The following is a 144,179-nucleotide window of genomic DNA, read 5'->3' as shown; positions in this document are numbered from 1 at the left end:
TCCATGAAAAAAAAATATTTATCCTTTCTCTATGTGCATATATATATATATATATATATATATATATATATATATATATATATATATATATATATATATATATATATATATATATATATAATGCTGCTGTTTTGGTAAATCTAGTTAGAAAATCATAGGTACAAGTGTGCATTTCATTTTACCTCATAGATGTGTTCAGCAGGGTTTGTTTGCTAAGAATCGTTCTTTGGGTTATCCATTTTTAATATAAAAAATAACTTTTTGGAGTCATAAAATTCTTGTATATTATGGACCATTGATTACTAAAGCCTTTAGAAAACTTACATGTTGCAAAAATGTGGTCCAAACTCTATTTTTTACTTAACAAATTATGTGTATATATATATATATATATATATATATATGTGTGTGTGTGTGTGTGTGTGTGTAAATAGACACCATTATATTATATTACATGCTTATGAGTACCAAAATGATTAATTAAACCTTATGACTTATGTAAATATATTTCGGTTCAAAACTAATTTTAAGTTATGTGATTGTGAACACATACATAGGCCTAGGATGCAAGTTGTGCAGCTCACCGTTCGGCTCGTCTTGTTTAAAAAATTGAGCTTGGCAAGCGGAGTAATTTAGCCTGCTTGTTCAGGTAAATGATCAGTTGAATAGATAATAGGGAGCTTGGATCAGCTCAACTCTTATAGGCTCGTTTTAAATGTTATATATTTTATGGTTATATACATCATATGCATGTTATATATGTTTTGTACACATGTTATAAATATATTATATATGCATTTTACACATATATTTTTATACATTAACAAACTTTAAAGCACTTAATAATTTTATTTAATTTGGTCTAGCTATTTAATTTAATTTAATTTTTCTTTCTTTTTGGTCAAGGAAAAGCTCTGCCCTAAAATATCTGACCGCACATTGCAAAAACCTGGTGTTGGTAAAACCCTGTGAGCTCTGTCCTACTCACCATGGACTACATCTAACATCAACATTGCAGTAAGGAATGCCCTCTATGGGTTTCAAACTTTAAATTAGGTAAAGCTAATCCAAGTAGAACTGAAAAACAAGCCAAGCCACTCATGGCTCAGATCATGTTCGGCGGCTCATATAGAGCTCGTTAAAACTCGTAAAATAGGCTCGAAAAGCTGAATATGAACCATAAGTACATGGCCCTGCTCGACTTGTATAAGCTTGTTAGGCAGTCAGAAATATATTTTCCACACATTTTTTTTTTGTAATCTTATTTCTTTCAGCTCTAAAACAGATCATGAGCTTGAACTGAGCTTGGACCACTAATAAAACAAGCATGAATACTTCAAGCTGGTCTTGTTCAATTTATTTGTTTTTTAGATAGGCAAGCTGGGGTTTGGCAGACCCCACCAGTTATACAACCATACCGTTGGGATTTGAACCTGCAGCGTCCCAAACACGAAGTGATGTGCACTCACTGCTCCTAGCCAAACAAGCAGAGCCCCCATTGGTAATCCTAGTCAAACTTGATAAAGGTATACAAACTTATTACCAAATGGGACAAAAGTTAAGGGCTTGGGTCAATTCTTTGAGCTAGACCAGGGCCACCCTGCACCCTTGTGTGGGATATTACATCATAGTAACTAAAAGAATTGTGTAAAAGTGTAACCGTTGGCAGGTAGGATTGCCCACATGCCTGTACATCAATAGTGTCCAAAGACTCAATTTAGAAGAAACCTTACTCATCCACAAAGCCAAAAGTGATTATTGTCCTTTTATTATATTTAGAGCCAAAAGCTAGGGATGACAGTGGACTGGGCGGGGAGGGAGTCAAAATTCCACCCTCCATCTCCATACCTGTTTCATGTCTTCCATCCTCGGTGCAAATGGGGCGAGGCGGGACCCCGTTTCTCCCTGGTTCACTACCATCCATAAAGGCATTTTAATTATTTTACTAACGGGGATCGGTGACAGGGCGGGGATGGGGTGGAGGAAAGCGTAAGTCCATCCCCGCATCCATTCCCGCAGGGGTTTTGATTTTAACCTTCACACCCCTGCCTCCATCCCTGTTTCATGTACTCCAACCCCGGTCCAAACGGGGCGAGGCAGGGCGGGGCCTTGTTTTCTCCCGGTCTACTGCCATCCCTACCAAAAACAAAATCCTCTACACCCTAATGCCAGGTGATCAAATATATGAATGAAGATTTCATGGGGCCAATGTGGGGTATGGCTTGGACTTGAAATACCCGTTCGGGTCCTTCCGGGTCCGTGATGAGTTTGCGAAGTTCTTTCAATTGCTTTTACTATTCAAACATTCTTAATTAGCTTGTGATCTTGGTCGAATAATCAAATTTTGGGGGTATTCGATTAACTAGTATCATGGATTTCGATGGGGCTTATCCAAAATTAGAGAGGTTCTAGCTAGAGATGCAAATGTTTTAAATACGAAAATACATGAGAGAGTCAGATTGAGATCCTAACCCATTTGCATCCCTAGTTCTAGCAAATGCTGAATTTTGAGATAGAATGGATGCCATTTGAGAAAAATTTGGATAACCATTTTTGATACCATGATCCAAAACCTCATATTGCCAACCCTCTAAATGGATATGCGGGTGTGAATGAATACCTTGGATTTGAGAACCGAGAGATCTTTGACCAGAGATCATCGGATATGCGATTTGAGGATCTCTAGTCTGACCCATTCCCCCATTGGTCTTTAGTTTTATGGTGGTCAATATTGGATCAGTGTTGGATGGGTGCGAGTTAAGGGTCAACATTGGGTAATGCTTACCAACTGGAAGGGTACACAACCGTTTAAAGACTGATCAATACCCGATCCATATCCTACTAAGAAATTGAATCATGTATAAAGTGTTAGGTCCGAACTGGATTTAGATAATATCCGATAAGGACACCACATAACACCAATTTCGGACACAATCAGTTGGTTTTGTAAGGTCCAAATTGTAACGGCCCAAATTTTAAGTCCCAAAAATCATGAATTTTTTTCCAAATGTGTTTAAATTCTTTTATGAAATTACAACGAAAAATCAAACGTGAATAAAACTTGGCATGTTACAATTTGTTTACATTCACATTCAAACATGCATTTGAACTTGGAAATTTAAGCATCCATAATTGAAATAAACAATTTTACATATCCATTAATAATAATAAAAAAATTAAGAATTAAATCAATTTATATATGCAACTATTATGCTCTTATTTATTAACTTTAGAGGGTTGAAAATGTGTGACTCGGTCCCTATCGCAACATCCTGCTATCGCATATGAATTCAATCACCTCCTGAAAAATATTATAAATTCATAGGGTCAGACAATCATATCTCAATAGGGTCGAGCTATACTAAGCAAGTAAATCTAGAATCCATAAGTAGGAATATCTTCAGGCTTTCATGCATTCAAATATGAAAGTATTCAACAAGTATTGGAAGTATATCAAGTAAGCAAAAAATTACAAAAGTTAACATTGATTCGTCATTTATTTAAATAAAATGCATAAATAGTTAAAATGTATGAAGTTACCAATGCAGAAGCCCTTCTTATGCATGAATTAATTCTTATCTTTGATTATTTTTTCTTTCTTATATGGTGCATGCCATGCCCATCTAATGCACATACAATTGGGTTTCACTTGTAAGCCCTGTAGGTACGAACACATGCGAGTACCTGGTGAAGGACCGTGATTTAGGAATATTTTCATACAAAGGTGACTTTAGCTTGGTCGAGTACCCTTTTACCAATCAGTGTGCGAGACGACATGAGCGAGAGAGACACTCAACAACGCATGTTCCTAATGAATCAGATTTTACTCATGAGTTCTATATCCTCTACGTTGCAGTCTATGGAGAGTTTTTTCCTCTCTTCGTGGGTGGGGAAAGGAGCAACCTTCCATTCTCAACAAGTTTTCATGAAGCCAGCTTTGTACTGCTTAGCCTCTCTTAGTAAGCCAATGATTTAGTGTTATGATTCCACTTATTTGCATTAATTTCTTTCATGCAGTACCATAACAAAATTTATGAAAGCTGATTTGGCCATTTTAAGACCATAAATTATAAGTTTTTCACAGGCATATAATCATTCATTCATAAATCTTGCTCAGTAACCATGTGCATATACACATAACCATTCTGAAAAGCTTCCAAAATTTTGCATGCATAACATCAATTTCAATAAGAAATCAGATATATCACAAATTGCAGTTTTGAGGTTTTGTCAACCAGACTTTTGAAAATTCACCAAGAATTATAGGAAGCAAATTTCACTTTCTCATTTTTTTTACAAATACACATGTCTTAGGAAGGAAACCCAAGAATTTTTTTTTGAAAAATTCATTATATTAAAATCAGAAAAATTCTAGGACTAAACCTTCTTTAGGAGAAATATAAGACCGTCTCTGTTTTCTACAAAATCTAATTTTCCATTTGGGGAATTTCTCTAGACTACCAGATAAATCTTTTCATAAAACCCTTTTTACTAAATCATTTTGTTTAAGTTAAGATTCATCCAGATTTTATTTATTTATTTTGATCAGTCTTGGTTGAGTCTTTAAGGTACTTAAAATTGTGGGTCAGAACAGACCTACAGATAGGGCAAACAATTTGTACTCTATTGTAAGAGACATTTTGCCCTTAATACTGATCCAAACGAAGCAAAATAAGACTCCAAATTCAAGCTCTGGATGTGTAGAACACTCCAGTATTTTTATTTAAATTTATTGGCTTGGGTAACACTAAGATATCAATTTTTTTTCTAAAATAGGTTAGGATCAAAATGAGGACAAGAAAGAACAAGGCACAAATCCATGCAAGATTCATCAAGAAAGGACAAAACTCAAGGTAAAAATCTATGCCAATCATAATTTTTGATGGTCTAAACATGTTATCATCATCATACAATAAATATTTGTTCATACCCATGCTAATCTTGTTAAAACAACAACATATAACATCCAAGAATCATAAACGTTCATGAAATAACTCGAATAATATTTCATCTACGAAAGAATCATAATAAACACTAAACAATGATTAGAACATTGATAACATGCTATTTAATCATGCTAAACATAAAATAATCTACCCTAGATGTTCAGATCATCTTTCTTTAACTAGAACAACCAAAGACCCTATATCGAGAGTCAGTTTTTGAACAAAATCTCAGATTCTAAGAAAACCCGAACTTTGTTTGACAGTTGCAAAGACTGTAAATTTTTTTTATATAGTTGACAGTTTTAAAATTTTTTTAGATCATAGAAAATTTTGCTAGCTTTCTAATGCCTCAAACCATTCATAAAAACTCATCTATATGAGCAAGATACAAATGTTTTAGTGCAGACCTACATTTTTCTGTTCTGACTATCACCGATTCGTGCTCATTCTGTGAACATAGCCCAAAATTTCACACTAGATGCAAATTTTTGTTAGCTTTCCAACGCAATAAACCACTCATTAAAACTTTTTTGGTCAAGGGAGATACGAGCAATTTACCGGTTGGGTGTCAAGCTAAAAATACGATATCAAATTTTTTTCTAAAGAACCCCATTGTTAAAACACATATTTTCTCAAAGAAACAACCATAGAAATTCTTTAAATTTTTACAGAATATTATTATTATTATAATCTACTAACCCAAATCAAAATATTAAAAAAAAAATCAGCCACTATGGATCTTTTACAGTTTTTGTAATTTTATTTTTTGTAGAAATCAGTTTGACGGAAAACCATTTATAGAGGGTTTTTCTTTCGAAAACCCCTTCCAACCACATGTTTCGACAACCCTAAACTAGACCCACATGTGGGAGGTATGATTTAGGGGTTGTACTCATGAAAGATCAAAGGTATTCATACTTACAAGTTCTGGATTATGTGTAGAGTATAGAACTCCCTACCTTTTTGGTGAAAAATTGACCCATGCGCGTAACTCATTCTTCTGCCAAGAATTGACCTTCGTCTCTTGTCTTCAAACCTTAGAAGAGCTTAAATGACAGCTAAAAAAGCTCCAAGAAGGAAGAAAGAAATAAGAGGAAGAAGAAAAAAAAAAAATACGACAAAGAGAGATAACTAACCTTATTAATTTTCCTCATGAGGGTCTCTATTTATAGATGGGCTTAGGTAAGAGTCTCATCTTTAATATAAGAGGTTAATATCTATTAATATATTTTATTAATATAATAAGTAAATAAATTAAGGGTCCTAATTCATTAGATTTATAAATTATTTAAGCTATATAAGAAAAGTAACAACTTCTTACCCTGGCTTGGGCTCTAATGATATAGTAATCTTCTGGGAGGCCTATAGACCAAAAGACTTAGCAGACTTTGATGTTTAAATAAGTGATTTGATAGCCCTCAAAACGTGGATCATTGTGGTGATCCTAGATTTAATCGTACACACATGGATTAACAAAAAACATTTAGTCGATATAAAAAAGCATTAATTTTTGATCTATAATTAGTCACAAACTTTGATAAATGATAAAACACCCAAATCAATACCTATTTGGGCATGTAGATAGTCGATTTTAATGCCCTCGAAATGAAGCACATCAAGGTTGACTCTGATTTAATAGATAAGCCACTTATCAACCAAATTTTTTTATTAAAATAATAATGACATTTTCAAAGCGCCCGACCTTATGGGTCCAATCAAATAATATACGATTCAAAATATATACTAAGCTATATCCAATCTAATCTGTTCCTAAATTGATTTAAATGTTATGGATTATATCCAAGTTAATTGAGTTTGATTCAAATATCATTAGTTAACTCCACTGCCTAATTTAAGGTCCAAATTCATATAATTTTTTTTTATTTATGATTAAATTCTAATTTCATACCTAATTAAATTAAAATTCAATTTCTTATAAATTCAATTGTAAAATTAGATGAAATGATATTAAATAACTCTGAATCTATGTTTCTTATTAAAAAACACACTGAATATAAGGTTAGATTGAATTGATACTTGTACATCTGATTTTTCAATATATATATATATATATATATAGAGAGAGAGAGAGAGAGTAATGGGTTTGTGCTAAATGGGTTCTTTAAATTCTCCGGTGCTTTTTATGCAGTTCCGGCCCTATAAATGTGTTGGGCATGATCGTTTTACTAAGAATACATACCTGGATCATTTGTTTTCGATGGAAAAAATGATGTTGAGAGCCTCAATAATTTACAAAGATTTTGGATGGTTGATTTTTCAAACTTTATAAAACCCCACCTATGTGTTGAAATCAAACCCTTCAAGAGCTGATCCCTATAAAATGAAGTATACATGTCACATCTATAGGGTCAGACTTTAAAAATAAAATGAAAAGTACTACAAGAATTTTGTGGATTAGCGATGAACGCTATCCGACGCTAATCCATCGCAAATCCGTTGCTAAACTATTTAGCGATGGATAACGTCCAATTCTTTGGTCGCTAATTAGCGACAAAACTGATATGTCATTAATTTCGTCACTACTTTGCGATGGTTTAGCGAATGTCATGATCCATCACGAGTCCGTCGTTAAATAAGCACTGATTTAGTTTTGCGATAGATACATATCCATCACTAATCCGTCATAAAAAATTAACAACGAATACGCATCCGTCTCTAAATTCCGTCGCCAAAACATCATCTGATTCAGTTTTTGAGACAAATAAATATCAGTCCCTAATCCGTCGCTAAATTTGTGATGGATATTATTCATCGCCAAATACCATCACCATTTTGCGACTGAATTTCTTCAAAAAATCCATTGCTAAATATTAGCGATAGATAATATTCATCGCTAATCTATCACAAAATTTAAAAAAATTAAACCAATTTTGTTTAAAATATAAATATCGAGAAAAAAAATTCTTGTTATATAATTTATATAAGCTGTGTATAACAGACAAAGTTGCTAACTATGGTTAAAATAGCAGTTCTGATATTCTTTCCTCTCCTTTGAGTATATATGTGCAGTTGCTCATCTACATCGTTTAAATAGTTTGATTCTTAAGCGAATTCACCAAAATTTCAACTAACCATATATAGCCAAATTTGTACTTTAATGTGATAGATGAATATAGAGAATTTAACATAGTCAAATGAAAAAATTGAAAGATTTTTGTTGAAATCGTTCCTCGAAAACAAATTATGCTCTCTGTGAAATCCTTGCATTCACAATCCACTTTAATAATACCCAAGACATTGAACACCGCATACCCTCAACAATCTTAACAGGAAACAACATCATCATGAGCTTCCCTCCAAATGCCATTCTGACAACATGAGAGGTAAGGCAAAGGAGAGCAGGAAGATCTGCGGATGTAAACTACGGAGTCTAGGATCTGAATAAAGCAAATTTTACAACTGGGGTTCGAGTGAGCGGCCATTGGCTGCAGATACACGAGAACCCCATTCCAGCAGCTCTTTGCTCGTGTCATCCTTGTGAACAATCACCTCAATGAAGCACAAGCAATCCTTCTTTGCGCCCGTGGCCATTTCAATTGCCTCCTTGAGTTCCTCCTCCGTACGAACCTACATTTGGAGAATACCAACAAAGAAGAAACAATAAAGTACTCAATATGCAAACTCAATTGGTCATGAAGCTCACGACACACTCCAATATACAAACAACGGGAGGTCTAAGAACTCACCTTCATGGTCCAACATTTCAATTCACCATTGTGAAGGGCATCAATGAATGCTGTGTAGTTCCAATTGTTGATGACATTGTAGGGGCCATCATGGATCTCTACTTCAATGGTGTATCCCCCATTGTTGACGAGGAATATGATGCTCCTTTGCTCGTAACGCAGCATGGTAGACACATCTTGTGCTGTCATCTGCATTTGATTATCACAAAAACATTAGTCTATTTCAACAATTGAAGTCATTCACGAAGAGATCACACAACCTGAAGTCGTACTCTGAAATACCATTTTAAAGAAAATAAAGGGAAATTCAAACGGGTATTGCAATTACATGTCTCTGTCAATCATAACTTTACCTGAAAACTGCCATCACCAATGCATGCAATCACTCGTTTGCCCTGTGCAGCTTGTGCATACCCCAGAGTTGCACCCACAGACCAACCTATCGACCCATACTGCATCTGAAATTCGTATCTGTTCAGAGAAGGGAAGACCCTGATGAATAGTAAGAACAAAAATGGACCAGAAGAGAGAAAGAACTTGGAAGCATACTGTCTCCCACCCGCATCCTGGTGGAAGTTTGAGCTTTTGGCAGTTGAACCAGGAGTCCCGTGTTTCAGAAATCACTGTAGTCTCACTAGACAGCATCTCCTGAACCAACCACCATCACAAATTTTAGTTAAACTTACATAAATCATCAGATAACAAAGAGTGAAAGAAATGAAATTACTCTTGACTCGTAGTGTGATCATTTATCAAATAATGACTGGTTATAAAATGATTGAACAACCGTGATCCATTTCCTTGCAATAATTTGTTGACATTCATAAAAAGTATCTAGTGAATTATGAGCTCCATAAACCCTAGAGAAAGATGAATATTCCAAGCTCATTATCAGACAATTACTTATTAACAAACCCCTCGTGGGGATAACAGTTACCTGTATGTGTTTGAAGAGAATGTTAACCCTCAATGGCTCATTAGGGGTGCTCCGTAGGGTCCAGCCTGCACATAAACAGAACACCAACAAGAAAAGCATACCTAATGCCGCCATCGGTGACCCAAGATCGGTGGCTGGCGGTGGCGATCGGAGTAGGGGAAGCCGCTGGTGGTGACTGGAGTAGAGGAAGGCTTCTCCTCAGCCGGACTGCGGCCCTCCACGAGCGCAGGCTACCGGATGCAGTCGGTGAGCAGGACCAGTTCCCTTGCCGAATGAGAAGAACCCTTGAATAGAGAGCTAAGCAAAGCAAAAAACCTTATTGTGCCTCTCTTTGGTTTTCCTTGTATTTCCGTATCTCTCTCTAGATTGGGGTTGCCCAAGATACCCCATTTATAGGCACAAAGTGGGAACGGTTTGTGCAACTGTTCCTCCCTTATTCTGTGCAGGTTTAATGGAAGGAACACCTTCCATGGGTGAGGATTATCCACATCGTGGGTAACCACCACCAATGTGGTGGTTTATCCCAACATTCTCCCACTTGTTCCGACAATAAACCCTTAACCAGAAAACTTTATGGGAATGACTTGATGAATAGATTGGCCTTTATAATCTATTATATAGATCCTTAGTCGAATCTCTAATCCTTATAAGATTAACAACAAACAAGTAATAACAAGAATCAAAAAACTGAATGTGATCACTTCATTTATATGCATATGTCAAAAAGAGTTTAACAAGCTCATCCTCAACACATGTTCAGAATATAATCCTGGTGCTAGCCCTTTAGTAGGAGGATCAGTAATCATCTTTTTTGTACCAATATTGACAATATGCACTAGATGATTCTGTGTCCTTTCCTTAACAACAAAATACTTCAGCTCCATATACTTATATGATGTAGTACTACTATTGTCGTTCGAAAAGGACATCGCAACTTTATTATCACAACAGACCTTCAGTGACTTCTCAATAGAATCAACCACCTTTAACTGTGATATGAAGTTCTTCAACCATATGGCCTGCAAGGTAGTCTCGTACAATGTTATGAATTCTGCCTCCATGGTGTGAGCAGCAGTGGTCGTCTGCTTCCCACTCCTCTAAGAGATTGCGCCCTCAGCAAGTAAGAAGACATACCCAGTAGTAGACTTTCTACTATCAAGGCATCCTTCTAAGTTCGCATCTGAGTAGCCAATGACCTCGAGGTGATCAACTTTATGATACATCAACATATAGTCTTTTGTTTCTTGCAAATATCACAAGACTTTCTTGGCAGTTTTCTAATGGGATATGCCTAGGTTAGACTGAAATTTGCCAAGCACCCCCACTACAAAAGAGATATCTAGATAAAAATAAGTATGCGCGTATTGCAAGCTGCCAACAACGGATGCATATGGATAAGCACTCATCTGTGCTTTGTCAACATCGTCCTGTGAACAATTCTTTAGACTCAGCTTGTCACCTTTTGATATGGGTGTTGAACTAGGCGAACAACTCTCTATCCCATATCACTTTAACACCTTATTTATGTAGGATCTTTGAGAGAGGCCTAGAAAACCTTTTGCTCTATCTCGACGGATCTCAATGCCAAGTATATAAGCAGCCTCACCAATATATTTCATATCAAAATGTGATGCAAGAAACTGTTTTGTCTCTAAAAGTAACTTTATATTGTTAGTTGCCAACAAAATGTCATCCACATATAACATTAATATAATGAACTTACTCTCACTTTTCTTAAGGTATATACATTGATTAATAATGTTTTTTGTAAGCCCAAAAGTTATAATGACTTGGAAAAATTTAATATACCACTGTCGGGAGGTCTGTTTAAGTCCATATATTGATTTGTTAAGCTTGCAAACCAAACGATCATCTTTAGAGAAACTAAGAGGTTGTTTCATGTGTACCTCTTCATCCAGATCCCCATTGAGGAACATTTTTTTCACATCCATCTGATGTAGCTCTAAGTCATAATGAGCTACAAGGGCCAAAATTATCCTCATTGACTCCTTAGTTAAGACATGAGAAAATGTCTTATTATAATCAATGCCCTCTATTTGGGTGAACCCTTTAGCAACCAATCTTGCCTTATGTCTCTCTACGTCACCTTTGGAGTCTCTTTTGGTCTTAAAGACCCATTTACACCCAATGAGTTTTACTCCTTTAGGTGACTCGACAAGATCCCACACTTGATTCTTAGCCATAGAGTCCAACTTTTCTTTCATGACTTTATCCAATGTAAAGATTGTTTGCTTTCAACAGCTTCCTTAAAAGTCAACAGGTCATCATCTATATCTATGAAATCATCAGGCTCCTAAAGGTACACTGCATAATCAGGATGTATGGAAGATTTTCTAACTCTTATGGATCTACAAACAGGTCATTCTTCAGGCTCAGATTGAACCTGTTCATCCTGTTCGTGCCCATCTGCATTGTCCACAATAGGTTCACTTTGGATTTGTGCATCAACAACCGGGTGATCAACCACATCAACATTAGGGATAATAATATGGTATCTCTCAGTGTTTTTCTTAACAGGTAATGAAATTGAATCCTATATTTTCTCAAAACCAAGGTTTTGAAGTGCACTTAATCCTACTGAACTATCTTTAAGAAATTTTGCCTTATCCATTTCAACAATCTGTGGTGAATGAGATGGGCAGTAAAACTTGTATCCTTTTGATCTTTCTAGATAACCAATGAAATATCCACCAGTTGTCCTTAGATCAAAGACTTTAATATGGGGGTTATACAATTTAGCCTCTACTGGACATCCTCATATGTGCATATAAGACACTCACAGTTTTTTACCTGTCCACAACTTGTAGGGAGTTTTAGGCATAAATTTTGTAGGAACCTTATTCAAAATATGCACAGTCGTCCTTAAAGCTTCACCCCACCACTTCATGGAAAGTGTTGAATAATTCAGCATAGTTGTGACCATTTCTTTAAGCGTTCAATTTTTTGTTTCAACTACACCATTTTGGTAGGCACTACCATGCATGGTATACTGAGGCACAATGCCTTCCTCTTTTAGAAATCGTGCTAATGGTCCTTCCCTTTGCCCCATCTTAGTATACCTACCATAATATTCGTCACCTCTATCAGACCTTACTATTTTAATAACTTTATTGGTTTGTTTCTCTACTTCTTTTTTAAATTCTTTGAACATCTAGAAAACATCAGTTTTTTCAAAGATCAAGTAGAGATACATATACTGTGAATAGTCATTAATAAAAGTGACAAAATATTTTTTGCCTGTGTAATAGGGGGAAAAAAGTTCACATACATCCGTATGAACTATCTTTAATATCTCACTACTACATTTGGCACCCTCTTTATATGTGTTTGTATGCTTAGCCTTTATGCAATCAACATATGGGTCATTGTCGGTAAAATCTAGAGATTTCAAGATCTCTTCATTTACGAGTTTCTTTATTCTCTTTTCAGATATATGACCCAACCTTTGATGCCAAAGCATGTAGGATTTATCATTACTCATGCTACTTTTATTTCTAACCAATGCGTATTCAGAAGTCAAAGACTTCTGGGTTTGGATCTTCAAGTTCAATTTATACAAACCATCATAAACTAATGCAGAACCAATTTCAATAGAATTTCTGTAAATGAACAATTTAGAATTTTTAAACTTAAAATAATATCCAATTTTATCCAATTTTGAAATTGAAGTTAAGTTTCTACTATATGATGGAATATAAAAGACATCATGAAGATTCAAATCCACGCTTGTATCTAAAGTAATCCTGCAGGTCCCAACACCCTTCACATAAGAACGTATCTTGTTTCTTGAATATATGCTCTTCTCATGCATTGTTGGTTCTCTTCTGCTCAGGAACAACTGTAGACAATTTAAAATATGAACAATAGTACCAGAATCAATCCATTAGCTATTTTCAGGAATTTGTAATAAGTTATATTCATGAGAAACAAATGACAAATTATATTTCTTTTCCAACCACTTCTTGTACTTTATACAATCTACCTTCCTGTGTCCCTTCTTCTTGCAAAAGAAGTACTTTATTAGAGCAAAGTCGGATTGCTTGCCTTGGGATGTCTTATCCTCTGCTGGCTTCTTCCTAGTATTTCTCTTAAATGCATTTTTCTTCAGTCCTATCTTGGGTGCATGAGAGGCCATATATGCACTCTGCACCTTCTCTCCTTTCAATCATTCTTCTTCTTCAACACACTTGGACATATGTTCATTAAACATTCATTAATCATTATGTGTGTTGTAAGAGATTTTGAAAGGTCCATACTTCAAGAGTAAGGACGCTAGAACTAAATGCACTAGAAAAGAATAAAAAATGGTTAGCTTCATGTCATTCAGCTGAGACGTTATGTTCATCATCTCCAAAATGTGCTGGTGAATGTTTCCCCCTTCAGTATATTTCATAGATATGAGCTTTGACATCAGGGTATTGGCTTTGGCCTTGTTTAAACTCATGAATTATGCTTCAATAGCACTCAGGAATTCTCTCACTGTCCTGTACTGTGGGATGACACTTTGAATATTCTTAGTCACCTTAGATTGCAGAAGCAACAAGTTAAGTCTATTCAAGCGCTCCCACTTCTCAAAAGCACTCTTTTGTTTAGTAGTGCTTTGATCAGTCAGGGCAGCGGGTTCATCTATCCTTAGGGCCAGATCTAATTATTCATATACCCTAATGTAAAGAGAACAAACTCTTTCCAATCACTAAAGTTTGACCCATCTAGAAATAGAATACAACTAGAGTCATCTAAAATCACAGGACTAGAAACTGCACGATAAAAGACATGTATCAAAAATGCATTCGTACGAGACAAAACTTAATGGGAAAAGCAAATGAATAAAGGCTCTTAATATGCTTATTTTCAGGCGAGTATAGGGGTCATTGGAGCCTTACTTTGGTAAGAGCTCCAACACGCGTAACCACTTCGCCTATCGACCATATTTGATAAAACTAAGGTTCTTGTGAAGTTAGATCACCAACACAAGGTACCTTTGGATATACGTGTGCGATGTATCTCGACACATTTACCTTATTTTACCCTATTTAAATTCCAAACATGATAAAACTTCCTTTGGGTAGTTTACTATTTCATGAATCTAAGTACAATATTTATATTGGCTAAAACTATATGATAGTATTAAAAATTTTAGACAACATACGTGTATTCAAATACTTTATTGACATGAATACACTAAATCATCTAACTATCCTTAATGCCAATATTAAATATTCATAAAATAATAAAATAACACATTAAAACATGCTGTAATTTAATGCTTATGCCCATAGATCAAAGAAATAATCAATTTTCATATCAAAAAATTGATAAATCGATGAAATAAAAGCTTGAACTTGTCACCAATTTATTGAATCAGTTCTCAATCCTTGTGAACCGACTATAAAACCTCTGAACCGGTGACATAATCCCTTGAATCGGTCTCAAAACACAAAGAATCAGTCAAAAGGACCCCCAAACCGGTCTCAAAACTGAATAAACCAGTCAAAAGACCCCAAAACCGGTCTCAAAACTAAATGAACCAGTCAAAAGTCCCCTGAACCGATCCCAAAACTGGATGAATCAGTCAAAACAAGCTCTGAATTGATTCAAGATACACCAAATTGGGTCTGTAACACTTTAAACTGGTCTCTGCTATAGTGAACTGGTCTCAGTTGTCTCAGAACCAATTCCAGAGAGACTCAGATCGGTTCAGAAATAGGTTGAACCAACTTAACTGGTTCAAACCCTGTTACAGATCATTCAGATCCGGTTCTGTCAGACTAACGGATCCAGAACCGTATAATCCGGTTTTAACCAGATTCTGGATGTGCCACTGAAAGAACCATGTCCAGCTTACACGGATCCGATCCAAAGCGTTATTTTCGGATTCAGGATTTGAGACCCGAAGATCTGTATCTGGATCTGACCCAGATCAATATCATGGGTCAGTACGGGTCATCAGATCTGGGTCTGAACCGTAACCCGATCTAAAAGGAACTTAGTGGATCAGGTAGGATTCCAAAAATCTAAAACAAATCTCACAGACCCAACCTGAATCCAAAAACATAACAGATCAGGGTAAAAAGGATTTGGGATCCATTACCGAGAACCGGATTCGATCTAAAAAGACTTTTATGGATCAGGTCGGGTAATATGAATCGAATCCGCTTATGGACCCGATCCTGACCCAAATCTCTGTGAGTGATGGATCTTTACAGAATTGGGTCCCCACCCAAATTCTAGATCCAATCCAGATTACCTGATGGATCAGTTTGGTTGGGGAGGGTCCAGATCCGAACTTGGACCCAATTCAATTTCTTATGGGTTGATGCAAACGGGGCAAAAGTTGGGTCCAGATCCGACCCAAGAGTATAAATACTCTCTTTATGATTTAGGGTTTCAAAAAACCCCAAATTGTCTCTGCTTCCTCTCTCTCTCTCTCTTTCTCAGCGAGCGCCACCGCCGGTCCAACGGTCCGACAAACAAATGGTCGATGGCGGCAGCCTCCACCACCCATCTGCGGCTGGTGGTGGGGAGGCGCTACCTTTGGCAGCCTGGTACACCACAGAAGGAGGCAATGTTGGCCATGGATGATGACAAACCCGATGACTGACCAGTAGCGCCCTGCAAGGGAGAAAGTGCAGCAGATGAAGCCTCGTCCGACGAAGAAGACCAATCAGACGGGCATAGGTGCAGCTGGAATTTTTGGCTCATAACCCATTGTAGGGTCTAACCTGTGCATAAACAGAAAACCAGCAGGAAAAGCGTACCTGATGCTGCCATCGATGAATCGGGATCGGTGGCTGGCAGTGGCGACCGGAGTAGGGGAAGCCGCTGGTGGTGGCTCGAGCAAAGGAAGACTTCTCCTTAGCTGGATTGCGGCCCTCCATGAGCGCAGGCTACCAGATGCCGTCGGTGAGCAGGACCAGTTCCCTTGCCGAATGGAAAGAACCCTTGAATAGAGAGGTAAGCAAAGCAAAAAACCTTACTGTGCCTCTCTCTGATTTTCCCTATATTTTCGTATCTCTCTCTAGATTGGGGTCGCTCATGATACCCCATTTATAGGCACAGAGTGGGAACGGTTTATGCAAACGTTCCCCCCTGATTCTGTGCGGGTTTAACAGAAGGAACACCTTCCGTGGGTGAGGGTTATCTACATCGTGGGTAACCACCACCAACGTGGTGGTTTATCCCAACATGCTCTTCTGAGGAACTCCATCAGGGACAAAGATACGTTCATAATTCTTAAAAGCTATAGGGTTATGCTTCAATCTCTTAGCAAGAGCCCTCAGGAAATCTTTCAAGAGGATGCAACCAAATGCTGGACCATTGGCCACCACCACCCTATCCGGTTTAACTATGATGGCCTTCTCCTTCTTTAGCAGCAGAGAGTAGCCAACCGAGTTGTAGTAATTAAAGATGGGACCTAAAAAGAGGTAAGCATCTGCAGACTCCAAAATTTCAACACAGAATGTAGTGATAACTGCACCCCAATAAGTGCCAATGAAGTGAGGATGGTGCTCTGGAACCAATCCTTTGGACGACAGCATCACTGCTATCAGATATCCACACACATTTGCCAATTCTATAAACTCTTTGTTTGCTTTGGCAACCCTTAATTTGGGACCAGCCACCATCACTGGCTTCACTGCTTTGTCTAGAAACAATGTTGTTGCTTTCACAGCTGCTTCCAACCCCATCTTGTTGCTCAATCTGTAAAACAATTGAAACAATGAGAAAGATGCTAAGTGGGCTAGAGTAAGAATGTAGAAAGGAAACCAAGTATGCACCTAGGAGCAAGTATGGAACAGGGTCTCTACTGAAAGTGGGGTGGGGAATGGCGGGTAAGTTGCAGCTTACGCTAATATAGACCGATTTACTCTCCTTCAATGCCGTAGCAATTGCAGTGTCGATCAATTCATGAGCATCATCAAGATTATTCACAACTGCCTGTAGGCCACCAAACAAATTCAAGTAAAATGTGGTCAGAAAATGATAAAATGTATAAGCAACAGTCATATTTTACCATACAACCTAATCCTTACATTCTCTGTTTTACGTTCAAGAGCACCGCCTATTAAATAATTTAGAACTAGTAGCATGCTTGTATGAAGTGCAAATCAATGAGTTTACATGCGGTAGAATAAAATGTGACCATTTTCCAGCCAGAAAATGAGAAAAAGTTTGAAAATTGAAAACAAAATAACCGGTTGAGAATGGTTTCTTTTGATGAAACTCATGCATTATATGAACCTCAGTAGCGCCCACATTCAAATTGTCATGCCCACCCTTCCAAAATAGACAACAAAATGGAAATCACCCTACTCTAATTAACTTCAGTGGGGTGTGAGGGAATAAGGCAATGTACAATTAATAAAGTATAATCCAGAAAAGTGCAGGAAAGTAGACGAGAATAACTAGCAGGGCTTTGATTATGAAAATGACATCAAAATTATACTAAAACCAACTCCTGAATCAAAGCATCAATGACATCGGCAAATAGCAACAGTGAGATAACAAATAAAAATCACTGCATTATGCACATATAAAAGCTTAAGAGCGTTGCTCGAACCAATCATTGTGGTCCACGTAACCCGAAGGCAATAACATGTGGATGTTGCTGACATACTGTTTTGAGACTTTTTACCATCTTGCTTGAGAGAGTGTTGTGTGTTCTCGATGTTGGGTTTCCTTCCTTATGGGACCCATCTATTTTGGAAATGGATCGTCTGATAACTGATCATTTATGGCATCATCAGTAGTTCGATGCATATTCATTATTGCAGCAAAATTCCCAAGCACGATGCATGATCTTCTCAAGGATGTTTTGGAATATTTGCTGGATAGTGATTTGTAGAAGTCCTAACTACTGAATGATGATTCAGTTGTTCAGAGTTTTGAGGATCAACAATTTGTCGATGGCGATTTGTGGTTAGTGCTTTCAGCTACATAGCGATTTGTTTCAGTATTTGCTGGATAGCGATTTGTAGTACTCACTGGATGGTGATTTGTGATAAGGCAATTTAGGTGCATTGTAAGTTGTGCAAGACGTTTAGTCTTTCACATTAAATGCAGGTCTCGTCCTCTATTTAAGAGATGAATGAGAGAGAGAAAGTGAGCTGAAAAAAGCAGGAAGAAAGTGTGAGAAACACTTTTAGGGCAGGGCACCGAAAGGGTGTGTTGTGAACAAAGGCAAGAAGTGTTGTTACACTTCTTTCATGACAGCTTCGTGAGGTTGGTTATTCAGAGCATTCGTTCTTTGTTCTTTGGTGAGGTATATCCTCTTTGTTTATTTTGTTACACCTTTGTGTGTTTGTAAGGGCTTATATCCTTTAGCCACTTTGTAAACTCTGTTTGAAAATAGTGGAAGGTGTTGACCTATTGGTCATCGTGGATGTACCTCAGTTTGAGAGGGAACCACGTAAATCTTTGTGTACTTCTTTTGTTTTCGTTGTTGGTTTACCTTTCTTCTACTGTCATTGTTGTATTGCCTCCATTGATTCACACTTGTGGGAAAGCCAGTTTTTTTTTTGAACATCTGGTATCAGAGCCTCGGTTCCTCTAGTCTCAGTTTGCTATATTTGTGTGTGAAGTCATGAAGAACAATGTCAGTCATATGATCAGTTTGAATGGCACAAACTGGATGATCTGAAAAACAAAAATGGAAGATCTCTTAGTTTGTAAAGATTTGGATGGACCTATAGAGGGTGATAGCGGCAACCCAGAAGAGATGAAAGATGATGAGTGAAAAAAGCTAGACAGGAAATCTGTCGGTTTCATTCGGCAATGAATTGATGATAGTGTTTTTCATCATGTATCCATAGAAACTTCTGCGCATGGTCTTTAGACTAAACTGAAAAGTCTTTATGATAGAAAGACGGTAGTGAATAAGACCTTTCTATTTCGAAAGCTTATGAACCTCAAATATAAATAGGGCAGCTCTATTGCAGAGCATCTAAATGAGATCAAAAGCATTGTAAATCAGTTGGCTACAATGAAATCACTTTTGATGATGAGTTGCAAGCCTTGTTGCTCCTTAGTTCCCTTACTAAAAGTTGGGAAACCTTGGTGGTCACAGTTAGTAACTTCACACCTAATGGAATGGTAATGATGAGTCAAGTTACCAGCAGTCTGCTGAATGAAGAAACTAGGAGAAAATTAGTAGGCCATTCCATTTATGAGGCACTTGTGATTGAAAATCAGGAGAGGAGTAAGAGCAAGACTCTGCACTATCATGACAAATCCAAAGGTCACTCACACTTGAGTTTAAAGAAAGACGTCGATTGTTATTATTGCCATAAGAAAGGGCACATGAAGCGAGAGTATAGGAAGCTCAAGTTCAAGGAGCAGAACAAAGAGAAAAGCTCAGAAGAAAAGTAAAGTGTCACAGCCGAAGTCACAGATGGAGAGCTCATGGTTATTTGTGATGGTACTAGCATCAATTTGATCAGTCAAAAGACTGATTGGGTAATTGATTATGGAGCTTCATTTCATGTTACCTCGCAGGCTTATTTCTTCACTTCCTATCGCAAGGTGATTTCGAGAATGTCCGAATGAGAAATGAAGATGTGTCAAAGATTATTGGCATAGGTGACATTTGCTTAGAAACAAACGTTGGCTGCAAATTGTTACTCAAAGATGTTAAGTATGTACCAGACATCCAACTGAATTTGATCTCTACCGAAAAGTTGGATGATGAAGGTTACAACAACACCTTCAATGACGGAAGGTGGAAGCTAACTAAAGGCTTCTTCGTGGTAGCAAGAGGAACGAAGACCTGCTCCCTCTACACTTTGCAAGTGAAGATCTGCAAGAGTGTTGTGAATGTTGTAGAGAATGGCTCGCCCATAGAGTTACGGCATAAAAGGCTCGGACATATGAGCGAGAAGGAGCTGCAAGTCTTGGTCAAGAAAGAGCTCCTAGCAGGGGCAGAAGGTACATCTTTGGAACTATGTGTTCATTGCTTCTATGGCAAACAAAATAAGGTTTCTTTTCATAAAAGTATTGCATCTAGAAAATCTCATGTTCTAGATCTTGTACATTCTGATGTGTGTGAACCTTTGAAGGTCAAGACACTTAATGGTGCATTGTATTTTATGACTTTCATAGATGATCACTCTAGAAAAGTTTGAGCTTATACACTGAGAACTAAAGACCAAGTTATAGATGTATTCAAGCATTTTCAGGCCATGGCTGAAAGAGAAATTGATAGACAATTGAAATGTGTTCATTCAGATAACGGTGGCGAATACATTGAGACATTTGATTAGTATTGCATCAATCATGGCATCAAGCATGAAAGGACCGTGAGGATGATGCCTCAACAGAATGAGGTTGCTGAGAGAATGAATCACACTATTCTTGAGAGAGTCAAATGTTTGTTGTCACACTCTAAATTGCCAAGATCTTTCTGGGGTGAGGCAATGAGGACAACAGTTGATCTTATCAACTTGCCTCCTTCTATTCCCTTAAAGGAAGATGTTTTAAAGAAAGTTTAAACTGAAGAGAAGCTTCTTATGATCACTTAAGAGTATTCGGTTGCAGAGCTTTTGTTCATGTTCCAAAGGAAGAGATGTCCAAGCTTGATCCAAAGGTCAAGCAGTGCATATTTTTTGGCTATGGCCATAAAGAATTTGGCTACAGACTGTATGACCCTATTGATAAGAAGGTGGTCAGAAGTTAGGATGTTGTTTTCTTGAAAGATCCGACCATTGAAGACATTGGTAAGTCTGAGCCATCATAGTCCAGTAAATGTGATCTTGTTGACTTAGATCCCCTTGATGCACCAATTGTTCATGATTTCGTAGAGGAGATGTCACCTCCTTATAATGATATAGAGGAAGGAAGTGCTGAGACAGAAATTGAGAGGGAGCCAACACCCCAAGAGTCACTTCCTCATACTCCAGTAAGGAGGTTCACTAGAGAGAAACAACCATCCAGAAAAATATTCATCAAATCAGTATGCGATGATTACAGATCAAAAAGAGCTAGAAACTTTCCAAGAAGATTTAGAGAATGAAAACAAGTCTGAGTGGCTTAAGGCAATGAAAGAGGAAATGAATTCATTGTATGAGAATCACACCTTTGATCTGGTAAAGCCACCTAAAGGGAAGAATGTGTTGAAGAACAAGTGGGTCTTCAGACAGAAGACTGATGGGAACAACTCTCAACCTAGATTCAAGGCACGACTTGTTGTAAAAGGTTTTGGTCAAAAATGGGGAGTTGACTTTGATGAGATCTTCTCACCAGTTGTGAAGATGTTCTCCATCTGAACTGTACTCGGTATAGCAGCAAGCATGAACTTAGAAGTTGAGCAGCTTGATGTGAAGACTGCATTTCTACATGGTGACTTGGAAGAAGAAATTTATATGGAGCAACCTGAAGGCTTCATTGACAAGGGCAAAGAACACCTTGTCTGCAAGCTGAAGAAGAGCTTGTATGGATTGAAGCAAGCACCAAGGCAGTGGTATAAGAAGTTTAATTCTTTTATGACTGAGCATGGATATTCAAGAACCTCCACAGACCATTGTGTGTTTGTGAAGAAATTTTTAGATGAAAATTTTATCATTCTCTTGCTTTATGTGGATGATATGCTGATTGTGGGCCAAGACATCAGCAAGATAAGCAAGCTGAAGTTGGAGCTGAGTGAGACCTTTGCCATGAAGTATTTAGGTTCAGCAAAGCAGATTCTTGGGATGAGAATCGTTTGTGACAGATTACATGGGTTGATCTGGTTATCTCAAGAGAATTATATAAAAAAGGTTCTTGAGAGGTTCAACATGGATAAAGCAAAGCCTGTTAATTGTCCTCTTGTAAGGCATTTCAAACTTAGCTCAAGTCAATGTCCTGCAAATGATGAAGAAGAAATCGAGATGCAAAAATTTTCCTATGCTTTGACAATAGGTTATTTGATGTATGCTATGGTCTATACTCGACCAGACATAGCTTATGTTGTTGGAGTTGTTAGTCAATTTCTATCAAATACAGGGAAAGAACATTGGGCAGCAGTGAAATGGATTATAAGGTATCTTCAGAGCACTTCGAAGATGAGTTTGTGTTTTGGAAATGGTGAACCTATTCTCGATGGGTTCACAGATTCTGATATGGCTGGTGATGTCGATAGTAAAAAATCTACTTCTGGTTATTTGATTACTTTTGCGGGGGGAGCAGTTGCATGGCAGTCGAAATTACAAAAATGTGTAACTTTCTCCACCACAGAAGTTGAGTTCATCGCCATTATAGAAGAAAGTAAGGAATTATTATGTTTGAAGAAATTCTTGCAAGAGTTGGGCTTGAAGCAAGAAAGGTATGTTCTTCACTATGATAGCCAGAGTGCAATTCACTTGAGTAAGAATTCCTCATTTCATTCAAGATAAAAACATATTGATGTTCGATACCACTGGATTCAAGATGTTTTGAATGATAAATTGCTTCAACTTGAGAAAGTTCACACTGATGATAATACATCAGATATGTTGACTAAGGCATTGCTCAAGAATAAGCTTGAGAACTGTCAATTACTAACAAAAATGGTAGAAACCTCCTCATAAGTCGGGAAGGGACAAAATTGTTGGGTTTCCCTCCTTATGGGACCCATCTATCTTGGAAATGGATCGTCTGATAACTGATCATTTATGGCATCATCAGTAGTTCAATGCATATTCATTATTGCAGCAAAATTCCCAAACACGATATTTGATCTTCTCGAGGACGTTTTGGAGTATTTATTGGATAGCGATTTGTAGAAGTTTTCACTACTGAATGACGATTCAGTTGTTCAGAGTTTTGAGGATCAGCGATTTGTCGATGAAGATTTGTGGTTAGTGCTTTCAGTTGTATAGCGATTTGTTTCAGTATTCGCTGAATAGCGATTTGTAGTACTCACTGGATGACGATTTGTGATAAGGCAATTTAGGTGCATTGTAAGTTGTGCAAGACGTTTAGTCTTTCGCATTAAATGCAGGTCTTGTCCTCTATTTAAGGGATGGATGAGAGAGAGAAAGTGAGAGCTGAAAAAAGCAGGAAGAAAGTGTGAGAAACACTTTTAGGGCACCGAAAGGGTGTGTTGTGAACAAAGGCAAGAAGTGTTGTTACACTTCTTTCAAGATAGCTTCGTGAGGCTGGTTCTTCAGAGCATTTGTTCTTTGTTCTTTAGTGAGGTATATCCTCTTTGTTTATTTTGTTACACCTTCGTGTGTTTGTAAGGGCTTATATCCTTTGGCCACTTTGTAAACTCTGTTTGAAAATAGTGAAAGGTGCTGACCTATTGGTCGTCGTGGACGTACCTCAGTTTGAGAGGGAACCACGTAAATCTTTGTGTGCTTCTTTTGTTTCCGTTATTGGTTTACCTTTCTTTCACTGTCATCGTTGTATTGCCTCCATCGATTCACACTTGTGGGAAAGTCAGTTTTTTTTTTCAACACCCGAAACACAAATTGTGTGTTCCGGTGCATACGAAGGAATACTTTGGGACCCGTGATAATTCATATGCCAATGTTGTCCATGATGACTTCGATGCTAAGTGATGCAGACACACATGGGAAAACGAGCCCCATGTGCTTATATATGTGGCGCTTATTCAGACCCAAGAACACGCACCTTCGTGTTTTGGGGGGGAACATATAACTTGCTTCGATCTTGCTTGGTTAGCTACCATAATGGTTATTGGCCATGAAGTCGAAATGATGCACAACTTTCTCAACCAACAGACTTTTCACGGTGAAATTCTACATACACCTGATTACCGATGTGAAGACAAGAAGGTAATCCATTACACAGATAAATGAACTCAGGTAGTCCAACTAGCAACGCCTTCATATTTGACACACTAGTGGGCACCAAAGAATCCAATACACCAGATATCTTCTTTCATGTAGAAAGTCACACATGTAGCTGAAATTACCACTCGACTTGTACAGTGATTATAAAAGGTACAAGTAAATAAAGTGAGAGAAAGTTCTTCCTGTGCAAACATGTTAAACAAAAGAAGCCTATCAACAGACATCAAAATGTTGAAGAAGCACAAAAATAGGCTGATACAAATATAGGAATGCAGTGGAAACAGGAAACCTAAAGCCTTGAAAAATCCATAAACTAAAAATTGCAGCATCCCACCAGAATATGCTTGCGTAACATAGACCAGCAACACCATTTTTCATACCCAATAGACACATTTCCGTTTATCATACATCCAAAAAAGAAAAAAATAATGCAACATCTAGAGAAGACCATCAAGAAAACCAGATTCTGTCAACTGCCAAATGATAGATACCAAATGAAAGAAGAAGAAAATGTCAATCAAATGTAGAATCCGATAAAACATAAACAAGACCTTGCTAATTGCTCAGCAAAACGCAAAGATCAACAACAGCCTCCCTTACTAAAACCAAAGTGAATTCATCAATGCCCAACAAAAAACACGCAATTCCAAGCTATGCGAAAAAATTTCTGCACAAAGCATCAACCCACCAAAACAACCAATCAAAATTTTACTCAGAACTTCAAACCCACTGTCCTTTCTTTTCTTTGCGACGGTCCTCAACACCATTCTAACAAAATAAACCAAATGGGTATCACTCAAAACCAATGCAGAAGTGAGAGAAAATGAAGAAAAAATAAAAAATCACGAGGAGATACAAATGGAGAAGGAACGAAGGAGAAAGGAGGTGAGAAGAGGGGTCGGTTGGAGGTGTCAGTGACGACGCTGCTCCGACGAGGCCGCTGACGGGGAAAGGCAAAAGAGAAGAGAGAGGAGGTGGTGCCGCAGACAGGGCTCTCAGTGGCGACACACGACGGCGAGAGAGATGGAGTGAGGGAAGAAGGAGGAGGTGAAGGAGAGAACTCGGGCGGCGGGCGGCGGCTGTGTGCGAGGGATGAAACATAAAGGGAAAGAAAGGGGCGCATTAGGGTTTTAAGGGGGATTTTATCAAAAAGTAGAGACGAAAACATTATGACTCAAACACCGCCACAAATTAACGACGGCGTAGCGACTAGAAATTTTGTCGCTCATCCATCGCGAAGTTGCAAAGGAGTTTGAGACGGAATGTTTCCGTCGCTAATCCATCTCTAATTAGCGACGGATTTTGATTAGACAAAAAAATTTTGGAGCTAATTCTGCAACTAATTCCAATTTTAAGGCCGATTAGTTTTCTCTAGTTAATCCATCACAAATTTGCGATAGATTATTTCTGTCGCTAATTAACGTTTTTCTTGTAGTGAAAAGCCCGAAAAACCTATTTAGTATATGGTTTAGCACCAAATGGGTTTAACACCGATCCATTACTCTCTCTCTCTCTCTCTCTCTCTCTCTCTATATATATATATATATATATATATATATATATATATATATATATATATAGAGAGAGAGAGAGAGAGAGAGAGAGAGAGAGAGAGAAAGAGAGAGAGAGAGAGAGAAGGAACAATGATAGTGCACATGAATTGAAGAATCTACAAAATCCTACCGAGATATTTATAAGACAAGACAACGAAAGGAATAAATATGCATGTCTCTTTAGAGACATGAGCAATTGCTACTCGCATGGACTGCGGCTATCTCTTTCGTCTTTTTCTTTTCATCACATTAGGTTGAACCCAAACGAACTAAGTGGCAAGGCACAATGATGATCAATACTCGAACCTTTTATTTTGCCAAAAGCCATAGATTATGAGCTTTTTCCAAAGAGTCGGACCACCTTGCAAGGCTAAATACTGCTAGTGCTTTGATATAAAAGTGAAAAGAACCCTTATTATAAAGTAAAATAAAACCTGTCAGAATATGAGAACTAAAAAATGGCTATTTTTAACAATTTTTTTTGCAAATCCAACCCTGTGGATGAGTTTGGCATGGTGAATTTGCTAGGAATCAACCATTGGATCATGTATTTTTGAAGAAAAAATGTGATTTTTGAGTGCTTGAATATTTATGAAGATTATAAGTCAATGAATTTAAAGCCTTAAAAAAATCTCATTGATTCAAAGAGCGGGTTCTTATAAAACCAAGCGTATCACATCCATACAGTTAGATTCAAAAGAAAAGAACAAAAAATCTATGGAAAATAGCAGTTCACACATTAGTTCTCATATTTCCAATTCTCATATTCTAGTGATTCCACATTGACACGCTGTTTAAGATATGTGATTAAAGGGACATGGATCGGGCATGTGAGTAACTGATTCAAACACGTACATACATTATTTTAATATTTCTTTCTAGTTCTTTGTTAAAGCCTATTTTAGAACTCGTGTCACGTGTCAGGTTGTACTTGTATCTCTTTGACAGATAATAAACCATAGAAAACATGAGTTATCAACCATCAAGTAAATGAAAGACTCATTAAACTGAAAAACATAATCTTGCCATAATGTCATATGATTCTAATGTCAATAGAAGGCAAAAAAAGAAAAAAAAAAAGAAAAAGAAATGTAATGTTGTATAGTCTAGAGGGATGCAAATGGGTTGGATCCAGGATGGAGGTTTTGCAATTTTTGACTGTTCCGGACCTGACTCTCTCATGTATTTGGTTGTACTAGATCTATTGATTCAATTGAATCTTTGTTTCTGGCCACAAAAGAACAAACTTCATGAAACTGCTTCTTTTCAATCAAGATTGAGTCATAACCTATTCTAGAAAATTTGCTGATTGGGCCATCTCATAGGCCAAGAAAAACAATTTAAGCCAATCAGTTATCGTCTCAAAAAAGGAAACAATAGGGGGTTGGCACTCAACGTGTCTCGGACTCTTAGGTCTTATTTGGTACAGAATTTGAACAACTTAAGAGCTTTACTAGAGGATTTGGGTGAGTGTGAGATCCTAGAATCTCAGATCTTTGGTTTTCTTATCAAACCCCCTCCCTTCAATTGGCTCAGCAAATTGTGGATTCAAGCATTTTATAGATCTCCAATCCAGGGGTCTGAGATCCAGTATTTGCTTGAGCCATGAGGGTTGGATCTATCATGAGTCCCATGCTAGATCCCACCTCGAGCTAAGAGATCCTCTGTTTTCTAGAGGGTGTGTTTGACACGCTGGACAAATGCTGCACAGACAAGCCGCATGAGCATTTGTCGAAAACGTGATAGCTTGACACACACAGGACGAACCTTCATAGGGCCAAGGTGTCCCCGCCACAAGGATTGTCCCGCGAATCAAACAGGCCCTTAATAACATGGGATGTGCTTGCAACTATAGATGACACTTTTATTGTCAAAAAAAAAATGAAGACCCAAGGGGTTTGGCATAGTGGGACGAGGCCTACACCGTTTTTCAGGCAGTCTAGGTACAAATCTCATGTGCATCACCCCCCTCACAAGCCCAAGCTTGGCGACTCCGGGGTCGAGGGGGTAAGCCATCGGAGTTTTATGCCGGCATGGACAGAGGTTGTAGCCAGCATGGATAGGTCTCTCAGCATAGGGCAGTTTCTCCAAGTAAAAATAAAAAAAATGTATTGTTGACAATTAGATGAGATGTCAGCCTTGACGATTACATACAAAACCAATGGGCTGATTTCCCAAAGTCATTGACATAGATTTTTTGGTTTGAGCATGGACGTAAGCCAATTAATAGAGACTAATAAATTTCTTAGCACTGACAATTTCATACTACTATTGTAAAAATCAAAAGATCAAGAAGTTTTCATTTTTCAACAGGTTGATGTCCTTGTAGATGCCCTTAAAAGCCCAAGAGTTATTTGGATAAAAGAGACTTGGAAAATTCAAAAAGAGATTGATTTTGATATTATGAAGATAGGACACCTTTCAATAACAACACTATTTTCTTTTTGAATAAAAAAATATTAAAAAGATAGTGATCACATTGACGAGGCGCCATTAATCAATCACACTAGTGGCCATTTAAAATAAGTTTGTAGTCCAGGCCATTTAAATCTAATTAATCCTTTTATTCACATAAGAAACAATTAATTAGTTACTTAAAAACTTAACATCTCTACTTCTTTCCTTCTAGTCTACACCGCTTCTACCCCGAGGGTGATTGGCGTAGTTGGGTGGGGCTTAGGCCATTGGACGGGCAATCGAGGTTCAATTTCTGCGAGCATCACTTGCGCAAACTGACTTTCAGCATAAGCCACGAGAGTCCTAGCTTTGGAGTTTTATGCATCTAGGGTTGAGCCTGCACGATTAATATATATATATATATATATATATATATATATATATATATATATATATATATATGTGTGTGTGTGTATACTGAAATATGTTTACTGGTATAAATCAAGATTTTCATAGTTTTTTTTTTACTTATTTTGAAAATTTCACCATAAGGATGCAATCTACACGCTTGGTTTTATAGAAACAGATAATAGACTCTTGGATCATCCAATTACGTGTATAAGAAAGATCTTTTAAGGGTGGAAAATCAATCTCTTAGAATTTTCATAAATATTCAAGCATAAAAAATCGCATTTCTTGATCTAATTATGATGATCCAACAATCTATTCCTAGCAAATGGACCTGGCCGAATGCATATGCAAGGTTAGATTTGCAAAAAGAACTTATGAAAACCCGGATTCATACCAGCAAACATATTTCAGTTTATATATATATATATATATATATATATATATATATATATATATATATATATATATATATATATATATATATATCAGTAAATTTTTTTTTTTCAAATCACACTTTTTATAGCTCATCCATAAGGTGGTCACAACGTAATGTCAAATTAGCTTTATCTTCAATGCAACGATAATGGATAACCCAAGGAGACGTCACCATGCCAACATGTATAACACTAGGGCCCACATGCATTAATCAAGGTATCCACAGGGCCAAAAGTGACATGTACACCTTCCATGATTCCATCTACACGCACATTTATATTTATGATGGCTTCTCAGTTATCCCACACAAGGAAAAGGAAAATACAGAAATAAAAAGGAAAGGGTCCCACCTTCTTATTTCATTCTAGAATTGATTCTTTAATAAGTGGGAGCTCACCTAATAAGTCCAATTTGTCAATAGCCCATGCTCACATAAAAGATGTAATTTTTCCAAATAGTTGAAAAAGTCTAATCTCCCACAGGTAAAAAAAACAAGAATGTTGAAATTTTACATAAGATGATCTCATAATATGAAGCTGAGCCTTTTAATCCACGGTGGATATGGTCAAATTCCATTAGAAATGTAAACTGTTCGGATTCAGGTCGAATGTGGTCAGTACCAAATCCAGATAATTAGATGTTTGGCTAAATGAATTCGAATTCACATTCGGATCCAGATGGTGAAAAGTTCATACCAGATTCAGATGTTTATGGATTTGGATACCCATCAAATCTGAATATTTTTCAGATTTGACGATAAATCAAAACCATATCTGCATCCAATTATAATCAGATATCGTCTTGGCTTACCAAATCCGTTAAAAAGAGCCGGTTATCGGATACAATCCGATAGGTTGACATCCCTATCTATCATTTAAACTTTTAGGGCTAAACACACTTTAGACTACCTTCTCTAATTCATTCTTTTTATCTCTTCTTCCAAAAGAGTGGTGCAACAAGAATTCCAATCAACTTCCCTTCTTAGAACTTTATTAATTTCTTAAGTTAAACTTCATAACTCCAAAACTAAACTTGAGCAAGGGACATAGCCAATGAAAGAACTCTCAAATCTCTTGCTTTCCAATGAAGAAGCTACCAAAAATTTCTCACTTGACACCAATGTTGTGAGTATCGGCCGATACATAGTGTATTGACAGAAAATTGATACGATACTAACATGAATTGGCTATTTTTTAATAAATATAGAAAATACTTAAATTAAAATTTTAATATTGTTTTAATGGTTTTAACACGTGTCACGTTCTGATTGACACGAATTACAGTGAGAACATGCTCTTTAGCAGACATGAGACCCTCTTAGAATCCGAGTTGCAGACCACCTCACACCTTCAAAAATCAACTTGTTTCGAGTCTTCCAAATGAACCAAACCAGAGTCTGAAATGTTCTTTCCCAACTCCATCTTTCGATTTTGGAGTTGAACACTACAAGGAAGCATGAGTGCAGATTCTGTTTCACATCCCCTGAAGGATGCCATTGCACTCCAAACAATCCAGTCCTTCTCTCCTAATTAATAAAAAACACTAAAAGTTAAAAACCAATCATTGAAATATGACCCAAAAAAACTTAAAAATTAACTAGAATCTGACCATTAAACTCATAGAATTTTGTTTGTCTAACATCTTAAGAGGATGCACTATCAGCTTATAGTCCCCTGAATAAGCCTGGCAATGAATTTTGAATCAGAATATAACATAAAAAAACGTTATTTCTGATTTAAAAATAACCATATATCTTGACTACACAAACCATGATAGCTAAAGTTTCTTCTTCCACATTAGCCTCATCCACTTTTACTAAACTCAAACTTTGGGTTGACTTTAGTATTTATTTTGAGATTCAAAAACCTTCAAATACTAATTCTTCCAATGCCTTTCTAATATAAATAAGATTAAAAACTTAGATCTTTTGTATCATCTGTTGTGCTGCATATTTGATAAGGGATCTTGCTGAAGCAAACAAGAAACGAAAACTTTTCATTATAAACATGTTTACCATGTTATAAGCAAAACCCTATTTGGGCTGAGAAAGGCCAGTTTCAACTGCCCTAAGGGGGGTTGGCGAAGTGGGGTGAGGCCTTGGCTGCTATACGAGCAGTCAAGGTTTGATTCTCATGGGTGTCGCCCCTCTGCTCAAGCCAACGAGTAGGATAGGCCTCGTCGCTGGATGACCGTTGGTATGGTAGGCTGAACCAGCGCGACCAGGTCTTCCTGCTGGGTGCAGTTTCTTCGAGTTATAAATCTATAAGAAAATGTTAATTTCAACTTACCTTTAAAAAGGTATGTAAGAATATATTTTAGGGCTTTATGCACTACTTTTAGCCTGTCCATCTCTTTACAGATGATAAGCACTTTTATTGTGCAAGAAAAATACAAATATTAATCTCGATAAGGTCCTCCAAAATGATTAGAATAACTTAGCATCATGATCCAAAATAGTAATTCTGGGCAATTCTCGCATTTCAACTTCTCAAAAAAAAATCTAATTAAATTTACCGTGTTTGTGAAATTTATTGTATTATTAGTGTGCGGACCGTGTCATGTTTGGGGACTTTTGAAGGACCACAAACAAATATTTTAGAAAGATTATTAGATTGGTCTCTCTCTCCTGATGAAGAAAACTCTTTCGGCTCTCCTGATGAAGAAAAGTAATCTTGCATTTGCAAACACTCATGTTTGATGGGGCCTAGGCCGAATCCCACGGGCGTCATCCCTTGCGCAAGCTGAAGTTTGTGAAATACACAGAGTTTTACGATGCCAATACAGTAATCATAACTACGGCAGGCAGAGCCAGCGTGGCTAGGTTTCTAATCCTGAGGGCAGTTTCTCTGTGTAAATATAAAAAAAAATCGACATGCTTCATCTGTTTCAAAGAGTTATTTATTTTCATTTGCATTTTTTTTAGAATCATGTTGCATTGTTGGTTGTTAACAACATAGAATAGCTAGATTCTTGTTAGGTGGAAGATCCCAAATGCCATTTGACAATAATAATCAATGAAAACCTTATTGAGTATAATTTTTTTAATGATAAGATGTTTATCTTCCACAAAATTCTCATGCAAGTTAAATGTAGGTCCATGGGAGGGAGTCCATGCAAGCATAGGAACTGGGAAGAAACATCCCCAATATCTAAGAAACTATTAGCAGCCATACTCTATATATATATATATATATATATATATATATATATATATATATATATATATATATATATATATATATATATATATTGTAAAAGAATAAATATTTTCAACTGTGTTTATCATTGTTAATCATATATATATATATATATATATATATATATATATATATATATATATTGTAAAAGAATAAATATTTTGAACTGTGTTTAGCATTGTTAATCATCATCATCTAGCACTAGTTTAAATGCTACCTACAGCAATTATAGAAGGGTGGTGGGTCCCACCATCATGGGGGTTAGCCTAGCTTTCTCTTTACTACCATTTAAAAGTTTGATGCCATCTCATGTTTGCCTGCTAGAAGGATAATGACAATGTTCGACAGGTATGTTGTACCAATTAAGTGAGGTCATTGGTTGATTGTGCCAAAATGCCAACTCTATTCCCAACTAATTAATGGATTAAGAGGGAATCACATTGTTTGTTTGGATTGAAGGAATTTAATGGAATTAGAAATCCAATGCCACTATGCACTTTGGCCTAGAGGTGTCAATGGGTCGGGTTTGACAGGTACCACACCCTATAGGGTTAGGGTTTGGTAACAAACAAGGTTCTATTAGAATCTGGGTCAGACTCAAAGGGTCCGATTAATATATGGAGTCGGGTATGGTTTGTAAAATTTCATACCATACCCGGGCCTAACTCGAGTTCTGACTAAGATCCACAAATTTTCAATTTAACAAAGATAAAAAAATATTATTCTATCGGGTATGGTGTGGGTATGGTTCATGGAATCTTTATAAGATCTGGGTATGGTTTCTCTTATAATGAATTTGATTAGACCCGGTTCCAGACCTGATACCATATATATCTCAAATCATCAGGTCTGGGTTAATTTGGTTAATTTCACCTGGGCTGAACCGAACCAAACCCAACCCATTGAACCCCCCCCCCCCCCCCCCCCACTTTGGTCTCTTTCCAGCCACAAAAAGTAATTAGGATCTGCTTGAGAGCCGGGAGTCAGTGTGAGTATGGATTTGAAAGAGTGAAAGCCATCAATCATTGGAGGTGGTTGGTGCTAGGGACGTCAACGGGTCGGGTTTACACATACCCGGCCCATACCAAACCCTATAGGGTTCAGGTATGGTCTGGATCCAAAGGTCCAATTAATACAGGGAGCCGGGTATAGTTTGTGAACCCAACCCCAGTTTCGATTAAGACCTACAATTTTCAATGTAAAATGATAAAAAAAAATATTATTTTATCGGATATGGCCAGGGTCTGGTTCATGTAGGTTTTATCGGGTCTGGGTATAGTTGCTCTTATGGTGGGTCTGATTAGACCTGGGTCCGGACCCAATAACATACCCCAAAATCGAGGCCAAGTCTGGTTTCACCTGCATGTGTCCGAACCAAACCCGACCCGTTTACACACCTAGTTGGTGCTATATATATCCGGTTTTGAGTGCAAATACAAATTGAGCCTTCATCGTGCCACGCAAAGGAGTTAAAAACTACATCGTGTCAACACCTTAGTCACAAAGATATGGCATGACCCGACGCGTGACACGAGTTGAAGAGGTGAGTTCGTAAATTTTTGCAAAATAATACACAAGGACGTGAATTTCTATATGTACTGAACAATAAAACCTATTATTTATATTTTAATATATAAATACATTTTATTAAATAAATAATTAAAAATGATTCAAAACTATTACAATTTATTAAAATAATGCCTGTGCATGTCCGCGTCACGTTAGCAGGTCGTACTCGTAACATGTCCGATTCATGTTATTATGGACACGGCCAAAATAGCGTGTTCATGTGACAACAAGATTGTGGTCAGAAATTTCATGCAATCGGTACTGCATTGAGGTTGAAAATTGTTTTGAAGCAAATTCTGCCCAAACCACAAAAAAAAAATTCGTCGTTGTATTCTGAATCGGTCAATTATTCCAACTTTTTTTTTTAAGAATCCAACCCTGCAGATGCATTTGGCATGGTCTATTTGCTGGGAATCAACTGTCGGAACATGTATTTTCTATGAAAATATATGATTTTTTGATACTCTATTATTTATAAAAAATTTGAGCCGTCAATTTTTAAGCCTTAAAATATCCTACTAATTCATCATAATTGGCTGATTCGAGAGCTGGTTCACATAAAATAAATCATGTAGATTTAAGAAAAAACAAAAAAATAAACTATGGAAATCTCAGTTCATACTCCGATAAACATATTTTCGGTATATATAAATATCAAACTTAGGTTTTTTATATTTTGTTCTGTTTCGTAATCTACTTTTTTTTTTTTATAGTTCACGGGTGAAAACCCGCATCACCGATCCTACATTGACTGGCCTCTCATTGTTGAAAACCCTTGAGGTCCCCCTGCCTACTGAGAATTACACCCAGCTTCGACATAGCCACAAGGGATACCACTCATAGGTTTTGAACTTGTAATGTCCGATCAACTTGGTGGCATTCACAACGAGATAATATCGTGAGAAATTGCCTGAAAGTTTAAAATGGCAATTTCTCGCAAGATTTTCAAAATATTATGAGATTTATGAAAAAAACATAAATACCGCGATTTAAACATGATATTTACGTTTTAAACAGCTATTTATTGTGAAAAAAATCATGTACTTTTTTTTAAAATAATTTTTATTATTATTTTCTTATAAAAAATAAATTTATTTTTTTAAATTTATTTTTTTAAATTTATTTTTTTATTGCTGAGATTTTGCCGAAAAAATGTGAGATTTATGAAATTTTTTCAATTTCTCGCGAGTTTTTTGAAAAACAAAAAATTGCCGATAAAAAACGTTTGTCACTATGATCTACATGCTTCGTTGAGTGGGGATCGGTATCTAGATTACCCAATTCAGTATGCGACTTTTTCTAGTGATGTAAAATCTACTTCGAGATATGTTAACCTAAAAATACTCTGGTTTGGTAGGAGCAGCTAGTGCATGTCACCTTGTCTTGTGAGAGAGTGCAGGTTCAAAACCCAATAGTATAGTTGTATAACTGGCAGGAATCTGCCTTTCAAAAAAAAATTTATTTTTAGTCCAAGAAACATGATGCAAGAATCAGTAAACCACACCCCACTTATGACATCAGATTGAGCTAAGGAGTTTATGGCCTAAGTTGGTACCGGGCTAAGCCGTTTTATCTTCTTAGTCACCATCAATTCGGATGGAATGGATCTACCGGCTGAAATAGAGATGGCAGTGGATCGGGGGAAAGCGGGGGCCCGCCCCGCCTTGCCCCGTTTGGACCCGGGGATGAAGGGTATGAAACGGGGATGGAGGTGGGGACGAAGGTTAAAATCCATCCCCGTCCGAGGGTGAAGGCAGGGATGGACGTACACTTTTCCCTGCCCCACCTGGCCAGACACCGTCCCCGCCACTTTTCCCCGCAATAGCCCCGCCCCGCCTCATCCCCGTTTGAACCGGGGATGGAGGATGTGCAGCGGGGGTGAAGGTTCAAATCCATCCCCGCCGAGGAATGGATTTGCCGGCTGAAATAGAGATGGCAGTGGACCGGCGGAAAGCGGGGCCCCGCTCCGCCTTGCCCCATTTGGACCGGGGATGAAGTGTATGAAACGGGGATGGAGGTGGGGACGAAGGTTAAAATCCATCCCCATCCGAGGGTGGCGGGGATGGACGTACACTTTTTCCCGCCCCGCCCCATCCCCGCTACTTTTCCCCGCAATAGCCCCACCCCGCCTCATCCCCGTTTGAACCAGGGATGGAGGACGTACAGCGGGGGTGAAGGTTCAAATCCATCCCCGGCGGGGATGGATGTTCTAATCTTGAGGCGGGGCGGGGGTGGAGACCTTGTCCCCCACCCCGCCTCATCCCCGTTTGAACCAGGGATGGAGGACGTACAGCGGGGTGAAGGTTCAAATCCATCCCCGGCGGGGATGGAGGTTCTAATCTTGAGGCGGGGCGGGGGTGGAGACCTTGTCCCCCGCCCCGCCCCCACTGCCATCCCTAGGCTGAAATCAGGGTGATTTACGTGAGTTCCACACAAATGGACTAAGCTAGCACTTTACTGGATTGAAATATCTCAGGACGTCATGTCACGTAAGGAACTAGAAGGACCCCAAAATTTTGAGAGGGTGGTGTATGTTCTCCCCCAATGATTCACTGAATCCCACGTCTGTGTTCGGGGCTTTGAATGAGCACCACGTATACAAGCACATGGGGCTCGTATTCCCGTGTATATTGACATAACTTTGCATCGGACTCTGGTGTTGTTGCAAAGACTTAAGTACCCTTTCTTGCTATTCTTCTCATAAAGTGATGGTTTGAAAAAATGACAAAAATGCCCTTCATTCAAAAAAGAAAAAACAAACAGTTCAAAAAAAAGACAAACATGTCTTCCATCCAGAAAGTCGAGGATGATGTTGACTCTTCAAAGTCTTCTTCTTCTTTCTCCGTTCAAAAAAAGGACAAACATGTCCTCCATCCAGAAAGTCGAGGATGATGTTGACTCTTCAAAGTCTTCTTCTTCTTTTTCCGTTCAAAAAAAGGGCAAACATGTCCTCCATCCAAAAGTCGAGGATGATGTTGACTCTTCAAAGTCTTCTTCTTCTTTCTCCGTTCAAAAAAAGGACAAACATGTCCTCCATCCAGAAAGTCGAGGATGATGTTGACTCTTCAAAGTCTTCTTCTTCTTTCTCCGTAAAACACTGTAAAACCCTCTCTCTCTCTCTCTCTCTCTCTCTCTCTCTCTCTAGAGAAGAAATCAAGGGAGGCAAAGAGTTCTCCCTGGAGAAGGCCATGAACATCAACCCTCTCACTCTCTCTCCCTTCTCTCTCTACTGTGCACATCCAACAGACGATCCTACATTGTTCCATCAAACACCGACTGACCTACACACTGACTGTAGCATCGTTCAACTTGAAGAGTTGTGGAGTCTGATTCAGAGTTTTTGCCCTTACAGGAGAAGGATTTGAGGGCTCCTTCCAGCGTGGGTAGCATCGTTCAACTTGATTTGTTGTGGAGCCTGATTTAGATTTTTTGCCCTTACAGAAGGGGGGTCCGGGGGCTCCCCCCCGGTGTGGATCCCGCTGCGTGGTCAGCGGGCGGGGGTCCAGGGAGGGTCGCCTCTAGCGGGGAGCAGCGCCCTCCGGACCAAATTTTTTTGGGGCCTTCCAACAGCGATTTGTAGTGTTATCGGGCTTTCCTACAGCGATTTGTAGTATTTTCGGGTCTCCAACGAGCCCCACAACGATTTATAGTGTTATCCGGCTTTTCAACAACGATTTGTAGTGTCTTCTGCAAATTGCTATAGTGATTTATAGTGTTTTTGAATCTCACTATAGCGATTTGTAGTGTCTTCCGCAAATCGCTATAGCGATTTATAGTGTTTTTGAATCTCACTATAGCGATTTGTACTGTCTTCTGCAAATCGTTATAGCGATTTATAGTGTTATTCAGTAAGCAAATCGCTGTAAATCGCTACACGAATTAGGACCAACTTGTTAGGGCCATATCTCCTTAACCGGAGGTCATATTCCAAATCCGTAAAAAATGGTGTCTTTGTTATTGAGTCTAGTTTATTCCTGTAAATTTTAAGCAATTTCTATTATCATTTTATTCCCCATTTTAACTAAAAACCAGACCCTTATTATTTTGTGTTATTTGAGTTGCACAACACCATTCTCGCTTGACATCCACATCTTGATTCAAGCATGCTCCCTGTTGGATTTTCCATTGATTTCTTCCAACCTTGCTTGGAACAAACATATGTCTTTCTCACCACGACACCCTGTGCATTTTTTGACCACGACACCCGGGACCCGTGCCGGGGGGGGAGCCCCCGGACCCCCCTCCTGTAAGAGCAAAAACTCTAAATCAGGCTCAACAACGAATCAAGTTGAACGATGCTACCCACGCTGAGAGGAGCCCCCAAACCCTTCTCCTGTAAGGGCAAAAACTTTGAATCAGGCTCCACAACTTTCATTAAGTTGAACGATGTTATCTACGTTGGGAGGAGCCCCCAAACCCTCCTCCTATAAGGGTAAAAACTTTGAATCAGACTCCACAACTCATCAAGTTAAATGATGCTACCCACGCTGGGAGGAGCCCTCAGACCCCCCTTCTGTAAGGGTAAAAACTCTGAATCAGACTCCACAACTCTTCAAGTTGAATGATGCTACCCACACTGGGAGGAGCCCTCAGACCCCCCTTTTCTGTAAGGGTAAAAACTTTGAATCAGACTCCACAACTCTTCAAGTTGAATGATGCTACCCACGTTGGGAGGAGCCCCCAGACCCCTCTTCTGTAAAGGTAAAAACTCTGAATCAGGATCTACAACTCATTTAGTTGAATGATGCTACCCACGATGGGATGAGCCCCCAAACCCTCCTCCTGTAAGGGTAAAAACTCTGAATCAGGCTTCATAACAATCAATGTGCAGGTTAGCCGGTGCTTGATGGAGCAATGTAAGATCTTTTGTTGGATGTGCATAGAAGCAGAAATAGAAGGGAGAGAGAGAGTGAGAGGGTTGATGTTCATGGCCTCCTCCAGGAGAGATTTCTTTCTCAGATAATCCTGCAGTGCAGAGACTGGGTCTTAAATAATCATCTTCGGGGCACTTAAGTCTTTACAACCACTTCTTTTCAAGAATCGTCATTTTTTTTGCACCAATGGAGGAGAGGGTACTTAAGTCTTTGCAATCGCATCAAACTCCAACGCTAATTAATGCTGACAAACATGGGGATACGAGACGCACATGCTTACATACGTGGTGCTCTTTGGGACCCCCGAACATGAGATGTAGCTAACTGCCCTGTTCGGGGGGGGGGGGGGGGGACATATAACTTGCTTTGCAAAATTTTGGTTGGTGGTAGAGAGACCAACCCAAAACCCTGTTTTTTCACTTACCTAACCCTTAGAACATGCTGATTTTTATAGGAATGGACTCTCGATCATCTCTGGTATGATTTTATAATAGGTTTAAAAAAATGATGGTATAAGATTTTTTTAAAATATTTGAGAAATATGATTCTAAGTGTTGTTTCCTAATAAATCGATCATGCCAAATATATCTGTATAGTCAATTTTAAGTAAAAACATGAAAAAAAACCCTTAAAAACCTGGTTAGATGAGTGTTTAGCAGCTACCACCTTCACTTATCACATATGTCTCAACTTTTTGCCTTTGATCCATTCATCCACGTGTAGGGGTGTCAAAGGATCGGACCAAAAATTCAGACTCATGTAGGACTTAATCTCGATCTGACTTTGAGGTGTTGGTATCGGGTCTGCACCCTCAGATCTTATAAGGATTGCGTGAACCAAAACTCAGGCTATACTCGATAAAATAATATTTTTTTATCAATTTTACATTAAAAAATCACAGGTCTGAATTCAAACTCAGTTTGGACTGGGCATGGTATGAAATTTCACAAACCATACTCGACTCTATATACTAATTGGACCTTTTGTATCCAACTCCGGTTCTAGTCAGACTTTTCCTTCTTTGTTACCAAACCCTTACCCTATAGGATTTGGTACGGGTCGGGTCCAAGTCAATCCTGGCCCTTTGACAGCCCTGCTCACAAGCTCAACGATCTCATTTTGCAGCAAGGCTTAGGTTGTTGAGCCAGCTCACGAGTCAAGGTGGAAAACTTAACTATGCCACTATCTCAATAAGGGGCCGTTTGTTTCGTGCATTTTCCCATGAAATTAAAGAGGCTCTCTTTTATAAGAAATAGGGCTTCTTTTCTTGTGAAACAAACATGTCTATGAGAAATACATGTAGTGAGACCTAGATAACCACAAAAAGACAGTTTTTTTTTTGTCAAAATGAATTCATACCACTCCTCTCTTAGGAAGCATTTTTCCTCCAAAGTGGTTTTTTCAAAAGAAAGAGGCTTCTCTTGAGTGAGAGTGTAACAAATGTCTCCTTCTAGGACATTTGGTTAGTTCTCTTTTATAGAAAAGTGACTCGCTTTCTTATGAAAGAAGATATATCACTTTCTTAAGAAGATCATGAAACAAACGTTTTCATGAAAAGTATGTAGTGGTGTACATGTAATAAATGAAAAACAAAAGATTTTTTATGTTAAAATAGTTTTTCATCCCTCTTATAAGAAATCACTTTATCTCTTAAGGCACGTTTGGAAGAGAGAAAAACTCTCATGAGAAAACAAAGTTTTGCCTACTAGAGTTTTTTATGTGAGAAAATTTTCAAAAGAAAAGATTTTTGCTTGTTTTTATAGCTTGAGAAAAACATAATGAAAAAATGTGAAAAAAAATGAGAGAGGAGGAGGGTGGTGGTGATGATGAGATGGTGGGTGGTGGTGGTGGTGAGCTGGGAGCTAGGTGGGGAATGTAAAAATAAATTTTCTCGAAGCAGGAAACATTCCTCGATCCACCTCTTTCGTGGAGGAATGTTTTTTTATCAGAGTAAAGTTTAGAAAAACTCTCAGCAAAATAATATCTTTCGTTTGGAAGGTCAGAAAACCAGTACGAATTTTTCATTTGCATCACTTTTCTTACATCCTTCTCTCTTCCAACGTGCCCTTAGGCATACCTCTCGAGGGAAAGTAGCTTCTCTTGGTTGGCTCAGCTTGTAAAGAGCTTGTTTGAAGTTGTAAAATAAAATATAATGGACGAGGTAAAGTCAGACAAGGTGGTTGCATTCGCTTAGCGCATCTAGTCAGTCAATAAATATATTTTAATCACATAATGTAATGCAAGACAAATTCTTAAAGTGTTTCCCTGCAAGAAACCTTGAAGCAATATACATACGGTTTTGCAAACAAGTCATCCCGGGCATACAGTTCAAAAGGTTCAAAGTCCAAACATTATTGCTTTCAGCTTTGAAACAATGTATTGGTTTTGTCTCGGATTCAGCTTCTTCTTCTTCTTTTCGAAAATGGAGTCGAGAGTTAAGCCCTCGGAGTTTTACGCCGACATGGACAGATACCGTGCAACTCGGTCTCCGCACTTGGGGCGATTTCTCCGAGTAAAGAAAAAAAAATTCAAGTCTATTTTTAGTGGCATGTCTTGCCGAACTATGGTTCCTGCAATTGAGGCATAAATCGTCGACACCAGCTCCTTGTGGGCTTTAACCTTTTAGCAAGGGATGCACACCCTAAGTATCGAACTCTTGACCTCCTTCAACTTGAACTCGAATTCAAACCAGGCTCGTTTGCCTTCAGATGTTTCACCTTCTCTCAGTCCGTACCTCGTCGACCGATTCAACTTGCCACGAGATTCCCGTTGCCCTCACCTCGACAAAATCCAACGGCAGGATGATGTTCTGTGCCCCGAAAAAAGGACGGTCCAGATAGCGACGCGTGGTTACTCGACCTAACGCTATTCTACTAACCGGGAGACGTCAATCCCACATGATCTGTCCCCACGTCATCAGATCCTACGGTCCACACATCTCCACGTTATCACAAAGAAACCACGTGCGCCCGGAGATGCGTTTTGGACTCTGACAGGCGTGATTTTAGGGGCAGGCCTAGTCTAGGGACAAACCCGTCAGGAAAAGAACATCCGAGGGGTATATCTGGTAAAATGTAAACTACCGTTAGTGGGACCCGCGGCGCCGATCGGCGCAAAAAAAACCGCTGGACTGAGCTGGTATATACTTATTCGCCCTTTTTTATTTCATTTAATTTTATTTTATTTTTTTTTTAATTTCTTAAAATAAGAAAAATTAAAAAAGTGGGGGAGAGAGACGTTGGAATCCGGCGAAGGAGTACAACGACACCTCTCTTTTTATTTTATTTTATATTTATTATATTTATTCATTTTATGGGAGTCCAAAAATTCCGACTGCTCAATCATTATGTGGTGTCAAAGCGTCGGGAATCATCCTTTTTAGGTGTCAATAATCAATCTTTATTGACGCGGAGCTTATTGGCATCTGTCCACTTTTGGAGTTAATTTTCAGAAAACCCCTGCAGGACAGAAGGAACAGATTCAAGCGGGAACGGGTCACTTTTAGGGATGGCAGTGGACAGGGAGGAAGCCGGGATCCGGAGGCAGGAATAAACTGACACTTTTCTCCGACACGCCCCTTTCTCGTCCCTGATCTCTATTAATAAAATGATTAAAAAAATTTAATTAATTAATAAAATTATATAAAAATGACGATAAAAATCGTCGCTAATGACCTTTATTGGTGATTTTTGTCGCTGCTAATGTTCTTTTGACAAAAAAAACTCATTATTTTTTTTTACGTTATTTTTGTGTGTGACCTTCAATCTCTCAGCGAATCACGGGGTCTTTACACCGGTTCGGTGGGTCCCAGCGAGCGCGTGTTTCGTCACGCCATCAGTTGCGTCAGGGAGCGACACGTGGCGATCTTCCGGTGCAGACAGAAGATCTTTTCCACGTGGAAGAATTACTGACGGTCTTGGTGTTTGACCGTCTGTTACGGTCCCGGAATAGCGGCTTCTTTTGCCAGTATTAAAGACCCGCACAGAAACCAAGGGGTGTCAGTGGGTCGGGTCAGATCCATTTATGATACAGATCCGAACCACTCCCACGAATAAAGTAGTTCGCTTCCCTAGACCACAGCCGTACATTTCGAACGATTCGGTATCCGATCCGAGCTGTTATCGGATCACCGAGTCGTGGTTTGTGGATCGGTGGACAAAAAACAGCAAAGCCATTAATAAAAAAATATATAAATTTTATATAATGACTAAAATACCCTCCACATCTTGATCAATCTCAGGTGGAGATTCCGAACATGTCCGTTTTGCCCGTCACAAACCTGTCCTTCAATAGGATTCCCACATGTACTTCTCTTATTATAAAATGACTAAAATGCCCTTAAATCATAGGTCTACCGTATCCGGAAAACTGGACGAAGACGAATCTACCGTAAAACACGGGAGGCATTTTCGTAATTCTGGCAATCCACGCCTAACCCCCGCAGAGTAAGCGTCATTCTTAATGACCAAAATGTCCCTCCACCGAAACCAAAGAAATTCACGGCGATAATTCCGGCTGTCGCCGGCGTCGTTCTGCGTCGTGGGACCCCACTTTGCCTATCTGGCTTCGAACGTCTAGTTTTCCTTTTTCTTTTTTATTTTTTTTTTTAAATAAACTTCAACCCCAAGCCTTCCCTGGGCTGCATTTAAGCGTGTTCCAACCTTCTGTAAACCTCCCCAGAAACGCTCTCTCTCGTTGGTGCACCCAGAACTCCCTCTATTCCCTCCCTCTCTAGACTTTTCTCTCTAGAATCAGTGCCTCTGTTGGTGGTGCAATGGCGGACGAGACCAAGGTGGCGGCTCCAGCGGCGACGGAGGTGAAGGAAACGCCGGAGACGGCGGTGAAGGAGGCGCCTCCGGCGGAGGAGACCAAGCCGGCGGAGGAAACCATCGCTGAGTCGGCCTCCTTCAAGGAGGAGACCAACGTCGTTTCTGAACTTGAGGACCCTCACAAGAAGGCCCTCGATGAGCTGAAGCAGCTCATCGAGCAGGCTCTCAAAAACAACGACTTCGCCGTGCCGCCGCCGGCCGCCAATCCTGAGGAGTCGAAGCCCGCTCCTCCTCCAGCAGAGACCGTCGAGGTGGTGGAGGAGAAGGTGGAGGTTAAGGTGGATGAGGTGGCGGTGGAGCCTGTGAAGGTGGTGGAAGAAGTTCCAGCACCACCGCCACCACCGGTGGCAGAGTCATCAGCGGTGGAGGTGGTGACGGAAGTGGCGGTGAAGGTGGTGAAAGAGGTGGTAGTGACACCACCACCACCGCCGGAGCCGGTGTCGGTGTCGGTGGAGGCCGCCCCTGCTCCAGCGGAAGACGACGGTGTGAAGACGGTGGAAGCGATTGAGGAGTCGGTGGTATCGGTGACTCCGCCGGCGGTGGTGGAGGAGGTGACGGAGACTGAGGCTCCCGCTTTGCCACCGGAGGAGGTCTTCATCTGGGGCATCCCCCTGATAGGCGAGGAGCGGAGCGACACCCTTCTGCTGAAGTTCCTCCGGGCGAGGGATTTCAAGGTGAAGGAGGCGTTCGAGATGATCAAGAAGACGGTCCGGTGGCGCAAGGAGTACAAGGCGGACGAGCTCGTCGACGAGGATCTCGGCGGCAAGGGCTTTGAGAAGGCGGTGTTCATGCACGGATTCGATCGCGAGGGCCACCTTGTCTGCTACAACGTCTTCGGCGCCTTCCAGGACAAGGAGCTCTTCCAGAAGACGTTCTCCGGCGCAGAGCGCGACCACTTCCTCCGATGGAGGATCCAATTCCTGGAGAAGGGGATCCGGCAGCTCGATTTCGGCCCGCACGGCATCTCGACGATCGTTCAGGTCACCGATCTCAAGAGCTCGCCGGGGTTGCTCAACAGGGAGCTGCAGCTCACCAAGAAGGCCCTGGCTGTGTTGCTTGACAATTACCCTGAATTGGTCGCCAAACAGGTCCTTTTCTCAACTTGGTTGCTTTTTCTTTCATTTTTATGGGTTTTTTTTTCGGAATTGCTTGATGTTCTCTGTTTGGGTTTTGTAAGGAATTGAAATTATAATTGGGATTTTTTATGTTCTCTGTTTGGGGTTTATGGGGGAGTGAAATTAAGATTGGGGTTTTTGATGTGTAGGTTGTGATCAATGTTCCATGGTGGTATCTAGCTTATACTAGGGTGTTCAGCACCATCTTTACACCCAGGACTAAGAGCAAGTTTGTGTATGCTGGACCCTCTAGATCCACCGAAACCCTCTTCAAGTAAGTATTTGTATTGATCTTTCAGGAGATTTCTGGTGGTCTTTGCTTGATTTATGGTGTTCTGTTTGTTTCTTTTTCATGTGTATGTATCTGTGTCCTCTTTACCTTTTTCCATTAATGAAGGGGATGGTTAATAACTGATAACTGTTAGTTCTTATTTAAGAGCTGATAACTGTTGGTTCTTATTTAAGAGCGTCTGCAAGTACCTTCTATAGTTTCGTTTTCATGAGTGTGATTTAAATGATTTTTTTTTCTCTTTTCTGGTTTTTCCTTGGTGGGTTTTTAGATATATAGCACCAGAACAAGTTCCAGTTCAGTATGGAGGGTTAAGCAAAGAAGATGACTCGGAATTCTCGACTGCTGATGCTGCTACCGACTTATTCATAAAACCAACATCTCCTCACACTGTTGAAATCCCAGTTTCTGAGGTATTTGCAAAATATCATTGTGTGTGCTTGATTCTTGATATGTGTTCAGTTTCATCTGTGTCAGAGTACTTTATTTGCTTATTGATTTGCTTATAGGAAGATCGTGAGTAACCAACCATCGGATTAATTGACAGAGACTATGTTTTGTTATTCTTTACTCTCATATTATTCAAGAAACAAATTAATCATTTAGAAACAGACTTATGAGTCCTTTACAATAAAAAACTCCTGTTATTTGAATGTTTTGGTGCAACCTTAATCCACGAAGCTCTATACCTCTTCAGAATCAACCAAACAGTTGTACCAAAATTATCGAATCGTTAGGTTTGGCTAATAATCGACTGGTATCAGTATAAGCTTTTTCATGTTTGGTATATAAATATAGAAATAGGAGGAATTGGTTTGGTGGGGTGATTCTCAATTCCTTCTGTTACTGTATGCAGGTTTGCACTCTTGTTTGGGAGCTTCGAGTTCTTGGTTGGGATGTCAGCTACGGTGCTGAGTTTGTACCCGATGCAGAAGATGGATACACTGTGATCATTCAAAAGACAAGGAAGGTTGCGGCCACCGACGAACCAGTCATTCGGAATTCGTACAAGATCGGCGAGCCTGGCAAGGTTGTGCTTAAAATTGAAAACACCACTTCGAAGAAGAAGAAGCTCCTATACAGATTTAAGACCAAGGTTGCAGAGTCGAACTATGCTTAATAAAAGGGAAGCAGTAATAGCTGGGATCTTGTATCTGGTCTGTTGAATACCTCTTGGAGATTGAAATTTGTTCTTTTACTTCATGCTTTTGTGATTTTTGTCTAGATGGTGTTATTTGGTCTGTAAGATCTTCACTGTGGAACTTAAGAATTGTGAGGAAGAAGGGAAGATCAGGAGAAAGGAAGAAAGATTGTGTATTTACAGTGTGTACATGTCTCTGTTGATCCCATTGTCATTCTTTTGCCTTCAATTTATGAATATGGGTGTACAAGTGTTTGAAACTGTGAAAAACTGATGGTACAGATGAATTTTGTTCCCTTTCATTGTCTTTTTTCCTTTAATTAATTTGGTCTTTATCGTTGAACATTGAGGTGTAGGTTGTCTTCTTTTTGTTGAAGCCTCTTCTATTCCATTACTATTGTTTTGTTTTGTTTTGTGTTCTTTACAACATACATATGATTCTACCTTTGTCTGCTAATGGTTGGTCCCACCACGTTGAAGGAGCGCTCTTCAAGCATCTGTGTGCCTTTTTCTTTTTCTGTGTTTGGTTTGGTTTTTTTCTTCATAATTGACGTTAACTCTCTGTTAATTATGGAAGATCCTTTAGCATAGAAAGTCCACAGCAAGAATAGAAAGAACTGTAATGGTGTTGCAGATGAGGATCCTAGATATTCTGCCACATGATCTTTTCAGCTTTCTTTTTTTCTCGCTATCTTAAGATAAAGAGAGTATTTTTTCCTTTTTTCTTTTTCTGAAAAGGAAGCCCGTATCCTATGTTTATTTTTGTCATCTTTTCATTCAAGTCGCCAGAAAAATCCAATTCATGAAAAGAAAGGCATGAGTCGGTCAAAAAAGGTTGTTTGGTAAATAGGACTCCCTAAATCTGTGAACTTTCAAATTTAAAACCATTATAAAACTCATCGGCTAGTGAGAAAACTGTTGGTTCATACTGGTGAACTTGATTTACTGGTTGCTTAAGCTGATCTCCTTTCAATGTTGCCGAGCTTAAGTGGCTCATAGACGGTTACTAAATCTTTTGATTCATAGAGCATTGATTCAAAGTGCATGACTTTAACAGACTCCCTGGGGGTGAGGGGTGGTTTTATGCTGCCGGAGAAGCGACCGTAGATTGTGGGGTGTCACAGTTTTATGCCGTAGATTGTGGGGTGTCACGGTTTTATGCTGCCGGAGAAGCGATCGTAGATTGGAAGGCACTGACCAGTGTAACCAGGTCTCTTACTTAGGGGGTGGTTTCTCTGTTCCTCGTGAAAAAGAAAAAAGTGCACGACTTTGGTGCTCGGATTGACCATTTGAGCCTTTTAGGAATGTAAACAGGTTGGATTTGGTCCGACTAATTGGATGTTGCCTATTCGCATTCGGATTCGATTTGGGCTCAAATACGAAATAACTTGAACCAAATCCGAGTATGAACCGGAGTTTGCTCAAATATGTAGTTTGGATCAGATCTGCCGTTAGTATTTATTAAAGGAATTCTTCCTGCACATTCACTGTAAGTCGGAAGTTGTTGGTCCGTGGTTGTTTTAGCTAGGTTTGCCTTCATGGGATCGAATTGCATTAAGAAGTCCAATCCAGATTCGAATCTGGTCAGAATCTATTACATAAGGCCGAGTTTGATTTGGGTGCAAAATTTTTCTACCAAACTCGATGAAATGGGTTTGGATCCATCAGTTATCTGACCCGAACCATACAATTGACATGCTTGCTTAAAACAATATGATTAAGAGAGGCAGGATGAAGACGCTACCTAAAACTTTAATAAGCTGTGGAAGGCTTTGTAAGTGGCATCAAAACTCGTTTTGGATGCTTTAATGATCAATAGCATTCTGGAATTTTTTCTTTTCCAATTCTTATTTGGTAATAGCAGATGTCAATATCTAGATATTGTCTATCGAAAAAAAAAAATGTCGATATCTAGATATTATGGGGGGAAACAATTTGACATTATTTTAAAGATATTAGAGACATAATCATTCTTGTCACAGTTGGCATAGTTATTAGTTTATGATTCAATATTTTACTGCTTGAATATCGTACAAAATGTGCTTTAATTAGGGTCAGGACAGCAAAACTCATGTTTCAGCTCGAAGAAGGTAAAAAGTATTGCTGTCTCAGTCTGCTTGTGAAGAAAAAAGAACAATAGTCATAATAACTTGTGAAGAAAAAAACTGAAAAAGCTTATCGTAGTGCTTGTCAAACATGTTAAACCCTAGTGAATTTAACAGTTGAAGACCACTGTGATATGCTTGAGCATGCACACCTGTGAATCATGAAGTACTGTAAAATATTCCATGTCTTTGTACCCACTTAGCAAGTTTCATGATCACCAATGTGGCCTCCCTTTATCTTTTGAAGCCATGGTTGAAGTTGCCGCAGGTGAGCATTGAGATGTCTGCAAGCCCTAGAGATCACGAGTTAGATTCTTCCTAAAATCAAAGCGAGGGAGGATCAGGTAAAATGTGATTGCACACTTTTAGTATGTTATTGCACCTGATCACCTATCATCTTTGGGATGCCGGGCAACAACACTATTTTGTGTTATTCCAACCTTGTGATAAAATTGATTTCAGAAAAGAGATCTCAAGCCTAGAGTCATGTTCTTAAGATTGCTATCTTTAGAACTTCAATCGCCCTACTTCAGAAATTTCGAAGATGCGAAAAAGGGTTTTGTTACGACTGAGTTCTCAGAATACAATTAGGCTTGAACCTCAAGAGAGTCACTGCTTTGCAAACACAGATGACCTCTCCCACACATGAACTCTGCAAGCCAAAATTAAGAAGAAAGAATGGAGAAAATTAGAGAGTCTGAAATTTCGATGATCCAAAAGATAGAAAAGAAAGAGATTTATAGACTAGCCAGGCCAAAACGTTTTGAGATAAATGAGATTAATGGTTATAATCCTGACGGTTTGAAAATAGGATAAAAATGTTCTTAAACGGTCACCCACCTTTGACTGTCAATCTAAGGCCTTCAAAACCGTCCAACGACCACAAAGCGCCATAAACACAATATAAATGCTATTAAAACCTTTCAAACGGTCAGATATCTTAAAACCGAAAAATCAAAATGGACATTTGCACCTCACACCGCTGCGAGCGTTCAAAGTGCAAAGTGCGCCATTAAAATGTCACATTGCGCCTCAAGCACCCTTGTGCATGCGCGCATGTGTGCAAATGGCGCGTTTGTTGCTGCACAATGTGCAACAACGTCCGCAATCCACCTAAAGACTCAAGGCTTACCAAAGTAAAAAATAGATAACAAACTCTCTATTTAAACCTCTTGAAAAACTTTTCTCTCTTAGATATGAGACTAAACTTTTTCAAAACACTTTTGGTAGTAAACAAAATCATCAAGATTTAATATTTTAAAACTTTCCTAACATGTTGGTGATAAGGTGCAGGTGCAGCAGCACACTTAAAAGTGTGCATTCACATTGCACTTGGCCTCAATTGGATCAAAGCCCCAATAGATATGGAGCAACAGTGTAGGGTCAGTCCACCCTTTCAGTGTTTACCACAATAGCCTAGGGCCAATCAGGGTTCAATCCTGATGGGTTCCTTGTCATTAGAACAGAAGAAAGAAAAAAGTCATGGCTCAGATCATTCAAATACATGATGATGCCAGGCACCCGCAATGTCTAAGTGCAAAAAAAAAATGACAAAATTTTAGTTAGGGAAAACAATAATGTACAAAACAATGGAGGGTAATGTTGTTTTTGAGCAGTTAATGCACAACAAAGCATCCAGTGAGCTGGACTATAAGGATTCTTGTGCAACCAAATTTTGAACATCATGGGGTCAATAATATGGTGTCATTATGAGGGATGAATTTATGTGCCTACCTTCATGTTGTGCCCCCCAATCATAGTGACAAAACTCGCCAGATTTATGAAAATCTTGCAAAAATATCGTGAAAAACTTATCCAAAAGTTAAAAACGGTAATTTCTGGCGACATTTTCAATTTCTTGCGAGTACTTTTTGTCAAAAACATAAATATCGTGTTTTAAACGTGATATTTATGTTTTTATCAGCTATTTATTGTGAAAAACCGTGTGGTTTTTATGTTTAAATAATTTGTATTTATATTTTCTTATATTTTTTATTTGTAATTTATTTTTTATTACCAAGATTTTGCCGAAAAAATGTGAGATTTAAAAAAAAAAATTGTGAGTTTTTGTCTGCAGATATTTTGCAGTTTTTAAGTTTTGTCAGTATGCCCCCAATATGGCATCCGACAACTAGGAAGCATGAAGCACCAACGTTTATTAAAGTTTGGCACCTACTTAATAGGGGGGCTGCTTGGCAAGGCCATGTGCAAAGGGTAAGTTGTCACGTGTCGTGTCCCCTGTGATTCAAATCAACCTCATCCCTCTTCAAAAAAAACTGTCCAAGGCACCAATCCATGTCCCAAGTCCAGCCATGCTTTGCAAAAGGGATCAGTTGTTTAGGGAGACATGTAAAATGACACTGTTTCTGGCTTTCACAGTAGGCCATGGTCCTTACAAACATTGTGATCCAGAGTTGGCTTTGCACGCTTAGGCTGAGCAGACAATATGGGCCTATTTGTAGGGGTGTCAATGGGTAGGGTTTGATCCGGACCCAACCTGTACCAAACCCTATAGGGTCAGGATTTGGTGATAAAGGAGAATGTCCAATTAGAATCCTGGTCAGACTCAAAGGATCCAATTAGTATATAGATCCAGGTATGGTTCATGAAATTTTATACCAGACTCGGGTCTGATCCCAGTTCTGATTAAGATCCGTGATTTTCAACTCAAAAGAGATAAAAAAAATATTATTTTGTTGGGTATGGACAGGGCCTGTTCATGTAATCCTTATAAGACCCAGGTATGCTTTTCCTTATGATGGAACCGATCAGACACGAGTCGGGGACCAGCACCTGCACCTCAAAGTTGGATCTGGGTTCAGATTCACCTGGGTCTGAACCTGATCCAACCCGTTGACAACCCTACCTGTTTGACTCTCTAGTTTTAATTACTTTTTGCTGATATTTTTCCGATAAAAATGCCAGAACATATAACATTTCAATCTCACATGAGAAAAAAGACCCACTTATTTTAATTGGTTTCAAATTTTTGTCTCCATGGTAGTTTCTTCATCCAAAACAGGCCCCAACTTGGCTTCACATCTAAACCAAGAGAACATGTTGGAGGACTCATCTGATACCAACCAAAAGGTTGGAAATCCGGCCTATCGCAGCCTGTTTCCTACTAAAACCAATTCTGTCAGTATCGGTATATATCGGCTCTGTATCGTTTTGGCCGACGATTCAGGCGAATCGACTGATACAGATACTCAAGTGAATCGCTTTGAATCGGCCAAAAAATAATTTAAAGAACACAACATGAGTTAGTATTAACCTAAGGACAACTCAAAGTTAGTTTATGATGGGGCAAATTTGATTAAACAATAACAAAACTTTGATAGGAAATTGCAAAGTCCCAAACTTTTGTTGTGCACATGAATTAGACCCAAAAGTTTAGTGAGTACTTGAAAATTAGACCCAAACTTTTATAACTCACGAACGGTTACAAAGCGTGAAAGGAACCCGTTACAGAATCTAAGGAGACGTGACCCGTTAACAGAAATCGAAGAGTTGACATCTGTTAACGGAATCCGAAGAGCCATAACGGGCACAAACTACGAGGAATTGTGATCCGTTATCATTTCTCATAACCCGTTAAAGAATCCAAATATCCACAGAAACTTTGAACAAAAAGATACTTTGGTCTTGATTGGATATAGCCCTACGACCAATTACCCGAACCCGGCCCGGCCCGGCACAACACGGCGGGTGAACACGCGCGCATGCGTGTGTGGTAGTCATCCCAACCTCTTGTTCTCAGAAACAAGTGTAAGAGTTTACATGTGGGTTATAAAGCCAACAACAAACTCGAACACCGTCAATATGAGACTATTCCACGTCATCAAAACCAAGCTTTACCAAACAGCCCGTGTTTCTTCTTTTGAATTCTCTCTCCCCACCCTTCTTACACCTAACAGTTACCAAACAGCCCATGTTTATCAATATGGGACTATTCCACCCTTCTTACCAAAAAGCCTTACATGGCCCACCTCTGAAAGCTACAAACATACCGGTGCACCGGCGGAATTTGATCCGGTGCCTTCAAAGAGCATAATGCATTTCTAAGCATGGCAAAGTGACCCTCTCTCTTTCATGTTATCCCCGTAAGCTATCCCCGTAAGCTGCGACTCCTTAATTCTGAGAGACAGTAAACTTGGTGAGTTCAACCTTGTTAATACATCTTAGATGGACTGATTGCACCATTGAGTTGAATGTTTGAAAAGTATGGTGCATGCGAGTGCACATGCATATGCGCGCGCGCACACACACACAGTTGTGCTCTCACAGCTAAAAAAGAAAAGGGTTAACTAGGACTAGCTCAGACCACCATACATCTTATATATGTGATGTTTTGTTTGTCTCAAGGACTTGATCTGTCTCCCAAAGTTTCAAAACTTGAACTTTCATAAATTAGGACCAAAGATTGTCAAAAAAAGTAGGTGTTTTGTTGAACTTTTGTCCAGGAATCAAGTATCAATCTTTAAAAAAAATCCCTGGGAGCAAGAGCAAAAGCTCACTGAGTTTTAAGCTGCCTGAACCGGCAGGCAGTACCAACGCAGCTAGGTCTATGATCCTGAAGGCAGTTTCTGCGTGTAAATATTAAAAAAAAAAAATCTTTAAACAAACCGAAAGATGTTTTCTACTTGAGGGAGTCAAGAAGATTTTCACGCAACTCTTCTTCAAAACAATGGGCGAATGCCACGTGTCCTCAGGTTTGAGTTTGATGTGTGTGCCACCATCATCATCATACTCTGTCAAACTGGACCAATTGGACCAAAACTCAAAATCCTTATGTATGAATGTTTGAAAAATGTTGGTATCTTTACAACCAAGGGTAGTGGGTCCTACATGACCAGACCATGTGCATTGAAAACTCAGCGTGAGCTCATGTCCCCTACATGAATAATCTCTGAAAGTCATTGTTCCCCTTTGAGATGGTTGTCTTGCAGCCACGGGATCCATCTCCACCGTCCATTCAATGAGCCAACCACCCAGATGGAATAGAGAAAGCAAATGAACAAGATGGGACCCATTTGTCAATAATGATGCTAGTAGCTCCAAACTACATGGTTCAAGCCGAGTTGTGCACTTGATCACTTTGAGTTGGCTGTTTACTTTTGCCTTTCCTTTTTTTGCTGGTCTGCATTGTGTCTGTTTTGGTGCAAATCTTCAAAAACTTGGTCCTACTTGCAGCCTGGCATACAACCATATCATTTTGACCCAGTATGGTTTGAACACTGCTTTTTCTATATTCAAAGAGTTCACAGAAGGATCCATTTGAGGACAAGAAAGGCTAGATTTGATCAAGTATGTGGGGTTTCCTTTCGTTCATTATGTCATCCTAGTAGGGATGGCAGTGGACCGGGGCGAGGGCGGGGGATAGGGTCTCCACCCCCACCCCGTTTCAAAATCCGAACCTTCATCCCCGCCTCCATCCCCGCACGGGGATGGATTTCAACCTCCACCCCTACCTCCATCCCCTGTCCAAACGGGGGCGAGGCGGGGAGGGGCTAGGCAGGGATTGAGACAGGGACGGGGCGGGGTGGGGAAAAGCTTAAGTCCATCCCCGCCTCCATCCCCACACGGGGATAGATTTTAACCTTCATCCCTGCCTCCATCCCTGTTTCATGCCCTTCATCCCCGGTCCAAACGGGGCGAGGCGGGGCGAAGCCCCGTTGTCCCCCGGTCCACTGCCATCCCTACATCCTAGGCAACACTAAAATGAGAAAAGTCTAATGCCAATGTGTTCAAGCCTCGTAGTTTTACGCTGCTGGCACGACGACCATAGGTATGACAGGCTGAACCAGCATGACCAGGTCTTCATGCCGGTGCCGTTTCTTCTAGTTATAAATTAAAAAAAAATGTGTTCAATGAATTCTGGCCTTGGGAAATTATGGGTCTTATAGTTTCAATAGGGCTGCCAACTGTTCGGGTCCCACCCGGATCCGGAATATTTGGTTGGGGGCACATTGACAAAGGACCTTCAACACTTAATTCAGTCTCCAAAATGGGCCAATGCACTCTTTTAAATTTTAATTTTAATTTTTTTATTTATGACACTATGAAATTGATGCCAGGTTGAGAGACTTGCCACGCTGGAAAATACTACCGAGCTATATTCTTAAATTTATTTATTTATTTATTTTTGCTCGCAAGATTTCCTCAATAAAAACAAGAGAAAATTCAAAAAAAAACCAGATCGGCTATAAATACATGGCCGATAAACCGTGGTTTTATGCTTTTAGAAAAAAAAAACAGTCAAATAATGCACATTTCAACCCAAAACCAACACCAACTGCATAAGATTGTCATTCATCAAACAACCAGCATTATCTTTACATATAGATCTGGTCTGCTGAGACTCAAGGCTGTAAATAGGCTGGATTGGGTTGGGCCCATGGCCTACTTGGGTCTGGAATCTGGATTCAATTCTGTCAATGAATAAGTTCTGTTTTATATCTGCAACCAATCAAACATGGTCATATGATCCAGACTTGCAAGATCGGATTCAGAAAACAAGCATACATTGGGCACTTTTACAGATTATATATACAAAACCTCGCCAAAACAATCACTATCTTATGCCTTCCTTGGATCCTGACCCAGCACACACGGTGCTGCTGCACCTAAATCGTGCACCATCTGCTGTCCGGCCCCACAGCTGACAGGATGTATCTCAAAGATGGAGGGTGATCAGGTGCAACAGCACACTGAAAGTGTGCTATCACATCACACACCTGATACTTCCTCTAACCTTGGCATCACCTGATCTCAATTTTCTGAAAAATTCAAGGCCTTTGTGCCCGTTCTGACCGAGGCCGGATCATGTGTGATCACATTGTGCATATTTTATGTGCCGCTGCACCTTAGCACCCTCCATCTTTCCTGTACAGCCTGTCAGCTGTGAGGCCAGTAGATGGTAGGTGCTCAAGTGCAGCAGCACACTCGAAATTTGCAATGTGATTTCTCCTGATCTTTTTTTCGTTCTGAGCATGCCAATGAGTAGACACATTAGGAAATAATGCGGACGAATAATCTGTGTGCGTTGACAAGCTTTACCGAGGCTAGCAGGGAAGCAGATCCAGTACTTGGCCAAGTACATTATAGAGGTAGCCGGCCCAATGCAGTGAGGTGTTCAGTCAATGGGCCGAGTACCTTGTAAGGTATTCAACCGGAGTATCAGATCATTAATAACAGTGGAAAAAGTAGTTCTGGTAAATGAGATCCGATCAGGTGATTTGTCAAATTACTTTAAGAAAGTGATTTGACATCTTCACCGTCCATTGCTTCATCTCACAAGGACTTCATGGTCCTTGTGTACATTGTGGATGGTTAGGATGCTAAATCACTTTTCTAAAAGTGATTTGGCAAATCACCTGGCAAATGGTTGAATGAACAGAGCTTCACTAGCTCTCCTTGTGCTTGTGGGCAAGCTCCAACTTCTTGACAAAACAAATCATTATTTCAAAGCAGTCTATAACATGAATGGTACTCCAGATCTATTGAGCTGAGCTCAGACTGGCTTGTCTACAAAAACATACATTATTTGAAAGCTAGAAGCAAATGGATTCTATTAGTAGCATGACAATTTCTCAAAATATTTTTAAAATCTCATGATTTTTCATGGGTTTAAACAAGATACTTAGGTTTTTAATGGCTATTTATTATAAAAAAACATGTATTTTTTATTTTAAATTATATTTTATTGATATTTTTTATAAAAATAATTATTTTGTATGCAGCATAATGTTATATAATGTTGTGATATGCTATAAGACATGAAATGCATATATGCACATGTGGATGCCTATGAATGAGCTTGGGGTTCCAAAGAACCTATGTGATGCTAATAGTGCACAAATATGTTGTGTGAGATGTGATAATGTGCTCTAAGTCATGAAAAGTATGCATGCAGACGGAACCGTTCATGATTGAGCAATGAGTTGAAATAAGCTCATGGAGTGCTGAAAGTGCATTGTTATAAAAGAATATACATGCACACCTGACATAATATTGGTTTAATGGTACCGGAGCATATGAAGGCTCACTTTTTAAATGCACTTGGGCATTCTAAATGGATTATTAATATGAATAAGTTAATATAACTGTGTAACTACCATGAATGAGTAGTATGATGGTCATGTCATGAATGGCAATTTAGAAAGCTACCCTGTAAGGGTACTTGGGCTATTGGGCCCTAGTGTGCTCAATGATAAAAAAATACAAGTGATAAAATGCATGAACATTGTTTTAAGAAGAACACTCAATAACCCATTTAAACCATTTTATCTTAGAGAGGGTAATTAGTACAAAACTATGTTGGACTATTATGTGTTTTGAGAGCAAGAGCATCTCATTGGTCCCCAAGTTATCAGAGTTAGGAGGTCGAGACTACCAATTATATCCTAAGTAGTAGGTTCATGTCTTATACAGTAATGTTGGGATGCATCATGTTTATTGCTACTGTGATTTTCTCTCAGTCACGGGCCACCCTCAATGGATTCATTTCAATCATTTACTCGAGAAATTAAAATACACTGCATAACAAACACTCGAGTAATCTTTGTTGATTCAACGATTGTATTGTGTGTACATGCAAGAAGCGTAAAAAGTGAAACAAAAGTCTTGCACTTGAACACATTTATTTTATGTAAAAACTTGTATTAAAAACATGTCTTAATAATGTAAATGCTTAATCAATGATATTATGTTATGTAACATGTATAAATTTGCTATAATTGCTCAGTTAAATGCATTGTTATGTTTGCCATTGAAATGCATTTTCATATGATGTTACATTGTTTACATTCTAAAAGAATATATGTTTATCTATGTATATACATGCAAAGGTATTGTGTTCTTACTAAGACTTGATGAGTCTAACTCCTATATTACAATTATTTAGGTAATAAATGAATTAGTTGGATAATAATGAAATGTTGTTGGTGGTGGCTAAGAACCAAATATTTGAATCAAGCATTAGTTTGAATAAAAATACTTATTAATTGGTTTTGATAATTATTTTAAATTGATGAATGGTTAAATTAGTGAACAAATTATATTGTTATTTTTATATTTTAGATTTGAATTCCTATGTTGGAACTGATTCACGGTTTAGACCTGGATCCAAGTCTAATACATGAATTGGATCTAGTCCCATATTGAGTTCTCCTAATTCTAACTGGCCTGAATTCTAATCAAAACTAAAATAAATATTTTTTTGGTATTTTTTGTTTTTTCTTTGATAAAGGGTTCATGTCATTAGTTGTCCCTTTCTCGAACTTAATTATAGTTGGCTAATATAGACTAGCACTTGCACACAAATGAGCCCCTAGTGCTTAATTTGGTTGGAGAAATATTATCGATAAGGCCTTGCATAAAAAAAATCCTATATTTTTTGGTTAAAATTTTGGGGCATGTGCGGACCTCTCAAGAATATGCAAATTTTCTTTATAATAGACTTTACTATTAATTTTTCAACCTAAAAATTGAAGCATTTTGAAGAAACACAGAAAAAAACAAAGAAACTAGACAGAAATATATTTCCAATGATATCTGAATCGCTGAAAAATGATGAACGAGAGTTTAGATACAACCTCAACAACATTTTGAGAAAAGGAGATGAACATGCATGATTGCTCCTAGCCCAGTTATTCTATGTTGTTTTTTATCACATGCGTTGTAAATTAGTGAAAACAATAAAAAGGACAAATGGATCAGTGTATGAGCTTTCTAACACCACCAAGATTGCCTTAATTTAATGAGCGATTTGCAAGAAATGTCTTTCAAAAGATAAATTTTTTTATTGTATTGTACTCTCTAACTAAAGGTAGATTCATATAATTTTTTTTTGCAAATCTTACAAAGTTTGCATAAAATATAAGCAAAAAATGACTAATATTTGCAAGGATGAGGAAGTCTCCATAAATTATAAGCATGTGGAAGTTCATGTATATTTTATACGAGGATGAGAAGCACATATATTTTATGTTGACTTCATGAGGTGTTCCTCATAAAATGTTTGCGGACTTCCTTATCCTCACATAATATATATGTGAACTTCCTCATCCTCGTATAAAATATATGCGAACTTTTTCATTTTTGCATAAAATATATGCAGACTTCCTCATCCTCACATAAAATATATGCAGACTTTCTCATTTTCACATAAAATATATCTGGACTTCTACAACTTCACATAAAATATATGTGGACTTCTTCATCTTTGCATAAAATATATGTGAACTTCCTCGTCATCGTATAAAATATGTACTTCCTTATCTTCGCATAAAATATATGTTGACTTTCTTATCCTCGCATAAACTATATGCAGACTTCCTCATCCTCACAAATATTGGTCAGTTTTCACCTATATTTTATCATCCTTGCTTATATTTTATGCAGACTTTTTCATCCTTGCTTATATTTTATGCAAACTTTGTGAGGTCCACAAAAAAATTTTGTGAATCTACATTTTAGTTAGAGGGTGTGATATAACCAAAAAAATTATCTTCTAGAGGATGTTTCTCCCAAACCACTCATGAGATAAAGGTGATCTTGGTGGTGTTGGAAAGCTAACGCATCGATCTATTTATCATTTTTATTACTTTTCTTAATTTCTGAAGGTGGCCAAAAAAAACATAAATTAATCGGGTTAGGCGCAATTGCGCCTGTCCATCTCCTTTTTTAGAACACTGTCAAGGCAGTATCTCAGCGTCCGTTCATCATTTTCCAGCGATTCAAATGTCGTTGGAAAGATATTTCTATCTAATTTCTTTGTTCTTTTTTATATTTTCCTAAAATCTTTCAATTTTTTGGTTAAAAATCAATAGTAAAGTCTGTCACAGAGAAAGTTCGCATATCCTTATGAGGTCCAAACATGTGAAAGTTAAAATGGTCATTTTAATGCCCAACATTTCTTGTTTTGATTATCAAGTGAATTTTAGCAAATTGCAAGGTTTTTTTAAAACACATCATTTTTGCCATGCAGTATGCTCAATATATATATATATATATATATATATATATATATATATATATATATATATAGAGAGAGAGAGAGAGAGAGAGAGAGAGAGAGAGAGAGTAGGCCAATGGACCCACGTGTGGCATCCATCTAGACAAGCTTTAATGGTGGAAAGTGACTGCTGCTAAAACCCCATTTTGCACAAAAAAGGGGCAAGCAGACACCTGGCATGCTCACGCACATCCGCCTACCATTTTGCTTACAGCTCTCTCTTTTTCATATGTGTGTGTGTGTGTGACACCCCAATTTTTAAATCCTGAAAATGGTAGAATTTTTTTAAAATACTTTAACAAAATAGCAGCAAAAAAATCTATCGGGGCTAAAACTTGGCGTGCTACTTCTCATATACAATCATAAACATTCAACATTAAAATTGAAAATTCAAACATTCATAAATTGAATTAAATGTTCATAATTATCTAAAAATTAAATATAATTTCTAATTAATTAATTAATTAAAATATCAGAGTTTGAGCAATTAAAATTGCTCTCAAGCCAAAACGTCGGAGGCTTGGGAAAGGTATGGCTCGGTCTCCATCACAACCTCCTGCCATCGTATGTAAGTCTACTTACTTCCTGAAAAACATTAAAATCAAAAGGTCAGACATACAATGTCTCAGTAGGGTAGAGTTATACTAAACAAGTAAAGCGAAAATACGAAAGCAGAAATTGCATCTAACTTTTCATACACTGAATCAAATTAAATCTAAAATAATTCAACATGCATTTCAATAATTCTAGTAAGCATACTATTTGCAAAAATATCAAATATGCATTATTCATTTAAACTTAAGCAAGTATAATGCATGAACAATTAAAAATACATGTAGTTACCAATGTAGAAACCATTGGTATGCATAAATCGATTCTTATCTTTAATTATCTTTTTTTTCTTAGATAATGCATATCATACCTATCTAATGCACATATATTTAGGTTTCACTTCTTAGCCCAGTGGGTATAAACACAGGCATATACTTAGATCAGGATCATGACACATGTAGTGTTTTCATAAAGAGGTGACTTTAGCCTGGTCGGACACCTTTCACCAGTCTCGGTTGAGGGATGACAAAAGTGAGAGAGACTTTCAATACCACCATCTCAATGCATTGGAATTCTCCACATGAGTTTCTTCCCCCTATATTGCAGTCTATTGTAGAGGGTTTTTTCTATCTTCGTGGGTAGGGAGAAGCAACCTCCTGTGCTCAAAACATAATTCCACAAAGCCAGATGTACCGCTTGCACTCTCTTTGCAAGAGCTTTAGTATCGCATGTTTTACTTATTTAATTTAAATATCTTACATGCAACACAATGACTGAATCCCTCAAAGAGGATTCAACCACTTCAACTATGGATGTGTATATTAGAGCATTGCATTTGATAACATATTCATTTTCATGATTTGCAAGCACACATGCATATACATGAGCAATGCGATAAATTTTTATAACTTGCATGCATCCACACATTTACATCATCATCATCATCATAAAAATATGCATAAACATACAATAGGGATAGCATTAAAACATTGCCAATAAATTCGCAAGTTAGACCTTTCGATCCCTTGCTTTGCACGTAGCCATATAGGCGAACACATTCATTTATTAAACATTCATTCATGCCTCACCATTAGATATATCATTCTCTACATAAAATTAGACTTTTACAATATATTTATACAGTCTGTAGATTATTCATAATAGCATGCATATCAATGAAAAAATTATGCAAGTATTTGGGGATCGGTTCTTAAAACGGTTCTAAAGTTGCAAAAAGTCTAACTCTGTTACAGAGGTTATAGAAATTTTTTAAGTTGATGAACAAAGCTAAGTTTTTTATAGTTTGAATAAAATTTTGTCAGCTTTTCAATGCCATAAACTATTCATAAAAATTCATCTATATGAGTAAGTTACGAACGTTTTACTATAGACCTATACTTTTTTATTCTGACTATCACAAAACAACACTCATTCCATAAAAAGAACCCACAATTTTACAGTAATTATAAAATTTTGTTAACTTTCCAATGCAATAAATCGCTCATCAAAACTCCTCCGAATGAGGAAGATATGAGTAATTTACTGGTTAGGTGTTAGGCTAGAAATACGAAATATCGGGTATATGCATTCGGATGGGGCCAAAATGGGTCATCCGAATCTATACTTTCAAATTTTTTCCATGAATTAAACTAAAAAAATTATAAAATTTTAACTACACTAAACTAAAATAATCTATAATAGACAAATCTATTTTTATCAGCCATTTGGCCAAAAAAACAGACCCGTCTCACATAGGGCTTATTTTCTAAAAAATAATTTCAGTAAATTTCTCAATAAAATAAATAAATCATGCAATTTTCTTAAGAATAAAAAATAAAAAAATTTATATAATAATTCTAAAATATCAGCATGCACCTACACTATAATTTATAATTAAATTCTGCATGAACTTAATAAGACATATCATGGCTTTTACTAATATTATTAAATTTTTTTGAGGAACGTGATAACACAAAATACGTAATTTCTAAGGAATTCGACCATAGAAATCATTCAAATTTTTATAGTGTATCTACAATAACGTGATCTACTAACCCAAATTGAATTTTGCAAAAAAATAATTAGACAACCTAAGTATTCAAAATTTTAAGGTTTTACTTTCTGAGAAACCAAATTTTTTAAGAAAAATACAATTTTTAGAAGGGTTTTCTCTCGAAAACCCATTCTAAATTCATCCTTTGATAGTCCTAAGCCAAACCCACATATGAGAGGCATGATTTAAGGTCTATACTGATGAAAATTTGATGGAATTCATGCCTATGAATTATGTTCTACAAGTAGAGCATAGAACTCCCTACATATTTGACGAAAAATGATCCTACGAGCTTAGGCTATTCTTTTCACATGATCTGGCCATTTCACATGAGCCATGGCCTCACATACTTATGCTCTCTTTACGCGTGTGGAAGCCTTCCTTGCTCAGCCAAGGGTGAAACACCAAGGATTTGGTGTAGGAAAAAGAGAGAGAAGAGAAGAGGAATTTGGGAGAGAGAAAAACTTGGAAAAAAAATAATAAGGAATCAAATGGGGGAGGGGGGCGTGAGCCCCTCTTCCCTTTTTATAGACCCTTAATTAGGTCAATGGCTGGGGCTAATCTCAGCCCTTGATCTATTCTAGGCTAAGTTTTCAAATCTCTAATTGCTTTTCTTTCCTTTTTTTTTTTAATTCTTTTTTTTTTGTTAATTCAAGCATGGTATATAATATATATACTATAAATATGACATAATATATTAATTATATTGTAGGATACACACATAAGAAAGGGGCAGCTCGACCCCCATGGGTTGGCCCCCTTTCTATTTTGGAAATTTTCAACTTGGTTGCTTGGCAAGCAAATTGACTAGGTAAGTTTTTTTTTTTTCTTTTCTTTCTTTCCTTCTTTCCTTGATCCAACCCTTGTTAGGTCCTTCTAGACCCATCTAGGCTAGATGCCCCTCTTATGGGGCTTGAATTTTTAAAAAAGGAACCTTTTGACTTTTTGGTTCTTTTAAATTTTTAGTAAGTTTTTAATTTAACTTGTTTTTAAAAGCTTTATTTTTTATTATAATTTAAAGTTTTAAATTGGATGCCACATAGGATGGAACGGCCCACCTATGGACTCCTACCATTTTATTAAATTTAGTTAATTATTTGAATTCGATTTCATTAAATAAAATTTCAATTTAATTCAAATAAAACTTTATAAAAATTCAAATGTGAAACTATATGAAATGTAATTAAATACAATTTGGATAGGCTTGCATATAATTAAATTCTATTTAGAAATTTTTAAATTCTCATATAAATAATATATTTATTTTAATTATCCCTTAAGGGTTAATTCAAATTTCTCAAAAATTATTTCTGAAAATTTCAAACCCTATAGGGTCAATGAGACCCTGGGCGTTGTTATCATCGCAAAATTTTTCCCCTCCCTTGCGAGAGAGAAACGAATTTCGCGAGTCAAACTCGACCAAAGTTTTGAAAATGGTTTTGAAAATTACTCGCCTCCGTTTTGAAAATCTGCGGGAAAATTCCATGGAATGGGATCCGCCTGTCGGTACGAGATTCAACCATTCCTGGCGCCTTTACCAGGGGTAATTGAACCAAGGATCAATTACGTGCTTTAACTTGACTCAAATATCTAAATTATGCTCTATTTTTCCTAGAATGCACAAAGAATCATGCTTGTGCTATGGAATTTTGAAAAATGCAAGTTTGAGAAAATATGATGTTTGCTTTGGAAAATTGAAATGCATTTGAAAAATGATTGGAAAAGTGTTTGAAATTAGAATTCCTAGGAAAATTCTTGAACTTTATTGGAAATCAGAAATTTACATTGGAAAATAAATTCTCAGGAAAATTTGAACTTTAGAAAAACGATTTTGAAATTTGGAATTGCTTTTCTGAGAAAATGGATTTGAGAATTCTGAGAAAATCTAAGAAATTCATTGGAAAATGACTTTTGAAATGGAAAATGAATTCTCAAGAAAACTGGAAAATATGAGAAAATGAATTTCTGAAAACTTGGGATTTTGAAATTTGAGAATTTGAAAACATAGGAAAATCTTGATTTGAACTTGGGAAATGTTTTGAAATGTCATTTGAAAACTTAGGATTTTGAGAAAATCAGATCTTGAGAAAGACTTGGAAATTCTTGAGAAAGCTGAATTTTCTGAAATTGAAATTGGAAAATGAATTTGAGAATAATGCAATTTGAATGATATGAATGAATGAATATGAATTTGAAAAGGTAATTTTAATTGAGGAATTGGGAAATCCTTTTAAAACTTTGAGAAATGCAGTGCATTTTTGAAGTTAGCCTAAGTGTGTAGGCTGAATGTGGCTGATATAAAGATCATAAATCTTGGTTTTCTTCGTATTCTGACTATGGCCATAAATACGAATCCCACCGAGTTTATAAACTCCATAAAAGCTTGTGCACGTGCCATTCGTGTAAACCATAGTGAATTTGAAATAATGTGCATGAATCATACATCACATATTAAAATTTTGCAGAAATTAAACTATATGCAATGCAACCCTATTCTAAGCAGAAATGTAACTCTTATTCCAAATATTACATTGATTTTTTACATTGAATTGAAATAAAAGAAATAAAATGGCTAAGTCTTCTTCTTGAATATTCCTGCAAAACTGGAAAACAAAGTTAGCACAAAAATGTAGGTTTTTCTGAATTTATCCAAAAATATGGGAAATTATCGGATATTATTCAGATATAAACCCAAATTCATACCCCCTTTGATATAAACATGATAAATAATGAATAAATTTCGAAAATAAACTTGAAAATTCGAAATTGAGGTCAAAATGACCAAAATACCCCTGATGACCTTGAAAACAGGGTTTTATGAAAGATTTTTTTTGTAAATTTTGGAATTTTGAAAATCAAATGAAATAAATCAAACATAATATGATAAAATATGATGATATGCATGAAATTTTGGAGAATTAGAAATTGAAATTTCGAAATTTAGGTCAAAATGACCAAAATACCCTCGATAACAAGACTATGGCCTTGAAACCAGGGTTTTCTGAAATAAATTTTGCAAAATTGAAAAATATGAAATGAAAATGAGATTAAAATTAACCCTAATATGATTCTACATGCTTATGTACATGATACAAACCCTAACATGGCGAAAATATCATAAAATATCGAATTTAACTTGATTTTCGCTTCTGAATTTAAAGATAAACTAACACATGGAGCAAATGAACTTAGAATTAAACCAAATTTGGCATGGACAACTAAAATAACCCTAGAAACATAATGGATCTCTAAAATATAATTTTTTTGTATTTTTAAATATGGAAATTCAAAAAAAAAACCCTAAATTTTGTGATTTTTGCCTAAAATGTTGATTCTAAAGGGGATTTAGGATATCAAATTTCCATAAAAATTTCCCAAAGTTCATGGGGTGACATAAGACAGTAATTCAAGGATTTTTTATTTTTACACTTTCTGGTTTTGACTTATGGTCGGAGCTGTGCCACTCCGGCAAGTCGGATCGGAATCCGACGATTCTAGGATTTAAGGGAAACAGACAGGTTTCGGGAGAAAATGTGGGAAAAATAGCAAACAGATGGGAAAAAGGTTGAAATTGTGGGAAAATGTCCCTGACAAACAGAAAAAAAATTGATTTTTTGACACCCTTGGGATTCGGATTACGGTTTGGAAAAGGACACACTGTTATCAGAGACCTAAATCTCTGGAATTTCTGGACATTGGAATCTGTTAGACAGAAAGAGAAAATCCGGGAAAAATAATGAAACAGATCCAAAAATTCCCAAATTTTGGGAAATGATAGGAAATTATGTTAGGAACAACTTTCATGTTGAAAGGTTTTGCAGACAGGCTACGGATTGGGAGGACTTGATGCATTAAGGTCTGTCTATACCCTGACAAAAGAAAATCGAGATTTTCCCAAGGGTCTGGGAAATCCGATTTTTCACAGAGAGTAAAACAAACTGGAAAAACTTCAAAATTTTCAGATAATCAGTATATTCAATTATGAATCCACTATGATTTTTTGAGGGAAAATTGAATCATCCATGGAGGCGATCTTGGGTTGACAACCCTGCTAAATGGGAATCTGGAATTTCCAGAGGGTTTAAAACCTGATCTGGACTTTGGATTTATTAGATAGAGTTATTAAACTCAAATCGATCTGAATTTTTGCAGAGAAATGAATGATTAACCCATACATCTATCATAAAATTTTTGAAATTTATAGATGAACAATTAAACATGAAATGAAGGCTGGACTGACGCTTAAAATCAAAACCTATAAACTAATAAGCAAATATTAAAGAAACTAATCAAAATACCTATAAAGCATTAAAATAATCTAAATATGAGGCCTATAATATGAAATTTACATGAATTCAATGATAAAACAAAAATAATCAGGGGGGTATAATCTAAACTCAATTTTGGCTATGGTGATAGGGGATCCGATCCATCCATCGGAGGGATCCCATACTCCATGTAGCCTTAAGCAAGAAAGTAAGGAAAATAAAAAAGTAAAAAGATGAAGCTCTTACCTTGGGTTTGCTGGGATTGGCTGAAGGAAAGCGGATGTGGTGGAGATGATCCAAGGTTGAGGAAGTTGGGGCGTCAAAGGCACCAAGGTGAGGATGGCTGGAAGTCAAGAAGGAGGTGCCGGCTGGAACGTGTGATGAAGGTAGTGGCTGCACTTGAAGTTGGTTGTGGCTGGTAGCAAGGGTGTGAAGGAGGCTTGCTGGAGATGGCTATGCTGCTGTGGAGGTGTCCCTGTGGTGCTGCCAAGGATGAAGGTGTGGCTGTGGCTGCAAAGAGCTCCCCTTTGGTGGTTGCTGCCTTTGAGAAGTTTGAAGATGGCTGCAATGAAGGGCTGCTGTTGGAGGCCCAGCTGTTGTTGTGGAAGGTGGCCCAACTGCGGTTGTGGAAGGTGGCTGTGATGGAGGCCCAACTGCTGCTGTGGAAGGTGGCTGTAATGGAGGTGAAGACGTTGATGGTGCTTCAAAGTGGAGGTCGGCTGTTGGCTGGAGAAAGGAGCTCTGGAGGTGGCTTCAATGGCTGGGAGTTGCAGCCAAGGATAGCTTGGGGTCTTGCTGCAGCCAATGGAGAAGGCTGCAGATGCTGTGATCGATGGTTGTAATGGTGCTGTGCGTGGAGGTGAGTGGCTGCTACTGTCACCAAAGGGGAAGCTTCACCAAAGCTGCTGGCTGGACCAACGAGTGGCTGCAACGATGGGGAGGTGGTGGACAGCGGTGGTGAAGATGCTGCAAGGTTGTAATGGAGGAAGGGTGTTGTTGGAGATGGCAAGGGGAGCTTGCAAGAGCTGGGCTGAGAGAGGCTGCAGCAGCCAAGGGGAGAGGAGGAGAGAGCTAAAGGGAGAGAGAGAGAAGAGTGCGTTCAATCCGTTCTTGGGCAGCCGTAGCCTTTTTTTTTGTTTTCTTTTTTTTTTGGTTTTCTTAACTTAGGGAAGATTATATCTTTCCCTAAGTTCTTAGTTTTAATTAGGGAAGGAAAGGGAAACAACCTTTACGTGAATGGCTGGGCAAGAGGGAAAGGAAGGGAGGAAGGAAGGAAAGAAGGAAAGAAGAGGAAGAAGAAAAAAGAAGAAAAAGAAAGAAAAGGGAAAAAGAAAGGAAAGAAAGAAAAGGAGGGAAAAAGGAAAAGGGAAAGAAAATGAGAAAAAAAAATGGAAAGTGGGGCTGGAGGCTTGGGTGACCACCTTGTGGGTCCCACCTCTCTAAAATGCAAAATAAATAATAATAATAAAAATAAAAATAAAAAGAAAATTGAAAGGAATAAAAGATTTTTTTTTAATAAAACAGAAATGTAAATGAGTGGGCCATCTCAGAGCGGGTCCAAATTACACTTTTGAAACTCATTTTGACGATTAGAGGGGTAAAATAGTCTTTTCAGAAAATTTCCAGGTGAAACGAGCTATTTTTGGCATATTTTGAAATGAGCTCGGATTTTGAAGTTCAATACCCCGTTGCGAAACAAATTTAGTGTAGAATTTGAAAATTTGATTTTGAAAGAAATCCAGATTGTTTTTCTCGAGAAAATATTTCCAAACAAAATGAGCTATTTTTGGCAGTTTTTGAAACGAGCTCGGATTTTGAAGTTCAATACCCCGTTGTGAAGCAAATCTAGTGTAGAATTCAAAATTTTGAGTTTGAAATAAATCCAGATTATTTTTCTTGAGAAAATATTTCCAAATTTAGACTCCTGGGGGTAAAAATGTCAATTTTGGAAACCCAGGGTTTGAAATTGATTTCTGAAAGTTTTTAAAACTCGATCTGGATTGAAATTTATAAAACTGGAGTTCTGGACTTCGAAAATTGAATGAAATGTGATGAAATGTTATGAAATGCTGAGAAATGATATGAAATGATGAGAAATGACATGAAATGCTATGCGAAATGCTAACTCTGAATGAAGAATTTTGGATGTCAGACCCCGATTGACACTTGTATCATTTCAAAAAGTGTTAAAATTGACAAAATTTGCAAAAATGGTTGAAGAAATGATTTTCGAGCTCTGCCAAGCTAGAGTGACACTAGAAATTAGGTTTTGAGCTGGATTAAACTGAAATGAACTAAATTGAGTTGAGTTTTAGAGTTTTAGAACTCAAATGAACAGACCAGGCACTGACTCAACTGACCTTTCCGACTGAATTTTCAAGAAAAGCTACCATTTTTATAAAATGGTACGGAATGATCACTAGAGTGAAGTGAATTACGAACCTGAACTGGGTTTGAGCTAGAACAAAGGTCAGTAATACTGATATGAACTAAAATCAAAGATTGAACACTAGCTCAATTGACTTAACTCAGCTCAATTTCAGCTGAAAGAACTAAAATGGACTAAAATGGGCTCCTAAACACTTGGAAATGGTATTGAACTGAAACTGGAGCACTTGAACTCCTGGTGAGCTCAAGTTAGACTCTGGGGAACATGACTGACTGGGAATGACTGACTTGGAGACAATTGGCTTGGATTCGAGTGAGAAATGAGCTCATTTTTTAAGAAATGATCCCATTTTGGCAGGAAGGTCAGAAATGAAAATGGTTTGTTCATTGTGAGCTCAGATGAGCTTGAGATGACTGATATTTTAACTGTCCTGAACTGACCAATGAGCTTAGTTGACTCCGACTGACTGGGGTCTGGGATGACCTAGGGGTAAAATGATAATTTTCCTAATGAAAATGGGTAAAATAGTGATTTTCTGAAACTGACTCGGGGTTTGACTCCTACATTGACCTAACAGGGTTGGCACTGCCTGAGGAGGATTGTTTGAGAATGGATGTGGAAAATTTGGGGTGTTTACAGGCGTGTAGAGTATCTTTTTCACATTTAAATGTTTTTTCTAAATTCTACAAACCCTTAAGCACGGTGCCTAAGTCAAATTATCATTATGAAAATTTTCTTCTAAAACAAATATTATTTTCTCAAAAATGCATTTCAAAAATGATATCTACCAAGGTCGACAGGACCTGTTGTCATTTTGAATATTTGATTTCAGTTTGGTTCTATACATTAGATTTCAAACTAAATTCAAATTTATTGAATTCACCTTACATACATATTAAATTATCTTAAATTCATCTGAAATCTCATTCGACTTTATTTCAATAAAATTTATCAGTTATTTTATTAAATTTTTATCTTTTTCAAAAATTAAATTTTGAATGCGAATTTTACTTAAATCAACTCGGATTAACTTTAATTTTTCATAGGATGTTTCTTATATTTTATTTTAGAATAATTTATATTTTTACACTTCTTTCTCATAAAATTTATTATTATTATTATTATATTCATTAAAAATATCTTGAAGAATTTGAAGGTATTATTTCTAGATTCAATCAAAGGTTCTAAATTCAAATTTAATAAAATATATAAATTATTAAATATTTCAAACTTGAATTAACATTAAATTAAGTCTTAATTTAGATTTGAATCAAACTCAAATCTAATTATAATATTCAAGACATATTTATTAAATCTGAATTCAAATCCAATTTTGATCCGAATTCGAATTTCTAAATTAAAATTCAAATTGATAAAACTTCATAAATTAAAATCGAAAAGTAATAAGACTTCAAACTGAAATATACACTTAGTTCGAATCCTGACTAATATTAAAACTCAAATTAAGTTTAGTTTAAACTTAGATTAAATCTGATAAAAATCAAAACTCTGATTTAGAATAAATTCTCAACTTGAAATTTATTCTGAATCCCAATTAATACTTGAATTATAATAAAAAAAATTAGCTTAATTTTGAATAATATTTTAACTTTAAGTTCACTATTGTTTCTCATAAAATATCAAAAAATTGTAGGTTTTATGATTAATTGTACTTGTAATCAAGAGGAATCTCATTATGTGAGTTGTTTTGGCTCAATGTAACCTTATGAATGCATTCAACATGCTCGATTTGGTTGGAATTGACTCTTGGAATATGTTTTTTTGATGAGAAAACATGTTATGAGTTAGGAAAAATTGATACATTCATAGTTTTAAATTTATTGATCATTGGAAAAACCTGTAACCATGTAGGATTACAACAATCCCAAAACCAAAAAAAAAGAAGTGTTTTGCTAAGTCGATTGTATTTTCAATCGATTGTAACAAATATCAATCATATATATACATGGGTTTATATTTGGTACAAACAATTGTACCTACAATCTAGTTTGAATCTCACGATGTATGTTGTTTTGATACAATCTAACCTTATAGATGTGTTCAGCATGCTCTATTTAATAAAAATTAACTCTTGGATCATGTTTTTTTATGCAAAAACATGTTTTTATGAGTTAGGAAAACTGATGTTTTCATAGCCATTGATTTTTAGATCGCCAAAAAAAAAAAACTTGTACACATGTCTGATTTCGGTGATCCAAAGCCAGTTCCCACTGACCAAAACATGTAGTTTACATCTATGGTGTTAGATGTGACAAAAAACACCAAACAAGGGATTCCGCCCCCATTTACTAGGCGGTTTGCACATACAAACAATTGTAGCAAATCTTATACTAATAAAAAGAAAGGTATATACATAACCATACATAAACAAAAGTGTAATATTGAAACATAATAATAATAAGTAAACTAAAAATAAAATAAATAAAAAGATCGTGTTATTGAATTTCTCATGCGAGTAATTTTTATCTTGGAATAAGATGAGCCTCGTACAACTATGCAATTTCAATATCCTTTACCAAAAATTGATCTAACAAAGCATTACTTCAGTCAAATTTTTCTATAGCCATAGAGAGTTATAAAAGTAAAAGACCTGCACATAAGACAGAGATTGACGAGAGAGACACCAAAGTGCTGAATTCGATCAGCAGTGTGCAGCCTCTACTCACAGCCAAGGTATAATTTAGACCTTCTCATTTGGGTATCAATCCAAAAAGAAATAATGCTCGGAGAGAGATTGTTGACTGGGCTGCAACTCAACTCTTGCTTTCTCCAAGGTACAACAGGTGTATCAGTTCTGTAGTTGCCCTTCAATCCAGTCTCTAAGAAAATAGGATCTTGGGCTCCGAAAAGCAACAAGCAACAATCAATTTATTACTTCTGAAGCCGAAACCAATCGCTGACTCAGGGATCGCACCTTCATCGACTTTGTTTTTTTTTTTATTGTCTAAATAACAAGCGGATCTGTGGATGCGCTACTATAAGCAGCAGCAGGTTGTATTGCTCTATTTGAACCTCATTTCATGGAATGCATTTAAAAACCCAAACTCCATACAAAGGTGGTGAGATAGAGGGAGCAATGCCCTCGTCCCTACGTGGACTGAGATGCTGCTGTTAGAGTTGTTGATTGAGTTGTTCTTTAACCTAAGAGTTAATGAACTATTATTGTTGTTGGTAGGGAGGAAGTTATAAAGACCAATATGCTAAGATATAACTTTTTTTTCTCTCGTAAGGCTGGGTGGTCATGTCATCAACCCAGAGTTTTACTTTGCAGGGAGGAGGGCCCAATAAGTGACCCAGGTGAGGGTAACATTTATTTTTTGAAAAAACCATATAAAAATCCAAACAAATTTTAAATGACATTGTCAAACCACAGGACAATAATGTCAATTAAAAAAAGTTGTAAAGCATCTAATTCTTTTCACCTATTACCCTTAATTCTCCTTTTATAAAATTTATGTTATATATATATATATATGAGGTAGGGAAAACGGTTCAGATCCCAAACAGCTAAATATATGGGAGAGATCTAGAACAGCCAAAAATTGCAAAAGCTCTATCCTAGATCAGACACATTTGCATCCTTAATAAGCTCTCTGGCCGTTTGGGTCTCATTCCCACATAAAAAGTGGTATAAAAGTTTAAAAAAAAGTTTTATCATATGGAAGCCAGTTAGATCTGTCATACTCATGACAAGATTCACTCATTCTTGTGGCGAGCCAGGCTGAGTTCGAGCTCATAATGAGCCTGAGTTAAACAAGCCAAGTTCGAGCAAGCTTGTTTACAAAAAAACTAAATTATTTTAGAGCTGGAAGAAATAGGATTACAGAAAGATGCACTGTTTCATAACAAAGAGCAACAAGATTTTACCACTAAACCTATTTTTTGCAAACCAAAAAAGTTCGATCATATGTTCTGCACATACTATATTGTGTAAAATATTTTTAAAATATAATTTTTACTACTTAAGGAGCTCATACTAATCGAGCCGAGCTGACTAACTGTTGGTCATGTTGTGCTTGCCAAGCCTAATTTACGAGTTTGATCAAGCTCTTTATGAGCACGAGTCAATTCACTGGCGGCTCAGCTTGATTCCCAGCCCTAGTCATGAGGTTGATCTGGAGCCCATGCTGAGTCTGAGCTTCAAGCTAACCGCCTGAACTTGGCTCATTACTGGTCTCAAACACAAGCAGGTTTTTTTTTTTCTTTTCCCTTTTTTTTGGTAATCCAGCTAGGGTTAGGCAGACTACTTCCAGTACAAAAGAAGTAGAATAAGGGTAAAACACTAATAACATCCAAAGATAACGACCAGTCCTGCAGTGTGTCTTTCCAAATACGGTCCACTCCCAAGTAGGATAGCATAGCAAGATATATAGTTGTTAGCAACAAGTGAAAAGATCAGGTGCAATATGATTGCACAGATATTTGTGCATTAAGCACCTGATCACCCTCCATCTTGGGGACAGGGTCTATCAGGTGTGGGACCCAAGACCTGATGGAGGGTGATGGGGTGCTTAATGCACAATTTTTTGTGCAATCATATTGCACCCCATCCGGACTCCTCCAACACCGGCTCTCAAACAGAAACAGGCTCATTTCTACTCTCTTCTCCACCCCATCGCCCTTTTCATCCCCCAAAAATGACTTCCAAACATCAGTAAAGGCCTGTTTGGATTCATAAAATCCTAAGGAATTGGAATCCTATTCCTCAGAATTCTACATTCTCTTGTTTGGATTCAGAATACAGTGGTGGAATGGGATTCCCATTCCCCTTAGAATTCTACATTGGCTTCTTCTTATTCTTCTCTCTCTTTGCATTGTTCTGGTTAGTTCATCAGATTTAGAGATAAAAAAAACAAAGAAAGAAGAAAAAAAAATTTATTAGTAGCAGAATCACTTCCAAATAAACTAACACTGATGCGAAGTGAGATTTCTCTCATTTTCTCGTCTGATATTTTCAATTTCTCTAATGAGTTATTTCTACAATTTAGGAACCCACCTCTGTAGAGGTCTAGAACATTGAACAGTCACATTTCACAATGACAAGAATCAAATTTTTGTAAAAATTAAAAGAAAAAATTAGATTTTTAGACTTTCGCATCATTAAAATTTGATTTTTTTCTTTGGATATTATTTTCTTCTATCTTAGTCATTTTTTTACTGATGAGAGAGAGTCAAACTCAAAAATGAAACATAAAAAAGAGGATTCCATTTTATCTGAAACCGCCATGTTTTCACCTTTTTGTTTCTGATGTATATACCTCTTTGACACTCTCGAATGCCCCAGATGGCCTTACAGCTTAAGAACCACGTGTATTCGAACCCTCTCTTCTCCTTTTGATGTACTTTGCTTTCAAGTATTTATAAAGAAACTTTTTGCATCCTTGCCTCTTAATTTGCTCTCTTTGTGATTGTGCATGCGCGTACTCTTTCTTTCGCTCATGCACACGTGTTGTAAGTTGCTTGTGCGCTAAAAAAAGGCTTGCTTTTGGTGTTTGCGATTACCCGAAGCTGCATTGCGGGGGCCTTCGCTTCTAAGCCCGTGACAAGTTGGTACCATATCCTTGTCAACATTGGGATTGACAATGGCGCCGAAGAAGAATGTCATGACTCTTTCAGGTAGTATAGTTCCTCCTGAAGAAAACTTCATGGCTAATGATCGGGTGTCAACCATCTCACATGATGTTACCGAGCTGACTGGGATAGTGACTAACATGGAGAAGTTGGTCAATGGGACTTGTGCTGCTTTTAAGGATCTCAACACAGATATCAAGATGGCGGTAGAAGGGGTGGAAGACTCTGTGAAAAGTCTTGCCACTAGATTCGATTATTTGGTGGAGGATCTTGCCACCAAATTTGATGATCTGCTGGGTCGGTTCAACATCATGGTTGTTGAATTGGATGTTGTACGACGAAAGAATAATCAGTTAGAGCAGCAGTTGGGGACTGCTCCAGTTGGTGGCATTGCAGCACACATGGATAGGCCACATTACAGGTTACCTGAGCCCATAAAGTATAAGGGCACGTATGACTCAAAGGACCTCAAGAACTTTATCTACAAAATGGATTAGTTCTTGGAAGTTGTGATAATAGAGGAAGACACAAATAGGTTGTGGACCGCAACATGTACTTTGCGGATGAAGCAACTCTTTGATGGAGACGTCGCTTGGGTGATGTTCAACGTGGGTTGGTTGTTATAGTCTCATGGGAAGACCTCCAAAAGGAATTACGAAACTACTTTTGCCTAAAAATCAAGAGAAAATGATTCACAAAAGGTTGTTGGCATTGAAACAGATACGGTCAGTGCATGACTATGTCAAGGCATTCTCTTCGATAATGCTGAAAGTCGAGAGAATGGATAACAAGATCGGTTGTTCTAATTCAGTAACGGGCTACAAGGATGGGCAAACACAGAACTCATTCGGCATGACCCTGCAATACTAGCTGAGGCGCTTGTGGTTGCAGAGAAACTTGTTGAGCTTGATAGGAACAATGTGGCATTTCAAGGTAGACAACAGAAAAATGACCATAACAATCGAAGAGACAATTGAAGAAATGATCATGCACAGAATGTTGGTCATGGGAACTAGCAAAATCAAGGCTGACAAAATGGCCAAAATAATAATCAGAACCAGAATAACTTTCAGGGTGGCAAACTATCATTGCCGTGATTGTCGTATTTACCACGGTGATCACTAGGTTGATACATGTCTCAATAGGAATGGGGATAACCACACACCCTGAGTTGCGAATGCCATTTAGGGTGAGAAAGTTCATCAACCTACAGAGTCGCCAACAGTTGGTGCAATGCAAATGATGAATGCAGTGAAGGTGATAGCTACTATAAAATTGATCGTATGCAAAGAACTAATGTACTTGAAAGTTCTACTCAACGAAAGACTCACCAAGGCATTGGTAGACACAGGTGCCACGCATAATTTTATCTCGCATGAAGAGGCAGAACAGTTGGGACTGCAGTAGAAAAAAAAGAGTTGCATGAAAGCGGTTAACTTGAAAGCCAAGGCCATCTACAATGTTGTTCGTGATGCGCCAGTGCGGATCCACAATTGGTCAGGAAGGATCACGCTATCAGTCGCACCTATGGATGATTTCAAAGTCATCATCATAATAGAATTCTTGAAAAGCAACAAAGCAGTGTTGATACCTCACCTCAACGTTGTCAGCTTTAAGAGTGAGAATCAGCCCTACATGGTTACTACGATACTGGTGAAGTCTTGTAAGCGCTTTTTGTCCGTGCTTCAATTGAAGAGAGACATGAAAAGTGCTAACGAGACTTTTCTTGTCACAATTTGTGCGATAGATGAAGCGGGAGAAGTCGTTGATGTCCCAAGGGCCTCAGTGCCCGTATTAAAGGAGTTCAGTGATGTTATGCATGTTGAACTACTGAAGAAGTTACCTCTGAGGCATGAGGTAGACCACCAGATTGAGCTAGTGCCAGGTGTACGGCCACCCACAATGGCTTCCTATCGTATGGCAATTCCTAAGCTGCAGAAATTATATAAACAATTGGATGATATGCTCAAAGCAGAAATTATCTAAATATTCAAAGCTCCCTTTGGAGCCCCCGTGTTGTTTCAGGCAAAGCATGATGGGTCAAAGCATTTGTGTGTCAACTATAGGGAACTGAATAAAATGACTGTGAAGAACAAGTATCTGCTTCCTTTGATCACAAACTTGTTTGATCAACTCAAAAAGGTAAAGGTCTTCTCTAAGTTGGACCTGAGATCTGGCTACTGACAAGTCAAGGTTACGGAAGGGGATAAGTCAAAAACTACTTGTGTGATGCGATATGGGGCATTTGAATTCCTTGTGATGCCATTTGGCTTGATGAACGCCCCCACCACCTTCTCAACCCTAATGAACAAGAATTTCTAGCCGCACCTTAACAAGTTTGTCGTTGTGTACTTAGACGACATAGTAGTATACAATGATTCTATCAAGCAGTATGTTTGACACCTTTGGATTGTGTTTCAGACTCTAAAGGACCATGAGTTGTATGTCAAATGGGAGAAGTGCCTATTTGGTCAGAAGGAAGTTCACTTCCTTGGCCATATTATGGAAGGAAACACATTAAAGATATACCATAAGAAGATTGAGGCTATTCAAGCTTGGGAGCCGCCTACTAAGATTCTTAATTTATGTTCTTTCTTGGGGCTTGTGAATTACTATCGGCGCTTCATCAAGGGATATTCACAGATCGTTGTTGCGCTCACAGATCTGCTGAAGAAAGACAAACCATGGCTATGGTCTGATGCATGCTAGAAGGCTTTTAACGGGTTGAAGCACGCCCTAATAGAGGAACCAATGCTAAAGTTGTTTAACTGTTGGCAACCATTTGAGGTGCAGACTGATGCATCTGACTTTGCTATCAGCAGGGTGTTGCTCCAAGAAGGACATCCTATTGCATTTAAAAGCTGAACAACGTCAAGCATCGATACATTGTGCACGAACACAAGATATTAGTGGTCGTGCATTATCTCCGTACATGGAGACACTATCTTTTGGGGTCGCAGTCTGTTGTGCGCACTGACAATGTTGCAACAAGCTACTTTCAGACTCAGAAGAAGCTTAGTCCAAGGCAAGCGCGCTGACAGAATTTCCTGGCAGAATTTGATATGGTCCTTGAGTATAAGCCTGGTAGGACCAATGTTGTTGTTGATGCCTTGAGTCGAAAGGCAAAACTTGAAACTTTGCTCACTTGAAACAACAGTGTGAGCCAACCGATGAGCGATCTTCTCAAGCAGGTTCGAGAAGCTTTAAAGAGTGATCTGATGGCTCAACAGCTGATCAGATTGGTAAAGGAAAGAAAGATGCAAAGATTTTGGCTGAAGAACGATTTGCTCAGCTAAGTGGGTGACCATCTATATATCCTATGATAGGATACTCTACGAAGGTGTTTGATACATGAGTGTCATGATATCACTTGGGCAGGTCACCCAGGATAATAGAGAACATTGGCATTGTTGGAGCATGCATTCTACTGGTCGTAGATGCGCAATGATGTGGATGCGTATGTGCGGACTTGCTTGATTTGCCAACAAGACAAGCCCATCAATCAGAACCTAGTGGACTATTGGAACCCCTACCAGTATTGAGTCGTCTGTGGGAGTGGATAACCATGGACTTCATTGTGAGCTTGCCAAAAGCTAAAGGTTGCAGTTCTATCCATGTAATTATGGATAGGTTTTTAAAGTATGCTATTTTCGTGCCTACCCCTACCACCTAATAAGTTGTTGATACTACTAAGTTGTTCGTGTGTAATATAGTCAAGCATTAGGGAATCTTAGAGAGCATTGTCAGTGATCGTGATGCCCACTTTACTGGCAAGTTTTGGCGAGAAGTGTTTTGCTTGATTGGGGCAAACTTGCACTTAGAGGATTAATGGCATGTTGGAGGAATATCTACAGCCTTTTTTCAGTGTCAATCAAAGAGATTTGATTGATTTACTCGATGCAGCTCAATTCTGCTACAACCTTCAAAAGAGCGAGTCATCCGGCCACAATCCATTCAAAGTTGCAACCAGACAACAGCCGCAGACTCTGCACTCCCTTGCTGCGTGAGGACGTGGCAAAGCGACTTATGTATACCAATTCATCGGGAACGGGAAAAATCAAACAAAGTTAGCAAAGGTATATTTTAACAAGGCGACCAAGTGTATAAAGAAATTGGTAGATGAGAAGCATTGACCAACAAAATTTCGTGTTGGGGACAAGATATTGGCGAAGCCCTTTTCCAATTGCACAGTTATCTTTTGAGTTCATCATTGAGGCCTTATTCGCAAGTATGATGACCCCTTCACCATTATCAAATGCGTGAGAAACTTGGCATACTGGCTGGACTTGCCAGCAAACTTTCAAGTATATCAAGTATTCCAAATATGCAACCTGAAGTTGTTCCATGAAGATGAAGAAGACCCTCAACGGAGCATGTCTCAACGTTCCCCCATTTCACAGCGTACACCCTCAATGGTTAGCACCCCAGGCAGATAACCGGAAGTCATCATCAACCATTCCAACAATTATCTTGGGGAAGTCAAAAAGTAGTTAGTGTAGTGGAAGGGATTGCCAGAATGTGAAGCCACCTGGGAGAAGGCCACCAGCATGTTTCAACATCGACAGCTTGTAGAGGACTACCATGAATAATTGGCATCGAGGACGGTGCCAACTTAGGTGAGGGAGCATGTTCTGGATCACCATGTTTTTCACCTTTTTGTTTCTGATTTATATACCTCTTTGGCACTCTTGAGTGCCCCAAATGGCCTTACAGCTTAAGGACCCCATGTATTTGGACTCTCTATTCTCCTCTTGATGTACTTTGCTTTCAAGTATCTATAAATAAGCATTTTGCATCCTTGCCTCTTTGTGATTGTGTATGCATGTACTCTTGCTTCCGCTCATGCGGGTGTGTTATGATCTGCTTGTGCGCTAAAAGGCTTGCTTTCGATGTTTGTGATTACCCGAAGCTTCGTCGTGGGGGCCTTCACTTCTAAGCCCATGATACCATTTCCAATTTATATTATTGAGTATACAAACAAAGGAATGGGAATCTCATTCAAATTCACAAAGTTATCCAAGCAAAGGAATTGAACTCCTTGAGAATTCAATTCCTGAAATTGGATTCCTCAGGATTCCATGAATCCAAATAGGCCCTAAGAGTAAATGGAGTAGCTAGCATTTGTTAACTCCCCAACTCCTCTCCCATCTCCAGCTCCCAAACAGAGGCTAGGTCGAGTTCCTTCTGAATCAAATGAACTCTACCTACCAATATGTGATGGGCAAACCTAGTGATAAGCACATAAAATTAATATCCTAGAGGAGTGGAAAACATATTAAACCAAATAGTGTAAACAAAAAATATTGAAATATTTGTGAAGGACCCAACATGAATCATGTAGAAAGCCTGAGAATTGCATAATGCCTACATATTTTACGCTAGAGAAAATGACAATGATGCATGATAGAATACACGCTTCTATTAAGAGGAAAGAAAGCCTGATCCACAAAACTCAACCTTACAAAGTTAAAAAGGAACTAAGCAAACATGCCTCTAGAGAAGAAAAAATTAGACAAAAAATGGAAAATGATCATACTATGTACAAATAATTTGACCCAATTTCCTAAAAACTCTGCAATTTTTTATATTCTTTCGATGTCCAAAATCGTAAATATTCGACATCATTAGGATCATTTTACCCTTCACAACTACGAATTTAGTTCTTATTGCAATAAAATCGTATCACCCGTCGGCTAGGTCTAACTCTCACTTAATCCATAATCAAAGGTTTTTTTATGCGGACCTCATGAACTCGTATAAATTTATTTGTGAATTTTTGGTGAAACTAAAACCACCAAAATTATAAATATCTTACTCTTTTGCATATATGTCAATATTTTAGATAAATATATTTGTAAAATACCTCTCGTAAATAACCTACTTTTTCCCATATACTTTTCAAAATCACATAAATTTATGTGCAAAACTCCATTTAAAGAGAACAAAAAAATTATAAATATCCTACTTAAATATTTGTGATTTTTTATTATATGTATTTTTTTTTAATATTTATGATTTTGTCAAAATATATATATATATATATATATATATATATATATATATATATATATATATATATACTCATTTTTGTTCAAGGGTTTCTTCTTCTCATTTGTGTCTACAAAGAACTTCTCTATAGAACCCTTGCGGCAATTCCTGCATTCCAAGGAGATTGCAGTATCATCCTTGTGATTGACTTCATCATCCTCATCTATAAGTTTGAAAGGTGAGTTCTATACAATATATACATGTGTATCCTCATGTGTATTTCTATTTAATATGGCAACCTACAATCAGGGGTGTGAACGAATAGAATTTGTGATCATTGAATATCCCCATGCATATTTGTGTTTAGTTATTGTTATTTATGTATTTTATATATTTTCTTGTGTTGTCATAGACTTCTCCAGCCACCAAATTTAACGTTTAGGGTTTATTATGTTTATGATTTTTTCATATAAATATCTATTATTATAGATGATTTATGATTGTTTGCTTATCCTTTAGTTAATGTGTTGTTCTTGTGTTGGTGTAATGAGGCTAGGATTCACTGTGCACAAGCATTGAAAGGGATAAAGTACACTATCGTAGGTTGTTGCAGGCAGTCAATGATGGCGTCTAAAAAGGCTAAAGTACACTATCATAGGTTTGATTACACTAATTAAAAATTTATAGTGGTTTTCAAAAATATTACCTTTAAAGAATTTGCAGCTTTGATGTCTTGTAAAACCATATATGTGGCACTTATTGAGCCTCTAGTATAGTTATTCTTTAAACCCAAACAACCAAGAAATATGGATAGATGTTGAGGATAATGATGACGTAGAATCGATGTTATTTAGTAGTGATGTTTACTTGAAAGTATGCAAAGTTAATAAAGGAATAGTTGATTAATGGAATGAAGTGAATCTCGTGAAGAATGTGCATATATCTCAGGCACCATCTATCGAGTTGGGTCCTTTGTTGATTATCCAGTTATTCTAAACAGTGGATGATATTAATGTTGTACATGATCAATGGATCACTGCAAAGGATATGAAACTATGTGGGCAAAGAAGTGCGAGTGATCTTTATCGCAATAATTTGAATGACATGCAGTCTTCTCGAGCATACGACAATGCTAAGTGTAAGTTATAATTTTGATATAATTTATGATTGAGATGTAGGTGTGATGATAAATTGATATTTTGATGGTTAATCTTGAATGTTGAAAATGAAGGAATGATGCATGCATGAAAGCAAATGAAGTGATAGATGCAGTGAATTTTAATTTAGTTTGTGCAACTGAACAGTCAATTAGTGGTAGTTGCGATCATGTTAACAGTGAACAATCGGATGATATTGATGATGATGAGTATACCATGTCGATAAGAGAGGATGAAGACAATTGGTGTGAGTTTTATGAAAATGCTTTGTAAAATGATATTTTTAATGAAAACTAAGTGAAAGCCAGACACCAAATAAATAAAAATTGTCTCGCACGAGTGGAGGAGTCCGATAAAAACTCAGAGAATAGAAAATACTTTGTATTCAAGCATACAATCTAAACTATGCTTTATTGTTTTAAAAAATAAAAGATTAATTAACTAAATAAATAAGAGAGTGTTGCCCCTGCAATGGGCTTAAACAAATAATTAAAGTGCCTTATTACAAATCCAATTGAATTAAATAAATGAAAAAAATAAGATACTAATCTAAAAATAAAAGAAAAAGGTCTTTAGTGCTTGAGGCTTTTAGTCCCTTCTTGAATTGATTTGCTTCTCTTTTCTCTTCCCTCTTTGTACACTTTTGTATGGTTTGATAAATCAGAGGGAGAGTTCTACCCTGAGGGGCTTGAAGGGCTTTTCTGAAGGCCTGAAGTGACCTCAGAGGGCACTTCAAGGGTATGAAAAGGGGCTCACTGCACGTCCTCTTTGCAAAAGTCAAAAACACAAAACACAGTAGTACGAAGAAAACTAAACAATAAATTAATAGCTAATGACTAAAAAAGTTCAGCAAAACAAGATTCAACTAGCTAAAAACAAACTAAAAACAAGTAACTAACCATGAACAAACTATTAACCAACTAATACTAAAAGACAAAATAGCAAAAGAACCCAACTAACTAGAATTCAACTAATGTAACAAACTAAGAATCAATTTAACTAAAACACAAGAATCTAGACTAACCGAAAATCAAGAATTGACTAACTACTATTAACAAATAACTACTTAGTAAGATAAAGAAACAAGCTAACAATTTAACTAAATTAAAACAAAAGGATGTTAACTAGTCAATAACTCGTGAACCCAATTTAACAAGAAAATGCAAGTAACTAATGAAAAACATGGAATTGATCTAAGCCTATTCTGGTTAATTAATTAAACTAACAAGAAGTATCTAACCAACTGGTATGCATTTACTAACTATGTAATCTACCTAAGCTAATAAATTTTGTAACTAAGAATTAAAACAATAACTCACAGTTATGAATCATGCAAAGCAAAAAGAACCAAACTCATTCTTAACAACCAAAACTAATTATGCAAATCAATGAAAAACTAGCTAACTAACACAAAAAAAATCAGGGAATCAAACTAACTGAATTCACTAATTAAAATGCTCAACAAACTAACTAACAAAAATTAAAACAAATAACAACCTAGCTATGTTGTATGGAATACACTACTTAACTAAGCACTAATCTGGAAGTATAAAACTGATCAAATTAAAAACAAGCAGCTAACACATGGATCAATGATAAACTAGATGACTTAATTAAAAGAACTAACATTAAACTATAGGGCTACGGCTGATAAAAAAATGACACCATACGCTTCAACTTTTCAAGAAAACGTTGAGTAACAAAATAATAAATCAGCTACGTTATCCTATTCTGGTCTAACTAATAAATTAGTGACTTCTGGAATTACACAGGATACCTATCTACTAACAAGGAACGACTGGAATTAAATTTGCACGGACAAGTTACTTGCAATAAAAAAAACTCTACATGATAAGGTTACCTAATTTTTTTCTCTTTTCTTTTCTAATAAGAACTCTAACTACCCAAAAAGAAAATCTTCAATAAGACTCAATGGCAGGTATTGATCAACTAACTCAGACTTACTTCAGTACAGAAATTATGCTCTACCTAACGTCCAAAACACGATTTCAGCAAAAAAAACTAATTGACTAAAAAAAATCTATTTACTTATCAAAAGAAAATGAAACACACCAAATATATAAAAATGTGTTCTAAACTAAATCTAATCTACAACTAATCAATAATCAAGAAAACACAATATAAAACCTATATTAAGACTAACGATCTACCTAAATCAAGATTATTCAATGCTTAAATCAAGAAAATGGCTAAACTATCAAAACAAAATATATTTTTGTTTTTTATTTTTATTTTTTTTTCAAATGCAAGAAAATAATCTAGACTAATCTAAGTATGCAGATGATGTGATGATATGGCTTATGCAATGCAAAATTAAAAACTATGATGAAAAAGAGGAAGAAGAAACAAACCGAACGATCCACTCCCAACAGATGGGTTGAGAAAAGTAGTTATTCTCGGGCTGCAGATGCACCTCTCCAACGAAGAAGATGAGATTGCCGATGATGAAAAAGGATAGAAGCAAGAAGAAGAAGAAGAGAAAAGAAAATTGGCACTGAGAGAGAAGGGGCAAAGGAGACAGAGAGGAGAGAATGCAAACCCTTGGTTCTCGTTCAATTGTTCTCATATAATAAAGAATAATTAAAAATAATTAAAACAGAGACATCTGATTTGTATGAGCAATTGAATAATGAAAGACTTAATGATTATGAACAATTTCAATATCCATCAACACACTCAAACGATTAAGAAATTGCTTTGAGCAAAAGGTTTAATAATCTACAACACTATTGCAAGTTTTTGAAATATCATGTAATCGGGAATAGCTATCAACACACTCAAATGATCAAGAAATTATTTTGGGAAAAAAGTTTAATGATCTATATCACTGTTGCGAGTTTTTGAAAGATCATGTGATTAGGAATAACAATAAAGCAAAATTCTTAAAGAGCTATAATAATAGTCACTGTCGTATGTACAAGGAAAAATGTTTATATGAAGATTAATTGCTCCTGAAAGATCCATTGCACAAAGGTACATGAAACAGGTTTCTTTGAAGTGAAGATGTATGATAGTGAGCATACATGTGGTGGATCACTGAACAACCTTATAGTAGAGAAAGTGTCTTCTAAGTGAATTTCAAGTGTTATTTACAAAGGCATGCACGATAACCTGATGATAACTCCAAAAGAGGGTTACTTATAAATAAGTATGGCATGGACAAAAACACACTAAGGCTACATTATATGATTCATTCGAAGAGTTCTTCAAGATGCTTTTCACCTATTTTGATCATCTGATGAAGGCTAACCGAGGATCGCTAGGGTATATTAAAATTGATCGGAAAGATCGATTTAAGTATCTATTTTTATCCTTCTGACCAAGCATTGATGAGTTTTTGAAATAATGTCCTCCAGTTTTTATGGTAGATGGCATGTTCCTAAAAGAAAAATATACGTGTATATTGTTGTCGGCTCATAATATTGATCCCTGTGGTAAGATATTTCTGATAGCATTTGCAGTTATTGATAAGGAGTTCAATGATTCATGGGCATGATTTTTAGAGGTATTAAAATACAAATTTATATACTTGGATAAGTTCATAGAGAGGAGTATTGACAGTTATCTCAAATAGGTATTCATGTTTAAAGTATGATGTCCCCTACACATGCCTTACATGTTATGTTGTATTTTGCATAAAGCATTTGATGAAGAACTTTTTAAAGAAATTTGGTTCACCACTTAGTGCACTTTGGTGGAGTGTAGCTCGAGCAACCATGAAAGAACAATATAATTATTTACTTGACAAAATTAAAGAACAAAGCACATATGCATACAATTATGTTGCCACTGACGTGCATCCGAAACGTTAAAATAATTGTCACTTTTCAGGAAAGAGATATGATTGCTTAACATTTAATATAGCAGAGAGCTTCAATTTGTGGATTATCGCCATATGTGACAAGCCCCTAATTTCACTTATTGAAAAGCTTTGTCTCTTATTGATGAAACGTTTTAAGAAAAAAATTATTGTGGGACAACATATGACAAGTGTTGTAGTGTCGAAGATAAAAGAAAAGCTAGAGGAACTGAAGAAAAAGGCACAACAAATATGTGTGCAAGTAGTGCATTGCCTCCGATAATGGTATAAAGCCCACGATCGATCTCATAGTTTAGAGGCACTTATGCTCTTGTGAAGAGTGATAGGTTAGCGAGATTCCTTACGAACATGTTATCACATGCATTTTGTATGAGGGTGACCTACCAGAGGATTACTGTGACAAGTTCTTCAAAGTTGAATCGTATCGAGTTGCATATAATCAATATCATTTATTCTCGATAGTGGATAATATCTCACAAATCGCTTCACCTACTCTTATAGTTGTCTATCCATCAAAAGTGGTTTACAAAGTAGGTCAACCTGAAGTTAATATACGAAGAAAAACACACAAAGATGTTATGATATACAAGTGCAGTGTCTGTAGTGAGATTTGCCACAACAGGCGAAAGCACAAATAATAGTATATATAGTATTGTTTAATGAAATGCTTCTTTGTATGTATATCTAAGTAGTTTGAGCTATATAATCGTAAACGTTCTTACAGTACAAGAGGATTCAAACAACCTTGAGGTTCGAACAACATGAAAAAACATATCGGATATTAGGTATAAGCAGTATCTCGAATCATTTGTGTATATGTGATATTAATAGTATACAATTTATTTTGTTGTTAAAAACAAGTTAATAAGAAAGAAAAAACTATAGAAGAGAACATCAAGAGCCGAAAGAGTATGAGTTTAGCAAAGAAACTCCTTTGGCAAGTGACATAAATGTTAGTTTTACACGTTAATTTGTTTGTTTTTTTGTTATGTTTGCACGTAATTTTGTTCGTTCTTTTGTTACCACACAGGATTTACTATATAGCATATAACAAGATACGTGAACTAACATATAAACACATACATGAGTAAAGTTTAATCTTTAGTTTTTGTCTAAATATTGCATATATTGTATGACAAATATACCAGTCATACTTGTAAAATGAGAAAATATAAAGTGAAAAACATGTACATATACGAAATGAGTTATCAAACAAATGTAAAGTAGTTACTCATTTTCTTATTGAGGAATACCCTCCAAGGTTTGTGTCGTCCAATCTTTATAACAGTCAAACGCAAATTATGCTAAAAAAATGAACCTGCAACACATATGCATGAAAAAGAAACAACAAATATACACAAAAAAAAGAGAAAACAAATATACATAAAAAAATGAGTATATTATTAAGTTATATTATCATACTACTTGTTTGAGGTTTTTATCTGCTAATTATGTGTTCAAGTAGAATTGTATAGCCGAAAGTCATTTTTTTCATGTCTATTTCCCAAAGAACCCAATGCTTGTTACCATAGTTGAAAGGAATTAAGAGTTGCAACATAAATCTAGTGTAACATCATTGTGCATGTAGAAATTTATTTGTAAGTATGCAAAGTAATGTAAAAACATACCTTGTCAGCATCAAGAAAGTGATACGACAAATTGTTGCTCTTCATGCAGTCAGTTGCCCCTACCTCATTGTCTTGTAGTTGTGACAATTTGTTGTGAACATACAAGGTTTACCAGTTAGTTTTTTAATCGGTAGTAAAATAATATAAGCATTGTTTTTCGAATGTCATATATATAAAAAATTGTATGATCAAATTTTACAAGCATACGAAGGAAAGAGCTTACAAGGGTGTGAAAGACAATGAAAAGGCATAGACATCGGTTAGAAAGGTATCCAAAAAATCTATCCAGCTAGTTGATCCGTAGACAATTATGCACATTTGTAATATATTAACTTACATTTGTAATTGGATAGATTAAGTTAAACTTTGACTATAACTTTATAAAGAAACTCATGTATTGAATGTAATTTTATAATTATCAAACTTCATGTTATCTAATTTTTTTGCAAACCAATAGTATTTAGTTTTATATTATCATATTGACTTGTCTATACATGGAGAAACGGTTTTGCAAAATAATCAAATTTTTGCAAATACACTTTACATGATTTTCTTTGTTGGTTCATATCGCCAACCCCAATTGTTTTGGGATAAAGGCATAGTTGTTGTTGTTGTATACTTTACGTGATTTCAAAATGTATATACGAAAAAGTCTGATATATGCAAATGAATTAAAAATAGTTGTCAAAATTAGTTGTTGGAATAAAAGCGGGTTGGAGACCATTGGTTGAAGATAAAAGACAAAAGAGAACCCTAGATTATGTAAAAATAAGCAGACAAGTTTATATATGATTCAAAAAAATTACAAAAAATAAGAAATATCACATATTTGTCATAAGTTTAAAAATATTAAAGTGTGATATACAAAGATTCACAAATAACCTTATGTGAGATCTAGCCGTATATGCAAATAAGTAGGTTATAATATATGTGAATAATTAAGTTATTTGTGAATTTAGCGATAAGTGATTTCATACTTGAATTTATGCAATTTTGAAAAGTATAAGCGAAAAAGTAAGATATTTACAAATATATTTATGTGAAAAACTGAAGCGACTAACATCACAAATATATTTACGCAAAATATTGAAGTATATGCAAAAAAGTAGGATATTTGTAATTTTAGTGATTTAAGTTTCATAAAAAAATCGTAAATAAATTTATGCATGATTTTGGATTTAAGTGGAAGTTAAACTTAGCCAAAAAACATTACAATTTTATTGTAATAAAGCTTAAATTCAGAGTTGTGAAGAGTAAATAAAGCCTAAATTCGGAGTTGCAAAGAGTAAAAAAGTCCTAACGATGTTGAATATTTGCGATTTTGGACATCGAGAATATAAAAAATTATAAGATTTTTTGAGAATCAGGTCAAATTATTAAGATCATTTTCCACAAGAAAAAACTGAAAATCAGCTTTCAACAGCATCGATGTGAAATACTTGAATCAATATTGTGATTCATATTCTGAGACAGGATGTATGCCAAAGCCAAGCATGCAATTATATGACTCTTATGGGGTGTATGGAGGAATCCATTTATCTTGAAATTTTGGGTATGTTGGAAATTTGAATGGTAAAGGGCAATGCCAACTTCCCAGCTCCTCACTTTTCTGAATAAGTGGGGCATGTTTGAGCATTATAATGTCATAAAAGAAAAAGAAACCTTAAGAGTTGACAGAGAAGTCAAGCCCAAATAACATGCAGAGTTGCAAGACCAAGTTGGTCAAGCAGATAGAGCTCAATTACAAGAAGATTTTGGCCTTAAGTCTTGAAAACAATTTCCCACCGCAAGGTTCAATGTGCTATCCACGTCCATATGACTCACAAGTAATAGGAAATGCATCAATTGGAAGCATGGAAAAAAGATGTGGGGGGCTCCATCTGGGCCCTGTCTGCAATAACGTTAGTAGATGAGTTAAAAGACAGAACACCCAGCAGTCATGTCTGTGTTTGCTCAACTGTTCAATTGAGCATGACATGATTTTATGTTTCGATGTGTTCTTGAGATTAAAAGGACCAGAGTAATTGAATCCTTTGCCAAACACACATCTCACAACCAGGCTTAATTTGGGACATAATAAACGTGTGCATGCCACGAAAATAAACGTGTGCATGTGTGCGTGCACACACACACACAATGAAAAAGTGAAGGGAAAATCATAGTTGGACAAAGTACTAATGCAAACTGACATATATTAGCACATACACTAGCAATAAACAACTGATTTCATAGTCAGTCTCCTGAATCATGGAATTGTTTGATCTTGCAGACACTTCCACATATTCCCAACAATTATGAATGACCATGAGAAATTTACATGGGTAGCTTCTTGAGCCAGAGAAAGAAAAAGACAGGGAGAAACAAACTTCAGAGTGCTAAAGTGTTTGATCGTACCCCCTGACCCAGTGTAGTGATTATCGTGAAATCCCATGGCATTTGCAGTACCTGCATAACATTTGCAAGTGTCCTTGATGCTATTGGCATGTACAATGAACCAAGAGTTATGTTTCAGATAACATTCAATGTTTAAAAAAGCAAAAATCCCAACATCAAAGAAACATGAAACAACCAATGTCAGTTTCCTTCATAGCTTCTGCTTTCATTGAGACATTATTTTCCAATGGAAGCAAAAACATCCAAACGCAAATGCCATGGGACATGCAAAAATTAATAAAACAAAAATATCACATTTACTTGTTCAAAACTATTCTCTAATATTGCATATTGATCAGTGGCCAACACACCAGATCTTAAATCAGCAAACCAAGAATGTTCAAGCAAAAAACTTCCAAATGCCAATGCAAAGGTGCACATGCAAAAAGAGAAAAAAATCCTAAATTTTGTTGTTCCAAATTATTTTCCAATATTGCATATTGATCAATGGACAGCACACGAGATTCTAAATCAAGAAGCAATTGAAGAAAGAAACAAAAAATCAGTCTCAAAACAAAGGACAAATATATAACTAGTAATAAGTTATACTAGATGTCCATTCTCAATAAAATCATGTTTATTCATCAAAGAGTAAGAAATATGCAAGCTAGTCACAAGAATAAAACAACTCCTAGATTTCCTACTACTTTGCAACAAGACTGCAACAATCTCAAGTGAGCACATATAAATGGATGTAAGGCTACTATTATGTTTAAACGAATATCTAACAACAAAATATTTCTAAATAGTTTATTAACAGTTTGTAGCCAAAGCACTGGACTAATAAAACAAATATATCCGATTCATTAAAAATAAAATCAAAAAAATTAAATGATGTTAAAACATATGGTTATGAGAACATTAAAAGCTTATGTGCAAATCCCAAGTAGTGTTTACAAGAAGCATGTTCAAATGAATGAGCTAACTTCCCTAGGAGTATCTCAAACTAATTATCCTCCAAATGAACTCTTTGAACCAAACAGCAACTTAACATGTATTTTAACTGCTTAGGGAGCGTTGCAAAACCTTTCCATTGTAATTTGCCAGAAATACAGCAAGCAGGTCAAGTATGTGACCTCGCCTTTAGTTAAAACATTGTTGCTTGATCATCCCAATATCAACCACATCATTCACAACTAGCAGACGGTTAGCAATAAAACATTCAAGGAAAGATGTGACTGAAGGATATTTTTCATAAAGGATATCAACATAAATACCATTCAGTAATTCCTGAAGCATGTTTAAGATTGCATGATCCATTGCACAACCAACAAAATTATCCTCATATAAGACCATGTATATCCCATTATAAAGACTGCATTTTTACATGCAAAAGATACGATTTTCATTGTCAAACAACAGCAAGCATCCTGCCAGAAAAATCACATCTAGAAGAGTGCAGAAGTTTGCCTTTGACATGGGTTTATGATACAACTCGCATGCCGATGCCCATGTCTTCTAATCCTCAAGAAGTATATGCAACGCATATTGTCACTGCACTAGTTAGAAAAGTTGGCTTTTTCATCTTGTTAGATAAGACTGCCTTTATTTGCTACTACTTATTTTCATGCCATGAACTTATTAATTCTTGGTATCCATTGATGTCCAGAATAGCCACAAGGAAGAATAGGGAGAGGCAAGAAGGTGGGTTGCTGCAGAATAATGATTCCCAATGGGGAGATCATGTGAGAGAACTACTCTATATTGAAAACCTTATATGCAGTATTTACATAATTTCCCATATCTTGTACAATACAGGAAACTAATTACAAAGGGGCAGTATGGGAAAGAATAAAAGAAATAAACAAAAGTAATGTCAGATCATTTACATATTGGATTTGGATTCATAGCCCAGACCCAACTAACATTATTTCTCAATAGCCTCTCTCAAGTTGTACATGGTAATCACCATGGACAATTAGGACTTTAAATACCAAAACCTTTGCTTTGTCAAACCCTTTGTAAAGAGATCTGCTATTTGATTTTTTGAACCAATGAATCTTGATTCAAGTTCTTCGTCTTTAATTTTACTTCTGATGAAGTGTTGATCAATCTCTATATGCTTGGTTTTTCCATGATGCACAGGATTCAATGAAATCTTGATGGCACTCTGATTGTCACAAAAAAAAATGATCTAGGGACTATCTCATCTAGTTCATGTAATAAATTTCTTATCCATGTCAACTCTGAAGTAGTTGTTGCGATGGCTTGATATTCAACTTAGTACTTGATCGAGCTATGGCTCTTTGTTTTCAACTTGACCAAGAAACTAGATTGCCTCTAACAAATATACAACCTAAAATTGATATCCCTTCATCTGGATCCTGAGCCCAATCAACATCTGAATAGGCCATAACTATGAAGAGATCTTCCCTCTTATCTCTTTTCTTATAAAATAGTCCATCACCAAGGGTACCCTTTAAATACCTCAAAATTCACTTTTTGGGCTAGTGCATAAATTGAGATACTTGGTTTACTGCATACACGGCATTTGATCCTGTGAAGGTAAGATATTGCAACATTCTCACAATACTCCTATACTCAATTGGATCACTGTACAAATTTTCATTATTAACACTTAATTGTTGGTGTATTTAAACAGGAGTTAATAGAGGCTTACAATCACACATACGAAGAAATATTTCAACTGACTAAGATCCTTATCTTAAAGTGCCTATTCAGCACTTCCTTTATCTCCTGAATATGTCTATCTGAGTTCCCTGTAACAATGATGTCATCTATATATATATAAGTAAAACAGTCATGTATTTATTACCTTTGTTGATAAACAATAAATGGTCAAGCGAAGATAGGTAGAAGTCATGTTTCTGTATTTCCAAGGAGAAACTCTTGAACCATGAACGAAATGCTTGTTTTAAACCATATATTTACCTCTGAAGCCTACAAACATATTCAGTTGAATCATTTTCATTGTATCCATATGGCTACTCCATATAAACTTCTTTCAAGTTTCTATGTAAAAATGCATTCTTGGCATCAAGTTGGTTCAGGGCCCAACCATGGTTGGTTCACCGGTAGAGAGAAAATGATTCGTATTATTCCCATTTTAACCACAAGACTAAAAGTCTCCTCATAATCCATACCATACTCTTGAGTGAAACCTTTTGCAACTAGACAGGCCTTATACCTTTCAATGGTACCATCTAGTTTATACTTGAATCTTATAAACCCACTTTGATCCAATCACATTCTTATCTTGAGGTCTTTTAACCACTTCTCATGTTTGGCATTCATACAATACTCTCATTTCCTCATTCATGGCTTCAATCCATAGGTCTTCTTGCTTTTCTATCTACATGAGAAAAACTTGATGATCTATGCTGAAATTTTCATAACTCACCCATCTTTCAATAGGGTGAGTAACCCTGTTTGATCTTTTGAACTTTGGCTGTGTTACGATTTCATCGCATTGGCTAATTGTATTCTCATGAATGCTCATGTTTTGGGATTGCTATCACACTTAAATATCGGCTATCCCTTACTTCTTCTAGTGTAGACATGGCCTTTTTTATATCTCGCGTCCATAACTATATTTTCTTCAACGAGAATAAAATCTTCCCTTTGTTGTCCATGATTTTCTGAAGCTCCTTGTGATGTGGAAATATCAATAGGTATTGAAAACAATTCTTCACTTAACCATGGCTGATAATATTCGACATTGCTCCATTTTTCTTTATGAACCTGTTTTGCAGTAAAATCAAAAGAACTCATCAAACACATCTTTGGAAATTTGAATACGTTTATTTTTTACATCATAGCACATGAATCCTTTATAATTATCAGCATAACCAACAAATTTACAAGCACGAACTCTAGGTTCAAATTTATTTCTCAGAGCCTTATCTATGTGAACATAGCAAATGCACCCATAAGCCCGTAAAGAATCATAGTCATGAAGCTTCCCACATAAAACATAATAGAAAAGCTTATAATTTAAAATCTTTATAGGCATCATATTTATAACATGAACAACCGAATGAAATGCCTTTATCCAAATATATAAAGCAGTTATGCTAGCATGTAACATAGCTAAGGCACTTTCAATAATATGTCGTTAGTTCTTTTCAGCAAGCCCATTTTGTTGAGGGGTATAAGGGCAAGACACACTTCTATTGATTCCATTATTTTTAAGATAAGTGATAAATTCTCTTAAAGAGTACTCGCCTCCACCATTACACTGGAAATTCAGAATAGACATAGAGAACTGATAACCAACATATAAAACTTTGTGAATATATTAAACACTTCATGTTTACGCTTCATGAAAAAAGTTATCAATGAAAGAAGCGTAGTAATGACTACAAGAAGAAGGGACATTAGGTATTGGGCCCCATACATCAAAATGTACAATTTCAAAAGGTTTCAAAGTTCTTTCATTCCATGAATTAAATAAAAGTACATGAGTCTTTGAAATTTGACAACTTGGACATATAACATTTACAAACTCACATTCTAAGCTAGACTCAAGAATAAGTTGATTAGAAACCAATCTTTCAATAAAACCTCAACTATAGTAAGCAAGACGACTATGCCAAACATTGGCTTTATTTAAACAAGTACTAAACAAAATAGATGGACTCGATGACTCTAGACTAAGCTTCAAAACAGAATTAGCTGACTTGGACACAGGATCTTCTTTGAGGACGTACATGTTTTTCGATTTTTTGCCTTTAGCGAATATCCTCTTCGTGTGAAGATCCTTGACACAAACAAATGACAGAGTAAATACAAAACACGAATTGGAATTATCAACAAGTTTAGAAATGAAAATAAGATTCTTCTTGATGTTAAGAACAAAAAAGACATTGAAAAGATTAAGAGAATTAGATTTGGACAAGAAATTGACACATTTTCAGTGTATATAATAGGATAACGAGCCTCATCTCCAATAACAATACTATATTTTTCATGATAAGGAATCAACGTCAAGAACTTATCCTCATCATATGTGATGCGATTAGCAACCTCAAAACCAAGATACCACACTCCTTGTTCATTCTACTTCAGATTTAGTCCTACAAGGACAACAAGTAATAACTGCTTATCTATAGGCATTTGTCATTCACCACTACTCTGTCCACTTGTCAGACCTCTATATTAACCTTTGCCTTGATTTTTGTACTGTGTTTTCCCCTTATTATACCTAAGATCATCTTTGAACAAGCAATTTGTTTTAATATATCATGGTTTCTTGCATATAAAACAAGTATGAATAGGACATTGTCGTTGTGCAGTAGTGTTAGGAGGAGTAATCGGTGTGAAAAGTATACCTCAACCTCTCTGATTACCTCCACAATTATGTCCCTTGCCTCTAAAATATTTACCGCTTCCATGACCACCTGACACATTAGTCACTCTATCATTGGAGGCATCTGTATTAGTAGTAAAAGTCATCTCATAATATAACAATTTGGCCTTTAGATTCTCAAATGTAGGAAGCATCTCCATATTGTTAAAAGTGACCTAACTATATTATATGTTGGTAGAACTCTTTTATATCTTTAAATAAAGGCACTTCATTCGGTTGTTTATATTATAAATATATAACACATGAAGATTTTAAATTATAAGTCTTCCTATTATGTTTTGTTTAGGATAGGAAGCATCATGACTATGATTTTTTACGAGCTTATGGGTGCATTTGTTATATTCACATAAATAAGTCTCTCATAAATAAATAGTTTATATTCTTTACAAGCTTATGGGTGCATTTGTTGTGTTCACATAGATAAGTCCCTGAGAAATAAATGTGAACCTAGAGCTCATGTTTTGGGATTGTTGTCCCACTTCAATATTGGTTGTCCCTTTACTTCTAGTGTAGACATAGTCTTCTTTATATCTCTCTCATCTATTGCTACATTTTATTCAACGAGAATCTTCCCCTTGTCCATGATTTTCTAAATCTCTTTCTTGTGATGTAGAAATATCAACTAGCGTTGAAAACAATTCTTGACTTAACCATGACTGATAATATTTGACACTGCTCTCTTTTTATTTTTAAATTTATTCTGCAGTAAAATCAAAACTCTCATCAAACACCATATCTCTGGAAATTCGAATACGTTTATTTTTTATATCATAGCACCTGAATCCTTTATAATTAACAACATAACCAATGAATTTACAAACATGAGCTCTAGGTTCAAATTTATTTCTCAGGGACTTATCTATGTGAACATAACAAAACATGGTACCAGAGCAAAAGGATTTCTGATAGGAACTAACCATGGCAAGTTGATCAATGATATTTTTCATCTTTATGATGGACATGGAACCTTTCTTCATATTCTGAAATTCCTTCTTCAAAAGTGTAACCTTGGATTCTAACATCTGAAAATATGCCTAGACTAATCTAGTCCAAAGTTATAAATTTGTACAATCATTAAGTACTTCAAGAAGGACCTCATGCGACAAAGTGAAAATGATGTACACAACCAAGGCCTGATCTCTTTTCATCCATGAAATAAACTTTGAATTTTTTACAAGAACATATGAAATAACAACCTTGTTCTTATTTGTATTCTCCTTGGTTACATACTCTTGTGGATGGACGAAGGACCCATCAAGGTGCCCAGAGAGATCTTGACTCCTAATAAAATGAGTTATTTGCCTCTTACAAATTAGAAAAATTGGGTTCAATTTTTCAAAAACCAATTGAGGCAAAAAGGTAGAAAACAGGGACGGTTAAGGATTTGAATTCATAAGCAGAGGATAATAAAGAATATGAGATAGAACAATAGAACTCGACCAGTCCCGTCAATATCAAATATAAATAACCCAAAGCTTGACCGACCTTTTTTTTTGTTAGTAAATCACAGTAGAGTAGACAAAAAAGAATCAAAGTCTGATCAGAAACTCACAGTTTCTGATATGAAACAATATTTTTGTGTTAATAGAATAAAATGATGTGATGGTGAAGAAACACAATAAAATCATATTTTAATTGTAAATCTGAATCCAAAACTGTAAATATGAAAGGGAAAGAACAAGATTCAAGAAAGAAATAATATCAATAGCAAGAAAGACAAAATATGATGTGACGTCAAAGTGGAAGGAGAGAAAAAACTAGATTGGAAAATTGACGTCAATCAAGAAACAATTAGGAAAAAGCTGAAAATCACGTTAAGATGAGGAAGTTTATGCAATCAAATAACAGCAACATAAAAATTGATTGAGAAGTGAAAACAAATGGATTTAAGACTGATAGAAGAAATAAAGAAGAAAGAAATGAAAAAAAGGGAAAAAATGGAGAAGCAAGGTAAATACCCAAGATCTCTTAGAACTTTGAATCAATTGATCTCCTGCTCTGATACCATGTTAATTCTTGGTTTTCATTCATGTCCAAAATAGCCACAAGGAAGAATAGGGAGAAACAAGGTGGGTTGCTGCAGAATAACGATTCCCAATGGGGAGATCGTGCGAGAGCATTATTATATATTGAAAACTTAACACACATGCAGTTTTTACATAATTGCCCATATCTTGTACAATACAGGAAACTAATTACAAAGGGGCAATATGGGAAAGAACAAAAGAAACAAAAGTAATGTCAGATCATTTACATATTGGATCTGGATCCAAAACCCAGACCCAACTAATGTTATCTCTCAATAGAACTCAATAGATTTCTTCTACTTTTTATTATGTTATTTCCATCAACTAGTTTCTTCTCTCATCTTGCCATTTGAAGATCAAAGAGCAAGCAGAAAGTAAACTCATACATCTTTTCTTCACTTATATCAAATGCTGTTGAGAATTAACTGCAGGAGAGTCAAAATGTCAAGCCAACTCTATAGTGCTGTCATGTCTAAAATATCAGACAATTAAAGGAAACAACAAAAAGATGGACATTTTTTGGGAAAAAATCTGTCACACATTACATATGCAGTATAAATAATGGGAAACTTTCAAGAATTATGAAGTCACAATCATCTTTGAATTTTATTGCATATTCCTAAAAACCTTTTCCCATTAATATGTTCAGATGTTTTCTAGATTCAGCTTGAAACATATGGATGCCTATGCCAAGAGTCCAATTGGTCCAAGGCTCTGGGCAACCTAATGCACCTCATGTCCTCAACAAGATTGGATGGATTAACCCATACCCTTAATCATCTTTTATCCAAAATCAACCGTTCTATCTCTAGAGCACCATCATGATAGCAAGCTATACCAAAAGGCCTTGAATTAAGAAATTAAGATAAGACACTGAAAAGGCCGTATGATTTTGTGGCACAGCATCCCCTACTTAAAAGTCAGCACACAGGGGCACATGCTAACCACTGTTAGAATGTGTTTATATATATATATGACAAGTTTGTAATATGTATTACCCTACAATTACATGGGTATTTTTAGTCTTTTTAACCTACGTAATTTTTGTAATAGGTGTCGCACAATGGGAGCCCTTTTATTTTTTATTTTTAAGTTGTAATATGTTATATTGTCAAGGGCATTTCATCCCTTGACAAATATAACAGCCATATAGCTGTTGGGGCTCACCAACGGCTAGAATTCTAGCCGTTGGGAGCTCCAACAACTATATTGGGGAGCCTCTCACTCTCCTTTGTGGATATAAATGAGGCTTAGACCCTTGTAATGCAATGCATTTTGTGTGCATTTGATCCCCAATAAAGACGATATTTTTTATTTTGTGTATTCATTTCCTTAAGCCCATAAGTGGCTTTGCCCCTTTGTCTGAGTTTGTATTTGCCTCTTGTTTGAAGTGTGTGGAAAGTTCGTGATTTCATTACATGGTATCAGAGCGATCGATTGAAGATCTTATTCGTGTGGATGTGAGAGCGTGAATCATGTGATCGTGACCTGTTGTCCAAAGAATACCTCTCTCTCTCTTATTTGTAAAATAGAGAATGAACGAGAAGTTGTCATCTCTATTCCCGTAAGACTGAATGATGCAAACTATGAGATGTGGTCATCCATAGTGAAACACAAAATATGAGAAAAGGGTTTATGGGATTTAGTTGATGGCATCAAAAGAGAACCTAAGCTTGTGCTTACCAAGATCGAAAATGGCAAGAAAATAACACTTCAAGGAGAAAAAATGTCTTAAGTCATTGTCGAATATGAAAAAAGATGAAAAGAGTGGAGGATAGGTCATTCCAAGATCATTGGATGGCTCATCAATAATGTCGACATCAAGAAATGCTCAAGTTTGGCAAAATTTGATTTTACTAGTGATGCATGGAAGTATTTCAAGGATATGTTTTGTCTAAAACACATAGCTCATGTCTGTAATGTGCAAAATAAAGTTAGAACTATGACCCAAGGGAAAATGAGCATTAGGGAAGAATATAATGTTTTTTCTCTACTATGCGATAAATTGACTCTTTTAGAGCCTAAGTGGCATTGTCCTCAAGATGTAGAACTCCGTGAAAATCAAATTATAAAAGAGCATTTCTACCAATTTATTAATGGGCTTAGACCTGAATTTGAAGGGACCAAATAGGTTCATAGAAGAGGTGTTACTTTCATAATAAAGACTTTAGAAGAGCTATGGAAGAGAATAGACTCAAAAAGCTCACCTCTACCAAAGATGAGGAATCGGGATTTGTTATGTCAAGACCCGAAAATCATACAAAAGCATATAGGCCTCCTCACTTTGAAAGAGGCCAAAGTGACTATGAAAGGAGTTCAAATGATTATGGAAAAAGCTCAAGTGACTATGAGAAGAATTCAAGTGACTATGAATACAAGATGAGTGGTAAGATAATATGACACTTTTAAAAATAACCAGGCCACATCAAACCATTTTGCCCAAATAATGGAAATAAGAAATGGCTTATATGAGATCCTCAAGTGAAAAGGGTAGTTTAGATGAAGGTTTCAAGAACATCTCTCTTGCTCAACTCATGGAAATCTTTCAACCACTAATCAAAGGTCAATCTTCCTCTCTCTCCAATGCGGTCGTATCAACATGTGTGTGTTAGATTTCATAAAACCCAATGTTTCATCATGCGTGAAGAGTGAAGAACAGAGAAAGAGAAGGAAAAACTTAATTTCCAATACAGGAATCGGCTACTGAACTTCTCATTATATGCTATTAGTGATACAAAAGATTTTAGGGTACTAAAATACCCTTTTATAATACAAAATAATTACACATGTGCCATTAATGAGATAATATAACATGTGATTACGTATTCGGGTCTAGACCTTAACCCGAGACCCGAATACACATCTTTTCACCCTCCCTCCAGTTGTGCATGGTTTTGAACCATGAACAACTTGCCTTTTAACATCCAAAACCTGGCTTTAGTCAATCCTTTTATGAATATATCAGTCACTTGATCAGTAGTCCATACAAATTCAGGCTCAATCTCTTCTTCTACCTTTTGTCTCACAAAGTGTTGATCTATTTCGATATATTTGGCCCGACTGTGATAAATGGGATTGAAGGACATATTGATGGCACTTTGATTATCACATAAATGGAGGGATCGAAAGATCGATTCTCCCACTTCTGTTAGCAAGTGTCTAATCCAAGTAGCTTCAGCAGTAGCGGTTGTCATTGACCTATACTCAGCTTATGTACTTGATCTAGCAACAACCTTTTGTTTCTTACTACTCCAGGATACCAAATTCATCCCAACAAACACACAATAGTCAGATACAAATCTGCGTTCATCTGGATCCCCCGCCCAGTCTGCATCAGTATAGACAATAATTTCATGTTCATTTTGCTCATTTGTCCTTTTTCTGTACAAAAGGTCATCCCCAACCATTCCCTTCAAGTACCGAAGTATCCGTTTAACCGCTTCCATATTGTGAGAAATCAGATGTGGGAGTCACCTTACTATCGTAGCAAGAGATAGAGAGAGAGGTAAGAGGGAAGAGAGAAAAAAATGTTGGGCGTAATGTCTTCTCCCCTTTTCATTGATATTTATATGTTGTACGAGTGGTACAATACAGTACAATAGTACAATACAGTACAGTATGCTGTACAACACAGTACAATACAGTACAATAGTACAATACAGTACAGTATGTTGTACAATACAGTACAATACAATACAGTAGTACAATACAGTACAGTATGCTGTACAATACAGTACAATACAGTACAGTAGTACAATACAATACAGTATGCTGTACAAGTGGTACAATACAGTACAGAAATATATTCATTTACATATACATATTTAACAGCCTCCCTCAAGTTGAGGATGATCTTCAATCATGCTCAACTTGCCCTTAAGTAACCAAAATTGATGACTAACCAATCCTTTGGTGAAGATGTCTGCTACTTGGTCTTCTGATCTGACATACGAAGCCTCAATTTCTTCTGTTTCAATCTTTTGTCTAACAAAATGCTGATCAATCTCAATGTGCTTCGTGCGACAATGATGAATAGGGTTAAAAGAAATATTAATGGCACTTTGATTATCACATAAAAGCAGAGAGGAAGAGATAGGTTCATTCAACTCTTGAAGAAGATGCCGTACCCAAGTGACATCAGCTGTCCCTGCTGCCATTGCCCTGTACTCTGCCTCAGTGCTGGATTTAGCAATGGCCTTTTGTTTCTTACTACTCCAAGTGACAATATTTGGGCCAATAAAAACACAATATCCTGAAACCGACCTACGCTCATCAGGGTCCCCACCCCAATCTGCATCACAATATGTAAGTAAACGGTGTCCTGTAGTGAAGCTTTCATCTTTGTGATAGAGCAATCCATCTCCAATAGTCCCTTTCAGATATCTGAGAATACGCTTAATACATTCCATATGACAATCAGTGGGAGCATGCATAAACTGAGATGCTTGATTTACAGCATAAGCAATGTCAGGTCTTGTAAATGTAAGATATTGCAACATACCAACAATGCGGCGATATAAAGTGGAATCATGATATAATTGGCCTTCTTTTGCACTAAACTTATGATTTAAGACAGATGGGGTGCTGAGAGGTTTACAATTAATCATACCAGTGGTGTGAAGAATGTCAAGAGTATACTTGTGTTGACTTAGAGTGAGTCGATCATCTTGTCTATCGACTTCAACTCCCAAGAAGTATCGCAATGGGCCTAAGTCCTTCATCTTGAATTTGGCCATGAGTAAAGACTTGACCAAGGCAATATGTGCATCATCACTCCCAGTGATAATGATGTCATCAACATATATAAGAACCCAAGTAGTAACATGATCATTCTTATACATAAATAAAGAATGATCAAGTATACTCTTAGAAAAGCCATGCTGCTGAATTTCCATGGAGAAACTCTCAAACCAAGACCGAGATGCCTGTTTTAAACCATAAAGAGACCTTCTCAATTTACAAACCCATGTAGCCGCATCATGTTCACTATATCCAGGAGGTTGCTCCATATACACCTCTTCCTTCAAGTCCCCATGTAGGAACGCATTCTTGACATCCAACTGGCTAAGAGACCAACCATGCTGAAGTGCCAAAGTGAGGATCACACGAATGGTGCCAATTTTGACAACAGGGCTAAAAGTTTCCTCATAATCTTGCCCATATTGTTGTGTGAATCCGCGTGCAACAAGGCGAGCTTTATATCTTTCAATGCTACCATCTGGTTTACGCTTGATCTTGTAAACCCATTTGGAACCAACAACATTTCTATCAACAGATCGAGGAACAATATCCCATGTATGACATTCATGAAGTGCTGCCATTTCTTCGTTCATAGCTTCAACCCAAGCTCGAGAATGGGCTGCCTGATGGAAAGTAGACGGCTCTTTCTCTTTGGCCACATTGGTTAGAAACAACTGAAAGTCAAGAGAAAAATTGTTGTAACTAACCCAACGATGGATAGGATGCCTTTCACGTGTGGATCGTCGAAGAGGGGGAGCCTCGTGAGATGGAGTTGAAGGGGCTCCTCGACGGGCATAAACCAAACCTGAAAACCGTGAAGGTGCATCCTGGATGATGGAGTTGTCTGCTTCAAACTGAATTGGTTCATCAACAACAGGATCTCTGATAGAGTCATATAGCAAAGTATCACAAAGCCATGGATCATAAGTAGTTTGCTCATATACCTGAGAAGTATCACAAGTGCTGAAATGGTCATCATCAAAAACAACATTTCTAGACACCTTAATCTTACCCAAAATAGGATCATAACATCTATATCCTTTATACCCATCGGCATATCCCAGAAATCTGCACTGAACTGCTCTGTCCTGAAACTTGTTACGTAAAGAATGATCCACATGGACATAACAAATGCATCCGAAAGCATGCAAATCATCATAAGAAGGGTGAGAACCGTGAAGCAAATAATAAGGAGACTGATCTCCTAATAATTCCATAGGCAACCTGTTAATGATATGCACTGCAGTGTGAAAGGCCTCAGTCCAAAGAGAGAAAGAAATATCAATATTGTGCATCATACTTAACGCGGTTTCAACAATATGCCGATGCTTACGTTCTGCTACTCCATTCTGTTGTGGAGTGTAAGGACAAGAGGAGTTACGTGTGATGCCATGGTCCTTTAAATATTCACTAAAATCATGAGATATGTATTCTCCACCACCATCACACTGGAAATAAGTGATATTTGAATTGAAAAGGTTCTGAACAAGAGCATGGAATTGTTTGAAAAGTTTGAACACTTCAGATTTAGATTTCATAAAGTAAATCCAAGTGTAACGAGTGAAAGAGTCAAGAAATAACACATAATAACGAGAGTCAGATAGAGATGAAACAGGAGCTGGGCCCCAAACATCAGAGTGAATAATTTCAAATGACTTGGAAGCTCTTTTATTGATACTTTGAAAGGGAAGTACATGACTCTTGCAGACATTACAACTAGGACACTTATGATCTAATTTGACTTTGGGAATAAAACCCTGAGAAGACAATTTGTCAAGGAACCCTTGACTACAATGACCTAACCGACGATGCCAAGAAACTGGCTTATTACATTGCATAACAGAAGAAGACTGACTCAAATAAGCAGGAAAAGATGGAGACACGGTAGATGACGTCTTCAAAGTCCCGGGGGCTGCTTCAAAGACGTACATGTTTCCGCGTCGTTCACCCTTAGCGAGCATCTTCTTGGTTCGAAGGTCCTTAAGACAAACAGAAGACGGAGTAAATTCCATGGATGAATTTGTTTCATCAACCAATTTAGAAACAGATAAAATGTTTTTCTCAATGGCAGGAGTGAGTAAGACATTTTTCAATGGTAGTGTAGATTGTGACAAAGAGAGAGATGCATTTCCAGTATGAGAAATAGGGTGGTGGGAACCATCTCCCGTGACAATAGTGCCAGTGCCAATATAAGGAACCATGTTGGAAAGTTTACCTGCATCAGAAGTAACATGTGCGGCTGCTCCAGAATCAATATACCAAACTCCATCATCATTCTGACGCAAATTCATGTTGTTAAATGCAGTCATCAGAATTTGTTGCACATCATGTGGCAACCCTGCACTCTGTCCCTGATCAGTACCCTGATGTGCTCGAAAATTTCCCTGCGGCTGCCCCTGAAACTGTCTAACATTCATCTGTCCAGCTCTTGGTCCTGGCCTCCCTGCCTTGTTGCGATTCTGTGGGTTGTGCCAACAATCTGCTTTCACATGGCCACGCTTGTTGCAATGGAAGCAAGTAGGGACACGGGTACCTCTAGTGGCAGGTGGAGCAGTAGGAGTAGGAAGGAGTCCTCCACGGCCCATATGAGCAGCAGGTGGACGAAATGAGGTAGACCCAGATGTAAACATGACAGGATGAGGATCATCAATAAGATGATCTTGAGTCAAACTAACTTCATACTGTAGGAGTTTGGCCTGTAAATCCTCAAAGCATGGAAGTGTAGAGGCAACCTGTAATGCAGTGCAAAACATACGATATTGGGGCCCAAGGCTTCCCAATACCTGCTGAACAACATCTCTGTCAGAAACAGGATATCCAATAGCGGCCAACTGATCAATGATAATTTTGATATCCCCTAGAAATTCAGTAATGGTCTTAGTTCCCTTTCGCATAGATTGGAACTGCCATTTCAGTTGAAGTGCACGTGATTCAGAAACCTGTGAATAAGAGTGAGCAAGATGTCTCCATAGTTCTGCAGCAGTAAAATGGTCAGAGATAGTTTGTAATATACGATCAGATAACGTGGCAGTCAAATAGGCAACCACAGATTGGTCCTTCTGAAACCAAACATCATACGCAGGATTTGGAATAGCAATGCAACTCACCTTCCCATCATTACCAGTTACCTCTTGCGTAATAGTCATAGGTGGGGCGGGTGATCCCCCATCCAGATGCCCGGAAAGACCATGACTTCGGATAAACGGCAGAATTTGGCGTTTCCAAAGTAAGTAGTTATCATGAGTTAATTTGTGAGAAACAAGTTGAGAAAGAAATCCGGGGCTGATTTTAGAATCCATAAGGAAGAAGATCAAAGATGAATCAAACAGCACGACAGAAATTCGTAGGTTGTACGGACAGAACCGTACGGACAGAAATTTTTGAGTTTTGGAAATCACGATTTTTTAGTTAATCGTGCAGAATGTACGATTTATCAACTATATTGCAAGAAATAGATAAGAAATCACAAGAAGTTTGAGAAAAGAGGCACTTTTGAGAAATGAGGGTTCCCATATTTGGGGAAAACAGAAATTAGGGTTGATAAAATTGGGGATAACAGAATATGTAAGAAGAAAAAGATGCACGATATGAGGAAATGAAGAAACGACGTCGAAATATAGTGATTCAACGGAGAAACAACAAAGAAAAGATGAAAAAAAAAACACTTTCCTTGAGAACGCCCAAAAACGCACGTCAAGGTCCTTAGGGGCCTTCCAGATGATCGTGATTACCACGCCCTTGGCTCTGATACCATGTGAGAAATCAGATGTGGGAGTCACCTTACTATCGTAGCAAGAGATAGAGAGAGAGGTAAGAGGGAAGAGAGAAAAAAATGTTGGGTGTAATGTCTTCTCCCCTTTCCATTGATATTTATATGTTGTACGAGTGGTACAATACAGTACAATAGTACAATACAGTACAGTATGCTGTACAACATAATACAATACAGTACAATAGTACAATACAGTACAGTATGCTGTACAATACAGTACAATACAGTACAGTAGTACAATACAGTACAGTATGTTGTACAATACAGTACAGTAGTACAATACAGTACAGTATGCTGTACAAGTGGTACAATACAGTACAGAAATATATTTATTTACATATACATATTTAACACATATGTCCTTCACGTGGCTCATGGATGAACTGAGAGACCTGATTTACTGAGTAAACAATATCAGGTCTAGTGAAAGCAAGATATTGCAACATACCTATGATGCTACGATATTTTGTAGGATTCTCATATAGATCTCCATCTTGAGAACTAAGTTTCTGGTGAAGGATGTTGGGAGTTCCCAAGGGTTTGCATTCTTTCATACCTGCCTTATTGAGCCCATCAATAGTGTACTTATGTTGGGTGAGAGTCATTCCTTCAGAGGTACTGTCAACTTCAACTCCAAGGAAGTATCGCAGTTTCCCAAGATCCTTCATTTTAAATCTCTGATTCAAGAGATGTTTGACCTTCTGAATATGAACTTTGGAATTACCTGTGATGATAATATCATCCACATATATTAACAGCAGAGTAACCACATCTTGGTTCTTCAATATAAACAAAGAATGGTCAAGGAGAGATTGCCTAAAACCATATTTTTGTATTTCAAGAGAGAAACTATAAAACCAGGAACGGGATGCCTGTTTCAATCCGTATATCGCTCTTTTTAATTTGCATATGTATTTGGTAGGATTTCCTTCTGCATAGCCAGTGGGTTGTTCCATGTATACTTCCTCCTTCAAGTTTCCATGGAGAAAAGCATTTTTGACATCAAATTGACTAATTGTCCACAGATGTTCAACAGCTAAAGATAGTATGATTTTGATTGTCCCCATTTTCACAACTGGACTAAAGGTCTCATCATAATCCTGTCCTTGCTCCTGTGTAAATCCTTTGGACACAAGTCTCGCCTTGTACCGTTCTATAGTCCCATCCGGTTTGTACTTTATTTTGTACACCCATTTCGACCCAACTACATTTCTGTCAGGCGGTCTGGGAACAACATCTCAGGTACCACATTCATGTAGAGCCTCCATTTCTTCATTCATTGCTTCAATCCATCTTTTAGAATTTGCTGCTTGAGAAAATGTTGTGGGTTCATCTTCCTTGCTCAAGGCAGTTAGAAAAAGTTGAAAGTCCATTGAAAAGTTTTCATAATTGACCCATCTTTCTATCGAATGACGAGAGCGGGTGGGTCTACTAGTGGATATAGAAGGTGTATCCATTTCCTGATTAAAGATAGGAGGTGCATCCCTTTCTCGTCGAGTATAAACAAGAACTTTATACCTTTCTGGACCCAAGGATGGCTCTGTACTCTCCTGTGCAATTAGCCTATCAGCAGACATAGCTTCTTTATCCTTTTAATCACAATCTGAAGAACAGATGATAGACCTCAACTTTGGAATTTGATTCAGAAGGAGTAATGCGTCGATGATCAAAATTTAATTCATCAAAGATAACATTTCTTGATATTTTGATGCGCTTGCTCATGGGATCATAGCACCTGTATCCTTTATAGTCATCTGTATATCCCACAAACTTCCACTTCAAGGCCTTGTCCTGAAACTTATGTCTCATCGAACTGTTAATATGAGCATAACATATACAACTAAACACGTGCAAATCATGATAGTTGGGTTGAACTTCAAATAGGGAAAAATAAGGAGATTTGTTCTCCAAAATAGTCATGGGTAATTGATTTATCACATGAACTGTTGAATGAAAAGTTTTTGTCCATAGAGTAATCGGAAGATTACTATCATGTATCATACTCATTGCACTCTCAACAATATGGTGATGCTTCCTTTCAGCAATCACATTCTGCTGAGGTGTATGAGGGCAAGACACCCATCGCTTTATTCCATTACTTTGAAGAAAATTAGTAAAATCACTTGAAAAGAATTCACCGCCTCCATCACATTGAAAACAAAGAATGTTTTCAGAAAATTGATTCTTGACAAAGGTGTGAAAATTTTGAAACAACTTGAAGGTGTCAGACTTGTGTTTCATAAAGAAAATCCAAGTATAACGAGAATAACTGTCAACAAATATAAGATAATATCTAGTTCCAGATAAAGAAGCAACTGAGGCAGGCCCCCAAACATCAGAACAAATAATCTCAAAAGATCTTGAAGCTCTTTTATTGATAGAATAAAAAGGTAAAACATGACTCTTACATAAGTGACAACTAGAACATTTGTTGTCATTGACATTTATTCCTAAACTAGACTTGGGGATGAGGTTATTTAAAACAAGCTTCTCAATGAAATTGCTACTGCAATGACCTAAACGACCATGCCAAAGATTTGGCCTATTGGATTCAGAGACACTAAAAACACATGTAAGAACCACTGAGGACGACGATGAGGAGAGCTTCAAGTTTGGGTCAACAGAGCGGACACGAGAGGAAGGATTTTCTTGAAAAACATACATATTGTCTTGTCGTTTTCCTTTAGCGAACGTCTCCCTCGTGCAGAGATCCTTGACAAGAATAGAAGAGGGAGTAAATTCAACTGAAACATTGGTATCATCAACAAGCTTGGAAACAGAAACAATATTTTTCTTGATGTTGAGAGCATAAAGAACCTTTAAAAGACTGAGAGAGAACTTTGTCATGGGTATAACAGAATTTCCAATATAAGAGATAGAATGGTGAGATCCATCCCCAGTGACTATACTATTTCTACCAATATAAGGAACAAGGTATAGGAGCTTACCTGCATCGCAGGTAACATGAGTTGTTGTCCCAGAGTCCACATACCAAGTACCTTCCTCATTTTGTTTCAGGTTTAATCCTGCTAGGGCAGACAATAACAATTCTTTTACTTCTCTGTTGGCCTTTGTGTTGTATGTTCCTCTCTTTGCTTCAGTCTGTACTGATTTTCCTTTATTTAGGGGATTAAACCAACAATTATCTTTGATGTGTCCCCTTTTATTACATAGAAAACAAGTAAGAATTGGCCTCTTTCGCTGTGAGTTGGGATGTATGTTGGGTGTAGGTAATAGTCCACGGCCTCCTTGTCCACTTCTTCTTTGTCCTCCTCTTCCATTAACAACATAATTTCCTCGTCCTCGTCCATAGACTAGCCATGTGGCAAGGACCTCTTGCGTCCCTGTATGCATATGTGATTCTTCAGAAAACCCTTTCAGGTTCATCTCATATTGAAGTAGTTTGGCATGCAGGTCTTCAAATCTGGGCAGATCAGGTAGACACAACAAGGAAGTAACAATCATATGATACTCAGGCCCCAATCCACTCAAAGTTTGTTGTCAGTCATTGCACACCCAACCACTGCTAATTGATCTGTGATGATCTTCAATTTGTTTAAGTATTTCATGATAGTTATGGAGTCCTTTCTTAACATCTGAAATTCTCTTTTAAGAAATACAATCCTGGCCTAAGAAACCTGTGAATATGATTGAACTAGTCTATCCCAAAGTTGCATGGCAGTGCAATCATCTGAAATTGTCACAAGCACTTCTTGTGACAATGTAGAGGTAATGTAAGCAACTAACGCCTGGTCTCTTTTCATCCAAGCCACAAATTCAGGATTTCTAACATTTACTGTGGTAGATGCTCCTTTATTGTCCTTTTCTTCACGTGATATAAACTTTGGAGGAACTGAAACAGATCCATCCAGATGTCCAGAAAGATCCTGACTTCTAATGAAAGGAATGATTTGCCTCTTCCAAGTCAGAAAATTGGAATTGTTTAATTTTTTAAACATGAGTTGGCTAACAAAGCTTGTGTTAAAATGTAAACTGTAATATATATATATATATATATATAATTTAATATTATTATATTTTCTTTTATTATTTTCTTTTATTATTTTTCTTTATTTTCTTTTTTAGCATCTAGTTCAATAGAAACTAGATATTTGATCCAGTCAAATTCCTGTTGGAACTTGACTGTGCAAATAGCTGTTGGACTGTAGTCCAACAGCTATAATAAATGCTGACGGACTATAGTCCAACAGCTATAATAATAAATGTTGTTGGACTGTAGTCCAACAGCTATATTAAGAGACGTTGGAATCCAACGTCTCTTTTGGAGAGCTCAAAATGAGCTCTCCTCTCTCTTCCACTTTTTTATATATATAGGGGTGAACCCCTTCAATGTAAATAACAATGCTTCTTAAGCATTTTGTTCATGAATAAAGTATTATTTATTTTTCAAGTGTTCTTCCTTTTATACCCTTTCAAGGGTCATGCTTGTAGTGTCTCCAATAGACACTTGTTTGTGAGTTATTTGTGCATTTGTTGAAGACCACCATTTCATTACATGGTATCAAAGCTACGAAATCCTTAGATCTTGAAGTGCTTTCGCCTCGATTTTCATGCCACATTTACAAAAGGTATTTCGTCACCTTGTTCTTGGCTCAAGAAGATTTATTTGAAGAAAGGCGAACTTGTGCTACAAAAAAAAATGGTTTTGTATCCTCTCTTATTCCTGTCTACTCTTTTTCTTTTCTTTTTATTTTTCTCTCTCTCTCCTCCTATTTATTCCTCTCTTACCCTTGTAAAAGATGGATGACAATGATAAGATCACCATCATTCCTATGAAGCTAAATGATACTAACTATGTAATGTGGGCTTCGATTATGAAGCACCACATTTGGGGAAAAGGTTTATGGGGTATAGTGGATGGTTCCGATTTGGAACCTAAACTATCTCTTACCAAGAAAGAGGGTGATAAAGAGGTTCCTCTAACGGAAGAAGAGAAGAGTAAGGCATTAGCTACTTATGAAAAAAAATGGAAAGAATGGAGGATAGGGCATGCAAAAATTATGCCATGGCTCTAAATTTGCTCTTGGCTTTGAAATGACTGACTTAGGTTTATTAAGATATTTTTTAGGCATTGAAGTTGCTTATTCCCCTCGGGGGTATTTGATATCTCAATCTAAATTTGCTCTTGATATTGTTTCCAGGTCTGGAATTACAGATGATAAGAAAGTAGACACTCCAGAAGTTGTCAATGTTAAAATGAAAATTGATGATGGAGAACTTCTTGATGATCCTACTCCTTATAGACAGCTTGTCCACCATTTCATTACAGCTTGAGGAAAGGCCAGACTGAGAAGGAAATGTATCCATGTTTTATTATAAGAATAAGGAGAATGTGTCCAGCACACAGCCCAATGATAGCTAAGAAGTCGGTATATAGAAAAACAGCTTTCAATTCCAAGGTAATTCCCGCACCTCTTACCCTTTTTTTTGGTGTTACTGACAGAATAGTCACGCAGATGACAAAAAAAACTGGAACTTCTTTTCCCTTTTTTTTTGCAGAATAACTATACCGGGCTATTCGAAGAACAATAAACAATAATCAAGAAAAAGAACTGAAAAATAAAACCAAGTCTGATATCCAACTTAGATGTAATATTGAATTCAGATCAGATCTGTAACTACCCAGATTTGAAAGAGGGTATCACTAAGAACGAAATTTTAAGAGAAACACATAAATGAATCTCAGACCCGATTTTGATTTAACACATTCAAGGGTAAAATAATAAAATATCGAATGACAGATGGAGTCAGATCTGAATCTGATCAGATCTGATCAACAGGTAGAAAAACGAGATTGATAGACAGCCGATTACCTGATCCGATATGATTCTGAGCAACAGATTGATTTAAAACAAACTAAGATTAAGAAAAGAAAAAGGGAATCACGTAGAAACTTTCAATAAGCGAAGAAGCAAGATGATTACAGAGAAGAAGCAGTAGAGAGACGCAGCGTAAATGATGATATCGACGATGACGATAACAACGAGGGAGAAAAAAGAAAAGTGCAGGCACGAAGAAGAGGAGATAAACAAAATCGATTTTCTGACTTGTGAGGCTAATCAGTCTTTTTAGACATACCTTTGGAAGCGATACCAGATCCAACTCTAGCGTGGCTCTGATACCATGTTAGATTTCATAAAACCCAAAGTTTCATCATGCGTGAAGAGTGAAGAACAGAGAAAGAGAAGGAGCTGCAGAGAAAACCTAATTCCCAATACAGGAATCGGCTATTGAACCTCTCATTATATGCTATTAGTGATACAAAAGATTTTAGGGTACTAAAATACCCTTTTATAATACAAAACAATTACACAGGTGCCATTAATGAGATAATATAACATGTGATTACGTATTCGGGACCGGACCCTGACCCGAGACCCGAATACACATCTTTTCAGCATGAACCTCATTAAGAACTCTTGGATTCTTGATTTTGGTGTCTCTTTTCATATGACTCCTAATGAGTTCATATTATTCGAATGTTTAATTAACTCAAATGATTCTTATGTTTCAACCACCGATGGAACATCTTTAAAAATTAAAATCTTAGGTACTTTGAAAAATTCTTCTAAAAATAATCAAAAAAAATTTGTCCCAAACATTTTAGTACCCAAACTTAACCTAAATCTCATATTGTTTCTCAAATTACCGACCATGGATATAAGGTTACCTTCTCACCTAATGATTACTTGGTACAGGATCTCTAGTCCAAAAAGCTAATTGTGTGAGGCCATAGAAGAGGAGACCTCTACTACATGTACAATTTGAAATTATCAAATCAAATTTTTTATAATTTTGTTGAGAAGAAAAGTATTAAACATTGGCATAGGAGATTAGGACATCTAAGTATGTCAAAAATGTATTTATTTTCTTTTCTTGAAAATTGCAATGAAAAACATTTTACTTGTGAAGATTGCATACTTGGAAAATTGAAATCTCTACCTTTTGAAAATAGTCAATTTGTACCTAAAGAACCTTTTGAATTAATACATTCGGATATATGGAGATCCGCACCGGTTGTATCCAAATGAGGAGTTACTATGTAATTTTTGTGGATGATTATAGTAAGCACACATGGATCTATTTTCTTAAACTCAAATCCAAAGTATTTGAGTGTTTTCAAAAATTCTATAGGTATATTAAAAATCAATTCAAAACCCCTATTAAAATATTTAGATCTGATTCTAGAAGAGATTTTTTATCAAAAGATTTTAAAAGTTTTCTTGATCAACAAGAGATTACTCATCAAAAATCTTGCCTTATACCCCACAATAAAATAGGTTGACTGAAAGAAAGCATCAGCAAATTCTTGAAACCACTAAGACTCTTCTAATATCCAAAAATGTTCTAAAAAACTTTTGGGCCGAAGCCGCCCTTACGGCAGTCTACTTAATCAACAGAATGCCTTCTAACATTCTTGAAAACATTTCTCCTATTGAAAAATTATTTAAAATTTCTCCCGATTATTCAAAATTAAGTCTTTGGTTACAAATGTTTTGTTCTTTCTAAAAAAAATGACAAACTTTCCACTAAGGCTATTCCTTGTGTTTTCCTAGGCTACGCTGAAAACAAAAAAAGATTTAGGTGTTATGATATTGAGAAAGACAAGCTTTATGTTTCAAGAAATGTAACTTTTCTTGAAAAGGAAAATGGTTTTGAGAAAATTGAGTCTAAGAAACCATGTGAATACTCATTTTTGTTTGATCTAATGAATTAGCATAATAATGATAATATTGATGATGTTGATGTAAATGAAAATAATGATATTCATGATATGCATGAGAGTGTCAATGGTAACACTCATGATGATCATGAAGGAGATATGCATATTGTTGAACCACATTCATCATACACAAAGCCAACCACTATATGCATTAGAAAGGTATACCTAAAGTCAAGACATATATCAATCTAGTCTTAGAAGATCTACAAGGATATCCCAAGCACCTAGTAGGTTTGTATCCTATGAGTCATTTGAACCCCACTGTAGAGCGTGTCTTATGGCCATACATTCTTACATAGAGCTTTGTTCCTATAACGAGGCCAAAAAACATTATGAATGGATTGAGTCCATGATTAGAAGCTTTAGAAAATGTCAAAACTTGATAAATTCAATCATTACCTATAGTAAAGAAAACTATAGGGTGTAGATGGGTCTACAAAATTAAAACCAAAAGTGATGGTACATTAGAAAGGTATAAAGCTAGGTTGGTTGCCAAAGGGTATTAGTCAAGAACATAGAATAGATTATGAAGAAACCTTTGTTGAAGTAGCTAGGATGATCACACTTTGAACTCTCATCGTCATAGTATCTATTAAAAAATGGTCTATCTTTCAGATAGACGTTAAAAATGCATTTTTAAATAGAACCCTAAATGAAGAAGTCTATATGAAACCTCCACCCGAGTTAGGTTTGGCACATGAAAAAGTTCTTCGATTACGAAAGGCTTTTTATGGTTTAAAACAAGCTCTTAAAGCTTGGTATGATCGTTTTAGTAATGTGATGGTTCAAATAGGATTTAGTTCTTGTTATATTGATATTGCCTTATTTGTTAAGTCATTTGATGTAGGTATAGTTATTTTGCTCCTCTATATGGGCGATATGATTATCACAGGAGGTGATAAACAGGGAGTTAGTCATATCAAGGATGTTCTCAAACGGTACTTTGATATGACATATCTTGGCTTTCTTTGATACTTTCTTGGGATAGAAGTTGCTTACTCACCCCGAAGGTATTTTTTGTCTCAAACTAAATATGAAGTCAAGATAATCGAAAGGTCAATACTTACGAATGAAAAGCGAGTGGGCACGCCAGAGGTCATCAATGCAAAAATGAAGAAAGATGAAAGAGAACCTCTGAAAGATCTAACTCCATATCACCAAATAATTGGTGCCTTAACTTACCTTTCTATTACTAATCCTGATATTGCTCATGCTATTCATACTGCTAATCAATTTTAGCATTCTCCAACTACAGTACATATGAGTGTTGTAATGAAAATAGTTAGATATCTTAAAATTACTATCAATCACGGTTTGTTTTTATCATCTTCATCCCCATTAGATGTCATTGCATATATTGACTCTGATTGGGGAGGAAATGTAAATGATCATCGCTCAATCATTGGTTTTTGTATTTTTGTAGGTGATTCCTTAATATCTTGAAAATGCAAAAAACAACCGAAGGTGTTCATGTCTTCCACAGAAGCTGAATATCGTGCAATGACCACTACGATCTGAATTGGTGTGGTTGCGACAGTTACTCAAAAACTTGGAGGTTTTTATATTTGCAACCTCAAAATTATGTTGTGATAACAAGAACGTTGTCTATATTGCAAGCAATCATACATTTCATGAACGAACGAAGCATATTGAAATGGATTGTCATTATGCCCATGAAGCATTCCTGAAGAAAACCATCACTTAAACATATATATTTGAATATGCGAACTTCTTCACTAAGGCGCTACCATCGCCTAGATTTCACTTCTTGGCAAACTCTCGGTTGTCATTTTGTGAGTTTGAGAGGGTGTTAGAATACACACACACGTGTATGTGTGACATGTTTGTAATATGTACACACACACACGTGTGTGTGACATGTTTGTAATATGTATTACCCTACAGGGGTATTTTAGTGTTTTTAACCTATATAATTTTTGTAATAGGTGTTGCCCAATAGGGGCCCTTTTTATTTTTTATTTTTAGGTTGTAATTTTTGTAATATAGCTGTTGGGAGCTCAACAAGCTATATTGGGGAGCCTCTCACTCCCCTTTAAGGATATAAATAATGGGGCTTAGACTCCTTGTAATGCAATGCATTTTGTGTGCATTTGATCCCCAATAAAGAATATTTTTTATCTTGTGTATTCATTTCCTTAAGCCCATAAGTGGCTAGTGTGCTTGTGCTTGTGCTAGTGCCCCTTTGTGTGGGTTTGTATTTGCCTCTTGTTTGAGGTGTGGAAAGTTTGTGATTTCATTACAACCACCTCCTACTGTGGTATCAGAGAACAGCTAGCCACATACTATACGGGAAACTTGTGAGCTGGTTAGAAATATAACAACCAAACATGCATGATAATGGGACAGAAGCAAATTATACTTCATAATATCAGATGGAATATACATACAAACGGAAACTTAGGTGGAGCAACCTCTTAAAAGATATTCAGAATACAATCACATAGTAAAAGTTAATCTATGGAAATCCCATAAATTGCAATCATTAACTTGGCATTATATGAGATATATCCAGGAGTTTGTGCAGATGTGATTATGAAAATAATCTTGATGACAATGTGACTAAGTAGCTAGAATAGAATACATAAAAAACAGATCTCAAATCCCACTTAAATGTCGTAGAAAGGCACAAGAACAGATTGGACTTAGAATAGCAAAATATATAAAACCAAATTCAGTATATACATCAAGGGGTACCTAGATCAAGAACTCCAAGACACCATACTGACAAACCCTTTCTGGATATCTAGAAAGAGTGTTTTACAAGAACTACCGCTTTCATAGGGTTTTACAGAATCCCAGACAACACATTCGTCAGAAGACACACTCGGAGCAAACACCACTTGTAACAGATAGAATAACCATATCAATAAAAAAAGATTGAATCCCAGTACAATATCTTCCCAAAGCACCAAAGGAAAAGATGCTGAAAAGAACAAAAGAGGCCTCCATTCAGCATAAATGGAGATGAATACAAAATCAAATTGATAATTGTGTAATTAAGGGAACTTAAATAATAAGACCAACTGAGAAGAAAGCCTTTATTTGAGCACAAAAAAGCCTGAGTCAGTACATAAAGGACTAAACTCAAAAGACAAATCTATGTTGTTTAATAAGTGTAATATCGTGTATTTTTCATGATTTTTAAATTATATATTTAATTAAAATGATAAAATCATGAAAAATAGTTGTTTCAAAGGTGACATCAGCTGGGTTTGGGCGTGGCCCAGAGCCCACTCACAAGACTTAGTTGAGCTAAGTATGATTTGAGAAATTTTCCGTTTTTAACCTTTAAATTCGAGTAAAAATCGAGCAAAAATCAGGTTAAATTCAAGCAAAATTCAGAGGCAAAAATCAAGTATGCACATCGTTAGATGCATCTCGGAATACTGATCACGTTGGAGGCCTGCTTTTCCAAATTCGGATTACGGTTGGCCGAAAAATCACATTTTTCAAAAAATGACCCGCCTCTATTTTTTACTTTTTCTGGATCAGATCGGACTGAATTTGCTCTGTTTGATCTAAGTTAATATGGATCTGGACCTAATCCAAGATTCATATTGACTAGGATCTGGTCCAAGTAGAATCCATATGGATTTGGATATGGATTTGGATCTTAGATCCAGATATAGATCTAAAATCCATATATAGCCATTTTAGAACTTATGGTAGAACTCTACCCCATAAAGGTCTTCTAGAGGGCGACACCCTCTGAAATATTCTATAGATTATTAAATAAAATAATTAATAAGATAACTAAATAAAAATATTAATTAAAAGGGATATTATCTAGAAGAAGTAGAGTTCAATGTTGAGTAGAACTCTACTCTCTAAAATACTCTAGAAGGGATGTCACCCCTTCTAGATTAAGATAAATTAAAAAAAAAAGATAAAATATTAACAAAATAATATAAAGAGGGGTTAGTCTCTCCCTCTCTCTAGAGGTCATGTTCTAGAGAGAGAAAGAGAGTGAGCTAGAGGAAAAAGAAAGGAAAACCCCAAAATCGTGTGAGGAGAGAGAAAAAAAAAGAGAAAAGAAAAAAAAAAGAGAAGAAAAGAAGAATCAATTTTTATTCGTACATCCATTCATTTTTCAGTTTTTTTTTCTAATTTTCGATCAATATACGGGTGTCTCTCTAAGTTCTTACGAGAAGAAATAGGTATAAATATGATTTTGTGTATATATATTAGAGAAAAAAGCGAAATCTGATTTTAAAATAGTATATATATTTATGTATATGTATTGCCGATTTTATGTTGATAGATGCATGTGTATATTTATTCACATAGATGTCGATTTCCCTATTCCATGTGTTTGATAATACATGCTATCGATTTTTTTTCAATGACTTTTCATGCTAAATATATATATTTAGTCCTATCGACTTTTGATCATACTGCTGAACAAGTGTTTACGGTCTTTGTGTAATGAACTTTTAGCATGTTTCTGAAAAACATCATATAGTTCAGAATTGTCTTTGTTCATGCTTATCGTGTATATATATATATATATATATATATATACACACACTTTGTTCGGATAATTTCTTGACATGCAAATAGTTGAATTGGTTTTATTGTTCCAGATTATATTTGATGCATACAGACATATCTGGACAGATTTGCCTACTTTCACATAGTGACAGATCTTGACAGATTTGCCTCGAGCATGGGTTGGCAACTCTGGTTCAGATTTGCCGAGTTTCTTAAGTGTGCAGATCTGCCAAGTTGGGTGCTTTGTTTCTGATCAGACTTGCCAAGTTTTGCAAATCTGATTAGACTTACTGAGTTTTACTGGTGTGCAAATCTGATCAGACTTGTCGATTTTTATGTAAGCAAATATGATCAGACTTGCTGAGTTTTATTTGGATGCAAATCTAATCAGACTTGTAGAGTTTTGTTTGTGTGAAATCTGATTAGACTTGCCGATTTTTATGTATAAGTCAGTGTTATCAAAAACGCGCCTTGAGGCACAAAAGGTGCACCTCGCCTTGAGGCGCGGCCCTCTGTGCCTCAAGGCGCAATTTTTTTTTTACAAGATTTCTGAGACAAATCAACAAAGTGTTTGTAGGTTAATCTCATATATTTTCCAATTATTTCAGTTATGTAATAAGTTTCTTAGTATATTACTATATTTTAACTTTTGTTGGTTAATCTCGTATATTTTTCAGTTATTTTAGTCATGTAATTAGTTTCTTAATATATTTTTCAGTTATGTAATCAGTTTTTTAGTTACTTTTATATGTTAATCTCATATTTTTTAGAATAATCTCATATATTTTAACTTTTTTAGGTTAATCTCATATATTTTTCAGTTATTTCAGTTATGTAATCAGTTTCTTAGTATATTTTAACTTTTGTTGGTTAATCTCATATATTTTCCAGTTTTTAGTGACTTTTATATGTTAATCTCACATTTTTAGAATAATCTCATATATTTTAACTTTTGTAGGTTAATCTTATATATTTTCCAGTTATTTCAGTTATATAATCAGTGTCTTAGTATATTTTAACCTTTTTTGGTTAGTCTCATATATTTTCCAGTTATGTAATCAGTTTTTTAGTTACTTTTATATGTTAATCTCATATTTTTTAGAATAATCTTATATATTTTAACTTTTGTTGGTTAATCTCATATATTTTTTCAGTTATATAATCATTATTTTAGTTACTTTTATATGTTAATCTCATATTTTTTAAAATAATCTCATATATTTTAACTTTTGTAGGTTAATCTCATGTATTTTCTAGTTATTTCAGTTATGTAATCAGTTTCTTAGTATATTTTAACTTTTTTTGGTTAATCTCATATATTTTCCAGTTATATAATAAGCTTTTAGTTACTTTTATATGTTAATCTCATATTTTTAGTACTTATTTGAGATTTTCTATTTCTTATTGGTTGTTATTTCATCAATAAAGCATTTCTTTATTTATTTGTATTTTTAGATATTTTTTTTATAATTTTTTGAAATTTTCAAAAAAAAAATTGAGGCTTACGCCTCGCCTAAGTTTTTTATGGAGCGCCTTGCTACGCCTCAACGCTTTTCACAACACTAGTGTAAGCAAATCTGATCCGACTTGTTGAGTTTTGCATATGTGCAAATCTTATCAAACTTGCAGAGTTTTGCATATGTGCAAATCTGATCAGACTTGCAGAGTTTTGCTTGTGTACAATCTGATCAGACTTGCCTATTTTTATGTGTAAGCAAATCTGATCAAACTTGCAGAATTTTGTTTGTGTGCAAATTTGATCAGACTTGCTTAGTGTTATATGCATGTGAATCTTATCAAACTTGTCGAGTTCTATATATGCAAATTTGGTTCAGATTTGCCGAGTTTTATAGGTACGTAAATCTGATCATATTCGCCAAGTTTAGGTGAATCTATAATGGATAAGATTATGTTGAATGTATGCATTAGGTAGATCTGGTCCAGATCTACCGAATAGATGATTGTTTGATTTATGGATTCAGATCTGCCCAGTTGTTGGATTGATAAGAAATTTCTGCATAGTTCAATTAGTACATGAATTTGATAATGTTTAAGATTGATGTATGCATTTTCTCAAATGATACATAAACATGATTTTGGTTTAATTGACTTGCAGTTGTGCATATCATACGCATGAATCTAAAATTTATTTGATGTTTGCATAAATATGATCATTTATATATTTGATTGTTTATGCATGGAATTGATCATGTTAATGTGTTCTGCGAGCATCAATTGGCATGTGTATACATTTGGCTTTATGTGCATTCATTTTGTATATTTGAATGTACATTGTGAACATGTTTTGAAACAGTGAGTGTGTTGCATGTTCACTGAAATTTTGCAAAGATGCATAAATCACCTTTGAGATGTGTTGGTGGTCAGATGTGAACCACTCGTGTAGGCGAGGAGCATGTGTTACTCAACTTGTTGTTGATTTTATTTATGTATTGCAAAATTTATTTCTAAAAATTTAATTATTTTTCAAAATTAATTGCACTGTTAAATTATGTAGGTCAGGGTTCGAAATTAATTTTGTATGTAGATTTGCAAAATGGTTCTTCTTTAAAAAACTTAAAATTATTTGAAAAGGTAAAAGAGATCAAACAATGTAATTAATCTCTTCTTTGATGTCCCTTTCACAATGTGAGAATCTTGGATGGCGGTCTTGGGAGACTATGAGGATATTAATACTTCGTGTGTGATTATGCCATTTAACCCGATATAGTGGTTCACCTTTCGGCCACAGTTTTAAGGAGATTTCAGTCACTTTGCTTGGGGGGGGGGGGTGTTGACTCAGTTGTAGTTTTGGTATACTAAGAAAGTGGCGTTGAGGATTCCTAATGTTCTGACGGAATGTGAGGATTCTTGATATCGGTCGAAAAACAAGTGTAGAACTCAGTAATAAAATACAAATTGTGTGTTAAGCTACAACTGAGAACCTAACTTAGACTTTGAAAATTTGCGCCCGTTTTGAGTATCCACAGGTTTAAGGAAAAAGCGAAAACTAAACTTGTGTGCATTTAATAGGGACATACATGCAAAAGCAACTCTGATAAATAACTTAATAAGTTATTCATGCATGTGCATTGAATCATGCATATTTATTGTTCAGCATTAGTTCATGCATTTATGCTTATTCTATTTCGCATGATATTTGTTACTGCATGATATTTTGTTTAAATGCTTGAATGGTAAGTTGTTAATAGTGCTATTTCTCTGAAATTTATGCATGAATTTGGTTTATGCTATTTCTTTAACTACTTGGATTTCTAGAGGAATTCGTACAAAGGACTTTGATTCTTACCTGTTTTCCTAAAATTGTTTTACAGGTTCAGATGCTCAGTGATGTCCTGACTAACTGGCTAGAGGCTGCGAACCCTGTGATTGGTTTCTGATTCATGAAAGAGTGGCCTTACTGAGATAGACAATTTTGTTGTCCTAAATTATTTAACATTATTTATTTAATAAAGTTGTTTATTCTTCATTCGATTCAATGAACAATTTGGTTTGTGGTTTGGTATATTAAAGCTGTGAGGCCTCGTATCCTTAGGTTAGTTTCTGCAATTGTTTTAAAAAAAATCCACTATTTTTACGAGGGTTAGTTGAGGTCGTTACAATAAGTCAGGTAAACTGGAAACACTCATCGAGCAATGATGTCTGGTAAAATCATCAGATTTGGAACATAAAAAACAAGATTAAACATGTAAACATAGGTCAGATAGAATGGCAACATCATCAATGAAAGATGCATAGTATGTTCATTCGTATCAGATATGGGAAATGCAAGGACCAAGTTATTTTGATTCATTGTCTCTTTCAATAGTAATGCATAACTAACACAGTATTTTGGCTTTATTGCCAGAATCATTTTCAGTGGAAAAAATGTCATAAGCAAACTTTTACAGAAAATAGTTTTTAAGCTATGTTGTGTTTTCCTCCCCATTGTAAGAAAATGATATGTAGCTTTCATTTAAGGGGGGAAGCATATAACTTTTCAGAGATTAACCAAAAATATATCACCAGGCGGAAAACAGGGGTTAAGAAAACAATGTTCGATGGTCAAAAGGAGTAAAAGAAACAAGATACCCTCTTTGAACAAGAACAAGATGTCAGTGTAATGATATTGCCACGTTAGTGCTGTCTCTCCAACTTTAAGGATGCAATTCCAATAGAAAATGCAGCTACTATGCTTGTTTAATTACTGTTTGGATTGGAATGCAATGTCAAGATTGGCACTGAGAATAAGTTTTTTTTGTTAAAAACTCAGACATTCTGCATATTCAGACCTTCTACAAACAAGTAAAAAAACTTTCTTTTTATAAATATGCAAAATGAGGTACGAAGTACAAATTCAACCGGTGTAGTAGATATTAAAGGATCTTAGGAAATGGTTTCCCCAACTTAAGCAAAACCCTGACAACATCAAGCAACTAGAATATAAAAGAGAAGCAAAATTTGAAAAAAAAAAAAAGACAGAAAATGACAAAGCTAACAACTAGCAAGGTAAGTACAAAATGGTGTTAGAGACAAGTTTCTGGGCTCAAGGACCAAAAGCTTATGCAGCTCATTAAGGATCATTTTTCTCTGAGCACAGAAAAGCTAAAAGCCTGCCACACCCATTTTATCTTCATGCACAAAAAAGCTAGAAACATATCACATGGACATTTTCAGCTAGCACATCAGAACTGGTATTTGCCACCAAGAGAGCTATTTTTTAGAACATGGATGCGATCCCACATGCCATTGAACTCAATGGATAACTATTGTACAAAGAAATTTTGTACTCACATACTTCCAAGGCAGTGTAGAAAACAGTGGCATGAATCGACAATAAATATTACATTCATGGTACAAAAAGCCATAGAATTAGCAATATGGTAATGAACCCAATGCACCTCTTCTTTAGCTGTTTCACTTTGTGGAAAAACACAGAATTTCAGACTCATGAGGATGTCAATTCCATCACTGTCCTAGCTGTCAATTTTGAAGGACCTTAGGGCTGAATCTGCTTGCAATAATTAGGTGATATAAACATGCAGATGATGTAGCTGCAAATATGACAACAGGCTTACCTAGACAAGGTTTTGCTTAAATAAGGTTTGAAATTGTCAACAATATTCCTATACCATTACAAGCATGTACTCCACTACATGACAATAAAGAACACCGATCAGGTTATGCATCAATTTGAGGTGGATTGAAAATTTGCTCAAGTAACACATTGCCATTATATTATAAGTGCCTGTTAAAATGTAAACAGCACATATATAATAATATTATTATTATATATTTTTGTATTTATACTTTTTAATTTTTTTGTAATTTTTCTTTTTTTTTTTGTATCTAGTTATATTAGAACTAGATACATCTAGTTTGGTCAAGTTCCAATTGAAACTTGACCAACTTTCTAGCTGTTGGAACTAGTCCTACGGCTAGAATTCTAGCTGTTGGAAGTTCCAACAGCTAGAAAGGGAGAGCTCCTTATGAGCTCTCCTTAATACTCTTATATAAATAGGGGTGCATCCCCTTGTGTAAATCATTCCTCTAAATGCTTTTTAAGCATTTTGCTCTCATAAATAAAGTATTATTTATTTTTATGCTTTTCCATTTATACCCTTTTATGAGTCTTGTCTAAAGTATCTTTTAGATACTTCCTTTCGAGTAGATTCAAGTGCATTCGTGGAGCCTACCATTTCATTACATGGTATCAAAGCTACGGAACTCTTAGATCTTGAAAAACTTCTGCCTCGATTTCCGTGCCTCTTGTGTAAAGGTGTGTTATTACCTTGTTCTTACAAAAAGTGTTTCGTCACTTGCAAAGGAGTGTTTCATCACTTGCCAAAAGAGTGTTTAATCACTCTTCTATCGACTACAAGAGGATCCATTTGGAAAAAAGGACTTGAGCAACAACATTGTATTATATCCCTTTTTCTCTATTTTTCTTTTTTTTCTCCTTACTATCTTCTTCACACCGTTGTAAATGATGGATGACCATGATAAGGTCACCATCATACCCATGAAGTTGAATGATACTAATTATGTGATGTGGGCTTCAATTATGAAGCACGACATATGGAAAAAAGGCATATAGAGAATAGTGGATGGTTCTGATTCAGAACCTAAACTATCTCTCACCAAAAAAAAGGGTGATAAGGAAGTCTCTCTAATGGAAGAGGAGAAGACTAAGGCTCTAGCCTCTTATGAAAAGAAATGGAAAGAGTGGAGGATGGGACATGCAAAGATAATGTCATGGCTTATTAATAGCATAGACATTAAAAAATGTTCTAGTCTCGTTAAATTTGAACATGTCGATAAGGCATGGGAATACCTCAAAAATATATATTCTTTTAAAGATATTGTCCATGTGTGCAATCTTCAAGAAAAAGTTCGAACATTAACTCAAAATGACAAAACTATTCGTTAATATTATAATGAGTTGTCCGAGCTTTGGGAAGAGTTGGTTATTCTAGAGCCAAAAATGGCATTGCGCCGAAGATATCGAGCTTCGTAAAAAACAACTCGATATGAAACACTTTTACCAATTTGTGAATGGATTAAAGCCAGAATTTGAATCCACCAAATCGGCTCTACTTCATCGTGGTAAAATCCCTACTATTGTGGATACTATTGAAGAACTAGTTATGAAGGAAAATCATCTTAGAAAGAGTACTCCAAAAGTTGATGATGATTCAGTTCTAGTTGTGTCTAGACCAGGGAATCATACTCGCACTTATAGACTGCCTCATTTTGGGAGACAGAGTGGTGAGTTTGACAAAAGAAAAGTTATTTGTCACCACTGTCATAAACCGGGGCACTATAGGCCTCAATATCCGAAGCTAAAAATGAGAGACGAAAAGAGGGTAGCATCTGTTGAAACCGAGCCAAAAGATCAAGATGCACTTGTTTCCATGGCTCAACTGATGGAGATTCTTCAACCTCTTCTCAAAGGGGTATCCTCTTCGACTGAAGCCTCAACTGGAGCGACAGTTGCATCTGTATCCGGTCCAGATAACTTCCCTTGGCTCTTAGATTCTGGTGCTTCATTTCATATGATCCCAAATGATAAATGTTTATCTGAATGTCTTAAAAATAACTCAAGTATATCAAAAGTCTTTACAGCAGATGAAACATCTCTTGAAATAAAAGGAATAGGATGTTTTGAAAGTTTTCAAAACTCCAAAACTTTTTGTATTCCAAAAGTTAGATATATCCCAAAATTAAATTTGAACATTTTATCTGTTTCACAAATTTCTGATTATGGATGTAATATATCCTTCTCTTCTGATGGTTGTTGGATCAGGGAAGCTGATTGGAGAAGGTCATAGAGAAGGAGGACTATATTACATGAACTTTTTAGAACTACCAAAGAATGTATTTTGTTTAAATGTTCAGAAATTAGAAACAGAATTATGGCACAAAAGACTTGGTCATCCTCATATGTCAAAAATCCAATACTTCCCAAGTTTGGAAAAAATTTGTAAATCTAAAAATTTTGCTTGTAAAGGCTGCATTCTTGGTAAAATGAAAAGATTACCTTTTTCTAGTAGAACCTTTGTCTCTACAAAACCTCTTGAGTTAATACATTTGGACGTTTGGGGACTCGCACCAGTTATCTCTAAAGGTGGTTATGCGTATTATGTCATCTTTGTTGATGACTTTTCTAGACACACTTGGATTTATTTTCTTAAACATAAATCCAAAGTTTTTGCTCACTTTCAAATATTTCACAAAATGGTCACAAACAAATTTCAAAGTAATATTTCCATTTTTCGCACCGATTCAGGGGAGAATTTATGACTGGAGAATTTAAAAACTATCTTAATTTATATGCCATTACTCATCAACGATCATGCCCACACACCCCTCAACAAAATGGTCTTGCGGAACGCAAGCATCGCCACATTATGAAAACCACTCGGACTTTGCTAATTGCAAGCCAAGTTCCAAAAGGTTTTTGGGCTAAAGTCGCTCTAACTGCCACCTATCTCATCAATAGAATGCCATCTTCTTCATTAAAAAATATATCTCCAATTGAAAAACTTTATGATTTAGCTCCAGACTATTCTAAATTAAGAGTTTTTGGTTGCAAATGTTTTGTATTTACAAACAAAAATGATAAATTCTCCCCTCGTGCAATCCCACGTGCCTTTTTAGGATATGCTGAAAATAAAAAAAGGCTACAGGTGCTATGATCTTCAAAATGACAAATTATATGCATCAAGAAATGTGTCTTTTCTAGAAAAAGAAAGTTCTTTTGAAAGTGAAAAATCCAAAGATATTATCGAATATTCCTTTTTAATCGATTTAACTTCAAAATTCAATGAAGAGGATTTTGAATATAACTTTGACAATGATCCAAGTCCTTTTATTTTTTAAAATGATAGCGAAGACCAAACCAGTAGGGATATTGGTCTGCAATATTCAAGACGAAGAGTTAGAGAGCAACACCCACCATGTGCATTAGAAAGGTTTTCTGAAGTTCTCCCTCGTAGGACTTCTAGAATTTCTCGACCTCCCAAAAAAATTGTCTCTTACGAATCTTTTTCACCCTCGTATAGGGTAGCCCTTGCATTAATCAAATCCTATGTTGAACCTTCCTTCTATTCTGAAGCCAAAAACCATGAAGAATAGGTTGAAGCTATGAAAATAGAATTGGATGCATTAGAGAAGGCCAACACTCGGTTCATTCAAGACCTTCCTCTCGGAAAGAAACCTATAGGCTGTAGATGGGTCTATAAAGTCAAAACCAAAAGTGATAGGACCATAGAAAGATATAAGGCACGACTTGTATCCAAAGGTTATGCTCAAGAGTATGGCATTGACTACGAAGAAACCTTTGCTCATGTGGCCCGTATGATCATTGTTAGAACTTTAATTGCTTTGGCTTCTATCAAAAAAATGGCATATATTTCAAATGAATATCAAAAATGCTTTCTTAAATGGGAGTCTTGTTGAAAAAGTCTACATGGAAGCTATGCCTGGTATTAGTATTCCTAAGGATAAAACACTTCGTCTTGAAAAGACCCTTTATGGCCTCAAACAAGCACCAAAAGTCTGGTATGACAGATTTAGTCATGTTATGACTGATATTGGATTTCATTCTTGTTTGACTGACACTGTCTTGTTTATTAAGCAATCTGATGCAGGTATCACCATCCTTCTTCTTTATGTGGATGATATGATCATCACTGGAGACGACAAACAGGGAGTTACCAATATCAAAACTCTTCTTAAAACTCATTTTGAAATGTCTGATTTAGGATTATTGAGATACTTTTTAGGAATGAAAGTTGTTTATTCCCCTCGTGGGTATTTGATATCTCAATCTAAATTTGTTTTTTATATTGTTTTCAGGTCTGGCATTACATATGATAAGAAGGTGGACACTCCAGAAGTGGTCAATGTTAAAATGAAAATTGATGATGGAGAGCGTCTTGATGATCCCACTCCATTCATACAACTTGTTTGAGCACTTTCCTATCTCTCTATCACTTGGCCGGACATAGCACATGTTGTACACACGGCTAGTCAGTTTCAACATGCTCCCACTTCTGTTCACATGGGAGCGGTTTTACGTATTATTAGATATTTAAAGAGTTCTCTCTCACGAGGACTCTTCTAGTCTGCATCGTCATCATTAGATTTAATTTCTTATATTGATGCTGACTGGGGAGGCGATTCTAATAATAAGCACTCAACCACTGGTTTCTGTGTATTTTTAGGTGAATTTCTAATATTATGGAGGTGCAAGAAGCAGCAGAAGGTTTCTCTTTCCTCCACTGAAGTTGAATATAGAGTCATGGCAACCACCACAATGGAAGTTGTTTGGCTCAGGCGACTGCTCGCTGATATGGGAGTCGAAGCAACACAGGTCTCACGAATGTGTTGTGACAACAAAAGTGCAATCTACATCGCAAGCAACCGGACTTTCCATGAGCGCACTAAACACATTGAGATGGATTGTCACTATATCAGAGAGGAGTACTTGCATGGAACCATTGATCTACCATATGTGACGTCAGAATACCAATTAGCAGACTTCTTCACCAAGCCTCTCGCGGCTCCCAGATTTCATTTCCTCTTAGACAAACTTTCGTTCATTGTACCGTAAGTTTGAGGGGGAGTGTTAAAATGTAAACAACACATATATAATAATATTATTATTATATATTTTTGTATTTATACTTTTTAATTTTTGTAATTTTTCTTTTTGTTTTTGGTATCTAGTTCTATTAGAACTAGATCATCTAGTTTGGTCAGGTTCCAATTGAAACTTGACCAACTTTCTAGCTGTTGGAACTAGTCCAACGGCTAGAATTCTAACTGTTGGAAGTTCCAACATCAAGAAAGGGAGAGCTCCTTATGAGCTCTCCTTAATACTCTTGTATAAACAGGGGTGCATCCCCTTGTGTAAATCATTCCTCTAAATGCTTTTTAAGCATTTTGCTCTCATAAATAAAGTGTTATTTATTTTTATGTTTTTCCATTTATACCCTTTTATGGGTTCTGTCTAAAGTATCTTTTAGATACTTCCTTTCAAGTAGATTCAATTGCATTCGTGGAGCCTACCATTTCATTACAGTGCCAACCTTATAACACCCACTTATATTCCATGTGGCCATAAAGGCCAAACCAAAGTTACCGAAAACTTCTTAGATAGATGGGAAGCACTTTTCCCGAAAACTCACTTCGGAAGCGTGTTACTCCTCGCGTCTGAAACTTGATGAGAATCTAGATTCTCCCATGCTTCTCCTATGCTTTCCGAAAACTTCACCCATACTTCTTATATGTTCTCTCGCACTTCTTTTCATGTTTTTTATGTGCTTTCCTCTAATGCTTCTCACTCACTTTTCATGTGCCTTTTCTAAATTGATATTCATAATTTTGAGATTTTGATAAAAAATTACTTCTTGCACTAAAAAATCATGAAATTTAAGAATAGTTATGTTTATTTTAGTTTTTATTGGCATTTTATTTCAATTCCCATTCAATTCTTATATCAATCTCTTTTTTATTCGTCACTTTTCGCTTCCTACAAATTTTTAAATGCCTCGCTTCTCACTTCACGTATCGTTTCTCGTTACCACTAACTAGCCTGGCAACCTTGGGCCAAACTACAAAGGCTCATCAAGTGATTCTCACATAAAATAGAAGATATCAAATTCAACGCCAGAAGACCATAATCAATGAGTTTTCCACAACAAAACCCAAAAAGATCATAAGAAATAAGAAAGATTCAATGGGTGAGCTGGAACAAGAAATGCAAATGCCATGGATAACATAAAACAAAATAAGATTTATAATTACGTCAGCATTGCACTTAGGTGAAGAACCAGTATGTCATATATGTGTTGGAACTTGTTTGCCTACTGGTTCTACGCCTCAAAATGAGAAAAAAATCAAGACAAGCATACAAAAGTTCATTCAAGAGACATTGAAGACATCCATTACACAGTACCAGGAGTTCATAACCAAACTGGCTCAACTACCTCTTGGCAGATGAGAAATCCCAAATCATATCCTAAAGCTAGGGTCACGACACGCAAAAGACCACACCATTGCTGCATTTTGTTATATAGGAAGTCTAACACAAGACCATCTTCATTCTATTGCAAAGAAAACAAATGAAGCGGCACAGCAGCTGATATAGTCTGAACACCCCTATCATATAAACTAGCATTAACTGACCTCGACAATAACTCTATAATTCAAGCTCTCTGTTGAAAATCCAACTAAATGGAATACTTGTGGCCTTCTTGGCCCTCGCTTGAGCTCTTTCTTCTAGCCTCCTGAACCTCGGCGCCAAACCGCAAACATAATCCTGAGCTTCTTGCCCCTTGCTAGAAAGACCAGTCAGCTTCTCCAAGTTCCACCGCTTCACCAGATGCTCGAGTATATCTGCATAGTCCTTTGCAGTGTAAACCTCCAACTTCTGAGCAACAGCAGAGAAATGCTCAAAAAGTTTGTCATCGCAGCCATCATACATGAGGTGAGCAGGCATAGATATCTTCTTCCTCATCATGTCAGCAAACGCTTCAACTGCGCCATTGGGATCTATCTCAAGCAGCTTCTCGATGATCTTAGTATAAGCTGTTTCATGGCGCTTCTCATCCGCAGCAATTGTCCCGCACAACTTGGCAAGCTTTAGATCCCCGTAGTTCTTAGCATGTGCAGCAGTGTTGCCATGCGAAATGAACGTCGCTCTCTCCTGGAAGGAAGTGTAAATGAATCCAAGATAGGGATTGTTCTCCGTTTGCGGGTCCTAAAACCAACAGAATGTGAGTGATCAAACCCAATACAAACACAGTGAGAAGAAGCTATAGGAGAAAATGCATTACAGATGCAGTAACCAATAAATCAAGATGTATACCATTCCTGAACCAATAAGATACTGAATTGTCTTCTCGATTTGTCGCATGTCGACCCTGCCTGTGTATGTTAGATATTTGTTAAGAAGATCACCATGCCTGTTCTCTTCAGCAGTCCAAGCCCTCGTCCAAACTGCCCAAGAAGTCGGGCTCGCGCCCGTCTCATCCCTAACACCATCCAGTGTGTTGAGCATTGTCTGGTAAGTTGGCAGGGCTTCCTCTGTGATCATATCTCCAACCAAGCAGATGAAGTAATCGTCCGGTATCTCCTTCGCCACTTCCTGCAACTCCTTGAGCTGATCGTGGCCCGCCTCCTTCGAGAAATCGGGCAGGAAATCCGATGGCTGCCATGCATCCTCGACCGGCTTCAACAGAGGCAGGATGGTATGCTCCGCCCATGACTCCAGGGACTTGAAAATCTCCATTTTCTCCGGCGGCATAGAATGTGCAACTTGCACATGCACTTCCCTAGGGCTCAAGTGCTTTCTCAGATTCTCAACCTCCCTAAAATTCCAACAGAACAAGAAATCAAGCAAATCAAAACCACATTTTCAACTCGAAAAACATCCTAAACAGTTTCTCAATGTCGCAAGAAACATCAAAAACATCAGAGTCCGATTTCTCGAGAGATTTACAGAACATGCACTGCAAATAGTGCAAAATTAGGACAAAAAAGAAAACACCAACATCAAACAGAATCAGAAATCCGAGAAATCGACCTTATTCGACGACATGTAAGAAACGGAAGCAAAACTCAATGCACCAACAAAGCGGATCCATCAAACCCCACAAAATTCCCCAAGAAAACGCATCAATCTTCTAGTGGGCAGTTCAAAAACACGAATCTCAACCCAAACACAAAACTTCCGGACGGATTCACGCGGAAACAAACTCATTTAACTCACACCCACATGGATTCCATCGTCCCTTCCCCAAGCAAAATGCTAGAAAAGGCGACAAACCCGATGAAACCAACAGAAAGCCAAAGAAAAACCGGAGAAGAATGAAAACCCACTTGGATTTCGGGGGGATGATGGCCGTCATCACAACCCTTCCGGATCGAGAGCTGCTGCAGGAGAGTCCCACCTTCGAGAAAGAGGGTTGGGAGGTAAGAGCCAGCTTCAACGCCATTGCGTGCTCTAGAGAGAGAAAGCCCTGAATCGACAACAATACAGGGAGAACACCTAGGAATGGATGAAGAGAGAAGGAAGGAGGAGAGGAGAAAATTACAAGCGGCGGATTGCACGAGTGCTAGATAAGCTCCTCCATTTATGACGGAAGAAGACGGTGACCCCACAAATGACAACTGAGCAATTAACTTAATCACTCCTCATTTTACTTAATTAAGACTTATTAAGAAAATAAAAAAAACTACTTTTTTTTAATTGGTATGATAAAAAATCATATAATTCCGAATTTACCTTCAGTCTTTATTTTAAAGACATTGATGTCCCCTGCTTCTTTAGTGGTCCATGCGAAGAGCCTATCCCTATCATCAACATGAACTCAAATACTCAAATAAGAAAAAGGGTAAATATTTGATGAAGTAACAAACTATTGAACATAAATCGCTTTTCTTATATTTGTTTGATTTTTTGTAAATCAAAAACTTGTAGATAATCATCTATATGGTTTGTTTGGTAGAAAACAGGTTGTCAAATTGTTACAAATTTGTTAGTTGTTCAAAGTTTAAAAAATGAACGGCCTACGATATATATATATATATATATATATAACTTAGAAGCCCCTTTCGTTGGACGCTCGCAACTGCAAGATAAAAACTCTTTAGCGGCAGTCAATAAAATTTCTACTAATGCAACAAAATTTTGTATTGTTAATCGTGTACAAGATTAGCTGTGCAAATTCATCCGATCTGCATCAGACATTTTGGGTGTTTGATGATACATCCTAACCATATCTATATCTATATATATATATATATATATATATAGGGAAGGGATGCTGTCCAATCAATCTACAACCATCAACGATTAAACTGCTCTCCTTCTTCAATGCTTGGGCATTTTATCAACCAGACCTTATATTTTTTTACAATATATACATGTTTTTCAAAAATGTAAAAAATCAACCGCTCACAATGCATTTAAAACTTTATAAAGTATTGTGAGCCATCAAAAATGCATTTAAACATCAAATTCACAATCCTAAACATGTTGCTCACTAAATGAATGATAAAATTTAAATATGTAAAGCTTGATCGATAAAAAAAATCAATCATTAGAGAATGAATGCTGACCATTATCATCGATTGGACCTCTCTTTGGTTGGATGATCCTCATTCCTTTTATATATATATATATATATATATAGATATAGATATATAGAGAGAGAGATGCTATGGTTCACTGGGAGCACTTCTCCCACATACTAGAAATCATTGTTGTCTGTTGTATCTTGTTAATCAGACATCATGAATGTACTTAACAAAGTTAATTTGATAACAATCGTGTTTTTTTATATAAAAAGTGGATTTTTTAAGTCATGAAATTTTGATATATTATGAGCCTTGATTTTTAAAGGTAGTAAATAAAAAGCCTATATGCATGTCATCATCACATAATTCAAAACTTGATTTTTACTAAATAATGCTTATAGATCATTATCTATGGAGTTTGAGCAATAGAAATTTTTCAAAATTTAAAGCTTTTATTATGTAGGAGTAGGTGGTGTGGGAGAACCCTATCATTACTAATATATATAGAATAGCATTTGCTGCCTTCCCTGGATAAGGAACCCATAGTTAGAACTTATATGGGAGGTTGTTTTGTCCAATTCTGACCTCATGGATATACAACCCTCATAAAATCTGACATATATGTCAGAAAAACATGAGCCAAAGGTCAGTTTCTATTAAACTTAATATGTAAACCACATCTCGAGGGTTAAATGTGCAAAAGAACTGAAAAAAATAAAAAAATATTATATTTTTTTGCTAGTTCTTTAACCACTATAATAGCCAATACTATCTCTATATATAATGAGTGATCTTACTGCCAACAAACATAGAGATTCAGGGTGTTTTTCTCAGTATGATCAATTTGCTAGAAAATGATACTTAATTCGTATTTTTTATGAAAAAATATTTTTTTCAGTTTAAATATTTATGAAAATTATAAATCATTGATTTTTAAACCTTATAAAAAAACTATCCACGTGTTAGAATCAGACGATATAAGAGTTCATTCCTGTAAAATTTACAGTCAAATTTGAGAAAAACATAAAAAAAAAAAAATCTAAAGTTTAATAAACCTACCGTAGACACAAATCATGTAAGCAGCTATACATATTAAAAATACGCCAGAAGAAATAACCCTACCCTACACCCTTTATTACGATAAGGCCACCTGCCTATTCAAGTATCTCATTCATTTGCGTGCCTTTCTAGAAACTTCTATTTTTTAATGGAAAGAGGCTCAAGGGCCCAAGGCAGCCATGTGATTCACAACTACGAAGGGGAGGGAGGGCATTCTATTCTGAAGAAAAGGGTAAAATAGTAATTTAAAAATTTTAGGTTGTAGGGGGGAGGCTTTCATGCTCACAAGTCTTAATTAATTTATATTTTTATGAATTTTTAATAAACTTTTTTTGAGGGGTTTTTGTTAGAGTGAGAGGTGCAAAACCGTCGTGGACTTCCTCTCCACTTGTTTGTTATCTTCTTTTTTTTTCTTTGGTCCTCTCCTCTCAAAGGGGTGTCATAGTGTCAAGTTTGGTTCGAACCAGGTGAAAGCAGACTTGGACCAGATTTTTTGGTACGGTATCAGGTTTAAACCCGAGTCCAATCAGGTTCACTATAAGAAAAACCATACCCGGACTCGATAAGAACTACATGAATCAAACCCGGACCATACCTGGCAAAACCATATTTTTTTATCAATTTTACATTGAAAATTTGTGGATCTTAATCGAAACTCGGGTCGGGTCTGGGTCTGGTATAAAATTTTACAAACTATACCTGGGTCCATGTATTAATCGGACCTTCGAGTTCAGACCCAGATCTTATTTGGGTCTTCTTATTTATCACCATACCTGGACCCTATAGGGTTTGGTTCGGGTCCAGTCCAGGTAAACCAGACCCATTGACACCCAGATTGTGCCACCAAACAGCCACTAAATCAGTGTGCGCCCCTTGAAGTGAAGTGAATAACTGTTGTCACGTCCACATTTTACCACCCTCCCCTCTTTGTATTTCCACAGTTTTTTTTTTCTTTAATCTAGTCAAACACCATATTAAACAAACCATCAGAATATCTTCTTCCAACCATATTGGTTTTTCCGCTATTAAATTCAAAGCATTTCTGATGGCTCACGTTTGTTTCTTCTTGAAAACGAATATATAATTTTTTCCCCTTAAATTGTGTTTGGCTTTTGTTGCAATTCATGGGTAATTTAATAGCTTGTGGTCTTAATTAAGATGCCTACCAAACTCTTTGTTTGTTTTTTCTAACGCCCTCAAACTTTACTGCAAGCATTTAATGCTAGTGGTAGGGGTGGGCATCGGGCCAGCCCGGGCTCATTTAGATCTCGGCCCGGGCTTTTAAGGGCAACCTGGCTCTTAACTGGCTCGGATTTGAAGTGTAACCCATGAGCCCATTTACCCAACAGGCCAATGTGAAGTAGGTCGGATCCAGCCTAGCTCGACCCCGGCCTAGCTCCACCCAAATCTGTTTGTAAATAATAATAATTAACAAGTTCTCAACTTCTCATCTACCAAACTAATTATCTGTCTAGTTTTCATAAAATTAATGCAACTAATTAGGTAAATAGTAACAGTTATCAAGTATAATTAATTTTTAAATTTTTTATATTATTAAAAATTAATAAATAACTCAGGCCCATCAGGTCGGTCTAGTAGTCCGCGACCCAGCCCACATATATAACAGCCCGTCGGGTTTCAGCCCGTACCTAATGAGCTTGGGCCTAAAACTTTTGCCCAAACCCCACCCATAGCAGGCCGGGTCGGCTTGGCCCATCTAGCCGCCCGGCCCGTTGCCCACCTCTAGTGTTTATAATGGTTTGTCATTTGACATGTGAATGAGATCTTTTTTTGGGGACAGAGAAAGCTGGGGTTAAGCATACCACTACCACTTCTACAACCATACCATTTGGGGTTCGAACTTGCAACATCCCAACACTGAATCTCATGAGATGCATCTTTTTTCTGCTACTCTTCTGTGGACAGGAGGGACTTCAAGTCGAAGCTGGTTGTACTCTTGGGTGGACAGGAGGAACCTCAAGAACTTTACTAACCGAAGGTTGGACAATGTCAATCAGTGATGGAAGAAGTTTTCCTTTAGCTTAACAAAAAAACTCAAAACTTTTTGGCATCAATTAAGTTGGAATTAAGAGATTTGAAATAATTAGTGCAACAATTGAGAGAATTGAGAAACTAAACAAGTTTTGGCATCAGTTCATAAGTTATATGCAAATTTATCTTATTCTTCTCTTTGTACTAGTAAGGGTCTGCCTAACCTCAGCTTGCTTATCCTAAAAAAACAAAAAATACCATAAAAACACTAACTATAAACTTATATAATAAACCCCCCGGGTGGCATCAATTCATAAATGATATGCAAATTTGTCTTATTCTTCTCTTTGTACTAGTAGGGTTTTCACTAACCTCAGTTTGCTTATCCTAAAACACTAAAAATGCCACAAAAAGACTAGCATTAAACTTATATTTTAAAATAAATATATATATTTTTTATAAAAGTAACTAAATCCCATTTTCTCTAAAAATATAGCCATGTCCTAACTTCTTAATCTCCAACAATAACTCTCAACAAATAAGAAAACCTTGTTTTTTTCTCAAGTGATAGCAATGTACATTAGATATAGAAAAATAAATCTACATTGATCATAAAGAGAAAACTGAGCAGACCTGATTTGAGTGGATAATGTAGTAACTTATTTTTACAATAACATTAACTCCAAGTAATGTTGTTAGGGCGAAAAAAGATATTTGATTAATGGTGACAATTTTTTTTAAAAATGTGAAAACTTTTGTGGGTATATTAATTGGATAAAAAGTTTGATAGGTAATTTAAAATTTTCTCCCCATTTATTTAGGGCCACTTGGTTCTTGTGTCAGCAGAAGCTAAGGTCCATCTGGCGTCTATCAGGTCTTTGTGGCATAGAATTGCCAGTACTAAGAGTCCACTCTGCCTTCTATGTGTTCTTTGTCAGAAGCCTGGGAAACTGGCGTCCAAGTTCATACAGATATGCAAGCTGTGTTAATATGTCCAAGCTTGAATGTGACTTGACGCCAAGTGGTAGGCTCGGATATGAAAAACCACAATGTGGCCAGTTGTATTAAATCCAGAATGGTCTGACAAATGCAGTTCAGTGCTATTTCCTTGTTGGATCATGGTTGGATCCTGGTCCTATGTAGTGATGAACCGATGATCAAATCATAGTCACAAATATCGGCTTTTCTTGAAAATCTCTTGATTTTGCTGTGAGATTAATTTCAAAAAACAGTGATATTTGTAATTTTCATTTATTTAAAAACTATCATATTTATTGCAATTTTTGTTTTGTTTATGACGAGGAAACCTTGCCGAGAACTGGAACCGGGTCGCTTAATGGGCCCGCCCACCCCCTGTGAGGTAAACCCCGGGCGAGGTTACCGACACCCAAGCCCTTAATTACGCCGTCCACCAGCTTTTGAATTATCAAGATAATATGTATAGTTTCTACAATCAGAACTCAAAATTATGGTTTTTATTGTGATGTTATCGTGTTGTTAATGTGCCCACAAGGGCTCCGCTCGTCTGGTCGGAGCGACTTGTGAATGTCACAAAGTTGACAGGACGTCACAAGTTTGAAACTCATAGGTGGCATCATTTGCTGCAAGGTCGAAGCTGGGTGTACTCTCCGATGGGCAAGGGAAACCTCAAGGGTTTTATCAACCCGAGGCCAGCCAATGTGCAATCGGTGATGAGAGGTTTTTTTTATCTTAGACTATCCAAAAAAAAACATGTTATGTTGTTAATATGATAATTTGATAATTTTATTTTGTATGTGTTTATATTTTAATGTGTTTTCTTCTATTTTATATATTTTTAAATTAAAAAAACTGATATTTTCTAATTTTTTCTTGAAAAACAGTTTTTTTTAATTTATTGCAAGATTTTTCTTGCCAAACATATCTCAATAATGATATTTGTGACTATGGATTGAACTTGATATGGTCCATGATTTCTTTTAAGGCCAGCTTGACCCTCACCTCTTGTGCTCCAAATATGCTTTGAAAGGGGCTAGTTGGGAAGGGAAGTATATCAAATCCAGCCACAGCACTAGCAAGAGTTTTGGAATTCTTCTCTCAAGATTCAATGTTTGTAGTCACAATCACAACACTTTCTCAAGGTTAGTGAAACATGAAAAAAGTATATTTTGTAATCATGATTGTCAGCTGTAATTGTTTTTGAATCCTATGAAAGTTGGCCACATCTTATAAGCTGTGATTGTTCATCCCCATCTCTGACCAAAGCAAACATGTCTTTTTTAGTACATATGCTTGCCTCTCATGTGATCCAAAATCACATGGTGAATAGTAACATTGAATTGTATGTGGGATTCTTTTTTTCTGAAAAGACAAGCTGGACTAAGGCAGACTCCCACCGTTTAAACCTGCAACGTCCCATCACAAGGAGACATGCACTGATAGCTCCTACCAACCACGCTGAGCCAACCCCACCCTTTGGTAATTGTACGTGGGATTAGGGGTGGCAATCGGGTCGGGTTGGCGGGTTGGCGTGTCAGCATACCTCAACCTGGGTCGGTTGTGGCAAACACGAACCCGACCCGTTTAATAAACGGGTAACCCGACACGACCCGCCAACCCATTTAATAAATGGGTTGGGTCGGGTAAACGGGTTTTCAGGTTCGCGGGTCAGGTTGGCAGGTCGGGTTGGCAGGTTGACGGATCGGGTTGGCAGGTAGGCAGGTTGGCTTGTCGGGTTGACGGGTTGGCGGGTTGACCCACCCGCCTAACCTGTTTATTAAACGGGTCAGGCGGGTTGGCGTACCCCCAACCCGAACCCGCCTGAGAGGCGGGTTGGCCGGTCGTGTCAGAAATTGCCACCCCTACGTGGGATGCTACCTCACTTTTGTTTTCATGTGAGAAATGGGGTAAATGAGAATCATTATCTTACGATTGTAAAAGAACAATTTTCATTTGGGGCCAAGCAAACATGTCCATTTATCAAGAAGCGGATTGCCTTTCGTGCCTCTTGCAAACAAAGAATAAAAAAAACAAGCCATAAATCTCAGTATCGTGATTTTTTAGGAAAGGAATATTCTTGCAAGAAATTGAAAAACTTTATTTTTTTTTAGAAAATATCAAGAAATTCTTGGCGTATTCAAAATCAAGAAAATATTCCAAAAAATTATGAAGGTATAATAAAATTAGAGACCATCACAAAATTAAATTAACCTGGTTTCAGTGCAACAGAGCCAGGTTTAATTTTGTGATATCTTTAATTTTATTGTACCTTCAAATATACAAAATAAAAAATATGAAGGTATAATAAAATTAAAGATCACACAAAAACAAGTTATTCTGGTCATATTGAAAAGGGCCCGCTCCTTGCAAGGTAAGCCACCGGTTGGATCACCGACACCCAAGCCCTGAGGGATAATTTGATAGTATTTTAATAATAATACCTTTTTCATAATGCCCCTCAATGGAAGTAGGCCTTCAGCATAAACACAATATTATTTCTAAGTGATAAAGTCTCGAGTGGCAATATGCAAACGGGGTCAAGGTGATGTCAAATCTTGTTATTTTCGTGCACTCAAGTGAAGAAAAGTGTGTCAATTCTTCCCATATATCCCACCAACCTCAACTGCCATCCCCATGGCGCATGTGGCATCTTAGGTACGATATAATACGTGCACTACCCCCCCCCCCTCTCACTCAGTGTTGTGAGAGGCGTACGCTTCGCGTACGCCTCAGAGGTGAGGCGCACGCTCAAGGTACTGAGGCGTTGCTGTGATGCGCCCCTCATCAACCTCCGACCAGTTGTGACCACCGACCACCGGAGTTGCTGTGCTGCAGCTGCTGCTCAGTCTTCTCCGACCACCGGACGACCGGCATATCCCTCGCTTCCATACCAGCTGGGCGCGTGGTCCTTCTCTTACTGCCTCCCCTCTCACCGCTTCACTTTCATACCAGTTGTGAGAGACGTACGCCTCAGAGGCGAAGCACAGGCTCAACACCTCGCTTCGCCTCATCGCATTTAACAACCTTGCTCTCACTCTCACTCTCTCTCTTACACGGTTTAGTTTACAAACATGCAATAAAGTATCAAAAAACTGAATAGGTGCTTATAGGGCATGACAAAGTTGGTGTCCACAAACTCTCTTCATATATATGGGTTTATATTTGTTACAATAGATTCTACTTATGATCTAGTTTGAATCTCACGATACGAGTTGTTTTGACACAATCTAACCACATAGATGTGTTCAACCTGCTCAATTTAGTAAGAATTGACTCTTGGATCATGTTGTTTTGATGAAAAATATGGTTTTATGAGTTGAGAGAATCGATGCCTTCATAGCCATTAATTTTGGATGGCCAAAAAGACCTGTATATACACCAGATTTCGGCAATAAAAAAGCCGGTTCCCACTAAACAAAACATGTACATCATATATATAGTGTTAGATCTAAGAAAAAGAACAAAAAAAGTGGGGTCCAACCCATTTGCTGGGTTGCTTCGAACTACAAACGACTGTAGCAAATCTTAACCCTATGCATATATGTAGCATTTGACCTAAAAAAAAATTGAAAAAGTTTAAAGAAAAAATTGATTTCTATTAGCCAATATTTACCCTTATAGGAAAAATATTTGCTACTAATGAAAGCAAGGAACTAATAAGCTAGAAATCATAGGTGCAAGTTGTATCGACTCAATCTAACCACATAGATTTGTTCAACATGGTTTGTTTGCTAAGGATTAAGCCTTGGATCATGCTTTTCTGATGTAAAAATGTGATCTTTTGAGTTATGAAATTTTGGCATATTGTGGGTGGTTGATTTTTGGACTCCTTTAAAAAATTTAATTACTTGTCATAATCACATGATTCAAAACCAGTTTCTTACTAAACAAACCATGTAGATAACATTCATAACATTTGATCTACAAAAAAATAAAAAAAAAATTAAGAGTGATTTATACTCATTAGTTTCTTACCTTTATTAGTAACCAATATTTACCCATATATATATATATATATATATATATATATATATATATATATATATATATATATATATATATATATATATAGAGAGAGAGAGAGAGAGAGAGAGAGAGAAGACAAGTCTTTCGTGCAAATGTGAAAGGTATTAATTAGTTGAATTTTTTGACTTAATGTGACCCTGCATTCATCATAGTAAATTTGTTAGAGAATGACCCTTGGATCACATTTTCTTGACACAAAATACTTTTTTTAAGCCATAAAAAAGGTATATTTATGACCATTGATTTTTGAATCACCAAATTCACTTAAAACAACATAAACATTAAAATATTGCACATTTTAACTCATTGATATTGCATACACATCCCCCCCTACACATATATAGTAGGGCATAACAGTGGGTGTCACAAATCATCCACTGTTATCATACATGCGCCCACGATCAGCGGCATGCAATTTTTTTGTGCAAAATTGGACATTTAGCGATGATTGTGCTAAATGTCTTATTTTGCGCAAAATCTAACGATTGGGCATCCCATGTTACACCCAAAGATGTATATATATATATATATATATATATATATATATATATAGAGAGAGAGAGAGAGAGAGAGAGAGAGAGAGAGAGAGAGAGAGATGGGTGTAACAATGGACATACTTCTCATCGAATGACCCTCGTCCAATGATTTTCAATGACATAGGATCATTACCGGCTGTCACGACTGCCACTAATGACCTGGACAAGAAAATAGGAATTAGCGGCAGCTGTGAGTGTCGCTAATTCCCTTAACATGTTAAAAAAGAAAATAGTTGATTCGCACAGGATCAGCAGAGGAGAAGCGTCCGATAACAGTGGACACTTTGTGCGTCCACTGGTATGCCCATCTCTCCCTCTCTCTATATATACAGTAACTAGAGAGAGTAACAAAAGCATGTTAAATGAAACATATTAAATGAGTTTTTTTATACTGTTTTGACAATTCTTTACGTACCCATAAATGTGTTTGAGATGATCAATTTACAAGAAATTGACACATGAATCATGTGTTTTCCAATATATATATATATATATATATATATATATATATATATATATATATATATATATATATATATATATATATTTGGAGCCTAAATAACATATGAAGAATTTGGGCCTTTAATTTTTTAAAATCTTATAAAAACCTGCCCATGCATCATAATTGAACACACCAGGAACTAATTCATACGAAAATCAAGCACCAAAGGATATGGAGAGAAGCATGGTAGGGTTTACTTTGGATGGTTGGGCAAATCCTTATACTCTAGTGTTATCAATAGCTATCCATAAGCCAACAAGGGCTCGACTCATCTCATAGGGGCAACTTGTGAAGTCACCAAGTTGAATAGATATCAAAAGTTTGAAACTCATGGGTGTACTCCCTGGTGGGCAGGGTAGGATTCTGGTGTCAATCTGGCAACACTCGGGCAGCAATCCAACTCTTTTCTTGGTGCCCTAACTTGCTTCTTATTCCTCTTAATGCCCTAACATAGATTTTTTTTAACCTTTTATGATACCCAACTTTCAGACATCAATTTGGCGGATCTTGTTGCGTTTTTTTGGTGGGCCTAGGTTAGACTGGATTCGATCAAGTAGGTTAGGTAAGCTAACTCAGTCAAAACAAGGTTTGATTCTATTGGGTTATAAAAGAGATTGGGAGAAAATTTATTTCTCACAAATGGTTGCACATAAAAGACTATTTTTTTTAAGTCAAGCTATACTAGACGCGGGGGAAGGTCCTGTCAAAATTTTAAGGCCTAACTCCACTGGTGATACAAGTTTGAGAATAGGCGACAGGGTTTTGGGTTTTAGATTGAACAAGACTCAGTTTTGGCTCTCACAAGCTGCACTAGAAAAATCAGTCTCTTAAATGGAGTGGATATAAATTTTAATTTTTAGAGGGTAAGCTAGCGACATGTGGGGGAACAGCCCTAAACTTGTTACGGGTAGATAGATATGATGTTTGTAAGATGGATCAATTTCTGCAATTCACAACAATAAAAATGTGGTAAAGACTAAGCTCACACAGGTAGTGTGAGTTCAAGAGCAAGTCTGGGCTTAGGGTTAGGATTATATCAACTTACTAGGGTGCATGTAGGCTTAGTGGATACATATACTACTGGGCTACAGATTGGGGGTCGACTGAAGGTTGGATTCATCAAGGGTGAGTTCAAGAGCCTAGCAACAGAGAGAGACATGAGAGAGGGCCTAGGGGCAGAGAGAGAGAGAGACGTCCTCTAGAGAGAGAGTGAAAGGGCATTTTCTAGAGAGAAGAAGAAAACAAATTTTGAGAGAGGGAGTGAGGCAATTCTTTAAAGTTCATAATGCTTGCAAATGAGGCTTTACAAGGCCTATATATAGACATATAAGAGGCTATTTAGATCCTTTATAAGTTAAGGGATTCTCATTAAGAAAAATCCAAATGGAGGTAAGCCTTCACTAGAATTAGGTAACACCTACTTGGCTTAAATCTATTCCAAGTGAACACATCTTTTGACTTGGACATACTTATCCAAGCCCCTTCTTCCTTTCTTAGGCCTTCTTTAAACCAGGTTACACAACTTTCCAAATACAAAAATAGCAGAAGTCGTCCCCCTTATGTGGGACCCACAAGGGCCAGTTGGTCTTTGGTGGATCTGGGTCTGGATTCATTTGTATCATTGGATCTGAGTCCATATTTATCCTTTCAATGTTGCAATAAGGTGAGATCCTGATGACGAGTCCCACATGTGGATGGTGCTTGGAGCTTAGATCTTTGGCAGCACCAACTGGATCCACGTTAGTTAATTGATGCAATGGACTTGGATTTGCTCTACAACAATGGATCCATTTTGAGATTTTTGAACAACGGATGTGGGTGGGGTTCCTCCCTAATTGGATATGCATCATATCTCAAGTGGTAATCCGGCAGCTCTCAAATGCTCCTCTCCCAATGCCCTAACCCTCTTCTCACCTCTCTTTTGATACCCTAACCCACTTGTAACACCAAATTACCCTAATATAGTTAAAGATCTAAAAAAATATTTATGCGGATGGACTCATTTTAAGTGTAGATCCACACATAACAACAAATATGGCAGACACTACAAAGAGTTTGAAGGGCAGATAGACTCATTAGAACGAAGTTTTTCGCATGCAATTGTAAAATGGAATTGCCCCAAGGGGGGTTGGCATAGTGGGATGGGGCCTTTGCTACTAGATAGGCAGTCAAGGTTGAATTCTTATGGGTGTCGCCCCTCTATGCAAGCCAATCCATAGCATAGGCCTCGGGGGCAGGGGTCCTAGCCTCAAAGTTTTATGTTGTCAACCCAACGATCGTAGGTATGATTGGATGAGACAACGCGACCCGATCTTCGTGCCGTGAAAGGTTTCTTCAGGTTATAAATTCAAAAAAAATAATTATAAAATTGAATTGGTGCAAACACACAATTGCACAAGAAGAATAAAGGATGTCCAATTCAAAAGCATGCATTTCATACTTTTATGAAACTTGGCACGACAAAGGACCACCATTTATTGAGATTTTTTTATTAATCATTAAGATTCATTTTTTTCCAATTCATTTAGATATATGAATTGCATGATTCCAACTTGCATCAAGGTGGTAATTTGAGAGCATATAATTGTAGCCTCTGATGACTTAGAATTGGTCCTTGGATGAGGATAGAAGCCATCATTTTCTTACTTGCTCTAAACAATTTCTGTCAATTAACATAACAGATGTTTACTTCATGAACTAATTTGCAACAACTAAAAAAAGGTGGGGATGGATTTGCATAAACGCAAAAGGTAAGGACTAATTTGCAAATAACTAAAGAGGCAAAAAACATAAAATCAATTGGGTATCTTCTCTAACACCCAAAAGAAGGATCAACGATCAACCTATATTTTCTTGGTTTTCTATATGAAAGTGGAACTTGATTAAGAGAAAACTTAGTTGCAACATATCTTCAACTATGCAGGCATTCAACCAAGTCTAACAGTATAAAGTCAATTGTCCCACTGTTTTCTTATTCCTTTTGTAGCAACAAAAACAACTTTTAGTGTCAGTCATGACTGCGCTAAAGGATCTTTTTAGCAAGGTTGTTAAATGCGATGAGGTGAAGCGAGGCGTTGAGCCTGTTATGAAGCGAGGCGTAAGCCTTGAGGCATTGAAGCGTAAGCTTCATGATCAAAATAATAAAATATATAATATTAATAAAA

The 144,179-nt window shown here is 36.7% G+C and overlaps 2 protein-coding genes and 1 pseudogene across 5 annotated transcripts; 1 reads left to right on the top strand and 2 right to left on the bottom strand.

Annotated features, from left to right (window-relative positions):
* Positions 1-8,148: 8,148 nt before the first annotated feature.
* LOC149817141 (pyruvate decarboxylase 2-like) lies at positions 8,149-17,618 on the bottom strand (annotated as a pseudogene).
* Positions 17,619-43,488: 25,870 nt separating this feature from the next.
* LOC149817140 (patellin-3-like) lies at positions 43,489-46,496 on the top strand. Its single transcript, XM_089986697.1, has 4 exons — positions 43,489-44,732; positions 44,909-45,033; positions 45,320-45,461; positions 45,905-46,496. The coding sequence occupies exons 1-4, from the start codon at positions 43,590-43,592 to the stop codon at positions 46,166-46,168; spliced, it is 1,674 nt and encodes a 557-aa protein (XP_089842823.1). The 5' UTR covers positions 43,489-43,589; the 3' UTR covers positions 46,169-46,496.
* A 13,212-nt stretch (positions 46,497-59,708) lies between these two features.
* LOC149817139 (stearoyl-[acyl-carrier-protein] 9-desaturase, chloroplastic-like) lies at positions 59,709-130,961 on the bottom strand. 4 transcript variants are annotated; one of them, XM_089986621.1, is made up of 4 exons: positions 130,723-130,961; positions 129,710-130,211; positions 129,028-129,601; positions 59,709-59,896 (listed from the first exon to the last, which is right to left on the bottom strand). In XM_089986621.1, the coding sequence occupies exons 1-3, from the start codon at positions 130,836-130,838 to the stop codon at positions 129,041-129,043; spliced, it is 1,179 nt and encodes a 392-aa protein (XP_089842747.1). In that variant the 5' UTR covers positions 130,839-130,961; the 3' UTR covers positions 59,709-59,896; positions 129,028-129,040. The 4 variants fall into 4 exon arrangements, with proteins under 4 accessions (XP_089842747.1, XP_089842749.1, XP_089842746.1 ...); XM_089986623.1 differs by lacking the exon at positions 59,709-59,896 and adding an exon at positions 88,957-89,253; XM_089986620.1 differs by lacking the exon at positions 59,709-59,896 and adding an exon at positions 88,957-89,224.
* Between the last annotated feature and the right edge of the window lie 13,218 nt (positions 130,962-144,179).

The sequence above is a fragment of the Nuphar pumila genome, chromosome 14 (assembly GCF_984573655.1).
Source record: "Nuphar pumila chromosome 14, dmNupPumi1.hap1.1, whole genome shotgun sequence".
In the NCBI taxonomy this organism is placed as follows: domain Eukaryota; kingdom Viridiplantae; phylum Streptophyta; class Magnoliopsida; order Nymphaeales; family Nymphaeaceae; genus Nuphar; species Nuphar pumila.
The sequence above is the reverse complement of the archived record's forward strand: the minus strand, read 5'-3'. Positions and strand labels throughout refer to the sequence as shown.

Bases quoted from the DNA above. Each gene is read 5' to 3' on its own strand.
- LOC149817139 (XM_089986621.1), bottom strand. From the start codon at position 130,838: ATGGCGTTGAAGCTGGCTCTTACCTCCCAACCCTCTTTCTCGAAGGTG. The intron at 130,212-130,722 runs GTGGGTTTTCAT...TTGGAATTTTAG, and splicing joins ATCATCCCCCCGAAATCCAA to GGAGGTTGAGAATCTGAGAA. The intron at 129,602-129,709 runs GTATACATCTTG...TGTTGGTTTTAG, and splicing joins ATCTTATTGGTTCAGGAATG to GACCCGCAAACGGAGAACAA.
- LOC149817140 (XM_089986697.1), top strand. From the start codon at position 43,590: ATGGCGGACGAGACCAAGGTGGCGGCTCCAGCGGCGACGGAGGTGAAG. The intron at 45,034-45,319 runs GTAAGTATTTGT...GTGGGTTTTTAG, and splicing joins TCCACCGAAACCCTCTTCAA to ATATATAGCACCAGAACAAG. The intron at 45,462-45,904 runs GTATTTGCAAAA...TACTGTATGCAG, and splicing joins TTGAAATCCCAGTTTCTGAG to GTTTGCACTCTTGTTTGGGA.